This window comes from Nicotiana sylvestris, chromosome 2, assembly GCF_000393655.2.
Source record: "Nicotiana sylvestris chromosome 2, ASM39365v2, whole genome shotgun sequence".
Taxonomy (NCBI): Eukaryota; Viridiplantae; Streptophyta; class Magnoliopsida; order Solanales; family Solanaceae; genus Nicotiana; species Nicotiana sylvestris.
This window is the reverse complement of record NC_091058.1, coordinates 19,422,411-19,544,626: the sequence shown is the minus strand read 5'-3', so window position 1 is coordinate 19,544,626 and position 122,216 is coordinate 19,422,411. Positions and strand designations below refer to the sequence as shown.

The window sequence follows — 122,216 nt, the reverse complement described above, 5'->3', positions numbered from 1 at the left end:
TAAATATAAAAGGTTGGCAACCCAAAAACTTAATTATATACTGTATTTAATAACAACTCATCAAATAATATTAAGTGTTACATATAGCAATATCATGGAACTTCTTTGCCAATATTAACACAATCTAAAGTAAGAAATTTTCATATATTGAAAATTTCACATTTAGGAAGTGCAAAGTAAAATATCTCCTCGTTATAAAAATGCTCAATCAAGAATGCAAATATTATAAAAAAAATTAGGGTGTTACAAATACTGCTGACAACATGGTGAAGCAAGCTTTGGCTGCCTGGAGAGATTCCTCCAGTGAATCTGAAGGTGAAGATGACTAAGAAGATACATCGATGATGGTTGTTGACAATAAATCTTTAAAATATGAGTCAATCTTTACACCCATGGCCAAATCTGATAATGATGAGGACAATGAGGAAGATGAGGTAAGTTTTCTTGACGTTCAAAGAAATTTGAAAACTTACTCTAAGAAAAAATTGATGTCCTTAAGGAGAAAAATACCTTAATTGAAGAAATTGGTGACATAGAATAAGAGACGGATGGTATGGTAGTTTTCATTGTAGACTCGAAGGAACAAGTGGAAGAAGTAACTAGAGAAAATACCTTGTTGAAATATCAAATAAAAATGGATGGACACCCCTAAGGGTAAAGAAGTGGCTATTGGGGCTCAACTTGGGCTTGAGAGTGAGCTTAAGAAAGTTAAAACAAATCTTGTGGTTGAGCTTGAAAAGAATAGACAACCTCAGGAGGATCTGAAAGGGTTAAAAATGGCCTTGATAAGTCACTTAAATGGACCCGGTCTTCTAATGTAATAATGTCTATGTACAAGAGTAATGGTAGAAACAGGCAAGGAATCGAGTTCCAAAAGGCTAAAACCTCCTATAATTCCCACAACAAGTATGTAACTGTTGCTGATAATTGGTTGTGTACTCACTATGGTCAAACTTGTCATTACAACGACTCTTGTAAAGTTAAAATTCAGTCTCTACAGAAATATAAAGTTTTTGTTGAAAAAAAGCATATTGTTGAGGAACCTGGTCCTCTAAGAGGAAAATATATATTGCATGCATGGGCAAAAAGAAGTTTGATCCGCCCGTTCTATCATTATAAGGGACCAAACTGGCTTGGGTTCCTTAGTCTTATCAGTGATTTCGTGTGCAAGCTGGAGTGAGAGGCAGCAATCAAAAAATGGTACAGGGACAGTGGCTGCTCTAAGCATATGACTAAAAGAATGGATGATTTCCTCTCACTATAGGCCTTCCAAAGTGGGAGCGTGTCCTTTGAAAACGACAAAAAATGCTATATTCTTGGTGTTGGCATAATCGGCAAAATACTTTTTCATGCAATTAAAAATGTGTACTATGTGAATGACTTGAAATATAGCTTGTTGAGTGTATCTCAAATCTGTGATAAGGAAAAATAAAGCGAAGTTTTTGTCCAAATCTTGCACCTTCACCAATCTCACAACTGGTGAAATGGTGTTGATAGCCAAAAGATTCAAGAACATCTATGTTGCAGACTGTCACGATCCAAATCAATGGGTCGTGATGGGCACCCGGTACCTTACTCAATCGAGTACCAACGTAACATATCTTTCGTATTATTCTATCATAGATAAATGAACTGGAGTAAAACATGAGGGAATACAAACTTGTACATATGACATACTGGCCCATAAGACCAAAATGATCACTAGTACACTAAATATAAGCTGACAAGGCCATACAATCTTTTATGTACACGACATATGTCTACAAGCCTTTAAGAGTACATAAATATCATAAAGGTTGAGACAGGACCCTGTCATACTAATCAATACATGTCCTAATCATACTGATTAAATAAGAAGCTCCGGAGCAAATGGAGAGCACCAACACCTTCTACTGAGCTGATAGCTTACTTGGAGGACTCTCAACCTGTTTATTGGGACCTGCGGGCATGAAACACAACGTTCCCAGACAAAAGGACGTCAGAACAAATAATTTATCGAGTATGTAAGGAATAAAAATCAGTAAATATTAGACATGAGAGAAACATGGAGTAAAAGACTCAACATGTAAGTCTGAATAATTCTGATTATTAATATTGATAATGTCATGCATATACGTATAAATATCATACTGTAAATAGGTATATGCATTCATAACATCATCAAGCCTCTGAGGGCATCCCATCATATCATCTCGGCTACTATGGGTAAATCATCAACGTACCAGCTGATCAGTTGGTGGTGCGTGTATAACGTCGTAACCTTTTCCCATATCCCATATACATATATATACGCGTATATAACTCCATCTGGTCATGGGTCAATTTATATGTATAAATGAATGCAATGCATGAGAAGTACGTCAATAAAATCTCTCGGAACATCATAAGACCATTATGTTTCTGATTAATATCATGAAATAAACTTTATCAACTTTCGTATTTTCTAAGACCCCTGAACAAACGATAGAATAATAAGACATATGGGGATTCAAAAACATAGGAACCTCTAGTATTTCTATAAATAGAGTCATTTATGGAAGTTGTGCATTTGCTCGTTTCGTTTGTATCATATGGATCATGCCTAAAGGAAAGCAGAGATAGCCTTAACATACCTGAGCCGATTCTCTTGACAATCCCTCTAACACACGTCAATTGCGACAAATCACGTAACGACAGATCAAAGTAAGGGAAAATTCATATGATATTTTGTGCAATGATATTCACTTGTTATTCTTGTTATTGTTTATATTGTGTTGCCCAAATGGCATGAGTTAATATTCGTGAACTTCTTTTTGGTTTTGCTTCTTCTGTTATTCTTTTCAATGATGGCAAAAGTGGAAAGTTACATAGGTGTCAACAAGGGGAGGAACATAATCAAATTGATATGATGTATTGTACATGAAAGATAGCTCTGCTTCGTAGGGGGAACGTTGTTATTAACATGTTGATTATAGGTCTGATCCATAGGGGAACATGTAAGGAATCTAGTTCTCAGGGGGAACATCAATTTTGGATTTGTCATCATCAAAAAGGGGGAAACTGCTTTAAGTTACACTATTTCGTATTTTGATGTTTTGCCAAACGTTCTCGAGGAACCAGATACGAACCAGATGTAAATCAGTATATGTAAGGAATCTGATTCTCATGGGGGAATATCAATTTTGGGTTTGTCATCATCATAAAGGGGGAAATTGATAAGTTATGTTATTTAGTGTTTTAGATGATTTGCCAAACAGTATCGAAGAACCAGTTTTGATCAGTTTTTTTGGTCTGATTTTTAGGGGGAATATGGCTTATTCGTAGGGGGAACAATGATGAGATTTGGTTTTCGGGGGGAATATCAATTCTAAATTTGTCATCATAAAAAGAGGGAAATTGATAAGTTATGCGTCTTTTGTTTTGATGATTTGACAAACTTCATGACAGAACTAGATAAGGAGCCTGATATAATTAGTTCCCTTGCGTTCAAAGTAACTAGTCAAATGTCTGGTTCAATTCTCAATGAAATCAGATAAGGGAACAACATATGGAACAAATAGGGGTTAGTTCCCCTAGTCATCACGCAGTTACCTCTATAGTTGTAAAAGCTGTTGCACTGTACCTTCTGGTAGCAGTACAACATCACAACTATAGCTTGTTAAGGCCAAATTAAAGGACACTTTATTGCATCATCCTTGATGACCTCACACACACATATTATCAACATGGGGCAGGGATTTTATTTCTCTAACACTTGCAACAACAAACCAGTGGAATCCCACAAGTGGGGTCTAGGGATTTCTCTAACACTAGCAAATCCAAAAATAATATTCTCTCAAGTGCCAGCCACCGCCTCTCTCAAGAACAAAGCTGGTGCAACCTCAAGGACCAGATCCAAAGATTGAAGATATCTTAAGTCCTTAGGTTTGTTGAGTCTTTGTTATTTTGTTCTTCATTTTAATCCTACACTATTTTCAAGAAGTGCCTTTTTAGGACAGATTTAAACCACTGTTTGGTTTAGTTTCTTGATTAGAGTTAGTCAAGGGTTGTTACTTTGTAATAGAGTTATTACAAAGGGCTTACAATAGAGTTATTGCAAGGGGTGAATGATTAAGAGTTTCCTAAATTGCAATAGGGTGTAATATGAAGTTTGTTCGGTTTAGTGGAGTTGAAATTCTACTAGGACAGGTCGTGATTTTTAATTCCTTGAGCAAGTACTTTTTCACGTAAATATCGTGTGTTCTTTATTTACTATCTATTTATTGTGGGAACAGATAGAGAACCTGGTTCCCTATACTGTTTGATTTTATAGTCTGTTGCTTATTGTGGGAGTTGACAGAGAACCTGATTCTCTATACAATTTGGTGGACTCTTGGTTTACATCAATTTTAAAGCTCATTATTGAATCTAAATAAATCAAAATTATTCAAAGCAAAAGAAAAAAGATTACATTTAATGACTTGACATTTAAATTATTTAGATCGAAACTCTCCATTTAGTAAAACAATGGGACCAAAAGTAGGCGTTAAAAGGTCCCAAACAAACGAAAGAGAAAAGAATAGAGTGTATGAAAAAGCCATCTCAACTCTTGAGAAATTGGAAGTTTGTAATCCTCTACCAGCCAAATTCCTACCACTCACTAAAGATGGGTTCTCGATTTGGAGCAGAAAGCCTCCTCCACCCACTCTCCCTCTCACTCTCTCCCACCAACAAATCTCTATTTTTCAATAATATATATATATATATATATATATATATATACATATTTAATATTTTTGCAAATATAAATATTAATTTTTTTTCCTTATTGCCTACCACCAACTCCAAGATTGGTATTTATCGATAAAAAGGCAGCCTCTTTTTTCTCTGCCCATATATAAGTTGCTATGACTGAGCTCTTTTAAGCTCTCAGATTTATCTTCTCCAGAAATAAAAAGATCCAATCTTTTTCAAGGTGGTAAGTGTTCTTTTATCTCTTCATCAACTCTTCTCATGTAATTAACATTCCTTTACTTCTTGAAACACAAGATTGTATCTTTTTATCCTCCATTTTCTCTCTTTCAGCAACCTTAGAGATCTGTCATTCTATGACCTTATAGATGATTGTATTTGAATCTGAACTGGTGAATGCTGACACAATTTACACACTTAATTAATTGTAACTGTTATATGGTTCCCAATCTTTTTTTTTTGCATCCTGTTGTGTATATAAAAGAGTCCCTCCTTATTCAAAGACATAAAAGCATTTGACCCTTGAGGATAGTTTTGATCTAGTTAGAATCCCATATCAGGCCAAATTACATAATGAGAGGAAGCTTCTCAACATTTTGGTGTGATTTAGGATGGATAAAGCAGTTAAGAATCATTATTAAGAAAGAGTGGTATTGAGGGTCATTGAATCAAACGGATTAATACATGTACTTGTGAAAGTTTATATACTCTTTAAGCTGCCTGCAATATGATTTTAAGTGGATGGACAGGTTCAAGATCATGATAAATTTTCAAATACCATAGCTTCTTTTAACTTTAGCCTTTGCCATTTAAATGATTCTTGCATGAAGCGTCTCATGATAAGTTTAATTATCATAAACTTAGAAAATTTACATTACTAGAAGATTTATGAGTTGGTTATCATAATACATGTTCTCACTTTCTGCTTATTCTCGTCACTAAGGAGAATGGACTTTTTGATAGTTTCTCAATCTGATTTAGATATTTCTAAATTAGATGGATTAGTTTTTTCCTCGAAACACCTCTCACAGTTTCATAGCCTTAATTTTGATGATTTGTGTATAAACTGCTCAGATTATTTGGAAAGATGAGAGGAGGATTGTGGCAACTTGGGCAATCGATCACAAGGCGTCTGGCTCAGGCTGATAAGAAGACTATTGGTCGCAGATGCTTCGCTTCAGATGCTGATCTCAAAAAGACTGTTCTATACGACTTCCATGTTGTCAATGGGGGCAAGATGGTGCCTTTCGCTGGTTGGAGTATGCCTATCCAGTATAAGGACTCAATTATGGACTCTACAATAAATTGTAGGGAGAACGGTAGCCTCTTTGATGTTGCTCATATGTGTGGCCTAAGCCTCAAGGGGAAAGATGCTATTCCTTTCCTAGAAAAGCTTGTTATTGCTGATGTTGCTGGCCTTGCTCCTGGGACTGGTACTCTCACTGTCTTCACAAATGAGAAGGGAGGTGCAATTGATGATTCGGTGATCACCAAGGTTACAAATGATCACCTCTACCTTGTCGTAAATGCGGGTTGCAGGGACAAGGATCTTGCACACATTGAGGAGCATATGAAATCATTCAAGTCAAAAGGTGGTGATGTTTCATGGCACATCCATGATGAGAGATCACTTTTAGCCCTTCAGGTTAGCTCGCTCTTTCCAACAATTGGTACATGCTAATGTGCTTTATATAAATATGCTTTTGTCATAAATAGGAAGTATAATGTTTATCACATGCTCTGAGATCTGATCAATAGATTGAAAATGGGCACTTTAGTAGAAAAGGATAAGAAAATATGACATCCATCTTCACAGTGGATATAGAATGTCAAATTTCAGGAGAACATTTAAGTGGTTGTACTTTTTTGTTTGCTAATTCCAAGCTCTTAGTAAATTCACTTATCTTAGGAAACTAACAGGAGCTGCATTTCATCGGTACGTTCTTAATTTTATTTTTTGTTGTGATAGTTTTACAGAATTTCTCTTTGCTTCAATTTTCAGGGTCCTCTTGCTGCTCCAGTTCTTCAACATCTGACAAAAGATGATTTGAGCAAGATGTACTTTGGGGAATTCAGGGTTTTGGACATCAATGGGGCATCGTGCTTCCTCACAAGGACAGGGTATGTTTCTTTTCTTGCTTTCCTCTTCAAACTTGAGTGCTGAGTCTGTGCCTGAAAAAAGAAGAAGAAAAAAAAAACATATTCCTTAAGTTTTGATCAACTTCTTAAGAATATTTGAGTTCAAAATCAGAATCTTTTCAGATAAATGAACATATTGTCTGGCAGTTCCTTTATTTAGTGTTAAATAACGGGTTATTTCTTGCTTGTCTGGTTGGTCGAATACCCCTTTGGTATTGCACACTAAATATATAAAGTTGCATCCATAAGGCAACATTTCTTTGTTTCTTGTTACAGTCAAACTTCTCCATAACAACCTCGTTTGTTCCGATATTTCTGGCTACTATAGTGAAGTGTTGTTATAAAAAACATATATTATAACATAATATAAAAATCGGTTCCAAGAAAAATTTGGCTTTTATTGTGAATGACCGTTAAATAGGAATGTTGATATAGAGAGGTTTGACTGTATTCAGTGTGCTATTTTCTCTCGATGCAATTATTCCCTGCTTCCTATTACACTTGGCAGTAGTTGATCCTTGCGGAAGTAATCTTGGCTTGAGACAGCCTCTTATCTGATTTCTGTATTTTGGGAGGTTTTCAGGTATACCGGTGAAGATGGATTTGAAATTTCGGTACCTTCAGAAAATGCTGTTGACCTTGCAAAAGCTATTCTGGAGAAATCAGAAGGGAAGGTTCGGTTAACAGGTCTAGGTGCTCGTGACAGTCTTCGGCTTGAGGCTGGTTTGTGCTTATACGGTAATGATATGGAGCAGCACATAACACCTGTAGAAGCAGGGCTGACATGGGCCATAGGGAAGAGAAGAAGGGCAGAAGGAGGTTTCCTTGGTGCTGAGGTAATACTAAAACAAATTGAAGAAGGTCCTAAAATCAGGCGAGTTGGCTTTTTCTCTTCAGGCCCACCCCCTAGAAGTCACAGTGAGATTCAAGATTCAAATGGACAAAATATTGGGGAAATCACCAGTGGTGGTTTTAGCCCTTGTCTTAAGAAGAACATAGCAATGGGATACGTAAAAACGGGTAACCACAAAGCAGGCACCAATGTCAAGATTGTGATTCGAGGGAAGTCCTATGATGGGGCGGTTACCAAGATGCCTTTTGTACCCACCAAGTACTACAAGCCATAATAACTCTTTGTTGCCTCTTAAACTTGTTGATTCCTCTAATTGCTACCTTGTTCTTAATGTTTTTGGTGAAAGCGAACCCTGAATACTTCAATCTACATGTTTCCTCTTTTGCTTATGAGTTCCTTATATTCCAACATGGACCACTTTGATTCTTGCATGATATGTGTATTTTCCCTTTCACCTTCCTCTGGAAGTGTCTTTTAAAATTAGCACTGGGGCATTGATCTCAGTAGATATAGCATGTACATGAATTATATAGTTAGTTTGGCCTCCATTGAGTTGGTCTCCGTCCATTATGCAACTGTTGGCATTTATATCAAATGAAACTCTCCTGTTCTGGTGCTACAGTTCTGAATAGGTAATAACATAATGGGAATTGTAAGGCACATTTGTGGCCTTTGTTGTTGATTGGAAACCCTTTCCTTGCTTGGACAGCAGCCTAATAGTCAGGAATATATTATCTGATGACTAGGTAACAACTCTTTCTTTCCTGACAAATGGAACATTTTACTCTTGTATCATTGTTAAGTATCAGAATTCTGAGTTTTGAATAGCATTTCTTCACCACATAGCGTGACCGATTGCCAAGTACCATCTCAATTGCTAGAGATGATGAAAATCCAGAAAGGGAGCCAAGAGACTGATGATTTTTCCAACAATGGTTGGTAAAACTAGACAGTAAAAACAAATTGCTAAAAGCAGATATAAGAAACACTGTAATACCAACTTCATACCTTCAACAAAGGAGCAAATGTACTATGTTTTCATGTAATCATTAAGCTTTCTTATGCTAAAAATTTTGAAGTATCTTTTCAGAGGTATTAACAAAATGGCTATGCACCATACTTGCAATGCCAATATGATGCGCGACCATGGGAGTGATTGCAGCGTCCATATTAACTATATGCCTATATCATGGGGAAGAATCTTTTGTGTTAAATATACAAAAATTTGAGTAATGAGCTTTATATTCTCCTACATGCAAGGAAGAACGTAAGAAAATGGAGACTATGAAAAATGGAGAGGAGTCAATCTTTATTTGCATATTAAAAAAAAATAAAAGTGCTTTGTCTGATTATGTACGATTCACAAAATTCAACTTGGTCTAAAGCATTGCACCAACAAAAAAAAAAAAAAAACTTGGTCTAAAGCAGGAAAGGAGAGGTTATGAGTTTAAATCTCGTTGCTACCTGACATCCACCAACAAATAATTTTCACGCGTTTAGTTTAAGAAAAAAGAGTCAAATCTACATATGAGAGTGTATTACGTAACAAAAAATATGTCTATTTTTTTAACAAGTTAAAATTTTAATGAGATAGATCACATAATACAATAGTTTTCCCCTAAAAAAATGACACACTCAATGACCTTTTCCCGTTTGATTTTTATTGTTATTATTAGAATTCCTATGAGGGAACTTCTAGTTTGCAGGTTATTTTAACATTAAGGTATAATGTGCAGTGTGCAGAATCATAAAAAGTTAGAAAAATGCCCGAATCTTTTTTGTTTTTGTTTTTAATTTTTTATTTTGCTTTAAATATTCAATATTTTAAAGTTCCCAAGTCCCAAACAGAAGGTTCTCCATCAAATAATAATACATAGTGTAGCCACCCCGGAAATAATAGCCGCGAATGTATACTTCTCTGTGTGTATATATATATAATATTATATTTGACTAGCAGCTATAAATTTTTTTGCCGATCAATCAAATGTGAATAACAATAACAATAAATTCAGTATGATCCCACAAGTGAGTTATGCTAAGGATAGTGTGTACGTAGAACTTACCACTACTTTGTGAAAATAGAGAAACTGTTTTCCACAGGCCATTGGCTCAAAGAATAATATACTAAACGCATAAGAGATACGGGCCTGGCCCAACAATTGAACGAACGAAAACGAAAGAAATTTAAAAATAGCCAGATTTACAGCTGGTCGTTCAAAAATAGTCTAGTTTCAAAAGTAATCGAAATTTAGTCACTTTTCATGTAAAGATAAATTTGAGCGAAAACACTGTTCAAAACCCGGAAAATACGCCAACATATTATACTGGAGTTCCCGCATAAGTATGCTTGAACTCCAGCATATTATACTGGAGCTCCAGGATAAGTATGCTGGAACTCTAGCATAATATGATGAAGTTCCAACATAAGTACACTAGAACTCCAGCATAATATACTGGAGTTCCAGCAAGTATAATTGTCCAGTATAATATACTCGAGTTTGGAGCACCAGTGCTCTAGTCTCCAGTATATTATACTGGAGTCAACAAAGTATACCGGTCCAGCATAATATGCTGGAGTTCATACACAGGTGCACCGAACTCCAGTATATTATGCTGGACCGGTCTCTATTGCAGCAAAATAGTGGCTATTTTTCATTGACTTCGTAAACGCTGGCTATTTTTGAATGACCAGTCCAAAAACTGGCTATATGGTGCTATTTTTACAACAGAAACGCATGAAATATACGGGCCTGGCCCAACAATTGAACGAACAGAAACGCCTGAAAGATACGGGCCTGGCCCAACAACTGAACGAACAGAAATCGGTTTGAGAGAAACGGATTAATTACATAAACTCGCGTTTTGAAAACGCAGAAACTCGCCGCGTACATACATCTTCCGCCTACCAAAAAAAATGGGAGAGGCCCTCAACGTAATGGAGTCAGTAAGATCGGTAGTTTTCAAAGAATCCGAAAATCTAGAAGGTTCTGCCACAAAGGTCGAAGGCTACGATTTCAATAAAGGAGTTAACTATGCTGAGCTTTTCAAGTCTATGGCCTCCACTGGTTTTCAAGCTGCTAATCTTGGTGACGCCATTCAAATTGTTAATCAAATGGTCAGTTTTCACTTCTTCCTTCGACTTAGCCTGAAAAAGTTTATTGCTTTTTTGCAAATTATCATCTTTTAGTATCTTTGTTTCAATATTTTTTTTGTTTTTCAGTTAATTTAGATTTGATGCTATTGAATTTGTTTACTGAATAGTCCAAGTTACTTCTTTCTTGATCTTAGGAAAAAATTTAATTGCGTTACCCTAATTTTTGCATTTTTAGTATTTGGATTTCAATTTTTTTTTTCAATCTTTTATAAATGTTTTAACTACTCTCACCTTTCCATTTTATATGATTGGTTTTGACTGGAAACAGAGTTTAAGATGTTAATTTGAATTATACAATATATTACTCTTAGTGGAACAAAATTGAAAAGTTTTCTTTGCGGAAAAAACATTACATCAATGTTTGAAATTTGAATACCTTAATGATATGAAACGTTTTGGAATGTCATAAGATATAAACAGTGTCATATAAATTTTAACAGAGAAAGTTCAAAAATTTGGAGTTGTAGAACTTTTATGTAGTCAAAATATCATAAGATATTAAAAGATTTTGTCCTAAAACAGAAAGAGTGTCAAATAAATTGGAATTCGGTTAGTATAAATTTTATGATTCATCGTATTTTTATGTATATTGAGAGTATGTAGCTCAGGAAGTGCTTCTTAATTTTTTTAGTTATTACCTTCATCTTTAAATTTCTTGAAGTTCTTGAACTAGTCTTGAAATTGATTCCCAAAAGTTTGAAATTTGTGTATTTGATTTGTGGTGCGATGGGTTTGAAGCTAGATTGGAGGCTTTCACATGAGCAGCCCATAGAAGATTGCAGTGAAGAAGAAAGAGATGTCACATACAGAGAGTCTGTGACGTGCAAAATCTTTTTGGGGTTCACTTCAAACCTTGTCTCTTCTGGTGTTAGAGACACCATCCGCTACCTTGTTCAGCACCGTATGGTGAGTGGCATTTAAGGAACAGTTGCAGTTGTTTCTGTTCTAATAAGTAACTTTTATGTCTGTACTGTGTGATGAAGTTATACCGTCAAGTCTGAACCTTGGGTGCTTTCGTATGAGAGTACTTATATATTCTCTTTATTTTTTATATGTCCACCCCCTTCTAAACACTAAAGTTATACTTACCAAACTAATATTATCACATCCTCTTAATCAACCTCCATACTCTTTCAGAAGATTTATTATGTCAAGCACTGAATCACTGGTAGGCTTGGTTGTATTTATTGAAAATAATGGATTTGATATTATTTACCATGTTCCTCTTTCCTTGCCTCTACTCTATTGGTTGTGAGAACCGGAATATCCTCACCACCCTCTTGCAGCCGCACAAGTAGTAAACGTTAAGTTAGCAAATTTTTCTTTTGAGTTTAGGTTTTAGCTATCGTGCTTAGCACTGGTCGCATATGGAAGAATTTTCTATCAATTATTGCGTCTTGAACCAAGCAAATTGTCTTCCCTCGCTGCAGGTTGATGTTGTGGTTACTACAGCTGGTGGTATTGAGGAGGATCTCATAAAATGCCTTGCACCAACCTACAAGGGGGACTTTTCTTTACCTGGAGCTGTTCTACGCTCAAAAGGATTGAACCGTATTGGTAATTTATTGGTTCCTAATGACAACTACTGCAAATTTGAGAATTGGATCATCCCAATTTTTGACCAAATGTATGAAGAGCAGATTAAAGAGGTACTTACTCCTTGTTCGGTCGAAGTGTTAGATCTTTCCATGACTTGTTTAACTTTTGCTGAAACTTTAGTATTTTAACCTTTATTATGAGCTTACTTTCAAAGATAAATGGATTTGTGGCGTGAGTTATTGCGTTTGTGAAATTCTTTTGAATATGATATACTTATTTATTTCAGGTTGATCCTTACTATTGTTTGTTTTATCAGCCATTGTAGTTTTCGCTTGTGATTATTTAATATCTGACCTCTTTAGCTTCTTGTTGTACCGCAGAAGGTTCTGTGGACACCATCTAAAGTCATTGCGCGCCTGGGTAAAGAAATTAATGATGAAACCTCATACTTGTATTGGGCTTACAAGGTAAATTTCCAATCTACTTCCCTTTCATTACATATTTGATAAAATTTATATTTTTGAAATTAGAACGCCTTATATATATATATATGTATATATATGTAACTAATTTCAGGAAATTATTTTCATAAATGAGAGAGATTAGAAAGAGTAAGATATATTACCTGAGAGAACATGGACTCACGTGCATCCTGGTAGCAAAGTCATTGTTATTCAGATCAGCAAGTGAAATCAAGAAGAAGCTGAAGGATAGAAGGAGAAGAAGTCCTTATTGTTGTATTTTGATAAGGATTGCTTCTCCTTTTATCCCATAAATAGAGGAAGAGAGAAAAAGACAGCATTTATAGTATTTTTGATCTGGCAAATGCTATAGGGAAAGGAGAGCTCTCTTTCCAAAGGTGTATGAATTGAAACATCTTATGAAAATCAGTAGGAAAATTAGTGTTCTAGAAATATCCGTTTTATCTCTAGACTAGATATTCGAAGTGATATTTTATCACAAGCAGAAGACTGCCTCAATAGAATAAATCTTGTTTCTGTGAAGTTACTAAAGTTTGCCCCTAAAACTCTCTTCTATTTTTCAAATCCAGCATATGCTGTGGTTGCAGGTTTGGGTTTAATACCAGAAGACTAGACAATTAGAATAAACTTAGACGTGATCCCACTATTACCCATTTTACTATACTGATTTACACCCCATTTATCAACATGTGATTTTTTTTTTTTGATAATCAGAAATTCATACATGGAGATCTATCTAATTTATACTTGGCAATTTTCGAAAGAATATTCATTCTATTGAGAAGAGGGGGTGGGTTGGTGCTTACTTCAGTCCAGAGAATAAAAGGAAAACATGCATTTATTTGAGTATTTAATTTAATGTTACTCTGGTATATATCATTTTCAGAACCGGGTTCCTGTCTTCTGTCCTGGCTTAACTGATGGATCACTGGGTGACATGCTGTACTTCCATTCTTTCAAAAAGGGAGATCCAGATAATCCAGATTTTAATCCTGGTCTAATCATTGACATTGTGGGAGGTATAAGTATCTTAGCAAGTGATTCTTTTCCCTCATCAAGTATTTCTTTGGCTAACGAATTGACAAAATTAAGTTCTATAACCAGATATCAGGGCCATGAATAGTGAGGCTGTCCATGCTGGTTCGAGGAAGACGGGAATGATTATCCTAGGTGGGGGGCTGCCTAAGCATCATGTTTGCAATGCCAATATGATGCGCAATGGTGCAGATTTTGCTGTCTACATTAACACTGCACAAGAGTTTGATGGTAGTGACTCTGGTGCCCGTCCTGATGAAGCTGTATCATGGGGAAAAATACGCGGTGGTGCCAAGACTGTGAAGGTTAACAATCTTACCTCTAATACATTTTGTGCAAGCCTCTGCTTTGGAGGATTTCTTTTTTGATTTGTTGTCATGAGATTAAGTGGAGAGGGAAAATATGTATCTGACAGTTTGTGATGGGTTGTCGACTCCTGATGAAGCATTATAAATTAAGAGGAGGTGAAGTCTAGTTTTTAAAAGTTTTCAGGAAGGGAAACATCAGAAATTTAACTTGAGGAAGTGCAACAGTGGTACTTTGTTCATTTGCTTTGGTTGTTATCTTTGGATTTTGTTGTCAAAATCTACCCATCCTTACAAATCAGTTTTTATTTCGTATGTTTTCCTGGCTGAAATTAGAATTACAGTAGCAGAAATCATATCAGGAATAGAAGTTCTTTGACTGGCCCTTCCGCCCCTGCTATTAAGAACATTGACTATAGACTGTCAAATGTGTGATTCTAATTTCACGTACTGCTTTTGATTTGTTTAATGCAGGTACACTGTGATGCAACTATTGCATTCCCCATATTAGTAGCTGAGACATTTGCAGCTAAGAGAAAGGAATTCTCCCAGATAAGGTGCCAGGTTTGACCAATTGAGAAGCTGTCATTCCTATCACATATGAATTGCTAACTTCAGAAGCCAATTTGTTAGTGTGCGGTTATTCTGCAAACTCACTAGAGACGGTGCATTCAAGTACCCCGAGTTCTTTTGTTTTTGTCAATTTATAACTGTTAGGGGGAGGGGGAGGGGGAGGGAAAGGGTAGGAGAATATTGCAGAGGTGGAATTCGATCCTTTGCACCATGTGAGCTACCTGCCAACCCCAGTACTCTAAGTTACAGAGTCCCGTATGGTTGAAGTAATTTTTTCCTTCCCACCATGTTTGTGAAGGAGCCATATAATAGTTATCTCCCTGGTCTCAATTGGAGAGCTTAGATGTGGATATGTTTTTAATCTTGTTGTATCAACGATTATGGGTCGTAGACCTTGGTGAAAGGAACACATACGATATAGATATTCCTTGTAATATGAAATTTAATTAAGTTATTGATTCACAGATTTTTTTTGGTGTTTATTATTTCTTCAGTTTCTTCTTGTCGAAAAGTTATTGATATCCATGTTGGATATGTCTTTGGCCGATAATGATGGATATTTCTATCAAATTGGTGGTTTTATCTTTCTGAAGGTGCTGGTACTTTTTTTTTTTTTTTTGGGTGGCCCGGGGGGGTTGTGCCAAAGTGTCCCCTCAAATATCTATCACTTCAGGCTGACAAATCCATATTGAGATAGTATAAATTTTGGACAGAAAGTGTTATCGCCTTTTTTCACACCTCTGTTTCTTATTTTATCACTATAAAAGTTAATTCAAATTAAATTTGGACGACAATTAGCTAGATTTTCGTAAATGACTTCACATATTTAAAGTTGTTACACCAAATGTTTTAATAGGGCCCATTTGTGTTTTTACCCTAAAGGAGATTTATTCTGAGAGTAATAATTAAAAGCAGTTCTTTACTTGTATACTCGTCCTAGTTTTAAAAATTACTTGCTAGAGTCACTTTTTAATAGTTTATAACAATAAGATCACTTTGTAGGAAAATCATCGAAGCTTGACTGATTTTGTTGTATTATAAAATATACAAAAAAGTAATTTTAGTGGATAATTTCTAAGATTTGAATGATGGTATGTATTGAACCTTCCTCTCTATCAGAGTCCATCCTTATTTTCACTTGAGTGTTCTTCCCAAAATCATAAAAACCAGAAGTTGGTGGAGGGAGTGTGACCAAGAAAAGTCAAACGAACAAAAAACAGCAGCCAGCAAATGAAAAATTTGAAAGAAAATAAAAGGGGCTTCAGATGAAGAAAACTCAGAACCATTCATGAAATTGGTGGCCCCCAGCCAATTGTCCAATAGATTCTTCGCATATAAAAAAATCCAAGCGTCCTTTTTTGTTTGCGAATAATATTTATAGGTGTCTGCGTGTTTAGTATCTGTAAAATAAATACGTGGCTATCTTCATGATCTTTCTTTCTATTCCAGCCCTTGTTAAACTGAACTCTTTGTTTTTCTTTGTTGCACATATCTTCTTCTGCAGATGAGATCACCAAGTCCCTGGTAAGGTTAGTCTAAGCTTTCACAACTCTGCATGTTTATTCACAGCAATCTTCCAATTTTCTAATGTCATTATCCATGTGAGTCTTGACTATCAATTCTTTATGGTTAGAGTGTTGTTTTAGCATGAATCAAAATCTCAAATATGCTGTTAGTTTTCAGAAAAGAACAGCATCGTCCTTGGATTATGATCAATTTTTCCGCACAAATATTTTTCCAGTATTAGGATGGGTCCGAACAGAGCTGAATAGATATAGAAGATTCATATAGTCGATGCCAACTTAGTTCGAGATTGAGGCATAGTTGCTGTAGTAAGTCCATGCTGGCACCTTTCTGATGGTTGCTAGTAGACAAAAACCCTCTTGTTGCATTATCCATGAAGTGTGAAATGGGTATGATCATAATGTAAGTGAACTCAGTGGCGGATCCAAGATTTTAAAGTTATGGGTGCTCACCGGTAAAAATATCACAAGAAGAGGAAAAATGAATTTAGCGATGGGTGCTCACTCAATACTTATTTAAATTTTTCGATAATTACCTATATAAATCTATTAAGTTTGGCCATAGACAATGAGTGCTTAAGCACCCATAAGACTCCTTGTGGATCCGCCACTGAGTGAACTACTTCAAAGTGTCAATTTAAGTAGATTGCACTTTCCTAGGTACTAATTATTAAATTGTGGTTTTATTCGAAGAAATGTTTGAAGATTGTGACGAAAGCCAAACAAATAAATTGAAGTCATTAAAGCGATAACATTTGTTTCCTGTTTAGTTTCCCAGTTTCACTTACTGAAGCAAACGTAGAATGGTTATAAAGAGCTTAGACACTATATAGTCATTCTTTGCAACACCAACCTGACAAAGTTCAAAATTTATTTGCACAGCAGTTATAAATTTTATATGGTAACTAGATCCAGGAAACAAAATTACTTTGACATTCATTCTATTCCTTTTTGTTTTTGCTTAAAGGTGAGCATATCATGGTTCAACAATGTTAAAGCTTCAGAATCCACAAGCCTTTAGCAGCTGCCAATCATTTCTGGATACTAGCGTGCTGCATGAAGCCATTGCTGGCAAGACTAAATATGTCCATCATTTGATTAGCAGTCGTAGTTCTGCTTGCCTTGTGATTTCTCCTAAAGGAATCAGCAGTAGTTCTTTCTCTTGGAATTGGCTGAGTCCACTAAAAACTTATAAACTCTCTCAGCATGCCGCTTCATATAGATTGCTGGTAAGCGCTTATTAAAACATTTTCACTCTCTTGACATGTAATTTATCTTTATGTAATTCTTCTTTTTGTGATTGTTTCAGTGCCGGTCGCAAGATGCCACTTCGCCTGAAAATGAGTATCGCTCCTCCCGAAATATAGCTATCAGCCTGTTCAGGCGATACAAGAATTTTATTGAGCGTGGAGGAGGTGACAACCTAAAAGTATTCTCAGTCATTTCTTCCTTCCTCTGTTAGGTCTTTATGTTGCTTTCTCTGTGCACTGTTATGATTCTGATCTTTCAGGAGTTCATCAGTGCTGGTGTAAATGCATATGCTTTGGGATCTACTGATGAAGGTTTGAGGAAAGAACTGATTGCTCTGAAGGAATCTGGTGCTGAAATTGAAGCCATGGAAACATATGGAGGAAGTACCACCCTGAAGTCCAAGATTTCATCTGAGGAGGTGAGTCACTTTTGTATTACAAAACTAGGCGGGGGGGATGGGAACTAGGATTATGCAACATGTACATATTCCATAATATGATAAAGAGGAAGTTGAATGAATATGTTTCAGTAGATACTCAGCAGTACGTATTCACATCTCAAAGTGAAGTATTCCCAGGTAAATTAGATTTTCTCATTTCATAAGGTTATGAAGCAATTTGATTCTTTCGTCCTTTTTGTTTGGATGTCACTGTTCCACAGTTGACTGGATGTCCAAACTAATCTCGGTGCATTATGTAATAGTAATTATTTAGTTCTATGTTGTTTCTTTGTCTTTTTCTCCGTTGTCTCATTTCAGATTATTTTCTATAATTGATGACACCACTGTCAGTATTGCCATTGATTAATCAACATTATATAAAACAGGGTTAGAGTTGTTACACTTCCTGACAAGATAGAGAAAAGTTTCCAGATTAATTACTTTTATGAGCTATATACGTTTATAACTGCTCATTAAGCTTCAACTTTGTTGTTGCCAAAATTATAGGTGACTGCAGCACTACATGTTTTGATTACCAATCGAGACAACTGCAAAAGGTTCTTGTTGTCATGATAGAAACATATGTTCTACTATCCTTAAATTTGACAAAGATGTATCTGTAAAACCTAGGTTATGTTTTTCAACAATATGCATTGATCTGATATAAAGCATGTGCAAAAGATGGTTTCCTTTTCCTGAGAATTATCGATAAAGGAAGACAAAGACTATCTTAAACTGTTAAAAGCTTGTGCAAGCAGTGTTTCTTTTCCTGAGAGAACAGGTGGAATTTGATAAGGAGGATGCATACTGTTCTTTGGTGACTTTCCAAGAAAATAATGACACTTGTAAGAAAACAAGTAACTGCCTGTTTATATTTGAAGTCTATTGTTTTCGCGTTAGTAGGTTCTAGGATCAAACCGAGAAAGTTGGTTTTCAGAATCAATGTTACAACCAATGATGTTCGTCGTTCTAATCAATGCCGAGTCAAATGAAGTGAGAACCCTATGTTTGATTTGTGTTTTTGATGATTCAATTAGCCGGATCTGCTCAGACCTGATTTGTCGCATATGTTTTTGGTTCGATTCCCAAATCGTTGACTTCTTTCCCGCTGACTGTGAGAAGCGCACTTCTATAGGCACCAAGGTAGAACATCTTAAAACTTCTTGCTAGACTGCCTCTTTTCTTAAAGTAACACTAGCATTCATCGAAATAAAATGTTATGCTGCTGTTTGGTTTCACGGAGGTAAGTTTCTCTGGAATTTTGAGGGTTTTTTTTCTTCTTTTTGATAAGTAAAAGGTTTTATTATTCAACTAGTACCAAACTGGCACAGAAACAAAGTACAAGGCATCAGTATTACTTTTTCACCAACATAGTTACATATTTCCCCCTAGTAAGTACAACAAATCCAGATATTGATCCATCCTATCTAGGTTATTACTATAACACCACAAGTACAAGTTCTTAATACACTTGTTTTTTACTCTAGATATTTGCAATCTCTTCCCTTCAAAGCATGCCTCGTTTCTCTCTAGCCATAAAGGCCATGAATGCAATTAGGGATGGTTTTCCAGATTTGCTGTAAATTCGTTTTGACTCTTTGAGACTGCCACATTATCAACATATCACTGATCTTATATATGCCCATGATGTTAAGAAACAATTCCCAACATTGCCTTGAGAATCTACAGTGCAAGAACAAATGCTCAATAGTTTCCTGCTCTGAATTACAGAAATAACATCTGCTGCATAATGAAAAGCCTCTTCTCTGCAACTCATACTGAGTTAGACAAGCACCCCTAGCTGCTATCCATCCAAAACAGGCTGCTTTCACCGGTGCTTTTGTTTTCCAGAGACAATATTTCTTTTCAAGAAGTTTCCTTGGAAACCCTGGATATCGGCTCTCATTCTGAAAATTTTGGATGCTTGTTTCAGGAATTCCTCCCTAATCTTGGAAAAAATTGTCTGGAAAAGAATAAACATGCTAATATGTTTTTACTTCTCATCCATGCTACTGCATAATGATCTCTTGCCAGAATGGTCCCATGGGTATTAAAACTTCAAGTTGTCAGAGTTTCCTCATCGCTAAATGGATATAAGTTTTCTAAATCAGTTGATTACATGTATTTTTTTGCAAGTTTTCTTATTTTTATGAGAACCACCATATCTACTATAAGATATGTGATGACAACTATTTAATGACACCTGCTTATATTGGTGCAGGTTGATGAGTGTATTATGTGGTTGAGCATTATATTCATCACCATTCTATGTACACCTCAACCAACTATCGTTCGATGGTCATCCACACCCCCAGTTTCTGATGAAATGATAGTCCATTGGAAAGGCTTCTGTGCAATCATAGCAAATGCATACTTTGTCAGAGGAATGGCATGGTAAGGTTGCTGGAGGGCATACCGTCTTAAAGTAGATATTTTTCCGTTAAGAAAAACCTGTCATCGACTATTTTGCTTTTGAGGAACTTTATTCAACTTTCCTTTAATATTTCATTTAGTTCAAGAATTGAGCTGTAGTTGATATACTTCCATTCAGTTTAACATGAAAGTAGGTATCATGTGTATTAACATGCTGTTCTCGTGAAGGCTTCCAGTGAAGACTCTCCAACTAGAGCAAATGGCAGTTGTGGGTCATGCTGAAGAGCCATCAGTTGTTGCTAGTCGGATGAGACTAGTTTTTACCACTCTAGAGGTAAGTTCAATGGACAACTTTCTACTTCTAACACTCTTTCCAAAACAGCATCAACAGAAATATGCAATGGCGGATTCAAGAATAGATTCGCTGGTTTTTGATAGAGCTCAGTGCTTAGGTGTGCGAAAAACAATTATATATAGAACTAGATCTCAACTCAGAACCCACAATGTCTAAATTCTAAAGCATGACACAATTGTGTCTCCGGGTGTTCATGGTTCGAATGGTCTGGTTTTTGCCTCAAAGCAAAATTAAACAGATCTTGAATAGTTGGCTTTTAGTACTCCTGGTTTGGTTTTAACAGGGTTTAGAAACCTTTCTCCCTTCTGTTAAAGAAAAGAATCTTAAAACTTAGGGAATAAAAAAAAAAAATAAGCTAACATAGCAATAGCAAATCATTAAGGGAAAAAAAAACAATGGACACAACAATCATCTCTTGTTTTATGATCTATTAAACATAAGAAACTGTTCGAAGACAAACGAAAAAAATTGAAATTTCTGGTTTTTCATTGGTAACATGTTCTTTTCTTATTTACAAAGTATCTTTTTTCCTTGTTCTTTTTAAGGTTGTGAGTCCACAATGGCCTAGAGGATAAAGCAGTAGATCCAGAATTCAGACTTCACCAATTTGAAACATAGTTCAGCAAGATATATATGTACATTTCTTTCCTTTGTCCATGCACTGTTAACATGAATATTCTGTTATATTAATGTTTAATTGACATGCAAATAATTCATAGGCTGCTCACTGTCTACTCTTGCTTGAACATATTGCTAGGCTACTTTCATAGTGAGTCAGAGCATATAAGATAAAAAACATATAACTGCTGGAGCGTACCAGAAGTGCAATTCTAATTCTGATGTAGATCAAAACAGGTTGTCCAACAGGGGCAACTCAATTAGCTAAAGAGGGCAATACACCTTAATATCAACTGTCATAACAAATAAAATGAAGAAAGAATTTTGGTTCGAATAATATTTCCAAATCAAATTTGGTGTAAACTCAAATGTGATCACTTATCTCAGGATTAAAGTAATAAATGGATATGCATATGCATATATTTAAAACTGGTCTTTTAGATCTTGAGGTATGCTCTGCATGCCTAGCAAGAGAAAGATGTTTCAGCTGTCTAGTGAGGAAGTCATTTCTGGGCGATTAATTTAACTTTTAACTTTATATTCTTGCTCTAACTAACAATTAAGTATTATTGATCTTTTGGTATTCAATAATTTCATAAAAACACTATCCAATCAATTTGCTAATATTATTTTTAATGTTGAAAATATATTCTTTTCCCGGAAAGTATTTACCACTCACCAAACAAATATTAGAAATAATTTTCTCGAAAATATTTCCATGAAACACATTTTTTAGAAAAAAACATTTTTCTTAATGAATGAGGTCCATCATACCAAACATGCTAAATTTTCACTCTCTATTGACTATGGAGGTGATTATCAGCTCTGTTGCGAGGCATAATTTGGATCTCAAGAAAAATATCACAGGATTCAAGTTCTTTAATTAAGATCCAAATTTAGGCGTGTGGACTTTAAATCTCACCTTTGTTTGGAAACTAGATAATAAAAGGAAAACAACATATAAGTACATGAAAAATATAAGAGAAAATAGTGGACCCTTACATAAAATTGTGTTTATATCTTTTCAATTTCCTTTCTTAAGCAAGAGAAGTTAAAGGGAAATTTGGTACTTTTCATTTCTTTCTCACTTCTCTTATGGATTACCCCTGGCCTCTGTCCCATTTTAACTTTGGTAATTTGAAAGTTTTTGACTGAATCCAAAAAATCAAATTTTTTGTAGTGCTAATTAACTCCTTTTATTATCACATGACTTAAAAGAACTGTTGCAGTAATCATTTCTTCATCAAACAGCAAGTTTATACTTTTAATAAACAAACTTATGTACTACTTTATTATCTCACGCCGTTTTGGTACAATAATGTTTTCAACTCACTTTAACATCTATGTTTAGTCAAACTAGGATACCTTGATTGGGACAGTGGACAATGAATCAAATGTTTCAATCATACAACCCAAAAGGAAAAACGAAAAAGGAAGAATGAGAAGAAACAGCCTCCGATAGCAAGCAACCTCCTCGTCCAAGAGGTGGTGAGTTCGAGTCTTCTCAAGAGCAGAGTGTGAAGTTCTTGGAGGGAAGGATGTCGGGGGTCTATTTGAAAATAGTCTTTCTATCGCAGGGTAGGGGTAAGGTCTACGTACACACTACCCTCCCCAGACCCTAGTAAGTGGGATTATAGTGGATTGTCGTTGTTGTTGAAGAATGAGAAGAAAGGTAAAGCATTGCATTTATCAAATTGCAGAAACTGGTGAAAGATTTCCTTTATTCTGAACGAATTGGCAAACAAATACTAATACAAATATATCATTTTTGCTCATTATGCATGGTATTGTACAATACAATTCCACTCATGAATCTATTCACTCTCTGTCTCTCAGTAACCTTATCCGAATTATTCTCGTTATACTAGAACAGGGGGAAAAAAAACAAACAGTACTACAATTTGCATGGCAAATGATTGGTTGACTATTTTGTTCTTCATCTTTTGAGCAAAGTTGGCACTGAGACATTAAGGTTGTTTGTCAACATTCTTGCTAGCTTCATCAACAGGACTAGAATTTCCACTAGTACCAGCTGTTCCAATGCCAAAACCAAATCCCATACCCATTCCAAATCCCATTCCAATGCCACCATTATTATTTCCACCATAGCCACTGCCTTCTCCATGCCCATATCCTTCACCATAACCTTCATCACCACCATTGTTATCACTAGTATTTTTAACTCCTCCAGATCCTCCTCCTTCTCCGCCTCCTCCACCACCACCACCGGCAGTACCATCAACTCCACCACCTGCTCCAAATCCACTACCATGACCAGAGCCTCCACCAGCAGCATTGCTGCCACCGCCTCCACCTCCGCCTCCTCCTCCTCCACCCCCACCACCTCCATTTCCACCAAAACCTATACCCATTCCGAAACCACTTCCATGACCATACCCACCATTGGTGCCACCGCCGCCACCACCACCTCCGCCACCACCACCTCCACTTCCCCCACCGACTCCCACACCAGCTCCAGCACCAAAGCCACTACCATGACCTGATCCTCCTGCTGAACCACCCCCACCGCCACCACCACCTCCTCCTCCACCTCCACCTCCCCCTGCAAAACCACCACCACCTTTACGTCCTCCAAAAGTTCCAAAACCTCCGCCGGCTCCAAAACCACTACCGTGACCATAACCTCCATCAACACTACTGCCACCTCCACCTCCACCACCGGACCCTCCACCACCTCCACCGCCTTCTGCACCAACTCCAGCTCCAAATCCTTCACCATGACCTGAACCACCAGCTCCATTCCCACCACCACCTCCATGACCTCCGCCACCACCACCACCTCCCACACCTACACCTGCCCCGGAACCATAACCCTCTCCATGTCCAGAACCTCCATTACCACTTCCTCCTCCACCGCCACCGCCACCTCCTCCTCCTCCAACACGATTTTTGCATCCACGCCAGCCACCATAGTAGCAATAATCATCTCCATCCTCCCCATGCCCCTCCTTCATACATGCCATAACAATGCTTAGTACAAGAAGAGCCATGCATAAAGAACGACTAGAAGTAGCCATGACTCTTTCAGATAACAAAGTAATGTAAGCTCAGACTAAGTAGTGAGTCTACTGACCAGCTTGAGCTTCCACTTTTTTTGGTTCTTCTTTGTGCAAGAACCTCCCCTATTTATAGCCATTATTCATGCAATCATTTGGCCATACCTCAACCGGTAAGTTTTAAAAAATGCATGTCTTGGAATTTAAAAAGAAAAAAATGGTCAACATTGACTTTGACAGGCTACTAACTAGCCGGGCACTTAATATTTTCGATATTTAGTTGGTACAAATATGTCGCTACAATGCATATCTTTTATGCATATCTTTTGTCATTACTTTTTGCATCTGCCAGTACTAGAATTCCCCCAACTAAAGGATCTTGGTTCGGTCCAATTCCAATTATAATGTCTATAAATCTTAAAAGTGGCGAACCAAATATAAATTCATGGAATTTTTAACGTAGTAAAAGCAACGGGGCTGCATGTGACTAAACCTATGGCTTATACATGTTAATGTTGGTACATTATGATAATCGACAATGAAATAGTGGAGTTGGTGACTATATCTTCACTAAATCAAGGTATTCTTAACAAAGACTTTGGATTCGTTTTGATCATGAGGTCCAGGTGTCATTCTGTTTTATAGCTCTACATGCCATTTTCTAATGATACCAAAGATTAGAGTATAAAAGATTGTATTTCTATTGGCATAGAGAAAAGAGAAAGGACGAGCAGAGGAATTCCAAAATTTGAGAAATTGTTTGTGCAGCCCATGTGAGTGGGAGTCATAATTGGAAAAATAATTATTGAGAAACCAAATGAATAAAGGAAAAATAAAAAGGAAGTAGGAAAAACTTATTGGTATTATAGGTATAGTGGCATTCCATTGGATACGTGAAGTGTACTTGTGGCAAGGAACAAAATCCAGCCGATAATGGCACCCATATTGTCTCTCATGGTCCAAACAGTATCTCAGAAAGTCAACAATCATTCCGTTTACTTCGAGGTTTTGATCCCAATTAAGGACCACTTTATACGTTTACAAGTTTCTACTACTTGTGTGTGGACACCTTTAATTTGGGACTCATTTCATTGAACTAGTCATTCTACTTCAATCAGCATCCAGTTACGCCAGACGGTTTAAGTTATGGATAATATAGCGTATATGTAGAAAACTTTTTCACAACTAATGCAATTTCGGCCGTTTTTATTCCTGTGACATAGTTTGAATCGACATAATATTCAAGGGGATAAATGGAGGCTTTTGAAATTTGTAACCTTAAATATTGTCTTAAATCTTTTACGGGTGTAAAAAGTTACATTTAATGAGAAGTGTAAATAAAATTTTACATATAAAATGTGACACTTTTTTTAGTGGACTAATAAGAAAATAGTAATTAAAGAGTATTTTATTCATTACCATATCAATTTTGTCAGAAAGAGAACATGTTATTATATGTAAATCAAATTTAATTTAATTTAATGGTGTAAAACTATTGGCAGAGTCCACCTAAAGACAGACAAATAGAAGAAGCCTTTGTCTCCTTAAAATTATCCTAATTTAATGGAGCTTCTCCTTTGTGTTGAACACTTTAGTGCAATTATTGGTGACTTCATTTAAGGTGCATAAATTTTATGTAAAGATCCCATAAATAATCAGAAAGCCCCAGAGTCCGAAGGAAACGTGAAAACAGGACAAAGAAAAAGTGATCTAAACAATACTCCGATCCGTTTTATTTTATTTGACTGTCACAAAATTTAATTAAAAGATTTTTATAATTTGTGATCTTAAATATATCATAATATCTAGGTGACTATAATTTTTTTAAAATTTATGATCTTAAACAATATCAAAGCACATATAAAAATATCTCATCAAGAAAATATATAAAAATAGTATTATTCTTTTTTAAGTGGACTAATAAAATGATAGTACCAAATAAAGTGGAAGAAGGGAGTGATAGTTATCAAAAAACAATATTAAGTGGTTTTTGTCTAATCATTGGAGTATCATTTGTATTACTTAATTAATACACTTCCAGTCAACCAATCTTCACGGTGGCTGACCGGCGATACGGGCATTTTTATAACTCGTAGCTATCAGTTTAATGATACTAGGGTTACTGGTTTAGGTTGCAATTCTAATGTTCCGTGGGGTGGCTTGACGCAATATGTGATTTGTTTTTGTATACCCTACAAAATATTTTCGAAAAATTAATTCTAAAAAAATGTATTGAAAAGAGTAAAAGCTGGTCCCATAAAATTTCTGGATTAAGATTAATTGCAATTGACATCTTAGTATACCAAACGAAAAGAATCTTTAATACAATTATTCAGGAAATGAAGGACTAAATTTTTTTTTAATTACGATTGTCGGAATCACCTTATATGATCACTAAATAACACCCCATAGCTTGACCTTAAAAATAAAAAATAAAAAAAATCCAAAAGCGTATTCATATCTTGGAAGAGAAACAAAGTGTATGCTTGAGCTTGACCGAGGGTTGTGGTGGAGTGATAAATACTCATTCATCCTTAACCAGAGGTCTCAGATTCGAGTCTGTGGCTATGGAGTCGCCTTTATTAGAGAGCTTTTTACCCCTAATGTGAAATTTTTCGGCGCGAATCCGGATTTAGTCGGACCCAATGTGAATGACGGATACCGGATGGAAAATAAAAAAAAGTGTGGATGCTTGTGCATCTTCTTTTTCCATCATGAACCCTAAAGATGGAACATGATAAAGCATTGGAGGGGAGAACTTTTTGAAAGTAAAAAGTATTCTATTTTCTTGGTCATAATTTTCTAGAGTGCAAGATTAGAGTGGTCACAGTTTTGCAGTGAAGGAAATATAGAAAAGATAAAGATGAATTGTACAGATGAGATTTTTAGCAGCCCTACCTAGTAAGTATGCTAAGCTAAATGAGCCTGCACAAATTTTATTATATTTGTTTTGTGGTGATTAATAATATCTTTTCTTTTACCAAAAAAAAAAAATCTAGCACATTTAATTTTGAGAATGCTCTACTTTGTCTTTTTCCATGCACCAAATATTCAAGAAGCTTCTTATAAATCTTCTAGTGGAGAACAATTGTACAAACTACTCCCACTTGAGCAACTACATATATATAGGTATATCTTTAACTTCAATTTAAAGTTTTAAAATTATAGTGCCTTCCAGTACCCTCTTCAATGGCTTAATTATCAAACCATCTAATTTTAAAATTTTCCGAGTTGGATATTCTTGATCTTTTTTCTATCAAATATGCATGTTCTATTTTCATGCTCTCCCCAAAGCATTATGTTCCCCACGATACTTTAATTGTCTAATTACCACAGGATTATATAGATCTTATCTTAATAAGCAAGCGTGGGCTGTTTGATGAAGCTACATCTTTAAACGGTATTTAATTCGAAATTATAGTTAATAGGAGTACATGTTAGAACTTAAGCTATACAATCAAATGGCATTATATATGCGCCTTTTTAATTTATATACATTTTCAGTGTAAAACATCTTTAAATTATCAATATAGTTTAACATGTTGCAGCAAGTTACCTAATTTATTTTCCAAGTTATTATACTTATTATGAATACTTGCTTGTATCATTTACTTGATTTGATAGTATATTGTAAAATTCTTTTATATTGTCAATTAGTACATAATGAAGATTTGAGAGCTTCAGTGAAGACAACAATGGCGGAAAATAGAAGAGAAGGTTCTAGAGAGAATTTTTCTATTTGAGAGAAAATTGGCTTGTATTATTGAAGCTCTACATTACAATGAATTGATACTATGTATATATACACACTTCTACAACTGCATTTAATCTACAGCCTTTTATCACCTAAACTAACCAATCCCATAATTAGTTATAACTAACTAATCCCTCTTAACCGACTTAACTACACTCACGTGATTGGCACGTGACTACTCCTATCTTCAACACTCTCCCTCAAGCTAGATGGTGCAAACAAGTTCAGCACCCCTAGCTTGCCTATCAGGTAATCATGTTGTGATCTTCCTAGAGCCTTTGTGAACAAGTCTGCTTCTTGGTCTCTAGACATCACATATCTTGTTTTGACAATTCCTTGTTGGATTTTTTCTCTGATGAAGTGCAAGTCTATTTCTATATGCTTCGTTCGTTCATGGAATATAGGATTTACAGCAATTTGGATTGCTGCCTTGATATCACAGAACATCTCCACTGGCAATTCAACCTCTGCACCCAGTTCCTTGCATAACCATGTCAACCATAGGATTTCTGAGACTGTAGCAGTCATGCTCCTGTATTCAGCTTCTGTTGAGTTTCTTGATATCGTGCACTGCTTCTTTGACATCCAAGACACCTAAGAATCTCCTAGCTTCATCACGTACCCTGTCACAGACTTTCTGGACACTGGACACGATGCCCAACCAGCATCACAAAATGCTGTGAGTTTTGGGCAAGGCTTTGAGCTCATCAGTAGACCAAGACCTAGTGCCCCTTTTATGTACCTAACAACTCTTATTGCTGCCTCCATGTGTGACTTCTTTGGACAATGCATAAATTGGCTCAACACATGCACTGCATAACAAATGTCTGGTCTTGTCATAGTAAGGTGCAATAGTTTCCCAACCAATCTTTGGTATGGCCCTGCATCTGGTAGCTTCTCATCATCTTTCAGCTCCAAGTTTTGGTCATATTTTGCTATTGTGAATCTCTGATTGCACTCCATTGGAGTGGCTACTGATTTTAATCATGTCATTCCAAGATCAGTGATCAATTCCATTGTAAATTTTCGTTGATTCATCAGTATTCCTTCTCCTGATCTTGCTGTAAGCACGTGATTTTTGCCCTATATGAGAATTACTCCCAAAAAATTCAAAAATAAAATAATTTTTCTTGGTGTGCAATTTTTGTGATATTTTGTGTAACTATTTGTATGTTTGTCTATGCATGTTTATTTGTTAAATTAATAAAAAATACAAAAATAGGCATCTTTTGCATTTTTAGCATTTAATGTCCAAATGAACAATTTTATGCTTAATTATTACTTAATTGTGCGTTAATTGTTATTGGAAGTTAATTTGCGCTTTTATAACTTAATTTAGTTCTTAATAATAATTTAAGTACTTTTATAATTTAGTTTTAGAAAAATAAAAGAAGAAAAGAGAACAAAAATACAAAGAAAAATCGGATTGGGCCACTTCTTCAATTTCAAACCACAGGCCCAAATAATTGCCCAACTTTCCCCATGACCCGGTCCGTTTCAAACCGGGTCGATCCGGTCCGCTCCATTAACCCAACACCCCTTCTTCATTTTTGTCCAACACAAAACAAAACCAAAAAAATAAAAAATAAAAAGTGAATTATCACTATTAATAGTTTTATTTTTTGTTTTTTTATATATAAAAAAAATCCGAAAATATTTTATTTTATTTATTATTTTTATTTTAAAAAATATATATATATAGTAATTTCGGAAATGATTTTAAAAAAATAAAAAATAAAAAAATAAAAAAAAGTAAAAGAATGTAGAAAATTTAAAAAAAGTAAAAAGTTTTAAAAAATTTAAAAGTAAAATAAGGTTGGAATTAAAAAATAAATATAAAGGTATCTGAAAATTTAAAAAATTTAAAGTAATTGAAAGTAGCATTTTTAAAAGAAAAAGAAAAGATAGTGGTTTGTTTTTTAAAGAAAAGTTAAATAAAGTGAGATTCTCTTTTAAAAAAATAAAAAGTGGGATTTTAAATAAGATAAAGTAATTAAAGTTGGAATTTTAAAAATAAAAGTAAATAAAGGTGGGATTTCTTTTTCTAAAAAAATAAAAGCAATTTGTAAGTGGGATTTCTTTTAATTAAAAAAATAATAAAATAATAAAAAAACAAATCTGAAAATTTCGAAAATTTTGCTATAAATAGAAGAGAAAATTTAGGAAGAAGGGGTGGAAAAAAAAGAGGAAAAACTAGATAGAGAGAAGAAAAAAAGAGGGGGCGGAGTGAGAAGTATACACCCGATATACATTCTGGATACACTGAATATACAGGGGCAGAATTCATTTTGGAGAGTTTTGAAGTTGAAAAAGAATAGTTACTGCTTCATTGCCTCGCTTAAGATCTGAAATAGTCAGAACCTTCCTACCTTTTACTTCTTCACTATACTTGGAGTCTCCGTGTTGCTGGGATTTCTAGACTGAGGTGTTAAAGCTACTGTGTTGGGCTTTCTGCTGCTGTATGTTGCTGTGTTACATACTACTTTGCTGATCTTCTTCTTCTTGTACTGTCATTTCCAGGTACACATTTGTACACTCTCGGCTTGAAGCGAAATGAAATATTAATCAGGCTTTGTTCCTGTTGAATCCCTCCTGTTTAGATTTGTGTTTGAATATAATTTTCCTTTCTTTGTATAAAAATGTAGTCGATTAATTAATGAGTAATGGGCTTGCATATGTATAACTTCTTCATCTAATAATTTTAGTTTAAATTAATCAAATACTAGTTAATTTGTTTTTGATATTATGGTGTGTCAATCTCATGTTCCAGTATTATTGAATAATAGAATATAGAATGAAAGCAATTTTTCTTTGTACAAACTCGATCGCAATTTTCCATTCACATTAGCCGTAAACTAATAACTAATAAGTTATTTTTTTTCAGCATGTAATTAATTGAGAAATTTTCTTTTATTTTTAGAGACAAACTTAATAGAAGAAATGTAGTCACTATAGGTTTATCTTTAAAAATAAGAATGAGATGAGCCTCGCCAAATAAAAATACAAAATTGCGGGGCCCTCAGTAAATATTTGCTTTATATTGCTTAGACTTCGGGATGGACCGTTTAGCAAAATTCCACGGCCCTACCCAAAGTAGATGATACGCTAGTCGCTTTAGGCGCGCCTTTAATCCTCCCCGAGAATTTTCACATTTTTAGCGTGAATATGTGAAATTGGGTCTAGTATAGCTATTTTAACTATTTTACTTTATTTCGTTGCAAAAAGAAAAATCACAAAAAATATATATATAATTTTAGTTTATGTATTTCTCATAAACTTGAAAAATACAAAAAAAATTGTACTTTATTTTGGTACTTTATATAAATTCGAAAATTACAAAAAATATAGTTCTATTAATGTTTGCAGTCATTATAATTTTGAAAAATACAAAAAAATATTACTTCATATTTTTGTCTTTATTAAAGAACGAAAATTACAAAAAAATATAGTTTTATTAATATTTTATAGTTATTTTAACTTTGAAAAATACAAAAAATATTACTTCATATTTTATCTTAATATTTACGAAAATTACAAAAAATGGTTTTATTAATATTTTATAGTCGTTTTAACTTTGAAAAAATACAAAAATAGTACTTCATATTTTATCTTAATATTTACGAAAATTACAAAAAAATAGTTTTATTAATATTTTTGTAGCTATTTTAAAATCTTGAAAAATATTTAAAAATATATAGTTTTGTTTAAATACTAGTCTTATTTTTGGTAGTTATTTTGCTTACATAGGACTAGTTAAGCAACGTGTTCCTATTTCTCGGGTCCGGGCAAAAGAATAATATTCGGGTTCAAACTACCCGGTTTTAGGCCTAATTTTCGGACCTAGCCCATAATAAACCGTGTCCAGGACACGTGGGGAACCCCACCACGCGTGGGGAACATATGCCTTGAACCCCACCACGCGTGGGCTCATTTTTCTGGGCAAACCATGTCAAATACACGGACTAACACATTTGACAAAGGGGGAATTTTTGGATTTTTGGTGAGAAAAAAAAAAGAAAAAAAACGAAAAGGAAAAAATAGTACTGTTTCATCATCTTCTTCATGAGGAAGAAGAGAGAAAACCCGACTGTCACCTTCCTCCTCCTTTGAACGAGACCTAACCAAGCTCACTCCTCCTCAACCCATCACCTCCCCCCACCGATCTCCACGTCCAAACACCACAAACGACCCTACTGACCACGACCACCCCTCCCGTCGTCAACCTCCGAACAACCCCCCACCATTAATCTCCATGTTGAGTCGTCACTGCTGATCTCTTCTTCTTCTTCTGCAGCTCGCCTGAAACCAGCCTAAAAATCACACACATACAAAGATCTTCATCGCCACTGCTCCTTCTTCTTCGTCTATCACAGCCACAACAGCCATGAAATCTACTTGAGTGCTTCTGTGCTGGTTCGAGTTTGTTTCCGATCGCCGATTTTCCGTCTTAAGTCTTTGGCTTACAGTCTGTTCGTGTTTGGCCATAGTGTCACGTTCTTCTTGTAACCAGTTGAAGATCTTAATATATCGAAAAGCTTCAAAGTCCGTTGAGGTCGTCTTTGTTCGTCGAGGTCCGGCGCGTCGAGTTTGTTCGTTGAAGTCGATGTTGAGGTTCGGTCCATGGCTCTATGCATTTCTGTTTATTCAGGTTAGTAAGCCTCGATGTATTGGATTAAAGAAATTTTACGTTCAATGTTTGAAGGTGCAATATATCAATTGAGATTCTGCTTATGTTTCACCGTATGCATTTTAGTTCATTTTTGTGTTATGTTATTATTTTACTTGACGTCATTTGATTTAGTTGTAGTAGTAGTCCTAAGACACAGTTCGACGTTGATTCGCTTGTTCCTTCATTGTCTTAGTTTGTTTGGACAAGATTAGTATTAGTACGTGTTGTTACTACGCCCGAAACACTCATTCGCTTAACTTCTTTTATCAAATCTTGACAAGTTATGAGATTGTAGTTGTAAAGAAGCCGTAAGGTTTAGTATTGTTAAAGGCGTAAAAATGGCATCCTTTTAAAAACATAAAAAAAAAAAAATAAAAATAAAAAAAACGGGACAAGCTTCGCCAAAAATAAAAAATGTACAAATTGCGGGGCCCTCACAAAATATATGTATTAAATACTTAGATTCCGGGACGGGCCGTTTAGCAAATTTCACGGCCCTACCCAAAAAATAATAATGCGCTAGTTGCTTTAGGCGCGCCTTTAATAACGTTATCTCCCTAAACTCGGGTGCACATTTATGTGACCCAAATCCAAATCTCAACGAAATCGAAATGTGCCTCTAATCACGGGTACATTGACTGTGACGTGGTATGAGATGCATTTCCATGACGTTGCAAATTCCTTTTTAAAAAATAAGCATGAGATGAGCCTCGCCGAATAACAACACAAATCGTGGGGCCCTCAGTAAATACTTGTTTAAAATTACTTAGAATTCAGGAGGGTCGTTTAGCGAATTTCACGGCCTCCGCAAAATAATAATGCGCTAGTTGCTTTAGGCGCACCTTTAATAACTTAATTTTCTTAAACTCGGGTGTGCATTTCATGCGACCCAAATCCAAATCCTAAAACATCAAATAAAATATGTTTCGGATTGTGGGTGCATTTCATGTGACACAGTCCAAAGATATATTTTAAGCGATGTTCACATTCCTAAAAACAATAATAGTAAAGCGGTTAAAAGATAAATTTGCACATAAGTTCATATTGTCATAAAATCAGATAATCAAGCCAAATATAACAGTTGAGCGACCGTGCTAGAACCACGGAACTCGGGAATGCCTAACACCTTCTCCCGGGTTAACAGAATTCCTTATCCGGATTTCTGGTACGCAGACTGTAATATAGAGTCATTATTTTCCTCGATTCGGGATTAAAATTGGTGACTTGGGACACCCTAAATCTCCCAAGTGGCGACTCTGAAATAAATAAACCAATCCCGTTTCGATTGTCCTTTAATTTTAGCGAATTTTACGGCCTTCCCCAAAATAACAAGACGCTAGTTGCTTTAGGCGCGCCTTTAATAATTTATTTTCCTTAACTCGGGTGCACATTTATGTGACCCAAATCCAAATCTCAACCGAGTCGAGATATGCCAAACAACTACGGGTGCATTGATGTAACGTGGTTCGAGATATGTTTCCACGACGTTGCAATTCTCGTAAAATAATAACAATAAGTAAGAAAGCGGTAAAAAGATAAAATTTTGCACATAAGTTCATATTTGTATAAAATCAGATAATCAAGCCGAATATAACAGTTGAGCGACCGTGCTAGAACCACGGAACTCGGGAATGCCTAACACCTTCTCCCGGGTTAACAGAATTCCTTATCCGGATTTCTGGTGCGCAGACTGTAATATGGAGTCATTCTTTTCCTCGATTCGGGATTAAAATTGGTGACTTGGGACACCCTAAATCTCCCAAGTGGCGACTCTGAAATAAATAAACGAATCCCGTTTCGATTGTCCTTTAATTGGAAAAAACTCCCTTGTACCCTCGCGGGTGCGGAAAAAGGAGGTGTGACAGCTCTGGCGACTCTGCTGGGGATAAAACCCAGAACCACTGGTTCAGGGTTAAGAATTCGAGCTTAGATAAATTGTTATATTTGGCTTTATCTGATTTTTACATGTTTTGAGCCTAATGTGCTAAATGCTGCTTTTACCGCTTTGATATTATCTGAACTGTATATAAATTGTGCCGAAACCTTTCTCTTCTTACCTTCGGGGATGTGCTCACTGGTTGAGACTCCCTATTCTGTTAGTGTCATACCCTAAATAAAAGAGGCTCGGAAAGTTTCTAAGCCGGCTGGCCTTTTGGTTCCCGGAAAGGAGCTCCTTCCTCAACTCGAGTTGTCCGCTCGGGTACACTGTCTAGAACACCGACCCAGGTTTTGAACATAGAATAACGTGACTTCATGCCGGATCCCTAGTAGGAACGCTTATTTGCATCACGTTGCATTTGACTTAGGGGACTCAACACAGGGGTTGGGTCCGTCTAGGACTAGCAACCTGATATGAAAAGACCATCCTGATGCATCCTATTTGTTTTCCGTGCATTTATTTTGTCTCGCTGACCGGTGTTTGAATATTATGAATATTGTGAAATCGAAAAATAGCGGTTAGGGAATTGATTGTTTATTTTTGAAAAAAACCAATACCCCAATACTGTCAAAACTCTGCCGAAATTTTGAGAAAATAAGAATGTCTTATTAGTTTGTTTTATTAAAAGCAAAGGAAAAATAGAAAAAAGAGTCGTTGTTCTGTCTTGTTTTTCAAAAAATAGAAAAGGAAAATAATTTGTCTTGCCATGAAAATGAAAATGAAAAAGAGTCTTTCATTATTTGTCGCAAATATATATATATATATATATATAAATCCGAAAAGTTTTTTTTTCCGAAAGATATATATATCTTTATTTGCTGCAAAGGGTATTTGTCTTGCCAAGAAAATTCAAAGTAAAATTCCAAAAAGATATGTCTTGCAAAAATAATATAAATATCTTTATTTTCCATTGTTGATAAAACAAAAATAATAAAAATGCTTTCTTTTTTAAAAAAAATAAATAAAAATAAATAAAAAAATCCGAAAATATTTTGATTCTTCTTTCAAATTGAAAAGAAAATTCAAAATTCAAAAAATACTTTTTAGAAGCATTTCTTTTATTAAAAGTAAAATTCCAAAAATATTTTCTTTTTTCTTTAGAATAAAAACAAATGAAAATTCAGAAAAACAAATATCTTCCTTTTACTTTTGAAATTCTCAAAGTTCAAATCAAAAGAAAAGGAATTTTTACAAGTCTTTCTTTCAAAAGAAAATCAATCAAAAAAAAATACTTCCTTTCTTCTTTTGAAGCAGTTCTTTCACAAATTTCAATTAAAAAAAATGTTAGTTCATTTACTTATTCATGATCAGCCCGAACTACGCGGGTTTGATTCTCACCGGATGTGAGATACGTAGGCAACCCTCATCGGGTCCAACCCCATCTTTTGCTAAAAAGCCAAAAACAATTAATTAATAATAATAATAAAAAACAAATAATATGTCAAATATTGATTTTTGTCGTAAATAAGTCGGGTGATGTTGTTTTGCCATAAATAGTCGAATGTTCCCGAAAGGGACGCCGGAAGGCTGACTTTGCGTAAACAGCCACCTTCGGGTCATTTTTTAAGATTTGGTCCAGTTGACCCACACAGCCTTAAAAATCTTTGTCCCCGAGACGTTGAAAGGCCGTGCTTGCAATATTGAGTTTTCTAATTTGAAAAAATGATAAAAAGAGTCATAAATAAGTCAGGTGATGCTGTTTTGTCATAATTAGCCGAATGTTCCCGAAAGGGACGCCGGAAGACTGACTTTGCATAAATAGCCACCTTTGGGTCATGTTTAGGATTTTTGGTCTAGTCGACCCACACAGCCTTATAAATCTTCGTCCCCGAGGCGCTGAAGGGCCGTGTTTGCAACACCACGTTTTTATTGTAGTTTGGAAAAAAAGTCAGCGGTCAGGTGAATACCTTTGGGTTTTGTCAAAAATAAGCCAAGCCAGCTTCAGCCGCGTCTTAAACCGTTCTTGCCGAAATAGCCTTAGAGTATCTTTCAGTTGTCGAAAGGCTATTTTCGTAAAAGAACGGACAAGTTTGTAAAGTGTCATAAAATAATCCTCCTCGGCCTCAAAATTCATGTGAAATTTGGAAGGGGCCACATTTGCAAAAATAGCAGTTTGGTTGCATTTGACAAACGGGGAAAGGAAGCTAGCGTTTGTTTTTGAGTTTTTGATTAGAATTAGCGGGTTGTTTGATTTTCAAGTTTGTAGGTCATCTTTAAACCTTTGAAACCCAGTTTGTTTTAATATGAAAATAAAAAAAAATGTTGAGTATTGTTTATCTTTATTGGTGCGAACTACGCAAGGTCTGATTCATGCGGGGACATGATACGTAGGCAATCTCCATAAGATTCGACCACCACTAAAAAAAATAAATAATAATAATAATAATAATAATAAAAAGAATAAATAAATAAAGGAAAGTGTGGGAAATTTTCGGAGGGGCACAATTGTATCTCTGATATATGATTGTCTGTCAAATGCCCTAACACTAACGTTGATGGCTTCCCTTTGCTGTGTTCATATATAGAAAAGTGGTTGGTTGTGGTAGCTCTTCCCTGCAAAGCAAAATCAAAGGACAATGGCTCAGAACTGCAGAACCGAGTGGGTCGGTATCGATGACCGACAACAATTGGTCGAACGGAATAACGGGTTGGTAGAGGAAGTGAAAATGCTGAGACAACATGTGGCAGATATGTATCAGGCATGGATAACTGGAAAAGCACCACCCCCTCCACCGCCAAGCCTCTTGAACTCTGTCATTTCCCAAGCACCCAACACCATAACGGAAGATCCCCCATACTCTCCATCCCAACCCACTTATGGCAGCTTTCCCAGCTACCCGAGTAGCTCCATCACTCCTCAATGCTTCTCCGCTCCCCAACACCACTTCTTTCCCCGCCATACTTCACTTTCCAGGCACCCGGCTCCACAAAATGCCTACCCACCTACACAAGCCTACCAAAAGCCACCTGGATCAGGTTTCCGGCCCTGTCAACATGCAAGAATGAAGAGGCTGCTGAAACGAGGAAAAGCTCTCACCCCCATCGGGGTATCTTATGCCAGTCTGTTTGAAAGGCTAAGACATGCTGGCTTGATTGAGCCACTCCCCGCATGTACTCTAAATCCACTTGCAAGGAGCTTTGATCCGGCAGCGCGATGCGCCTACCACTCCAATGTCATAGGGCACAACAGTGAGAGCTGTCATAGTTGGAGAAGGGAAGTAGAGAAAATGATCCGAGAAGGGCGGGTTGTGATTAATAACAGTGACATGGAGCACTCGAACCCCCTCGAGAACTTGCCGACGGAGGTTGATGAGATTGAAGCTGGTAATGGTCTCGGCAGTATTGATGCAAAGCTCAGTGGCTAAAATGCCAATTTTGATAAAGTGGGAGGACGTTTCGTTCCTTGGTCAGCAAGAGAGAAGCTTGTGGTGGCTCATTTTGTTGTCATTTCTGTTGTTCGGATTATTAGGGTTATAAGTCGGATGTTGTCTTGTCCAGTTTGTTTTAGGATTTTGTTCTGGATTGTTTTGTTTGTTTTGTTATTTAAACCATTTCACCGGTAGTCTAATACAAAATCCGGTCTTTTATTATTTCCAGTCATCTTTTTGTTTAGTCCTTTTATCATTTTTGTTCAATGCCGATTCTAGGGACATGACATGCGCACCCAGTTTGGGCCTAGTCTTAAAAGTTAATCATAAAACCCTGGGAAGGTGATCAAAGCATTTAAAGGAAATAAGAACGGTTTGGGATTATTTGGAGCCCGAGTCATGTGGAACTGGGGCAAGTTAAACACAAAGAAAACCGTTAAAGAAAGATTCACCTAAATTGGCATGAGGGTCGTTCATAATAATGAGAATGAGAGTGTCGCCCAACGGTGCTTTAGAAGTGACAAATGAACAAACATATGTTGAATATAATTGTCAAGTCCAGCACAATCGGAAGAGACTATAAATCTATTGTTTAAACGTGTTGTTTGCACTTGGCATGTTTTGAAGACTGGAATGACGAAGACATTTTGTTCTGCTACCTAAACACTTTATCCTTCGTTACCCCTTTTGAGCCTTATTTATTTTTCTTTCATACCCCTCGTTCGGAATCAGTAGCAACTAAAAAAAAATCAACAAAACGACAAAAGAAAAATGAAAAAAGAAGGAAAGAAAAATGATGAAAAAAGAGAAGAAAAAAAAAAGAAAAGGAAAGTCAAATGAAAAAAGAGGAATTGGGAACTACGTTTGACCTGATTCCTCAAAGAGGATACGTAGGCGTTTCACGGCTCGGTCATAATTTTGAAAAATGAAAAAAAGATCAATCAATTAAAAAATCCCCAAGCAAGAAACTGGGGCAGATGTTGCGTTTGTTGTAAATAAATCTAGTTCCGAAGGTTGTAATTAATAACCCGAAATCGATGCATTTTTGAGTCTTTAATACCCTTTCTTTCTAACTCTATCCAAAACCCACATTACGGTCCCAAGAAAGACCTTCTGACCAGTCTTCAAAAGATGCAAAGTCAGACAAATGAGAGTCTTACCGGCGAACATAACATTCTGTTCCACAGCAGAAAGGACTCTAATCTCCAACAGAAAGAGTCATACCGGCGACACTCCAAATCCCCAGCTGGAAAGTAATACAAATGAGAGAGTCTTATCGGTGAAAACCTTCACAGGCACCATAAGGCGATGAAAGCTGAGAGAAAACCAAAATGAGAGAGGCTTGATAGTGAAAAAACCCTTCGGGCACTACAAGTCGAATAAGATTGGGAATCAGATGGGGAATCGTCAAGGGAAGGTCTTGAGAGACGATTGACGGCAGAGGATAGGCCACATACGCATGTCATGGCCATTAGAGTCGGTATCTGCGTTTGATAGATTTTTATTTATAGTTTCTTTTGTTAAAGAGTCATCTTTTCCTTTGTCTTTTATTTTGTTTCTTTTTATTTTTTTCCTTTCATAGGAAAATTCCCTAGTAGAGTCTGTTTGGTCGGAACCAGTGGGAAATGACTTCAAAATAGGCCATCAACTAGTACATCCAAGTGGTACAAGGAACAGGCGCAAAACCCGTGTCAAGAAGGGTATCCCTATCAAGATGAGATTGATAAAAGGGATGGGCCAGTGTCAGCAATTAATATCATCCCCAGCAAGTTTGATAGCATAATGGAACACAAAGCTGGGAAAGGAGAAAGAGGAAACCATCCCCAACAAGAGTGGCATGACCGCTTACCATGTTTTTAAACTAACAAATTTTTCTTTGATTTAGAAACAGGGAAAATGAACGTTATTGATGGCGGAAAGACAGGCCATAAAGAAAATCATCAAACCGGGGCAGAAAATTTTCTCATTGTGAAAATTTTCTCGAAGACAGGCGCCCACCTGAATAACGAGAGGAATACTTTTATGTCTTAGTATAGACAGGCGCCCACCTGAATAACGAGAGGAATACTTTTATGTCTTAGTATAGACAGGCGCCCACCTGAATAACGAGAGGAATACTTTTTGTCTGTGCATTTCATATTTCAGGCACCCACCTGTATAACAAGGGAATACATTTCATGTCTTTACCATTAGGCGCCCACCTGTATAACAAGGGAATACATTCCACGTCTGTTCCAATAGGAGACGCACTTCCTAAGCCTAGCCTTTACCAATAGGAGACGCACTTCCTAAGCCTAGCCTTTACCAATAGGAGACGCACTTCCTAAGTCTAGTTTTGCCAATAGGAGACGCACTTCCTAAGCTTTACCCATAGGAGACGCACTTCCTAAGTTATTTCACCCATATGAGATGCATTTCCTCCTAAGTTTATTTTTACCCATAGGAGATGCATTTCCTCCTAAGTTTGTTTTAGTTTCACCCATAGGAGATGCATTTCCTCCTAAGTTTGTTTTAGTCCACCCATAGGAGATGCATTTCCTCCTAAGTTTGTTTTAGTTTCACCCATAGGAGATGCATTTCCTCCTAAGTTTGTTTTAGTCCACCCATAGGAGATGCATTTCCTCCTAAGTTTGTTTTAGTTTCACCCATAGGAGATGCATTTCCTCCTAAGTTTGTTTTAGTCCACCCATAGGAGATGCATTTCCTCCTAAGTTTGTTTTAGTTCCACCCATAGGAGATGCATTTCCTCCTAAGTTTGTTTTGGTCCACCCATAGGAGATGCATTTCCTCCTAAGTTTGTTTTAGTTTCACCCTTAGGAGATGCATTTCCTCCTAAGTTTGTTTTTACCCATAGGAGATGTATTTCCTCCTAAAGTTTATTTTTACCAATAGGAGACGCACATCCTAAGTTAAGTTTCACCAATAGGAGACGCACATCCTAAGATAAGTTTCACCATTAGGAGACGCACTTCCTAAGTCAATTTCACCAATAGGAGACGCACATCCTAAGTAAGTTCCACCAAGAGGAGACGCACATCCTAAGTTAGTTTCACCAAGAGGAGACGCACTTCCTAAGAAAAGTTTCACCAATAGGAGACGCACGTCCTAAGGAGACGCACTTCCTAAAAATAGTTTCACCAAGAGGAGACGCACATCCTAAGTTAGTTTCACCAAGAGGAGACGCACTTCCTAAGAAAAGTTTCACCAATAGGAGACGCACGTCCTAAGGAGACGCACTTCCTAAAAATAGTTTCACCAAGAGGAGACGCACATCCTAAGTTAGTTTCACCAACAGGAGACGCACATCCTAAGTTAGTTTCACCAACAGGAGACGCACATCCTAAGTTAAGTTTCACCAAGAGGAGACGCACTTCCTAAGTAAGTTTCACCAAGAGGAGACGCACATCCTAAGTCAGTTTCACCAATAGGAGACGCACATCCTAAGAATAGTTTCATCAATAGGAGACGCACTTCCTAAGAATAGTTTCACCAATAGGAGACGCACTTCCTAAGCTAAGTTTCACCAATAGGAGACGCACATCCTAAGGAGACGCACTTCCTAAGAATAGTTTCACCAAGAGGAGACGCACTTCCTAAGAATAGTTTCACCAAGAGGAGACGCACATCCTAAGTTAGTCCTAAGATAAGTTTCACCAAGAGGAGACGCACTTCCTAAGAATAGTTTCACCTATAGGAGACGCACTTCCTAAGAATAGTTTCACCAGTAGGAGACGCACTTCCTAAGCCAAGTTTTACCAATAGGAGACGCACTTCCTAAGAATAGTTTCACCAATAGGAGACGCACTTCCTAAGTTTAGTTGTACCAATAGGAGACGCACTTCCTAAGTTATTTCACCCAATAGGAGACGCACATCCTAAGTTATTTCACCCAATAGGAGACGCACTTCCTAAGTTAGTTTTACCCAATAGGAGACGCACTTCTTAAGAAAAGTTTCACCAATAGGAGACGCACTTCCTAAGTTTATTTCACCAATAGGAGACGCACTTCCTAAGTTTATTTCACCAACAGGAGACGCACTTCCTAAGTATAGTTGTACCCATAGGAGATGCACTTCCTAAGTAAGTTTTACCAATAGGAGATGCACTTCCTAAGTTTAGTTTTTCCCAATAGGAGACGCACTTCCTAAGTTTATTGTACCCAATAGGAGACGCACTTCCTAAGTTCAGTTTTACCATAGGAGACGCACTTCCTAAAGTTCAGTTTTACCATAGGAGACGCACTTCCTAAGTTCAGTTTTACCATAGGAGACGCACTTCCTAAGTTCAGTTCTACCAATAGGAGACGCACTTCCTAAGTTCAGTTTTACCATAGGAGACGCACTTCCCAAGTTCAGTTCTACCAATAGGAGACGCACTTCCTAAGTTTATTGTACCCACAGGAGACGCACTTCCTAAGTTTATTGTACCCAATAGGAGACGCACTTCCTTAAAGTTTAGTTTTGCCCATAGGAGACGCACTTCCTAAGTTTACTTTTATCCCATAGGAGACGCACTTCCTAAATTAAGATTTCACGCATAGGAGACGCATTTCCTAAATTATTTTCATTCATAGGAGACGCACTTCCTAGTTCAAAATCATTAAGGTTTCACCCATAGGAGACGCACTTCCTAAGACTATTTAACCCCTAGGAGACGCACTTCCTAAGTTTAATTTCGTGCATAGGAAACGCACTTCCTGAATTAAGTTTACTTTAGGAGACGCACTTCCTAGTTTGGCTTTTTCAGGTTATACTTTTACTTTAGGAGATGCACTTCCTAGTTTGGCTTTTTCAGGTTATACTTTATTTCAGGAGACGCACTTCCGGAATTGAGATTTCACCCTTAGGAGATGCACTTCGTAGTTTGATTCATTTTGAGTTCGACCATAGGAAACACAATTCCTAGTCTAGTTCTTTGAAGTTTTCACCCTTAGGAGACGCACTTCCTAGTTTAGCTCATTCCGATTCAACCATAGAAGAAGCACTTTCTAGTTTGAGTCATTGAGGTTTTTTTAGCAGACACATTTGCTAGCAAGAGTTTTGGTTTTACTCGTAGGAGATGCACATCCTAGCCTAGTCTTTAGTTTACTCTCATCATTGCATCAGTAGTATAAATAGGTTACAATTTTGCTAACGACTCACAAATCTTCCCAGTGCAAACTGGGTTAGGAAATTCTCGTTTGTTTTGTTTGTTTTGGTTGTAGGATCCCACCTGGAGAATAGAGGTTGTTAAATTCAAGATGATGAAGCCAGGCGCCTGCCCATAATAACAGAAGAATACATTCCAGTCTTTACTTTTCAAGTGTTGAAGTTGGGAGCCCGCCCAGATAACAGAGGCATACATTTCAGTCTTTAATTTTCAAGTAGTGAAGTTGGGAGTCCGCCCAGATAACAGAGGCATACATTCCAGTCTTTACTTTTCAAGTGTTGAAGTTGGGAGCCCGCCCAGATAACAGAGGCATACATTCCAGTCTTTACTTTTCAAGTGTTGAAGTTGGGAGCCCGCCCATAATAACAGAGGCATACATTTCAAGATCAAGTCAGAAGACAATAAAACAGAGGGTTACAACAAGAATCTCCAACAGGAAACAATAAAATCTCAGCACCGGAAACAGAAGGTTGCAACAAGAGGTCCCAGCACAAATTCAGGCGCATGACTCAAAAGGAAGAAAAGACGCGTCTTGAAAGAAGCAGCTGGTGAACATTAAATCATGCCCAGCATAACAAGTCTGATGAAGAGAGCCGTACCCACCAGAGGAACCGCCAAAAAGCTTGATGAAGAAAGCCATGTCCCTAGCGGACCGAGCAAAATGATGAAAACTGGTATTCAGAAAAGCAAAAGGCCAGTATCACGCCCAAATTCAAGAAAGAAAAGCACCGGAGGAAACACAAGCCGACAAGAAAGCAAGGCAACAAGAACAAATTTTAGTCTAGCCTAGCTTCTTGTTTTCTTTTAAGCACGGTGTAACAAGGAGATCGGTAAGCAGTGATAACAGCATGCAACAACAGTAACATTGCAGTCCCACGGTAGTCCCAGCTACCAAAGCTTCCCGAACTACATTGACCTGATTCCTGTTTAGCCCAGGATATGTAGGAAACCTTTGAAGCAAAGGTTCGGTCAAATCTTTTTCAAAATAAAAAAATAAAAAAAAATGCTTCACACGGAGTACTCGGATGGGCAAAAATCGCTCGCTTTATCTTTGCACGAAAACCATTCGTGTCTTCGGGCAAAGAGGGCAGCTGTAAGCACGTGATTTTTGCCCTATATGAGAATTACTCCCAAAAAATTCAAAAATAAAATAATTTTTCTTGGTGTGCAATTTTTGTGATATTTTGTGTAACTATTTGTATGTTTGTCTATGCATGTTTATTTGTTAAATTAATAAAAAATACAAAAATAGGCATCTTTTGCATTTTTAGCATTTAATGTCCAAATGAACAATTTTATGCTTAATTATTACTTAATTGTGCGTTAATTGTTATTGGAAGTTAATTTGCGCTTTTATAACTTAATTTAGTTCTTAATAATAATTTAAGTACTTTTATAATTTAGTTTTAGAAAAAATAAAAGAAGAAAAGAGAACAAAAATACAAAGAAAAATCGGATTGGGCCACTTCTTCAATTTCAAACCACAGGCCCAAATAATTGCCCAACTTTCCCCATGACCCGGTCCGTTTCAAACCGGGTCGATCCGGTCCGCTCCATTAACCCAACACCCCTTCTTCATTTTTGTCCAACACAAAACAAAACCAAAAAAATAAAAAATAAAAAGTGAATTATCACTATTAATAGTTTTATTTTTTGTTTTTTTATATATAAAAAAATCCGAAAATATTTTATTTTATTTATTATTTTTATTTTAAAAAATATATATATATAGTAATTTCGGAAATGATTTTAAAAAAATAAAAAATAAAAAAATAAAAAAAAGTAAAAGAATGTAGAAAATTTAAAAAAAGTAAAAAGTTTTAAAAAATTTAAAAGTAAAATAAGGTTGGAATTAAAAAATAAATATAAAGGTATCTGAAAATTTAAAAAATTTAAAGTAATTGAAAGTAGCATTTTTAAAAGAAAAAGAAAAGATAGTGGTTTGTTTTTTAAAGAAAAGTTAAATAAAGTGAGATTCTCTTTTAAAAAAATAAAAAGTGGAATTTTAAATAAGATAAAGTAATTAAAGTTGGAATTTTAAAAATAAAAGTAAATAAAGGTGGGATTTCTTTTTCTAAAAAAATAAAAGCAATTTGTAAGTGGGATTTCTTTTAATTAAAAAAATAATAAAATAATAAAAAAACAAATCTGAAAATTTCGAAAATTTTGCTATAAATAGAAGAGAAAATTTAGGAAGAAGGGGTGGAAAAAAAAGAGGAAAAACTAGATAGAGAGAAGAAAAAAAGAGGGGGCGGAGTGAGAAGTATACACCCGATATACATTCTGGATACACTGAATATACAGGGGCAGAATTCATTTTGGAGAGTTTTGAAGTTGAAAAAGAATAGTTACTGTTTCATTGCCTCGCTTAAGATCTGAAATAGTCAGAACCTTCCGCACTATTTGTCTTCTCCATTTTTACTAGTTTTCTCCGTGTTGCTGGGATTTCTGGACTGAGGTATTAAAACTACTGTGTTGGGCTTTCTGCTGCTGTATGTTGCTGTGTTACATACTACTTTGCTGATCTTCTTCTTCTTGTACTGTCATTTCCAGGTACACATTTGTACACTCTCGGCTTGAAGCGAAATGAAATATTAATCAGGCTTTGTTCCTGTTGAATCCCTCCTGTTTAGATTTGTGTTTGAATATAATTTTCCTTTCTTTGTATAAAAATGTAGTCGATTAATTAATGAGTAATGGGCTTGCATATGTATAACTTCTTCATCTAATAATTTTAGTTTAAATTAATCAAATACTAGTTAATTTGTTTTTGATATTATGGTGTGTCAATCTCATGTTCCAGTATTATTGAATAATAGAATATAGAATGAAAGCAATTTTTCTTTGTACAAACTTGATCGCAATTTTCCATTCACATTAGCCGTAAACTAATAACTAATAAGTTATTTTTTTTTTCAGCAGGTAATTAATTGAGAAATTTTCTTTTATTTTTAGAGACAAACTTAATAGAAGAAATGTAGTCACTATTGGTTTATCTTTAAAAATAAGAATGAGATGAGCCTCGCCAAATAAAAAATACAAAATTGCGGGGCCCTCGGTAAATATTTGCTTTATATTGCTTAGACTTCGGGATGGACCGTTTAGCAAAATTCCACGGCCCTACCCAAAGTAGATAAGACGCTAGTTGCTTTAGGCGCGCCTTTAATAATTTATTTTCCTTAACTCGGGTGCACATTTATGTGACCCAAATCCAAATCTCAACCGAGTCGAGATATGCCAAACAACTACGGGTGCATTGATGTAACGTGGTTCGAGATATGTTTCCACGACGTTGCAATTCTCGTAAAATAATAACAATAAGTAAGAAAGCGGTAAAAAGATAAAATTTTGCACATAAGTTCATATTTGTATAAAATCAGATAATCAAGCCGAATATAACAGTTGAGCGACCGTGCTAGAACCACGGAACTCGGGAATGCCTAACACCTTCTCCCGGGTTAACAGAATTCCTTATCCGGATTTCTGGTGCGCAGACTGTAATATGGAGTCATTCTTTTCCTCGATTCGGGATTAAAATTGGTGACTTGGGACACCCTAAATCTCCCAAGTGGCGACTCTGAAATAAATAAACGAATCCCGTTTCGATTGTCCTTTAATTGGAAAAAACTCCCTTGTACCCTCGCGGGTATGTAAAAAGGAGGTGTGACACTTGCTATCTCAATTCCCAAAAAAAAATCATCTCCCCTAAGTCTTTGATCTTAAAGTTGCTTTGAAATACAGACTTTGCTTCTGAAATTAGGCAATGATCATTCCCAATTATGAGAAGATCATCCACATATACTAGAATGATCACTAGACTAATCCCTTGCCTTTTCGTAAACAAGGAATAATCAAATCGACTCTGCACAAATCTTGAATTGATCAAGGCCTCAGTCAGCTTCAAATTCCACAGTCTAGAAGCTTGCTTCAATCTATAGAGGGATTTATGCAGCCTATATACTTTCTCCCCCTGGTTGTGAAATCCCTAGGGAAAGCACATATACACTTCTTCAGTGAGGTTGCCCTGAAGGAAGGCATTGTATATGTCCATCTGATGCAAGTTCCAATTGTGTGCTGCTGCTAGGGCAACAACCACTCTGACTGTCACCATTTTGACTACAGGAGAAAAGGTCTCCTGGTAGTCGAGGCCTTCAATCTGATTATACCCTTTCGCAACCAAACGAGCTTTGTATCTTTAAACTTCCCCGTTTGTTCTATATTTTATTTTGAATACCCATTTGCAACCAGTGGGAACTTTCCCTGTTGGCAAATCTACCAAGGACCAGGTCTCATTCTCTTTGAGGGCATTTAACTCTTGTGTCATAGTTTCTACCCATTTAGGATCTGCTGCTGCTTCTTCATAGCTGCTAGGTTCCTTCAAGCTAGTTATCTTGGAAAGATAAGCTTTGTACTTGACCTAAATCCTATTATGACTCAGAAAATCTTGCATGGGATACTTGCAAGATGTCTGTGAAGTTGAGCTTGCCAATGAACCATTGCACACATAGTCCTGCATCCAGGCAGTTTCTTTCACAGTCCTGCTAGATTTTCTAGGCCGGTTGTCCGAGTGTGAATGATGGACTGCTTTTGAGAATATTCCTTCTAGCTGTTATGGTTGTTGTATGTCTTCAAAAACTGGTGAAGGCAGCAAAGATGGTGATTCTGCAGCAGGTACTAGCTCATGTTGTAATGCATCTGTAGAAGAAGGACTTGCTGCTTCATGTGGAGGATTTGCATCTGTAGATGAAAGAGAGGGTGGTGTTGTGTCATTGCTAGTAACTGATTCTATGACTCCGTTGGGAAAAACCTACAACTTTAGTTCCTTTAAAAGCTAGAAAGGAAATATGTTCTCCATGAACTTTACATCCCTACTGACAAAAAATGAGTTAGTCAAGAGATTATACAGTCTATATCCTTTTTGAGATGAAGAATATCTCATATGAATAACTCAAATGGCTCTTGCTCCAAACTTATCTCCCCCTACTAGAATTTTGGCAAAGCACAGACATCCTATGATCCTCATATGCTGTAAGAAAGGTGCTCTTCCATACATCATCTCAAATGAGGACTTCCCGGATAGCACTGACAGGGGAAGTCTATTAATGATATAAACGGTCGCATGCACACATTCACCCCAAAACCTGAGAGGCAAATGACCTTGCAGTCTAATTGCCCTAGCCACCTCCAATATATGTCTATGTTTTCTTTCCACTACCCCATTCTGTTGTGGGGTATGGACACAAGAAATTTAATGAATCATTCCATACAATTTGAACAAACTGCTGCATTCAGAATTGAAAAATTCAGTCCCATTATCACTTCTCAAAATTCTGACTGTTCCTCCAAATTGAGTTTTTATTATATCAAAAAACTATTTCAAGCATACAATCACATCACTCTTAAGTCTCAACAAGTAAACCCATATCATTCTAGTATAATCATCTACTATAGTAAGAAAGGATTTGTATCCATTGTGACATGCTACTCTATATGGACCCCATACATCTACATGAATCAGCTCAAAAAGTTTATTTGATCTACTTGTACTCTTTGGAAATGGTAATCTTCCTTGTCTAGCTAGAGGGCATATTGTGCAATCTCTTATTCTATCATTGTTAACCTTGAACTTTATGTTTGGGATTTGTTTAACCACTTTATCAGGGGCATGTCCAAGTCTCCCATGCCAGACCCCTAGATCCTCTTCAACTTTTGGAATGATCATGTGTTTGCATAGTTGCAGTCTTGGCTTTGTCCTGCTGATGCTGCAGATTATACAATCCTTCAAGCTCTTTACCAATCCCCTTTGCTTTCTCATTGTGAAGGTCCTGCATGATCCAAAAGTCACGATAGAAGGATAAAAACAATGTAAGTCCCTTGTAAGCTTAGAGACTGACCACAAATTGTATTTAAAATCTGGAATGTATAGTACATTCCTAATAACACCACATTCACCGATTCTACTTTCTTCAGTACAAGTAATATCTAGTGAGGTACCATCAGGTAAATGAACCTTAGATCCAGACTTTAGGCTATTAGTATTAATCTTGTCAAGCAATTCTCTAGTGTGAACTATGTGATTGGTTGCACCAGAATCTACTATCCAATTTTCATTTTTTGTTTTGTCAGCTAATGTAGTGGCCTTAGTCATACCTACAAAATGCTTTGAATTGTCACTTGTGTCTTTGCTGAGCAATTTTAAAATTTGATCATATTGTTCCTGAGTAAACATGATTGGCTGAGGCAGTGCAGGTGTTGGATTTCCAACTGGTGAGTTCAGCATCTGCTGCCCTTCCTAAGATACTACATTTGTTGCTGCCTTTCCCATGTACTGCTGTCCTTCATTTGCTGCTACCTTTCCCATGTACTGCTGTCCTTCATGTGTTGTAATGTTAACCATTGGTCTTTTTAGAAAACTGTTGGCTTTCCTCCTCATTTTGAAATCATTTGGATAGCCATGTATTTTGTAACATGTTTCTCTTGTGTGACCTTTATAGTTACAGTAGTCACAAAACAGATTGTTTCTTCTAGGCTTATAAGTGTTTCTTGTACTCATGCCTCCTTTGTTAGTGAACAATGTTGTACTGTCCCCCATATCTAATGCCTATGTAGATTTTCCCAGATTTCTCTGACTTTCTTCAGAAACAACCATGGAATAGGCCTTGTTGACGGAAGGTATTGGACTCATCATCAAAATTTGACTCCTATGCTGTGCATATGTCTCATTTAGGCCCATCAGAAATTGTAGCAACCTCTTATATTCAAAGTGCTCTGGATAGATCTTAGATTCTGGACAATCACATCCGGGACATGGCATCAAGGCATCATATTCTTCCCATAAATCTGTCAACCGTGAGAAATAGGCTGGCACAGTAGAAATTCCTTGCAATAAAGTTGCAATTTCTTTATGTAGAAAAAAAATGCGAGATCCATCCACTTTATCATATTTATCCTTCAAATCTGTTCAAACTTTATGTGCACTTGATTTGTACACAATACCATTGACCAATTCCTTGCTCACAACATTCATGATCCAAGATAAAACTATTGCATTTGTCGCGCCCCCTTTTTTTCTTATGAAAGTGGGTTTCAACATTCACAGGGTGTAATGACTCATTTCCTTTTGGGAATTGGGTATTTGAAGAGTCGTCACCTAACAGATTATGGTGCGTTAGGGCACCTAGAGTGATTAACTCTTAGGTTGGTTTGCATTACCAGAGATTAAGGTAAGGGCTCGAAATAACCTTGAGGGGAAGGTGTTAGGCACCCCTCTTGGTCCACAACTGTGGGTCCCGGCCGAACTTATATTCACAAATTAGTCCATATAAATAGTTGAATTAAATAAGTTGCAAGTAAAGCACGTGGAATAATTCAAGTAGTAAGATAAAGGTTTGAACACGTTGTAAAACAAAGATTTCAATAAAGAAAGGATTTAGTAAAGAGGGGTCCTAGGTTGGTTATCCTATAGGGTCACCCCACGCAATGTCCGGTAAACACTGCTCAATGAGGGGCTACACGTGACATTAATGCGTAGGCATCATATCCCATGTCTACCCTTTCCATCCCCTTATTGGTCATACAAATCGAGTGTTTGGTCAATGATTCCTATTACGCGCTACTACCCGTCCCTTCTTAATGGTCCTGGAAGGAGTTAGGACCTCTACCTATATGTAGTTCTAGACGTACTCCTAAGGTTTTAAAAGGCGAAAATTCTAAGGTGACAGTCAAAACATTTAGGACTTTCACATAATGGGAGCAATTAAGAGGCTCAGAGTTTCCTCCTCAAACAAACACACAAGCAGCACGACTCAAACACAGTTGAGGCCTTTTATTAGGCAATGTCCTAAAGCAGGTCTAAGTGAATATGCAGAAACAAACAAAACTCTTTATACCCAGAAGTTGTACCCTAGTAGTTGCCTAGGGACTCTTTTAAAAGCCTGTTAGAACCAGAAATGTTAAGCGACAGAGATAGTCTCAGAGAAATGCAATTTTTGAAAACTCCCTAAAGACTTGCCTATATGCAGAATACTGGTGTCTGTATTAATGCAGAAACAAACAGATTTTGAAATAAACTCCTTGAATACCTATAGACATGATATCTAATGAGATTGCGGTAGTTTGAAAGAACTTGTTTCAGAAAACGCTTAATACTTAACAAGACCAGTTTAAAAATGAACTAGGCGTAATGAAGTTGATTTATTAGACTAAATTAAATTATCAAACAATATTGCGAGTAGAAATCCCTATAGGCATGATATCTAGGTGGATTACTGATTTTAATTGATTTGCAGCAACATACAGAAATACTCATTATAACATGAATTGGAATTGAATCCTATAGACATGGCATCTATTATTGAACTGATTTTAAGACATGATTGTTCGGAACCTATAAACATGGTTTCTAACATGTCATAATGCAAAACTTTATAGACATGGTTTCTACTTGATGAGCAAACAAACTTAGAAGTGAAATCCTATGGACATGATTTCTATTAGCGAAGCAATCAGATTAAAGAGCAAACCTATGAGCATGTTTTCTATTTAGGCAAAGCAATAAGATTAAAAAGTGAAACCTTATGAGCATGTTTTCTATTGAGTAAAGTAGACAGACTTTAAAAGTAAGATTCTAAGAGCAGAATTTTTACCCGTATTACCCCATAAAGTATACATCTACCCATCCCTTTTACTAAATACCCCAAATATCTGTTTATAAATTATTACAAGCCAATGAATAAATTACATAAGTACAAATAGAAAATCAAGACGCTATTCTATAGGGAGCCTTCAAGTAGGCCCAAGTTTTCCAAAGCCTCCAATGGTCTCATAAGCCTCAGTTCCATAGACAAATCAGAGTCTAGGTGCATCAGAGTTCTCTAAGGGTCTCAAGGACCCCGGGCAATGCTTACACCTAGACTTAATAACCAAAGAATTGAACAAGTGCAATGTGGAAAGGCCAACCTGAGTATGCCAGAGTTCATAGGGCTCTCAAAAGGATCCTAAGGCAGTACACATACTAGAGGGGGCAGAACTTATTGACTAAGAGTAAAGTGAAAGTGAAGGACACAAGTTAAAAAAGGTTCAGTAAAAGACTGTATTAGAAAGTCTGTCTTGAAAGTAATTTAGTAAAGTAATGAAGATTGTTTGGAAAAGAGATTGGAGCAGTCAACAAAGTTCAAACCCCTTAGGATAGGATCATACACAACTAGCTCACAGAACCAAGTGAATTCAGTAGTCATACAGGGGTCAAGAGTTTTAGGACACGTAGAACATTTGGCTGCAAACACATAATCCTGCAAAGGTTTTAGGACTGGTTTAGACATGCTAAAAAACAACTAACACTGGCATAGTCACATAACCAGTCATGAAGAACACAAACACATAGAGGGGTGATAGGGATTTGGGATCCATGGGATATAAAATGGTAAGTACCAACAAGTAAGAGATAAATGGTAAGGCATTCTCAGAAACACACATAAGGGGAATGTACTAATCTAAAGGAAGGGGAAGACATAATAACATGCTGATAATGTAACTCTTAACTACAAATTTCACAACAGAACCACAAATAGAAGCAAACCAGAAACAAGAGAAACTGAAACAATAGGAGAAGCATATTGTTGTTGGAATTTTAAATTGAAACTAGGACATACCAGTGAAGAGGAGAGTAAGCAGAATGAAAGAACAAGAGAGCACAAATAGTTAGCCTTAGCTTACAGCCGGCTAACAGTAGCAAATAACACAAGAGAGAGAGCAGAGATTTTTAGTAAGAGAGAGAGTTTTTGAAACCAAGTGTTCGTCTTGTGTTAATGAAAAACTGGAGTTTTTATAGTTGAAAACAGGTAGTAAAATAAGGTAAGAATCATAGTAGCATGGTAATTAAGGAACTCAAAATTAGTTAGTCGGAAAATTAAGGCCAGTACTCCCTTAAGTTGGGAATTAATTTAAACGATAAGAACCAGTAGCATATAAGGCAAGAGAAAATCAGTACATGACTAGTAAGGAAAGAGTCAAGGTTCAGTAAGCATGGGGTGGCCAATTAGGACTAGGTTCATCAAATTCCAATTAAGGAAATGATTCAGTCAGAATAAAATACCACAGCAAATAAGGCAGGGAATCAGTCAATTTAAACAAACGAGGTAAAATTTTAGGGTTTCAAAAGAAATCTTTCAATCAAACCATCAGTTAAGGAAATCAGAATCAATCAAGAGGAGTCATGATTCTATACCTCAACATATAAATAGAGAAGGACAAACAGACGTAGCAAACAGGCAAGGTCAACAATATTGACAGAAAGAGGCAAGAGATGAACAAATCAAGATGAATATAATTACACAAAGGTGATACAAGTAGACTAAGGACTCAATAAAACCCATTCGAAGCATGGTAACCAACAGAAACTTAACAAAAGTCGATTAGTCATGCTAACACACAGAATCAAAACAAAGAAGATCTAAAAAATTAGGGCTTTTAACATAGGCGAGTCACTACAAAAAAAAACGCTAAATTTGCGGAGGTTTTATTGTGGAGGTTACTATAACCTCCACAATATATATCAAATTATGGGGGTTTACTTACCCCGCAAATATATTAAATTTACGGCAGTCGGTAACCTCCGCAGTCCTTAAAAAAATAGCGCCCCACTTATATGCCCAATGTTTCCCTCATTTTTTTACCCTTTCCCTCTCTTTTTTCCCAAACCCCTTTTTCATTTTCAGAAACCCATCTCTCTCGCTTAATCAAAACCCATTTTTCCTATTCACTTAATCTCTTTATTTCCTCCGATTTCAAGCCCATTTCTTCTTCATTTCCTCCAATTTCAAGCCCGTGTAGCTCTCTGCTTTTCTTCAGCAAAGCAAAATTTCAAATACAATAGCTCTCTGCTTTTCTTCAGTGCCTCCTCTGTTGCAACATGAAAGATATATGAAAGAAAACTTCAGATCTATCAATCAATTGGATGTAAGTTTATTTGATTTTGCTCTTTCATTCTTTGATTTTGCTTTTTTGTCTTTCTTTCTTCATGCATGTGGGTTTTAAGTTTATTTTCTCTGTAATTTGTAGAATCGGTGTATTTTGAAGAGATTAACTAGAATCAGTGTATTTTGAATCGACAGAAATTTGGTAGTATCGGCTGAAATTTGGTAGAATCAGTGTATTTTGAAGAAGGATATAATACTTTTTGTTGAAATCGAGATGTAAGTCCTCTTTCTCCTTTTGCATTAGGTATTAAAGGTTCTAAAATTTAGATTTTTGTGTATTTTGTAGGTTAATTTCTGTGATTTGGGTCTTAATTAAAATATTTCCTTTTGTATGTGTATTTTAGATCTCCTGGGGACCTTCAGAGAAGACGCAATTGTCGCCGGCAACTTTTCCAATCAGTCTCAAGGTACTTTTTTGTTTTTCTATTTAATAATATTGGAGCAGACATAGGTTAGGAGCACATGTTATACCGAGATGTTATTCTGAAGTGGATCGACTAGTTCATCTACGTTAGAATCGTCGTATAGTTCTTCTGCAGTTTCAATTATGTTGGAATCCTGGACCTGTCATAAGTTTGAGAAAAACTTCATGTGATGGAAATTAAATTATAGTATGTTCATATGAAATATGAAATTTGGAATTTTTATAGTTTTATTATCATGTATTCTTTCATATGTTTGTATTCATTCTATGCGTGTTCTGCTTTTTGGCTGATCTTTGTTCAATAATTTTGATAGTCAAGTTTGGAGTTCAACTTCATAAAAGTGTCTGGTAATTAAACTAAGTAATGAATTGTTGAATAAGCTAAAATCGGAATTGATGCTAAGAGTCATTTATATAATTGGTAGAAATTGAAAGGAGCATACCATGAAATAAACTTCCAAACATAAAAGGTCAAAAAGAAACAAGCTTTAAGTTTCACCGGATAGAAATAGATTTACATGCATACACAATCTTCAGCTAGCCTCCAATGAAAATTCATCAGTCAAAAATGAAGAAAAGTCCTAGACCTGGAATTATACTGAGCAAACTTAATTAATGTGTCTGTCTTGTTTCCAGATCAAGAATTTGAGATTCTTTGTTGTGATATTGAGTCCCTAGTTAGTTTGCTCACCTTTTATCTCTATGGTGAAAATACTAGTCTTTCTCTCCATTGCTATTTCTGTTCTAAGTTAAATAACTTAAACATAGAAATGATATGGCTTATCTCATACCCAATAGCAGTTTTCTTCTTTCATAAATTTAATTCAAGCTGTAATTCCTTTTATTTTTCTAAGCCCAATGTAAGATTTTTCCTTTTTTTCCCCTGGATGTAGATTTTGCCAAGTTGTATGCTTTTATGTTCCCTTTATTTGTCAGTATTTCATTTCAATTTGGTCTGCAATCTGTGGTTGAGTCTTACTTCTTTCAGAATCTTTTGTCCACTGATCTTCTTGAGGGTCTTTATTTTAAGGAATATATCCAGAATTTCTGAATTGACTTCTCATCAATGTCACCTGTTACTTATAAAAATTCATCATATGATGATCGTCTGCGCATTTGTTTCAAGAAGTATCTTAGCCTTATCGAATTATTATATGTGAATTTAGATGTTAGCGAGGATCTTGTGCTATACTTATTTCTTGTCCTCTTTTATGAATTCCAAATCTCATGTGGTGAAACTTTTAAGGAGTTGTAATTTTTTTAAAGATGGTGTTGCTAAACTTAGGATTTTCTCCTCTGGTGAATTCGTATTCTCCTGCAATTGTACCCCTGGCTGCCCTGAAGGTTTTTACTTATATAGTCGCCAATATTTTTTGTTTCTTCTTAAGAAATATGTTTGTGTTAAATGCATGTTCTTGATTCTACTATGGGCTTACGATGGAATGTTGTTTCTGTGTTTTTTGAATTGACGCGTTGCTGTTTTTTTTAAAAATAATATGATAATTTTCTTGAGTGTGGGATGTTCTTTGTGATATACAGTTCCATAATTATTATTTCATTCTGATCGATCAGTGATGGTTAGCTTGGGCGTTAATGGTATTTTATATTTAGAATACCTGCCTACAATGTTGTACGTTTGATATGTGACTCTTCTGAAGATGATTTGGTTGGTAAAAGTGTGATCTTTGATAATGAATTCTGTTTATATGACTTTGAAGTGATGTTTATTACCTTAACGTGCAATTTTAGTATTTCTGGTTGATATTATATTCTATTTAGGTGGCAATAATCTCATAAAACCAAATAGTAGCCAAGGGTTCATAAAAAGAACTAGGTCTTTCTGTTTAGATAACAATTGTCACATATATATAGTATTGCATCATAATTGCCTCAATTATGCGAAATGAAAATTTAGTGTCAAGTACTTTGTTATCCTTTGCTTGTTCAATTCCTATGTATAGGTGCTATCTCATACTGTTTTTATATTTTAAGATTCTCAAGGAGCTAGCAAGATACTTAAAGTGAAGAAAAGGGACATGTTAAATTTATCTAATGGAGAACGCATTGTGGTTGATTTTGATGACATGGATTCTCCCATTGGTGAAGGACAAGGCGTTCTTGTAGGCTTTTGCGGAATTTTAGCAACCGACTGCTCCATTTTTCTAATTCACTTTGAGAAATGACCAGATTTACCCGTGACAATCTTCAACTGTTGCTATGATCGATTTATAAAGGTATTACTGAGGCATACAATATCTCTGTTTTATGGTCGGATTTACCTGTGACAATCTTCAAGTGTTGCTATGATCGATTTATAAAGGTATTACTAAGGCATACAATATCTCTGTTTTATGTCATTGAATTGTATATTTGCATGTAATAATTATCTAACCATTGGTTTATTCTTGAAGCCTCGATTTTATTTTAGGACAACAGAGTCAAATGCAAGACGATATGTTTACAATTCTATGTGTAAGAAGTGGGGCGCAAAAAGGCTAAAGTTGTTTGATAAGGTCTATGATCCACTTAAGAGCAGAGTTGAGATAATGGATGGTGTTCCACTGGGGATTCCACCGGATCAATGGGTCTCTTATGTTGATTACCGTTTTAAAGGAAAAAACACAGGTATTTATTTCAATCCTTCAATTATATGTGTAATTATATGGCTTCACTTTAACCAATCTTCATCCCTGTTAATGTTTTCAAACTTTTCCAACAACATCGACTTGACTTAGACTTAACCTTCAGATTCGAAATTTGAGATCACTTCTTCAAACTTGCCTCTTTTTGCTTGAGCTTATAAATATCAATATCAACCACAACCATTTAAGAAAATCTTTGACAGATCCTTTTTGGTTTAATCTACACACTTATTGTTAAATTTTGGCTTATTTTCTTGCTATTACTGGTGGAAGTTTGGGATTTGTTCTTGGAAGGCAATCTTCTGGCTTATAATATAATGTGTTTTTGTCACTTTACTGTAGCATTGAGACAAAGTGACCTCTATCTTTAGTTTACCACTTTACTATTTTTCTTCTAAGCTTGAGGAAAGGACAAGAAAGACAAGAGCTTTTGCTGATTTAAGTCCCAATGAAATCTTTCAAAATTCTACTCAATGATGAAATAATAGACTTGTGTTCTTTCTCCTCTTTAGTCATTATTGGGTTGTAAGAAGATGCCCTTTTGTATATTTGTTCCATTCTACCTGCAGATACAAAGGTAAAACTGGATCAATTGCTACATAATGCAAAAAATGACCCCCCCTTCTGTGTCCTTGCATGTGCATGCAGGTAAAGCAAACACTAAGATTCAGATATATATTTCTAACATGTAATTTTTTTTTGGTATCTTCTTGTAAGGAAACTTGTAAAAGAAATGCTGAAATTCGGAAGAAACAAACTGTTTCACATATCGGTGGCTCCAAACCTAACTCCAGAAGAAGGGCTGAAATGGTAATAATTCATTTTGGATACTTTAATTAAGCTAGCAACTATTCCTAGTTAGTTAAGTTAATGCGAATTTGACCTTTTCATTTATAGATGGCTGAGACTAGACAAAAGCCTGGACGAGGATAGCTTTATCTCGCTACACATAGGAATGAAGATGGATCATATGTTAATGAGGCGGCAAAAGAGATGTGTAAGACACCCCGAAATTTTCTATATCATTAATTGAATTTGCCAGTTTAGCTTCAGTGAGAATGTGAATCAATGGCACAAAAAGTCTATGAAAATGGCATACTGAGGGTTAGTAATGCCGGTATCTTCCATAAGTTTGGGGCTAAAACTTAATTATTTTCTTAAAGCTATAAAATTTGATCAGTGTACAGAAGTTAAACTCTCTGCAGAAAGCTACCAGCTTTATATAGCACGAGAAATAATATATTTTAACTATGTCTGCAACTCGCTCCTACATTCTAAGTTTGAACAGACCTCATAAGATCACACCATCATCAGATTCTCGTCTCAGAAGTTGTGAAGTAGCTTTCTCTTAGCACAAAACACTAGTCCACTATGTAAAGTCATCTCAAATGAAACTCTTCCCAAGTAGACTAACATATTCCTCTGATGTTCTAACTAATGTTTCTTTTTCATTTTACTAGATGATTAAATTTTTCCTATTAGAAATTAAATAGTTGAAGATTTTTTCAAATTCTCAGTTCTTTTCACAATGAATATATTTTTAAAGAGTTAAGTTTTATTGTGTCAAAAAAAAATATTAACTGTCAGCCACTATGAACTAGAGAGAATGTGGATAGTTTGTTGGTGAAATTACACTAATTTTAACTTGTCAATCAATGATTGAAGTAAAAACACTGACTTTTGGTGTGTAATGTATTTAGGAAAAAATTGAACTAGAATTGAACCAAAGCACCATGGATGAGTATGAAATTTCGCCAAATGATGATGTTGGTAAGGTGTTGGGAAAAGAGCACTCTGGAAGGGTAAGGTGCTTAGGATTAGGAGTTGTTCCTGGCAGAGCTTTTAGACAAACAAGACCTCGTTATAGTGATTTGAATGCTTCAAGTTATAATAATGGTTCGTGTTCTTCCTAATGCCAAGAGAAGTACAATCAAATGTTGAATGCCCACAATCAAAGCCAAGAGAACTACAAAGAAATGATGAATGTTAACACTCAAATGATGAATGCTTTTAAGGCATATATGATAATGAAAGAAGGGAAGATACCTGAAGAATTTGCAGGGATATTTGTTTCTCCTCCTCGTTCAACGGTAAGAATAGTTCATAACTTTCTTATTTAATTTTGTAAAGTATGATTAATCAGTCCAAGTATTATTAGTTAGGATATTGTTGAGGTACTTTTTGTTAATTATATTTTATTTTGATTGTTTTGTAGCCAAGTGATGCGGCTAGCGGACCCATTGTACCCGTTGATATAAGATCATCCAGTGAAAGTAATCCTAACAACAACCATTGAAGTTGCTTTCAAATGGAAGTTGCTTTCAAATGTATTAGATAATTAAGTATCACACTTGATTGAATGGTCATAGTAGATCTTTTGTCCATAATGGTTGGACGGGATGTTCTGTTTAATGTTAGTTTTAAGGCTAATTATAATATTGATGTTTTGTGTTTAATGGTGTGAGTAGTTGTGTTTAAAATAAATTTTTAAGACTAATGATAATTTACTTTAATATGGAATCACTATATTTCCCCCTTACAATAAAGCAAAGATCATTTTATCTTTTTAGTATTCCAGTAGTTGGGAAACTTGCCTTTATTAATTGTTAAAAGAAAATTATAATTGAAAATGTAATAGTTATGTAGTAACATTGCAGAACAAAATTGAATAGCGGAGGTTATAACTGTCACTATTTAACCTATAATAATAATTGTGTTATAAAGTTTGCGGAGGTTAAATAAAGAAATTGCGGGTTTAAACCTCCGTTATTTTATAATAAGTGACAGCGCTAAACTACCAAATTGCGGAGGTTATATCGCCGTCAAATACCCGCCGCTATATGATAACGTCGATCTGTCAAAAACCCCCGCAAATTGGTTGCGGCGAACAATATTTGCGGGGGTTTTGGAAACTGCCGTAAAAGTATATTGCGGAGGTTTTTGACCACCACAATATGTAAATAAAACCTCCGCAAATTGTGCGTTTTTTTTGTAGTGAGTTAAAAAGCAGTAAGAACATAGAATCAGTCAAGATATGCGAGGAAAGATGTTTAAACATAAAGAGAAATCAGTTTAAACAAGTGTAGAAGAAACTATGAGAAACCCTAACTTTAAAGAAAGTAAAAATAGCTTAAAGTTGATAATATTTCAAAAGAAGTTTGAGAATAGTGTAAAACATAGAAAGAAACAGACTTAAATCGTTAAAAGGGGCACAGATCTGAGAGATACAAACGAAAGTTAGGGTTTCAAAGGAAACCCAAATAGAAACGGAAGAACCTGCTATAAACTTCAAAGATCGTAACATATATGGTGTGATTTTACCCAAAATCACACCGGAGAAGCCATGAACAACCAAACCAGAAACCCTAGATACAAATCGCCATGGCCTAGGGCCTTTGAAGGCCTCAGAGATGATGAGCAAGGCGATAGAGGAACCATTGGAGGCTTGGGGTTGAAAGGTGGTCACCGGAGATGACCGGTGAAGGAGGCGGCGATTGAAGAGGTTTAGGGTTAGGTTGAGAGAAGAGAGGAGATGAGAGAGTTTGAGGGTGGTGGAATCTCAAAAATGAGATAGGGTTAGTGGTCTTTAGGATTAAAAAAGGAAAGGGCTTGGGTAGGAGTTTATAATGTCTGGGTCGGGTTAATTGGGTAGGAAATTGGGCTGGGGTTGGGCTAAAATTAGGCTAGAATTGAAAGCCAAATCTGGCTATGATTTAAATAGCCACTTTTCCCTATTTTAAGTTATAATAAATAATAAATAGTTTTCTGAAAATAATTTTTCTATACCAAAATTATTTAAAATATATAATTATCATTTTAAAAATATAGGGACCTATTTCACGCCTATAAAATATAATTATACATCAAAATGGGCTAACATTGCAATTATATGCAATTTAGCTTAAAAATACTAAATATAATTATAAAAATGCATGAAAAATATATTAGCAATATTTTGGCATAAGTATAGAAATTAAATGAATAAATCATCATAACAATAATTTTGAGAATAATTATTGGGGATTTTATGAATAAAAGGGGAGAAAATAAATCAATTTAAATCCTTAAAATTATGGAAAAAATTATAAAAACCTTGTGCATGCTTATATATGCTATTTCAAAGGTATTTATGCATATAAAAATATATATATATATATATATATATATGCTATTTTGAAGGTATTTATACATATTTAAAATATATAGAAAAAATTGGGTATCAACAGCATTACACTTCTCCCAAAGTTCATGCAATGACTGATCGAACTTATCCTTAGTACATCGTCCATCAACAAACCCTAATTTACTCTTGCCTATCAATCCTATTTTCATATATCTACTCCATACTGCATAGTTCTCAGTTCCAGTTAGCTAAATTGAAATCAACGAACTACGTGGTGTGTCACTTGGCTGTAAAAACAAAGGGTGATGATGATCGATGGTTATTGCGGTTGTTCCTGTGCTGGTTCAGCTGAAACTTCTTCTCCAACTGCCATGTCTATCAAATTCAAGTAAACTAAGTTTTGAATTCCACAATTAACAGAGTTTTCAGTCGCAAATTGCAAAAAAAAAAAAAAAAAAGCTGTGTGCCCTAGTTTAATCGATTGCAAAAAAACACAATCGATCTACGACAGAAATTGACGGAGAAAACTAGGAATGACAATTGCAGTGAACGCGGATCTATCATCCCTGCTCTGATACCATAATGAAGATGTGAGAGCTTCAGTGAGACAATAATGGCGAAAAATAGAAGAGAAGGTTCTAGAGAGAATTTTTCTATTTGAGAGAAAATTGACTTGTATTATTGAAGCTCTACATTACAATGAACTGATACTATGTATATATATATATATATATATATATATATATATATATATATATATATATACACACACACACACTTCTACAACTGCATCTAATCTACAACCTTTTATCACCTAAACTAACCAATTCCATAATTAGTTATAACTAACTAATCCTTCTTAACAGACTTAACTACACTCACGTGATTGACACGTGACTACTCCTATCTTCAACAGTACAAGTTAATTAAACTCAAAAACAAAAGGGTTGGCCTACAACCTACACATGTTATTCTGTAGAGAGCGGCGTTCAAACATTAAACAAATATACCTTTGTGTTTTTCTTAATCAATGTTTCTAAGGAAAAATAGATAATTGTGCAATGTTTGTTGTCAATTCGTAAATGATCAGTAGTTCAATACTTTAATCAAAGGGCATATCTCTCGTGATAAAACTTGCGTATGTATGCCATTGGAATTTGTATGATCAACCAACAAACTTCAACAAATTGGTACAACTTAAAACATTTCAATATTTGACAAGAAAGATAAATATTCTTCTTGGACCTAAACTTGATCTGGAACTATTTTCCGTCAAATTAATTAATATGCTAGGACTACATACTTCATAGACAAAAAACATAAATATACCAAGGTTGGTTTTGAGGTCAATATTGGAGGGCCAATGTTTTTTTTTCTTTTTTGGTAGGGAGGGCCAAAAAGAATTGACGTATTTCTCTTAATAAGAAGACATTGATTTTCTTCATAAATCCCATTTAAAAAAGAAAAGGAAAACAAAATAAATGAGAAAAGACAGAGAATTTCGCCAACCGAGCAGCAAGAATATTATTGACCAAACGTATCATTGCACTTGCATACTAATCAAACAGTAACTAGAGATCTGACTTGCGAAATTTCGTGCTACAGCATTCAAATAACTTAAAAATCGGGAAAAAAGAACATAAAATATATGGTTCTCCTAGCTAGGTGCAATATGAAGTCACAACTATATTATTTGTTCTAGTTTATAGAAATTAAACATACTACTATAGTTTTGCGTATTAATTCAAGGCAGGTCATGTCCAATTGCTGCATCACCTCCTTCAGTTAGGTCATGACCTGCACCAAATTCAGCATTAGCATCAGGATTATTGCCACCATTGTCACCAATATTAAAGCCTCCTCCAATGCTGGAACCAAATCCAGTGCCAGCGCCAATGGTACTTGTTCCGCCACCTCCAATAAAAGGACCAAAACCACCTCCAAACCCACCAACACCTGCTCCTAAACCAAACGGAGGCCTTATTCCACCTCTAAGTCCACCAAAACCACCAAAAAATGGTGGTAAAGGGTGCCGAAAATATTCCTTCTGCTCATCTGCTGCTGATTTTGCCTCCATTAATGCTAGGTTCCTCGCGTTTGTAGGGTATACAAGAACACTGGTGATCATAAGAACGATAATGAGAATCTTGGTTGCCATTTTCGATCTGTAGTCGTATAAACTAAGAGAGATAAATTATGTTTTGAGTGTGAGAAATTTGGGTTTGTAACCTGAAGTTATATAGGTGTGGAGAAATTGATACAATAATGAAGAATGTTAAAGGTAGGAACATCAGTAGCTCATGCATATAGTGCATACATTCATGTATTAGAGAAAGGAAAGAGAAGAAGCCAACTACATCGATCCTTTCATAAATATACCTTAATCAACACCTTCTCAATTTCATGATCAACCTAAGTCTAACACACAGCAAACAAATTACAACTTAACATTCAATTTTTAGGAAGATAGCTAGTCATGGATTCATCATATATAGTGAAAATACGAGTACTTGTCACATTCTTTGTTACGTAAAGTATTACGTACAATATTTTTGCTAGACCAATTATTAATAGAGAGACAGAAGAAAGTATAGTAGAGAGACGTCAAACTTTTCCGGTGGCAGACCGCGGTCAACTTGTTTTAGTTTACATATATCAAGACATTTTGCTTCTTAGCTATTAATAAGTCTAGAATTATGCTGAGACGTAACCATAAGAATCAAGCTTAAGTGCATAATATGAATTTGAAACAAGTCTCAGGTAGATTAGAAAACTGATTTAAGTACAAATTGAGTTCTAGCCCAGCTCGGTTGTTTGATTCCACTTACAAAACAAAAAGGTTAATTACTTCCTTGGATTAGTCCACAAAAAAAGTGATCAAAGAGAGTCAAATAAGGATTAAAAGAGTTTTTTTTTTCTCTCCCTTTCTCTTCAGGGATTAGAACAGACCAAAAGATTCTAAGCAAGGGTGAGGTCAAGAGAGAGATTATTGACATCAAAACTGGTAGATGGCTCTAAAGACATGGTGCTACTGGAGAAATCTTCCTCTTCTGCAGATGGACTCTTATTTGAGAAACTGCTAGCTTCTCCTACCACTTTATTCCCGTTGCCAGTATCCTGCCAAAAGCAGAAGAAATCTAGTAATTAGTTAAGTGGTCATAGGTACCAATCCTATCATGCTTCCAAATTATTGTATCAAGTTAATCAAAGAATTGTAACATATAAAAAGCCAAAGATTTCGTTAGTTACTTGAACACTGCAGCCATTGAAGAAATCCCTGAACATGGTGCAATTATTAGACTTTCCTTCCAATTCCATCATCTTATTTTCCATGGTCTCTTGCATATGTTTCCTGTTCAATTATTGTTTATGCGTAACCAAGAAAAAAAATGGACCTAATTAAGCAAGAGTTTTCACACGGATTCACACAATAATCTATATAATTTGACATATGACTGTTATAATCGGTTGTCCGTCTTATTTTTGTCATTTTAATAATTCCACCTATTAAGGACAGCTTGCCAGTTATTCCAGTAATTATTGTGTACTTGAAAAATTAAACGAATTCATAGAAGGGAAAAAAAAGAAGATTTGACTACCAAGAGATGTGGTGGGATGGAAGAGATCCCTCCGCTTTTATAACCAAAGGTCTCGAATTATGAGAATGAATTTGTCGTAAAGAGTGTTTTCCCTTACGCGGCACGACTCCAAATTAGCCAGATCAGACCAATGGGTACCGAATGGTTTAAAAAAAGACATTGAGAAGTTAATTAGACGAACCAAGGAGGAGGCAAAATAGTAGGCGCAGAGGCAAAGTCCGCATAGTTACTGCATGTTACTGTACTCGACGAATGGGCATCAAACAAGGCTTTGCCATAATAGTAGTGATGATAATTCATTTGCTCTGGACCATCCATTCTATTCCTTTTACTCCCATTTGCGGCTTCTGCTTCAGCTGCAACAAAACAAAAATATTAAAGTCAAACGAATTATTATTAAACAAAAATACATTTGAATATGATCTTACCTCTCTCATATTTAATTCCTGTAGATTTATATTTATGCAGATTCTTACTTTCTAGATTTCGTTCTATATGATGTTTACTTATTTTCACACTTGGGTATAACGTTTTCAAGATAAATGCCAAACTACTGTTTCCCATACATCAACATTAAATACAGACTTTATTTATACCCTGGGAAAGAATTTCCATTCATATTCAGAAAACAGGAAATTATTATTTAAAATGGATATTATATTGGTTTTCAAAGTAAATGTTTTATTTTTAAGTAAATGCACTAATTCAGTTTTCACTCGTTTGGATTAACTCGTACCATAGTATATGCGTTAAAAAAAGTCAAAGAAGAAGAAAGTATATATGGAATAAGATTCATTCACCCAAACACATTAATTTCAAATTCTGAATCCACATTCTATTATATGAACACTTTCGTTATGCAACGACCACCACATTGGCTATGTCTTGCACATATTTTAACTCTTCAAAATAAATTCTACCCAAATCAAAAACGATGAAAATGGGAATTAAAGGGAATTCTCAATTTTGGCCTTGCTAGCCAACAGTCATATACTACTACGAGTTCTAAGGGCCTTGCGCTTTCAGTAACTACTAAAAGGCGTTATCCTATGGAATATAACTGGAGTGAGCAAAGCACAAATAAGGGTCAAATAAAACATCAAAAGATTCCTAAAATGGAATTCTCTATCTTTTCTTGATTGCATCATTAGTCACTATTTTAATTACTTTTAGTATTATTTAATGATGGATAAGACGTATGGTATTCAATTGACTCTGTTTCTTTGGATTATAAAATCAAGCTTCAAGCCAGTCAAGCCTTTTAATTCTTCCGTTTAAGGACTATAAATTTTATAGAAGAAGCCCAAATAAAAGATAAGTTAATTTTTGCCGAACTCCTTCAAATATATACTACGACATACACAAACATAAAAAGTACAAGGAAACTTGAGTTTGATCCAAAGTTGTAAATCCATACCTTGTATCATCTGTTCATGCTTCATGCTTCTGTACATCTACTCATATCAAAATAAATCTTAAAATTAACTACATAAACAAAACAAAATAGAGAAAACAAAAAAGGGACAAAACATGCATTTCCAAAGTCTTCTTTAAGAAAGCTTTCTCTCTAACCTGAAGGTGACTCTTTACGTGAGATATGGTCAGGCCTTTCACATCCATTAATTGTAGCACCATCTTTGGAGTTGCTCCTAAATTAAATACAACAATCAAAAAATAATAGCCAAGAATATTTAGAAACGTAACTAGCTCTTTTCCTAGCTACCTAATGGATACTTTTCTCCTTAACTTATCATTGGTCCACTCCCCTTTTTAAAGAATAATGTAAAAATTTTCTTAAGAAGGAAAAAACTGACCCCTTTTCATGCACTTCTATATATAGCTAGTTCATTCAATGCATGTAATTTTCATGCAAGAAAAGGGAAAAAAGAGAGAGAGGTGGCGTACGATCTTCTCCACCAAGTCTCTCAACAGCATGCACAAAGCTGCGATGAAGATCTCGTGTCCACCGAAGTCTCGGCATTTTGGATCTAACATATGGTCTTACCCCTCCAGATTTATTGCTATGATCTTTTAAGTTATTTTCAATGGATAAAGAAGGAAAACTTTGTGAAGAACTTTCAGATAATTCTAGCGGCTGTTTCATCATGGTAAAAAGGAGGAGTTGGGAAGATGTAGGTAGGCTGGGGAAAGGAGTTATATATGGTCTATGCTACAACAAAAGAGAATAAATATTTGTGAGTCTGTTGTCATATTTTGTCTACTTCTACAGGCTTTAAGAAGATAGAATTTCTTACAAAAATTTGAGTTCTTAGAGAGTTTAATTTAGTCCACTGAATTTTTGATTATGAAGCTGAAAATATTTCACGGAATTTCAGGAACTCTAGTGAGATATTCAACCATCGCACTCATTATTGTATGAAAATAGTGTGAGAGTACTAGAAGAAAATGAAAAAGGAAAGAAATAGTTCCGCAGAAAAGATTCTAATATATTGATGATAGTGTTATTTTTCAGGACATTCGTTTGTTTGAAGTCAGTATCAAAACATTCTTGTGCCCTCATATGAGATATATCTACCAAGAAATCAGAAGGGGTATTAATGACTATTCACTGGCTGCTGGTTGTTTAACTTAGTAATGATCGACCTCATAAGACTTGCTAAAAGACAAGTATGAGAAAACCTCTTTTGGCATTTGGTGAGGCCTTCTGAAGTCAGTTACGAAAAATTAAGACTTGCAAGCGTGTATACAAGTGTTTGTTTCTAAGGTTTTAATATAGCTTTAATTTCTGAGCATGACTTGTTATCTCCTCTTTCCTCTTGCCTCTTGGTGCGTTCTGAATTCTTAACTCTGCCTAGTCTCTATTACTATATTTTTGGTAAAGATAATTTGACTGTTACACTTGGGGGCGCAAAAAGGTTAAAAGAAAAAAATAGGTTGAATAATGAACTTTTTAAAAACGGATCAATTATGGATAAAAATCATATTCTTCATTTAGAAAAAAATGAATAACCAATGGATAATTAATGAGTTTAACTTTTATATTTTTAAAACCTCAAATTGGGGATTCTTCAAGTTTGGGAGACTAGAAATTCTCCCAAAAGTGATCATATTCATGTAGCCATGGAGGCATGGATAATATGGTTATCCATATTATCCGCATGTTAACTTTTTTTTTTTATCCATATTAAATATGTGTCGGGTCGGATAATTTATTCGTTTTTTCATTACCCGTTTTCGACCCGTCTCATATCCTTCCCGACCTTCCTAAGTGCCACCCTTAGTTACACTTGTAATAACAAAATTTAAAACCCTTAGTTACACTTGTAATAACAAAATTTAAAAAGTGCAAAACGTCATACTAACTCTAAAGTTTGAATTACTCAAATATTTATATAGTTATCATATTATCTCGAAAATGTGTTTCTAATTAAACTAGATCAAGAAAAGAACTTGTATGAAGAACGTCGGGGATTTTTTCAAGTTTAAATTCCAATGTTAGGATATAGAAGTCAAGTGTTGGTACTAAACTTCCAAAATGGTACTAGTATATATAGTTAATTAGCTTATTTAACCTTTAATAATTTATTGTTTGATTCCCACGGGGACAATCCAATAACCAAAAGACAATAAGTGGAACCACTTGTACGAGTTTAAATTAAGATTTGAACCTTTTGTTTACTTAGGCAGTTCTTCCTCTGTATGCTATATATAAACATAAATAGACCGATAAAGTAGGAGCTACTTTAATTAGAACTGCTTTGGATGTTACTAGCTTGGATAACTATGCTACTATTAACACCTCTTTCATAATGATAAAATATTACTTATATACTAATATTTTCTTTTTTAGAAAAACAAAAAAACGCACAAGAGTAACCTTCCTTGTTGGGAAGTTGGCAGAGATAATTTAATTAGCTTTATTTTATGAACAAGAATGATGAGTAGTGAAATGAGGCCGAATAAGGAAAAGATGAGGCTGACATAGGCAAATGTATGTCCTCAAGGAAACATACCAAATCTCCCACAATTCTCTAATTCCGCTTTCCGGAGACCATGACCCCCTCTCATCTGTATAGTTAGCTTTACTTTTATTTTATATTTTATTTTTGCTTAGGACATTATTTACGTTACTCTGGCTAGACAGAGCCAATGAATATTGACGTGCGATGACACATTCAAAAGTTTCTTTATATGTGGCTCATTCGTGATAACTACTTCAAATGAATAAGGAGACCGTTCATTAAGATTTTAACATACCAAAATATATTCGTGGTATTTTTAAACGAGGACACGTTAAACTATTCACGTCATTATTGTCCGGACTTTGGATATGATCTTATAATTTGTGGGGTGGGTGCAAAAATTCTAAATGTCTTACGTTGGCAGTATGGTGGAAAGGATGGAATTTGAGAGAAATCCACTCCCAAATTCCATTCACGGCCAAAGATATGGCCGAATGTAGCCAAAATATGGTACGTATGTGGACAAAAAATTAGGGATGAAAACGGGAATGGAGTGGTTTTAGAAAATAGGGGGAATATTCTCTTCAAGGACTAATTGGCAGAGACATGGACAAGTGTTTGGAATAATTCATAAGCATGAATAATAGACACTCGAGAAATTTGAGAATTTTCGCATTGCTTTTGGTTCTTTTTTTCTTTTTATCGTTATTATTAGAGTTGTTTGAATTATGGGAAAGAAGCCAAATGGAGGAGTAGACGTCTAGCTGGGTGGAAAGTGTGAACAGAAAAGCAGATTTTTGAATGAACGAACGCAGAGAATGAGAAAAGCCAACTTAGCCATGATTTCAGGCGAGAGAATACATATATGCTAGCTAACGTTAACTTGAAAATCTTTAAAGACCCTCTGCACGTACTTCTTTCACAAGTTCCAAAGTAATTTTAGATGACCAAGTTGCAAAAGAATACATCTATTTATAATTTGTTTAACCGAGCTCCGATCCTGTATGAATACGGAATACTTTCTGTACCAATTTTCCAAGCCTCTATTTAATTCCTTTTCATATTTGCGATTATGATTCCTTTGCATGTCACCCGAATAAAAAAGGAGTTAAACTTTTATGTACTGCTAGTGAAAGAAAAAAGGTTTCTCACCGTGAAGCCATACAAAAGCAAATTACAGGTCATTCGTTTTCTAGCAATTATTAATTGACAACCTGCAAAAGATAGTAAATGAACGGAGAGGTCGTTTGGCTGAACAAATTAGAAGTATTTGATAGTCATCAATAGTTAAAAAAATACTTTTTAAGTGCTAAAACTAACTTTATAAATAAAAAGATAAGTGTTAATTAAACTAACAATAATCCCTTGGTATATTTGGTTTTATTAAAATGCTTTAAACTTGTTTGCAAAAAAATCTAAATTAGAATATTTTTATACGGAAAATGATGGATGACAGAAATGGAATGGAATGCGAGTAGGGATGGGCATTCGGGCAGTTCGGATTGTATATGAGAATTTCGGTTTTCAGATTGAAGAAATGACAATCCAAATCCAATCCAAATAAGTTCGGATTGGATAAGATATTTTTAGTTAGGTTTCGGATTAATCGGTTTGGATATTATGAATTTTCGATTTTGAGCGTATAAGTTGAGATGTTTCATACTTTACAAAAATGAATATCCAAATGAAGTATTCACGTTAAATTGCCTGAAAAAGTCCTCATTCTTGCCGTAATCATCCAAATAAAATATTCAAGTAATGAAATTATTATTAAAACAAATACAATGAAGACATTAATATGACCGATAAGAAGTAGCAATAGTAAAATCTTGTCCAAATAGAAAGTATTCTGATAGTAACTTAGTAATTAGTATTGAATATATGAGATAATATCTAACGGGTAGAGTATTAAACTTATTACTTATTAGCAGAGGAAGCTTGGAGAAGAAATTTCTGGAATTGAAGAGTAGCTCAAAATGAGCTAATTGAGGACAAGACTACCGACTATATACACCTCTAACTAACAATTAGTAATCACTAAGTAACTAAAATAACTCTAACACACCCTAACTTCTAACATGTACAATTAGGTCCTCATATCTTACTAACTTCCAAACTCTATACACTTAACTATAAATTCCAATACTCCCCCTCAAGCTGAAGGGTGTGAAATATTTAACACACCAAGCTTGCTAAGTAGAAACTGATGCTAAGGTGATGCCAATCCTTTAATGAGTATGTCTGCCTGTTGATTTCGTGTAGATACATATTATGTTTGTAGCATTTCTTGCTTAAGCTTCTCCCTGATGACAATCTATTTCAATATGTTTTATTCGTTCATGAAAGATGGGATTAGCAGCTATTTGAATTGCTGCCTTACTGTCTGAGAATAGGATAACTGGTTGATGGATTGGGGTCCCTAGTTGTTAAGTTAAATTCAAAGGTATCAATAATGACAATGTTCACTTACATGTTTTGCAGGAATCATCAAAAGAAAAGAAATCCAATGAGAAGTTGTCCAATGATTGCTAAATTAATGGACAAGAAGAAGGAATCAAAAATCAGCCGATCCATTCGGCCTCAATCAAGGAAATCAGATTACAAATCAAGGAGCTATTGCCAACAAATATTCGGTATCCTTAATTAAGCTCAATCAAAGGCTTGATTGTCTCGTGAATAAAAGCTGTGACAAGGAAAGTCATGATTGAATCCGGCCCTTCCCAAGAGCATGATTCGAAGAGGCACCCCTTCGGTCAAATCCTTTTAAATATCTTGTGCCTCTATTTTTGGTCAAGGCTCAACGACTCTTTCCTCTTCTATAAGAAGTTTTCTAAGATCAAAGAAGACTTGCTCAACTACACACATTGTTTTCTAAGTCTCTCTACTTCTTAGCCTAAACATTGTAATTCTTAGTTTGCTAGTGTCTCAAAAGATAGGAAAGTTAGAACACAAAAGTGAGTTGTGTCACTATTCAAAATTCATTATTGTTGTACTTCGTTGGTGGTGAACTAATCAAAACCATCTGTATTGTAATACTTTCAAGATCTAAAGCGAACCCTTGTGACCCAAGGGAAACTGGATGTAAGTACCATACCGGTATCGAACCAATATAAAATCAATGTGTGTCATTTTCTTTCCATTTACTGTTGTCTTACATTCTGCTCTCAATCTAGTCAACTAAATTCATCGTTGGTAGACTAATTTTCAATAGACCACAATTTATCCCCCCCCCCCCCAATTTACTTTCAATTGGTATCAAAGCAAGGCTTACAAACTTTGCTTAACAACTAGTGAGGAAAAGATCATGGGATCAAACACAGTTGTTGGTGCACTATTTTAAGAGGGAACCTCTCAAGTTCGACCACCATACTTCAATGGACATCACTTCTCTCATTGGAAAGTGCGTATGGAAACATACACCATGTTATATGACATCAAAGTCTGGCGGGTGAACAAAAAAGAAAATCTTCCAATTCCCCCAAAGAAAGATGAGAATTGTCAAGTAATAGTATCCACTAATCCACTTGATTTGGATGAATACTCTAATGAGCAAGCTGTTGTCATAACTGTGAATGCCAAAGCAAAAGATTTGTTGTATAATGCTATCAGTGGTGAAGAGTATGCAAAGATCTTTAAGCTGTGAAACTTCTAAGAAAATGTGGGACAAATTGGAAGTCACATATAAAGGGACCAACAAGGTAAAAGAAACGAGGATAAATCTCTTCGTTCATGAGTATGAGCTATTTCAAATGAAGGACGGAGAATCTGCGGAAGATAGGTTCTCCATGTTTAGCAAAATTCTTGGAGATCTCAAATATTTTGGTAGAACAATAAAAAGAGGAGAACAAGTCAGAAAGATTCTTAGAAGTCTACCTACGATTTGGCAGCCAAAGGTCATCGCTATCGAATGTCAGGATCTTGACAAAATGTCTTATGATGAACTCAGAGGTGACTTAATAGATTTTGAGAAAACTCACTTGGATAGACAGATTCAACAAGAAAAGAAAACACAGTTGCCTTCAAAGCAACTGTGGCTGAACCAGAAGATAAAGAAGAAGAGGAAGGAGGAGAATAAATGAAAATATAACCATGCTGTCTCAAGTTGTAACCAGCATGATGAAGAAAAACAGAAATAGCAGAAGAGGTAAACCAAACTTCAAAAAGGGAAGAATAAACAATGAAAATGATGGAAGATGCTATGGATGTGGAAAACACGAACACATTCAAGATGACTTTCCAAAACTAAAGAAGAAGCTGAACAGGAACCTTCAAAGGAAGAAGTCTTTTGGAGCCTGTAGTGATGAAGAAGAGTCTGATCATGAAAAAATTGTCAATGTGTGCTTCATTGCTATAGAAGATTATAGCAATGAAGAATCAGGAGAACGTGGATTCTTGGGAAACAAAGGAGTAGATGAAGGAAAAGACTCAAATCAACTTGGTCTCATGGTAGACGAGGGAACTAGTGAGGTATGCCCTCCCAATTGCTCAAATTGTTATGAACTTCAAGAATTTGTTGATATTGCTCTTGCAGATATTGCAAGAATTCTAAATGAACTCAGAAAAATTCAAAGAAAAAAAGAGTGGACCCTCAAGCTAGAAGTTTGTGAAATTAAATGCGATATGCTACGGGAAGAAGTCAATGAACTTAAACTTCAATTGAATGGATTGTAAAAATCCACTAGTCATAGTTCAGTCAAATCTACTCAGACTGTTCATCACAAACAGAAGAAATTTCATGCATGTTCCTTTTGTGGTAAAAATGAAAATAGTACTAACCAATGCAGGAACAGAATCAAAGTAGAAAAAGACTCCAAAAATTCTAATAGTCCGTCTTGTTTTTATTGTGGTAAAAGGGGTTACACCTCAAATCGCTGTAGGTTCAAGGATGATAGGAGATGGGTCTGGCGACCCAAATCTTCAAATCAAACTAACACTTAACATTCTAACCATTCAGGACCCAAGCCAGCTTGGGTACCTTAAAATCAGTAATTTGGTTTTGTAGGAACACCGCAAGACACTACAACAAATGTGATATTTAGCTACAAAATTTTTAGCCACGACACAAAATTCGTCACTAATTATTCACTTTTCGTGACGAAAATTATGTTTCGTGTTTAGATACATAATCCGCATACTTTTAGTGATGAAACATAAAATTTCATAGCAAAAGTTTTGTCCACTAAAGTTTTCCACCAAAAAATAACTTGGCGTCATTATTTAATAGCATTAGCCACGAATTTTATACAATTGGTGACATATTATTTTGTCACTAATGATGTATCCAATTTGTGATAGATAATAATTTGTCTTAAAATTGGTAAAGCTTTGGACACGAAAAAATTTCGTCACAAAAAATGCGTTATTACAATAGTGACAAAATAAAATTTGTAATTAAACATGGTAAACTTTAGCTACAAAAGTTTCTAGTTTATTATGACATTAGTTTTTGTCACTAATAGTGTAAACAATTAGTGACAATTATTTAGTTGTCTCTGTTTAACGTACAATTTAGTCACAACAATTTTTTTGTCACGAAAAAATATGATTTTTAAATGGCTACGACTTGAATTTTGTAGTTGAATAGTACAATTATTGGTGACAAAAAAAGATTCATAGTAAAAAAACTAAAAGATATAGTTTTGTTCATATATGATACAAAAAGTTACTTTAGGGCTAATTAACCTTATGACTGAAGCAACCATCTTGAAAAATTATCAAGTTCGAGAAACTTGAATCCCATTTTATAAAGTTCTATTATGAAGTCTATATCACCTACAAATGAAAGAAATCAAATTAAAACTATACTCATTTTGATTCAATTGCCATATCTAACTTTAGAAAATATAAAACCAAAAAACCATATTAAAATTTAATAGAACCCAAGGAACACTTGCTGATACAAAATTTCATATTATTTAGATAGGAACAGAGAGACCTACATAGGCGGATATTACCTTAAGACATCTATAACAACAACAACAACAACAACAACAACCACATAGTGAAGTCCCACTAGTGGGGTCTTGGGAGGGTAGTGTGTACGCAGACTTTACCCCTACCCCGAAGAAATAGAGAGGCTGTTTCCGAAAGACCCCGGCTCAAGAGGTCTGAGGTTCCTAGTAATTTTTAGTAAAAAGAATTACCAGAAAATAGGAATATCCAATTGGTTGTACTAAAGGATCAATTTATAAACATCTCGTGGAAAACTACAATCCCTTTTTGGCAAAAAACAAAGGTAGAGGTCATATTGACTGTAGTAGATGTGCTCATTAGGATCATGACTGGCTTGAAGACTTTCAAGTTTCAAGCAGCTGGAATCATCTAGTTATTTACGTTGCTGTACCATCATGCATCCAAAGACGAACAGGTGGTGTTATATACCATGAGAAGGTTGTAGTGGTCATTGAACAATGTGCAGTAGAAAGCTCAACAGAAAATCGATCTGTTGGTCTGGACAAAATTCCATCATTGACCAGGTTCAACTAAAGCAGGGGTAATTTGTCTTTGAAATCTTAAGAGCCTGATAAGATGGTGCTCTTGAGCATATATGTGGTGGGAAGGGGTATATAGACATGTCAACCGTTGATGCTGATACTTCTTCAAAGATTAGTGAGGTTAAAATTGCATGTGGGAATATTAATTATTGACTTGTTTTACACTAGAGCTGAAGCAGTGTACTATCAGAATCAAGTTTATGATGAATACTGCACATATTAGAACAACAAAGAATTAGTAAGTTGAAGTGAAATACTAATAGTGAATGATTACATGCCATTACATCAAAGGGTGGTTGTTTTGTTGAAGCTCCAGTTTCAGGGAGCAAAAAGCCAACTGGAGATGGCCAACTAGTAATTCTAGCAGCTGAGGACAAGGTAATATATATACTATTATTTAGCTGTTTAATGGAACAACACTCTTATTATCTTTGGTTTGCTGCACTACATGGAGCTTGTGAAAAGCAACAAGCCTTGGATAAACAGAGGACAGAAAGACCTACACAGGCGGATATTACCTCAAGACATCTATAAATGACCTAATTATTTAAAACCTCTCATTCTCCCTATCGCCAACATAATATATTAAAAAAAGATGCATACCCAGCAGGTTACTGACCTTACTATTATGAGGTTACATCATAAAACCAATGTCGTCATCATCATCTGTGATATCGACTTCATCGTCATTAGTACTATTATTACCTTCATTCCCCTCATTCTCCTCATGATCACTGATGTACTCTACCATTGTTTCATCCTCTTAATCAGAATTTTCTTCGCCATAACCAACTTCATGTTCTGTCTGAGCCTTCAATTCAATTACAACTGCATCTAGGGTAACCGAATCAACATCATCTCTATGTAGTTGACTCAACATATTATCCGTATCATTTACAATTGAATTACTTTCAAGTGAAACATCTTGATATACTTCATCATTTGTTTCGCTATTTCCTGGCTCTGAGTTTTGCATCTCTGGCACATCATATAAGTGTCTATCTTGAAATTTTAGGACAATTCGCCAATTTTCTCCCAATTTCGGATCATCAATATAAAATACTTGCCTTGCTTGAGTAGCTAGTACAAAAGAATCATGTTCATACCAAAATCTATTAACATTGATGCTCGTAAATTTTTTATCTTTTTGCATCCCTGTCTTCTTGCGAAGATCAAACCACTTGCATTTTAAATAGCAGAACTGGATTGCCATTAAGATACTCTAACTCAATCATGTCAGTTATAATATCATAAAAATCAATCACGTCATTTTCGTGATAGCCTTCAACAACTAGACTGCAATTTTGACTTTTATGTAGTTCATCGCGTCTTTGAATATGGTACCTAACACCATTTACAGTACACCCATTATATGTTCTTCCACGCACATCAGGTCCTATTGCCAAAAGATATAACTGATTGATAGACACAGACTTTTCCTTATTATATAATTGCATAATCTACAATGAAAAAAATATTACTTTTAATTAGTAAAGAGGAAAACAAATTAGAATTTAAACACATTAAGATGATTCTTATCTTAAAAAGTTACTTACTTTCCTTTTGAACCATAAAGGAAATTGTTCTCTATGTTTCTCTTCTGTATTCGCAACAGCTTGCTTCATCAACTCTTCTTTATGCTCCCTGTATGCAAAATAAATTACTTATAAATTATGTAAAACAGTAAAATAACAATAGAGAGAAAAATAACATACCGAAGAAAAGGTTCTACTTCTTCGCAATTATTCAACACATACCACCGAGCCATATCGAAATCTTTCTTTGGTATGATATCATAGTTTCCATATCTAAATGGTCTAACACTCTTTGAGAATATGTCCAGAATAACTTCATCTTTGTTACTAGATCCATCATTATTTCGATCTTCACGATTAAATCTAGTTTCGATGCCAGTAAGATACATAGAGCAAAATGTCAAACATTCATCAATAAGATAGCCTTCTGCAATAGAACCTTTTGGTCGTGCCTTGTTTCGGACATAACGCTTAAGATTGCACAAAAATCTTTCAATTTTGTACATCCAACGATATTGTACTGGTCCCCCATACATAGCCTCTCGTGGTAAATGCACAGCCAAATGTACCATAACATCAAAGAAAGCTGATGGAAAGATCATCTCAAGCTTACACAATATTAAAGTTATATCCTTTTCTAGTTGTTCTAAGTCATCTTTTTCTCAAAGTCTTGCAACATAATCGTTGAAAGAAATCGCCTAACTCAATCAATGCTGAAGAGACATCTTTATGTACAAATCCACGAATAGCAATAGGCAGCAGTCATTGAATTAAAACTTGATGGTCATGACTTTTGAGTCCAGTTATCTTATCATCATCCTCATTTACACGCCGTGAGATATTTGAAGCATAACCATCAGGAAATTTAACTGATTTTAAAAATTTATAGAACTCCTTTTTTTCACTTTTTGACATATTATAACAAGCAGCTGGCATTGTATAACTAGAACCATTATCTTGTAACCATAGTTCTTTTCTTATGTTCATATCCTTAAGATCTTGTCTTGCTTTATATGTGTCCTTAGTTTTCCCTTCAATACTCAGTATTGTCCCCAAAATATTCTCGCAAATGTTCTTTTCTATGTGCATGATATCTAAATTGTGTCGCAACTTCAAGCTCTTCCAATATGGCAACTCAAATAAAATACTTCTCCTCACCCAATTCAACTCTTCAGGAAGACGTTTTCTTTTCTTATTATTAGGGTGTTTTCCTGGTCTATTAGTACTAAGAAAATCCAATTGTTGTAAGACATCATCTCCTGAGAGCTCTTTTGGTTTCAATCTTTTTTCTATCTTACCATCAAAATTTTTGCTTCTTCTCCATGTGTGCTTAGGGTCAAGATACCAGCGATGATCCATGTAACAGATTTTACTTCTTAACTTGTGTGAAGGTGCATTTTTATTGCAAGTAGGACATGCCATGTATCCCTTAGTACTCCATCTAGATAAATTACCTAATCCATATGAAATAATATTTGTGCACATTAGTTTATATTCCTAAAATATACAAAAATTACTTACAAATAGTATACTAGTAAAACTTATACAAAATCTTCTATTTAACAATTATTTAGACATCTTGGACAGTAAGGAGTTTAAGAACTTACCATAAGTTGGAAAATCATTTATGGTCCATATAACAGCAGCATGCATCTTGAAGGACTCCCCTGTTGATGCATCAGATGTATCTACACCTTCACTCCATAACTCATTCAATTCATCAACCGAAGGACGCAAATAAACATCAACATCCTTTCCTAGTGCTTGAGGACCCGGAATAAGCAATGACATTAACATAAATGGACCCTTTAAACATTTCCAAGGATGAAGATTATAAGGAACTAGAATGACTGGCCACATACTATAAGTTGTGCTCATGTTATCAAATGGATTAAAACCATCGGTTACAAGGTCGAGTCTAAAATCCACCGATTTAGTTAATATCTGATCTCTTCTCATACGGAAGGCATATCTTCTATGTAAAGAAGTTATTTTTATTTTATTTATGTTTGAGTTTTTCGAACTCGGAAAGCATTCTGTGTCAGTTCTTCCTCTTCCTTTCTATTTGCTTTTTTTTGCTTGAGTTCTATGATCCCTGCCTACATTAGAAAGTCAGATATGTGGGATGAGAATTGCTAAAATGGGAGAAACTTATCATTTGTATAAAAAATAGAGAACATGCTTAATGTGTAGTACTTGACTCTTTAAAACTAACCTTGCCTCATATGTGTAAATATTTTCACAACCAGCCACCAAACCTATTCATAAATAAGAAGTTTTAATCTGTTTGTATATGTTATACAGTCATCTAGATATCATGCCCTCCAATTGCCCATGTAAGAAAGTCGCGCTTCTATTAAAGTCAACAAAGATCTGAATCACTGCTCTTTTTCCTTCTTTGTCTGGTTTAAGTTGTCGACAATATGAAATGAACTAGAAAGGCTGCATTTAGGATGTTTGATTGAACTCCTTTTGTATTAAGAATAACTTAGATAGTTAGATGTGTGTTTAGGGTCTTTGGTGGAGTTACATATTCGACTTTGGATCAATGTTTGGACCACAGGAATATGAGAAAGGGTCCCAAGAATCAAGGAGAGTCTGTCGTGAAACATTGAAGCCTATTTAGTTATTTCTAAGTTTGAGATGTAATTTATAGTGAGCAAAGTCATGGTGAATTGGTAATTGAGAGGTGGGGACGTTTCTGTGCAACTTGTTTCTTTCGTATCTCTTTACTTTTCTTTAAATCTTTGTCAGCATGCTTTAGTTAAACTTTTAATTATCAAATATTAGTATCACATCTAGGACCTTAATAACAAGGAAAACCAGTTCTATGTATACGTCATGTATTCTACAACAACTGTTAGTAATAGTATTTTAAGGCTCTTAAAATATATTGAACTTTCTGATATAAAATCTTTATTTGTTTCCTTTCTCTGAGTTTATTTTTGTATAAAAGGGCAGTCAGCATATAAAAATTCTGTCTTGTTGTTAGTTGGGAAGACATAACTACTCTCTATTAGCTGTCTAATGTTACTTGTCACATCAATTTCTGACTCTGCAATGTTATGTCTCACAAAACTCTCAAAAATGGCTGCTTTGATAGGAGTTGGTATAGGTAAAAAGCTTTGGTCCACATACATTCACTACCTTTTGTTGAACCTGTAATCTAATCATGTCAATATGGTTGAGGTTCAATCACCCTACACATTCTTTACTAAGATGATATTTTAGTAATATTTCATATCATTTTCATATTGTGTAGGGTGTGAAAGAACATGAAGGAGTAGAGCCAAATAGGATTGAGTTCTACAAAAGTACCTATTACTCGAGTGAAAAAGGATGGTCATCTCCAGAGGTTGAGACTAACTACGTAAGTAATATTTTAGTAATATGTCACATGTATTCATTCTATTTTATAATTAATTTAACTGATGTAATATTATTATGTAGAACAAAATGAGAGATTTGAGAGCTCGGTCTATTTCTGAAGAGAATCCAATGACTATTGATGAAATTGTTGATAATATACTTGGTACAAGGTCGGGATATATTAAAGGCATTGGCTATGGTCCAAAGCCTAATACAACTACAACAACAAAAAGAAGGACAACAGAATTAGAGGATGCTTTTAGGAGGGCAAAAGAGGATGCTGCTACTGCCCAACATGGTTTACAAGAACGTTTGAATGTAGCTGAAACTGAGGTAGCAAATTAGCAGATACAGATAAAAACATTAACTTCTGAGCTGGGTACTCTAAGGGCATGCCAAGAGGAAATATTAAACCAAATGAAGCGTCATTTTATTGGCTCATCACCATCAAGGTTAGAAGTACTACATCTTTAAATGATAAATTCAATTATAATTCTTTTAGCATCTAGGTTCGAATATTTTTTTTAATGATACAACGAAGATTGAGCCCCACCAGATTATCAACTTTGGGTACACTAAACTTCACACTATTTAATTTTTTTCTCATTTTTATTTATTTGTATCACAATTCAATTATTTGTTTCACCAGTCGTCTAACAAGAAGTTGTAGTTTATACCAATTATATTTTATTTATACCATGATACCATAAAATATTAACTTAAATCATAATTTTTTCTCTATCTTTTATACAGGTATATGTAGGAAACTATTGGATCAAGACTAATTGCAAGTGAAGTTTCACTGCATTCCTCCACTTCTCACTCCTAGTTTAGGAGTAATATTTCTCAGTTAGACTTTTATGTTGAACATATTTACTTTAACTATGTTTCTTTTAATTTAAGGAGCTTTTATTTCAAACTATTTTTAATATTAGTTATGATCAATGGTGAATATTTTTGTTATTACCTTTGATTGTTTTTATTTTTATGTTATTACCTTGATTGTTTTATTATGTTATTTCAAATTCGTATAACTTCATTCTAAAACAAATACGAATATAAACGTCATCAAACATTTGTTATTAGTGACAAAAAAGTTCACTTTTGTATAGTTTTTAAGAATATCACATTTTCGTCACTAAACAAATTAAGTTTGTCATAAATTCAATATAGTAAGTGACAAAATAATTTACGTCCCAAAATCATCTTTTTATTGACTACGAATCAATTTTGTATTTTTTGACAATTGTAATTGTCACTAATTATGATAACTTATAGTGACAACTTTGTTTTGTCGATAAAAATATTCTTTTTAGTGACGAGATGGTAGTTTTAACTACAAAATTATAATTGTCACCAATTATATATTTAGGGACGAAATACGTTTTTTGTAGATAAAAGGTAGTCTTTAATGACAAAACATAGCTTTAGAGACATTTGACGTCGTCAGTAATTAAACTAAATTTTTAGAGACGAGGCAGTTTCGTCGACATTAATGCACTTTTTAGTGACGAAATCATACTATTAAGTACGATTTTTTTGTACTTTTTATGACAAATAAATTTGTCATAAATATTACGTATTTGGGGACAAAAAAGAATTTCGTATTTAATATTTCATTATTTGTCAACGAAACACAAAGTTGCCTTTATATGTTATTAGTGATGGTGTTTTAGAGAATAAAGATTGACAAAAAAAAATTTCGTCACAAAAATCTTTGGTGCCGAAAAGTGAATCATAGGTGACAAAATAATTCATCATTAATAATCAAATTTGTTGTAGTGAGAAGAATCGAAAAGGAAAATGGTATCTCGACAGCGCGTGTTCGAGACATATGATTGGTGACAAATAATTATTCAAGATAGTCACCAAACCAGATGGAGGAATGATCACATTTGGAGACAAATCCAAAGAAAATGTAATTGGTGTTGGTAAAGTCCCTCTGAGCTCAACATATGATATAGATGAAGTCCACCTGATTGATGAACTCAGCTACAATCTTCTCAGTATTAGTCAACTATGTGACAATGATTACGAGGTTCGTTTTAAGAAACATGGTTTGTTTATAGAAGATGAATCAGGTAAAGTCATTCTTTCAGGTAATAGAGATAGAAATTTCTACACTATTAGCAACTTAGATAATCTTGGGGATCAAATTTGTCCTGCTTCCATAACTGATGATCCCTGGGTCTGGCATAGAAAATTTGGTCATGCCAGCATGCATACTATTCAAAAGCTTTCCAAACATGATCTCATTATTGGACTTCCAAAACTAGATTTTTCAAATGATCATATTTGTGATGCATGTCAACTAGGAAAACAAACTCGCTCATCTTTCAAAATCAAGAATTTTGTTTCCACCTCAAAACCTCTCCAACTATTTCATATGGATTTATTTGGTCCAACTAGAACTGCTAGCATAGGTGGTAGGAAATATACTTTTGTTATTGTGGATGATTTATCTAAATTTACCTGGGTTATATTTTTAAGTCATAAAGATGATGCTCTAAAGAATTTTGAAGTTTTCTGTAATAAGGTTCAACAAGAAAAGGATTACTACATCTCTTCTATCAAAAGTGACCATGGAGGAGAATTTGAAAGCAGGGCTTTTGAAAACTTTTGCAATGATCAAGGAATCTCTCACAACTTCTCTTCACCAAGATCTCCGTAACAAAATGGAGTAGTAGAGCATAAAAATAGAACCCTACAGGACATGGCAAGAACAATGATTGTGAAAAACTCTCTACCTCACCATTTTTAGGCAGAAACAGTAAGCACAACATGCCATATCATCAATAGGTGTCTGATTCGACCAATCCTCAAAAAGACACCGTATGAACTGTGGAATGGTAAGCAACCCAATATTAGCTATTTTCACCCTTTTGGATGCAAATGCTTTATTCACAACAATGGAAGGACAATTTGGGTAAGTTCGATCTTAAAAGTGATGAAGGTATATTTCTTGGTTACTCTCCTTCAAGTAGAGCATATAGAGTTTATAATAGAAGAACGCTTTGCATTGAAGAATCAATTCATATTGTTTTTGTTGATACACTCGCCCAAGGAATGAAAAACTTCCCTGAAGATGAGGAAATTCCCTTTGTCCCTAAATCTAGCATTACAGGAAAGGATCATCAAAGTAAGTCAGCTAATCAGCAAACTCAACCAGCTGAAGAGTCTGTAGAAATTCACGAACCATCTCAAACAGATCAGTCGACTAATGCAGAAAAAGATTCTCCCTCAAACACTCCAAATGAATGGAAAAGCAAACCCGGCTATCCTCACAAATTCATTATAGGAGATACACAAGAAGGAATCACTACAAGAAGATCTCAAAAGAACAAATATCATGTAGCTCTTATTTCTCAACTTGAGCCAAAGAAAGTGGATGAAGATCTGAAAGATACTCACTGGATAAGTGATATGAAAGAGGAACTAGATAAATTTGAAAGAAATAAAGTATGGGAATTGGTTCCAAGACCTTCAAACCCCTCCATCATTGGAACTAAATGGGTATTCAAAAATAAATTGAAGAGGCACCCCTTGGGTCAAATCCTTTTAAAGATCTCGTCCCTCTATTTTTGGTCAAGGCTCAACGACTCTTTCTTATCCTATGAGAAGTTTGCTAAGATCAAATGGAAGACTTGTGCAACTACACACATTATTTCTAAGTCTCTCTACTTCTTAGCCTAAATACTATAATCCTTAGTTTACAGTGTCTCAAAAAATATGAAGAGTTAGAATACAAAAGAGAGTTGCATCACTATTCGAAATTCATTGTTGTTGTACTTCGTTGGTGGTGAATGAATCAAAACCATATGTATTATAATGCTTTCAAGATCTAAAGGGAACCCTTGTGACCCAAGGGAAACTGGATGTAAGTACCACACTGGTACCGAACCAGTATAAAATATGTCATTCTCTTTCCATTTATTATTATTTTACATTCTGATCTCAATCTAGTCAACTAAATTCATCGTTAGTTGACTAATTTTCAATAGACCATAATTCACCCCCGGTACTTTCACTAGTTCAGCAAACAATCCTCTCAACCACATTATCTCAGCTACTGCAGATGCCATACTCCTGTATTCAGCTTCAGCACTGCTTCGAGAGACTGTGTTGTTAGGTTTTAATTTTAATGATGAAAAATAATATAATTTCTTTTGGTGTAAGGACTCAAAAATCAACCAAGATCGAAGTGCAAAAAGAGAAACAATCAAAACTGAAGGAAGAAATCAATTAGAGATTGATTGAAGCATTCAAAGGATTGATTGAAATAATCAAAGGAAAGGAATCAATGTCAAAAAGGAAAAGAAGCACTGAAAATTAGGCAAGATAATCAATCAGAAGCTATTACTAGAAGGACCCAGATTTAATGAGCAAATCTAGAACTACCAAGAGTTAAAGATGGAAAGTTGTCAAAGTCCACACATCAAGAAATAGTAACGGGAATTGACCTTATTCTTGGAAAGAATAAGTTTCTTCTAAGGATCAAATCTCTTCAGTTTCAACGGTCTCCTACAAAGTATTTATACGCGACCTTAAGACTTGGAGACACATACTTTGATCGAACCATCTACCCTCCTTTTGTTCTACTCCAAACAAGCATGTAGTTTCATTAGATCTGTTGTGTAACTAAGTGAGAGAAGGAAAAGAGATAAACACTGGTGAGACAATATATCAAGAAAAGAGAAGAGATACATAGAGACTAAGTTTGTGTAAAGCTATGCCCATTCAATCTGTACTCGCAAACAACGATCACTGAAAGAGAACACCCTTGCAACCCAAGGGGACTGAACTAGGATTCACATTGAGTCTGAACCAGTATAAAAATCTCGGTGTCTTTAATTCTTGCATTTAAATTCTGCATTTATTATTATTATCTTATCCATACCTCAAGTCGACTAATTGTTGATCTAGTCAACTACTGATAAAAGTTGTTAACAGTAAGCAATTCATCCCCCCCTTGTACTTTCAATTGGTATCAGAGCAAGGCTCACATTTTCTTTTGCTTAAAATCTTGTAAGAAAAGATCTTGGTAAATCAAGTTATTGTCGGAGCACTCTTCCAAGAAGGGACATCGCAAGTGAGACCACCGTATTTCAATGGACAACATTTCTCTCATTGGAAAGTGTGTATGGAAATATACACGCGGTCTTATGGTGTCAAGGTCTGGCGAGTTTTCAAAAAGGGAAACTACCCCCTGTCGTCTGCTGCTCAATAGCCTGCTGATCCTGAAGATATAGATGAATACACAGATGAACAAATGGCAGTTGTTTAAGTTAATACTAAAGCAAGGAATTTGCTTTATAATGCTATAAGTGGTGAAGAATATGAGAAAATCTCTAGTTGTGATATGATCACAGCCTACTCCGCACTACTAATTATGTATCGAGAGAGAGTCGGAGCATTTTTTACTCGATTTTGGGTCGGAATTGATATTCACAGAGAGCTAGAATTGGAATTGAGTGTCTATTTAGCTTAGGATTGCGTAAGTGTTCCAAATTACACTTCTAATCATTTTTGGGGGTTTTCTTTATAATTTTACTTTTATCAAACTACAAATTATAATTGCAACTAGATTAAGCTAAGATATAAGCTAAAAGGGTAATTCAAATGGTATAAAGGGAACTAGAGTAGTGACATCAGCCTAGGTGGTCAATTGACGGGTACTTGAGTCTAAGGCACAATTGAAATGTTGGGGAGTATGATATAACCATTGCACTACTTTACCCACTCTACACCTCTCGGTGGTTCAAATGATTTTGTCCAATTGGCTTTCTCAAGACCAACTAAGTATGCAAATTTACACAAGCAACTTAGGGTTCAAGTCGGGTATTACTCGCTCGAGGTTTAACTCTTTAATTGAGGCTATCAATCTCTTGAGTACGCCCCAATTCCTTGTTGGATCAATTTTAGAGACTTAGGCTCTCTTTCTCAAGAAGAGCCCTAGTCAACTAAACACAAACTAGTGTTTGCAACCACTAATTCAGCAATTAACCATGAATTGGCCCAAATATCAAACACCCATCGTCAATTTAGCCCTAAAATACAAGACCCATCAATTACCCACACTAGTGTTGAGCCACAACCCTAGCTTATGGGTCTAACTACTCATAATTGAAGAAGAAAAACAAAAATAGATGAAGAACAACTCATATTAATTAATTGCTAAGCTAAATAACAAGATTCAATGATGAAAAGTAGATAAAATTTCCCAAAATGGCTACAAGAGTCGTTCCCACAAACTATCTGATACCCTAAAAATGGAAAAAGAATCTATTTATACTAAGCTAAAAAATCTAAACAAAAATGCCCTTGCGGGGTTAGTGTGGACCGCACAAAATGGTGTGCGGCCGCACTAGGGCTCTGAAATTGAAGATCTGGTTCTCTGAACTCGGGCTCCGCGAACCGTACAGACTGGACTGCGGCTGTGGAGGCTTCTAGTGCGGTCCGCACAAAATGGACTGCGGACCGCACAAAATGGTAGTGCGGCTGCATTGCCTTCAGTGCAGACTGCACAAAACCTAGTGCGGCCGCACTGCCTCTTAGCCTAGAAATCATGCTCTCTGAATCTCCTAGTGCGGATCGCACAAAGTGGTGTGCGGCCACACTGGGCTTGTTTTGCCTGAGTTTGTCTTGTCTTTGGCACTTGTGCAAGTTTCACTCTTTTTGAGCTGATCTTTGACATTTTGTCACTTTGTTGAGCAAACCTGCAATCAAGCACAACTTGTGAGCCTTTTGGGACTATTTTGTGTGAATTTCTAATCAAAGCATAAGCAAGAAGGAGTATAAAATGCGTCAAAATCCCTAGTTATCATGATACATCCAAAGAAAGATGAACTTGAAGTTACATATAAAGGAACCAGTAAAGTGAAAGAAACCCATCAACATGTTGGTTCATGACTACGAACTTTTCCAGATGAAGGAAGAAGAATCCATTGAAGAGATGTTTGCCAGATTCAACAAAATCATTAGTGATCTAAAAGGTTTTGGCAAACCATACTCAATTAATGATCAAGTTAGGAAAATTCTGAGAGGTCTACCTACCACTTGGCAGACAAAAGTGGTTACACTTGAATCACATGATTTGAACAAATTATCATATGATGAACTTCGAGAAGAACTTATAGCTTTCGAGAAAACTCATCTCAAGAAAACAAGCCAGGAAGAAAAGAAGAAAATAGTTGCTTTCAAGGCTACAACTGAAAGAGCAAACAATGATATTGTTGACGACCCTGAAGCTCTTCAAGAAGAAATTGCCATGGTATCAAGGAACATAGATGGTTTAATGAGGAGATATAGGAATACAAGAAGAGGCAGGATACCACCTAGGCGAACTAGGCATTATAACAAACAAGACAAAAATGATGGTAAATGCTCTGAGTGTAGAAGATTTGGGCATGTTCAAGATGAATGTCTTGATCTTAAAAGAAAGTTTTCCAGAGGTTTTAACAAGAAAAAATCATTTGGAAGCTACAGTGATGAAGACAATTCAGAACACGAAGAGATAGCAAATTTATGCTTCATGACAATTTTGGAAAATGATATGAACAAACTCTAGGGTGCTGGACAGATGAGGACACTTCAGATGATGAGTGAAAAGATGACAATGAGAACTGCTTCACGGCACGAGGTGAAACAAGCGAGGTAACATTTTATAATTGTGGAAGATGTAATGAATTGCATGATATTCTTGACCTTACTTTGAAAGAGTCACAAAAAATGATGAATGAACTAAAGAGACTCAACAGAGAAAAGAAAGACTGGAAACTCAAGCTTGAAGTATGCGAAATTGAAAAAGAAGTACTTCAAGAAGAGTTTCTGGAATTGCAAATGCAACTCAATGGCATGTGTGAATCCACCAGTCATAGTTCTGTCAAGTCGAACCAGGCAACTTACAAGTCAATTGGAGAAGGACCAGTCAGAACAGAGTCCACTAGTACTAAAACAAATGGAAGATCCAAATATGATCAGGACCTACGTGTCATTACTGTAACAAAAGTGGGTTTGGAAACCCAAAACAATCCTAAGTCTAGTAATACTAACCAACAAGGACCCAAGAAAGCTTGGGTACCTAAAAGGAAGTGATAATTATATTTTGTAGGAATACCACAGAAGGAGTCGCAAAGCAAAATAGTACTCAGATATTGCGTGTTCCAGTCACATGACAGGTGACAAAAACCTGTTTAAAGAAGTTACAAAAATAGATGAAGGAAGTGCCAAATTTGGTGATGACTCAAAAGGAAAAATAGTCGGTACCGGAATAGTTTATTTCAATAATGACTGTGATATCACTGAGGTTTATCTTATTGACAGACTTAACTACAATATTCTGAGTATAAGTCAGCTATGCGACTCAGGGTATGAAGTAAAGTTCAAGAAAACGGGTTGTGCTATTGAAGTGAGACAAGTAAAATAATTCTCCAAAGAAAAAGGTATGGAAATGTCTATATTCTTGTTGGATTTGAAAATATAGATGGTCATATTTGTTTAACATCCATATATGATGATCCATGGTCATGGCATAAGAAACTTGCTCATGCAAGCATGCATCTGATAGAGAAACCTTCCAAGCATGATTTAGTTGGTTTACATAAATTCAATTTCTCTAGAAATCATATATGTGATGCATGTCAGATTGGTAAATAAACCAGAAACTCTTTCAAAAACAAAAATATTGTATCTACTTCATAGCCTTTGTAATTGGTTCATATGGACTTATTTGGACATACTAGAACTGCTAGCATAGGAGGAAAACGATATGCTTTTGTTATTGTTGATGATTACTCACGCTTTAATTGGGTGATTTTTCTATCTCACTAAGATGAAACTTTGAAATTTTTTGAGATGTTCTGTAAAAGAGTCGAAAGAGAAAAAGGGTATCTTATTACAACAATTCAAAGTGATCATGTGTGATGACCTTACTTGATTTAAAAGTCAATTCTATATTCTATGGCCTTAAAAATCTCCTTTTGTCTCACCTCAATTTGCGTGCATTGTCCGGGCGTAAATCCGAAAAGCTTTTATTTGAAAATTTGAGGAAAATGCTAATTTTGCCTTTAAAATTTAATTTAAGTTGACTTAGGTCAACATTCTGGATAAACGGACCCGAAACTGTGATTCGATGGTCGCGGAGGGTCCGTAGGAAAATATGAGAGTTGGGAGTATGCCCGAAAATGAATTCCGAGGTCCCTAGCCCGAGAAATGAATTTTTGAAAGAAATTGTTTAACTGAAAAAACATAAGAGTTTTGGAAATTTAAAAATGTTTGAATTTGATGGTACCAGGCCCGTATTTTGGTTTTGGAGCCCGGTACATGTTTAATATGGTATTTAAGCTGTGCCTGTAAAATTTTCTAAGAAACATAATTCATATGACGTGAATCGGACCCTCGGATGTAAAATTTGAACTTAAGAGTTCTTGAGATTTTTTCTTTGATTTTGATGCTAAACTTGTAGTTCTAGGTGTTACTTTGGCAATTTAATTGCACGAGCAAGTCCTTATGATATATTTAGGGTTGTGTGCATGTTTGGTTTGGAGCCCCAAGGGCTCGGGTGAGTTTCAAGTAGGCTTCGGGGTATTTTTGACTTAGAAAAATCTGGTATAGTTGCTGTATCTGGTGTTTGTGGCACTATGCTTCGCGATCGCGTAGTCACTCTCGTGATCGCGATGGGGAAACTGGGCTGGGGAGGATTTTACCCTATTCGAACGTGAGACCAAGGTCGTGAACGCAGATCATTGGGGGGACTGCTCTACGCGAACGTGACCGGTCAACTGCAAACGCGTAGCTTTAGGATGGGCTGGTCAGGGAACCTAGGGAAACCTACGCAAACGCGACCCCTTTATCGTGAACACGAAGGCAGGTTTGGGTTAAGCCTTCGCTTTTCCTACGATCTCGTAAGTCCTCAGATGGCAGCTCTTCGTGAATGCGATGAACACTGTCGCCCAACACTTAAAATAGAACCAGAATGGGAAATAATCCATATTTTCATATCTCCTTCCATAGAATCAGACATAGGTATGTGTTCTCCAACTATTTCCTTCAGTTTTCATCAACACCCATTAGATTTCTAGGCCTAAATCTTGTTCTTCAAGGGTAGAAATTAGGGATTTTAGGAGAATTGGGGATTTTACAAATTTAGGGATTTAGACCTCGATTGGGGTCGGATTCCGAAACTAGTTGCATATTTGGGCTCGTGGGTGAATGGGTATTCGGGTTTTCGTCCGAACCTCGAGTTTTGACCAAGCGGGCCCGGGGTCGATTTTTGGGTTTTGGGGGAAAATGTTGGGAAAGCTATATAATTAAGCATTGGGTATGAGTTCTTTAGCATTTATTGATGTTAATAAGTTAATATTGGTCAGATACAGTTGAATTAGAACTGGAATCAAAAGGGAAAGCGATAGTTGAGGCTTGATTCGTGGCCGTGGAATCGAGGTAAGTGTTTGGTCTAACCTTAGCTTGAGGGAATAGGTATTATGCCTTATTTGCTATGTGTTAGTGTAGTGTATGATGTATATGTGTGGTGACGAGTATCTATACGTTGGTGTTAAGCATGTCCGTGAGTCTTAAATTGTGATCGTTGTGATTCTTAATAAGTACTACAAATGCCTAAATTGTTGATTATCCATGTTGAGCAAGACTTATGATTATCTTCTTGGTATTTGTTTATTGTTGAGCATTGGCTCCAGTTGAGGTTCATTTGTGAAGTTAATTGTTACAAGTTTGGTTATAGCTGATTCCCTTGCCGAGACGTATTTAATTCTTATTGTTGATTCCCTTGCGGGGATGTATTTATTCTTATTATTGATTCCCTCGCCGAGATGTTGTCGTTGCTATTGTTTGGGTGAGAAAAGAGTGATAAAGCACGAAGGATGATGCCGTGCACATTCTTACTTATGCATATGGTAAGGAAAAAATGATAAAACACGAAGGGTGATGCCGTCTACATTTATATTGATATTGATGCATATGGTGAGGAAGAGAGATAAAGAACAAAGGGTGATGCCGTGCACATTTCTAATATTTATATGGTGAGGAAGAGAGATAAAGCACAAAGGGTGATGTCGTGCACATTTTCATTATTGATTGCATGGTGAGGATTGAGAGTAAAAGCACGAAGGATGATGCCGTGCACTTATTGCCAGTTTGTTATGATTTCTTGTTATTATCGGTTCAAGTGCCTTAATTATTTTATTTCATTATTACTGTGATTTTTTATGTTGGTATTCCCCCATAGCATGTTATCACTCCCTGTTACTTTTGATTTGCTTCTATTACTGTTATTCTGTTAGATACTGTTTAACTGCAGGTTATGTTGTTTGTTGTGTCCTAGCCTTGTCACTACTTCGCCGAGGTTAGGCTCGACACTTACTCAGTAAATGGGGTCGGTTGTACTGATACTACACTCTGCACCATTTTGTGTAGATCCCGGTACTAGAGCATACAGACCTTAGCTAGGGGTTGCTGCCTTCAGTCCATCGGAGACCCGAGGTTGTCCTGCAGGCATCCGCAGGCCTTGGCATCCCCTTCCTATCTTGTTTCTTTTTGTTCTTTTCTATTTCAGAGACAAACATGTATTCTCTTTGTTCAGACCCTATTTATAGTATTCTTAGATAGTCTGTGAGATTATGACACCAGTTCTGGGTGGATTATTATTATGGATTCGTATTGGTATTAGCTTAAATGTTAAATTCTGTTCTTCCACACTTTTAATTCCATTGTATACTTGCATTAATTTGGTAAATTGTTAAATATAAAGGTAAAAGGGTGAATAATCAATAATGTTGGCTTGCCTAGCAGGCTTAATGTTAGGCGCCATCATAGTACCGACGGTGGGCAATTCGGGTTGTGACAAGTTGGTATTAGAGCTCTAGATTGCTTAGGTCTCACAATTCACGGACAAGCTTAGTAGAGTCTGAGGGATCGGTACAGAGACGTCTGTGCTTATCCCTTAGAGGATACAGAGTTTAGGAATGACTTCACATCTATTCTTCTCTATCATGCAATTTGGTTTCTCAATGCTAATTGAACTTATACTCTTTTCTTTCATAGATGGAGAGAACACGTGCTTCTTCATCCGCTGATCAGCAGCCCGAGCCCCCAGCAGCAGCTCCCACGAAGGACAGAGGCCGAGGCCGTGCTAGAGGCCGAGGCCGTGCTAGAGGCCGAGGTAGGGGCAAAGCTCGACCCAGAGTAGCAGAACCAGCGATGGAGCCTCAAGTAGAGTTTGATGATGAGGTTCCGACACAAACAATTCCAGCGGGCCCAGCTCAGGTCCTAGAGGGGTTCATCGCTACTCCGGTACTCCAGGATGCTCTGGTCCGTCTAGTGGTCCTTATGGAGAGTGTCATCCAGGCAGGCTTACTTCCTGTAGCACCAACCGTCTCTCAGGCTGGGGGAGGAGCACAGACTCCCGCTACCCGCACTCCGGAGCAGATGGCTCCCTAGTTTCAGACTCCAGCAGCTCAACCAGTTGGAGTAGTTCAGCTGGGTGTAGTAGCTCAAACTGGTGATGGAACAGCTATGTCTGCCGATGCTTTGTAGAGGTTGGACAGGTTCACCAAGCTGTTCACTACTACTTATGGTGGTACATCTTCAAAGGATCCCCAAGATTATTTAGACAGCTGTCATGAGGTTCTTCGGAACATGGGGATAGTGGAGACCAATGGGGTCGACTTTGCTGCTTTCCGTCTGTCAAGTTCCGCCAAGAAATGGTGGAGAGATTATTATTTGGCCAGACCAGCTAGATCACCAGCTCTCACTTGGGACCAATTCTCGCAGCTATTTCTCGAGAAGTTTCTTCCCGTCACTCAGAGAGAGGAGTACCGCAGGCGGTTAGAATGTCTCCAACAGGGTTCTATGACTGTCACCCAGTACGAGATGAGGTTTATTGATTTAGCTCTTCATGCTCTTCTGATACTCCCCACCGAGATAGAGAGAGGGTGAGGAGGTTTATTGAGGGACTCACTCAGCCTATTAGACTGCAGATGGTTAAGGAGACAAGTAGCGAGATTTCTTTCCAGGATGCGCCTAATGTGGACAGGCAGGTTGAGATGGTTTTAGCTCAGGGGAGCGGTCAGGGATCTAATTAGAGGCCTCGTCATTCTGGCAGATTCAGTGGTGCCCCGTCTGGAGGCAAGGATTCTTTTGGTAGACTCCTAGGCCATTTCAGTCAGCACTTCAAGCTTCTCACGGTGCTCTAGGTGGCGGTGGTTCTCATATGCAATATTCTGATCAGTTTCCCTACAGTGCACCACCAACTCCTATCAGTGCACCTCCGCTCTAGAGTTTTCAAGGTGGTTATCTAGGCCGTCAAGGTCAGTTTTAGGGTCAGCAGTCTCAGTAGCCCAAGTCTTGCTATACTTGTGGCGATACGAGGCACATTGCTAGGTTTTTCCCTCGAGCCTCGATCAGTTCTCACCACCAAGGTTCTCGTGCTATGGTTCCAACACTAGGTGTTCCACTGCCCGCTCATCCAGCTAGAGGTAGGAGTCGAGGTGTTAGAGGTGAAGGTCAGGCCATTAAAGGTGGAGGCCAGGTAGCTAGAGGTGGAGGCCAACTAGTAGGAGGCCGTCCTAGGGATGTAGTTTAGAGTGGTGGGGCCCCGCCCTGATGTTATGCTATTCCAGCCAGACCTAAGGCTGAGGCCTCCGATGCAGTTATCACAGGTACAGTTTCAGTTTGCACTAGAGATGCCTCAGTTCTATTTGATCCAGGGTCCACATATTCTTATGTATCATCTTATTTTGCCCCTTATCTGGTTGTGCCTCATGATGCTTTGAGTGCTCCTATATATGTGTCTACACCGGTGGGTGCTTCTATTGTGGTAGATCGTGTTTATTATGCTTGCGTGGTTGTTATTGGGGGGTCTTGAGACCCGTGTAGATCTCCTACTTCTCGACATAGTGGATTTCGATATCATTTTGGGGATAGATTGGTTATCTCCTTATCATGCTATATTGGATTGTCATGCCAAGACTATGACCTTATCATTGCCAGGGTTGCCTTGTTTGGAGAGGAGAGGGACTCCTGGTCATTCTACCAGCAAGTGAAAGTACAAGAGGGGGGGGGAGAGGTGAATTGTATATTTTTAATCTTAATATCTATTAATTGACTGGTGTTTCAATTAGTCGACTAGATGCAATAACCTAATAGTTATAATAGCAGAATATAAAATATAGAAAGTAAGTGTAGGAATTAAAGACACCAGAATTTTATACTGGTTTAGATTCAATGTGAATCCTAGTCCAGTCCACTTGGGTTTCAAGAGAGTTCTCTTTAGTAAATGCGTTTCTTCGAGTACAATGGAAATGACGTGATAGCTCAAATCCTATAACACTCGTTTCTTTTGATACAATGCCTCACCAGTGTTGTACTTTTTTTTTTCTCTGACTTGTTACACAGCAGGACTTAGAGAACTACAATGTTTGTTTGCAGTAGAATAAAGAAAGGATTTTTGGTTCGATCAAAGTATATGTGACTAAGGCTTGATGCTGAGTATAAATACTTTGGTGAAGGTTGTTTTTGCTAACGAGACTTGACAACCCAAGAGATTTGATCCTTGGAAAGAGATTGATTCTTTCCAAGATTGCTTGCCATTGCTCTTCTTTGATGAGAGGACATTGACAACTTTCCTTCTACAGTTGTTGATGATGAGGGTTTACTCCTTGATTGTTGGTCCTTCCAAAATTAGCAGCGCAGCTAATCTTCTTACAGAATCTTTGATGCTTTTTGACTTCTTCAATCTTTCGGATTGAATGTGCTAGTCTTGATTGATGCCTTAAGTTTAGGCTTGCTTGATTCTTTCCATTGCAGCTATCCATGATCTTTGCTGATTGATTCGTAATCTTTGCCTTAAGTTTAATGATGCATACAGATTGACTTCAGCAATCTCACAGTAGCTCCTTGATTCCTTGATCTTCTCTAATTGATTTCCTGCACAGATATATTATTTGCATCATTAAATTAGATCTAACAATCTCCCCCTTTTTGGTGGTGACAAAATAATATACATGTATAAACACCAGTTGACTTCCCTGTGTTTTACTCCCCCTCAATGTATGCAGTTGACAGGTTCATGGCACTCCCCCTCAATTTATGCAGTTGACTTGTCTATGGTTGGAGTCGATTCCTGCCATGGAGGATGCTACTTTTGCCACAGTCAACTATACCTGTACAGATACAACATATACTCTTCTCCCCCTTTTTGGCATCAGCAAAGAAGGAACAAACCAAGAACTAGACAGAATATATAGCATTAAACGGTAGAGTTATAGTCCAAAAAAAAGCTAAAGTAAGAGAAAAATTGAATTCGTCCAATGGCTGAGATAACAACCCAAAAATAGCACAGCAAAAATATTATCTTAAACAACCACATTAACGATGTAGAAAATAAGTAAGAGTGTTGCAGATGGCCTCTTTCAATTGTTCAAAGCTAGCATTGGCTGAGATGCTCACTCCATCCAACCTGTCATGAATCTCCCTAAAAGCTTTGACAACATTCTCCCTAACTCTGAGAACAACAACTCTTATCTTCGACACATCAGACTCGGTTTCCTTGGAGATGGCATAAATGTCACCAACAGTAGACTGAGTGGCTGTGAGGAGATTTTTTATTTTAGAGAGTTGAGTGTCAATGGCGCGAAGCTTCTCACAAGATCAGGATCACCAAGGCTGGGATGAGAGACAGAGGGTTTAGGTTTGGGCTCTATAGGAGCATGCTTTACTTCCCCTTCGTGCTTCTTAACCCAGGAGCCCTTCACACTCATATATCCCATACTTGCAAAGGCTCTAGATTTGTAAGATTTTGAAACAGTGATAAAGGGATAGTTGGACAGGGAAATTTGATGAACTTCTAGAATGTGAGTGATGGCCATGCCATAGGGTAGACTGGTGGGATCTTCAGTACTTTCAATCATGAAATTAATGACCCAGGAAGATAACTTGACTTTGAGTTTGGTAACAAGACAGTATACTAAGAAAGTGTCTCTTTGAGAGAAGGTTGAAGAGGAACCAGTGCGGGGAAGCAGAGTAGTTGCTACAATGTGAGCCAGAACTCGAGTTTCAAAACTAACATCACTGGGACCTAACTGGTTGGGAAGGGATTCAAAGGGATACTCAGCAATACACTATTTATCTTGGTCAAAAGAAATTTCAAAATCATCGGGCCACGTGTTTTTGAAAAGCATAGGAAAACCAGAACATCTACACTGAAAGAGTGAATCAAACAAGGCACAATAAAGAACAATGTGCTTACCTAACACTAAGGATTCCAACCTATCAGGTTTACTGGAGCGGAGATTAGCATAAAACATCTTTACCAGGGGTTCATAGACCTTAGGCGGAGGAATAGAGAGGAACTTAGCCTATACTTAATGAACAAAGAGGTTTTTGACCTTACAATTTAGGGCTTCCATGTCGTCAAGGTCGACTACCCTTCCATGTGCAATGGGCTTGTCCTTCAGAGTAATGAAGAAATTCCTATTAGGAGAATCCCAGAAATTTAGGTCAGATTCTAGAGAGACAGAAAGATCAATTTTGGATTTCTTTGGGGTAGAGGAAACAAGGGGTCTTCCATAGGTCGTTTTTCTAGGGCTTTTTCTCCTAAGAATTGATAGTGATCAGAGTCTCCCTGTGAAAAAGAAAAACCCTCAGAGTGGTTGGACCCCAGGTCTACTTGTTCTGGGGGCATAGAAAGGGGTTTTGCTTTGGAGCGGGTACTTTTTCTGGTAGAAACAGAGGGATTCCTGGGTTGATTGGCCATTGAAGGAAAGTGGTTTGATTGAAGCTTTGGAGAAAGGTTTTCTAGATAATAGGGATAAAAGTGATTGAAAGGGGTTCTCCGCCTTAAAAAGAGAACCTTCTGACAGTTGAGTACAGAAAAGGAAAAGGCGTCAGTTGAAGGGACGCAATGATTGACTTTCCAACTTTGAACGACGAACTGATGTGAAAGAAGAGGAAAAAAGAGGGAAAAACGGAGGCGTAATTAATGCATGAGTAAAGGACAATCATTACACCTGCAAAAGTAACTGTGGTACACATAGGTCCTATAGGTTATTAGTTAAGTAAGTAATGCCAAGTAATTTTCTTAAAATACAAAATCTATCCTCTAATAATGGTTTAGCAAAAATATCTACTAACTCATTAGTAGTTCCAACAAAAGATATTTCTATGTCTCCCTTAAGAACATGATCTCTAATAAAGTGATGCTTGATATCTATATGCTTTGCTCTAGAATGATAGCACAGGATTTTTCGAAATACAAATAGCACTTGAATTATCACAAGAAATTTGTATAGGTTTAAAAGAAAGTTCATAGTCACCCAATTGATGCCACAGTAGTTGTGCACAGCATTGTCCTATAGCAATGTATTCAGCTTCAGTGGTAGATAATGCAATTGATGCTTGTTTCTTACTGTTCCAGGATATCAATTCCTTTCCAAGTATTTGACATGTACCACTTATGCTTTTTCTATCTTCCTTATTACCTGCAAGGTCAATATCTGAAAACCCTTCTAGTTTAAAAGAGTTAGAGCGAGGATACCATAGTCCATGAGATACAGTCCCAATGAAATATCGAATGATTCTCTTCACTGCAGTCAGATGAGATTCCTTAGGAGCTAACTAAAACCTGGCACATTTACATACACTAAACATAATATCCGATCGACTTGCCTTCAGCTACAGTAATGATCCAATCATTCCATGATATTTAGTTTCATCAACAAGGATTCCATGTTCATCTTTGTCTAGATTTGTTGAAGGACTCATTGGTGTGCCAATGGATTTTGCATTGCTCATGCCAAATTTTTGAATCAGTTCCTTTGTGTATTTGGTCCGACATATAAAAGTTCCTTCTTCAGATTGTTGAATTTGGAGTCTAAGGAAGAATGTTAGCTCTCCCATCATGCTCATTTCGAATTCGCTTTGCATAAGATTTGAAAATTCCTTGCACATAATAGGGTTAGCACTACCAAATATAATATCATCAACATAAATCTGAATAATGAGATTACCTTCTGATGATCTTTTAATAAACAAGGTAGTATCTACTTTACCTCTTGTGAAGCCATGATCAACAAGAAAAGAACTAAGTCTATCATACCAAGCACGTGGATCTTGCTTTATTCCATATAGTGCCTTAGTGAGCTTGTATACATGGTATGGAAATTTTGAATCTACAAATCCAGGCGGTTGTTTCACGTATACTTCTTCCTCAATAAATCCGTTCAAAAAGACACTTTTGACATCCATCTGAAACAACCTAAATCCTTTAAACGATGCATATGCCAGAAGAATTCGTATAGACTCCAAGCGAGCTACTGGAGCGAATGTTTCGTCATAGTCGACTCCTTCCTGTTGTGAATATCCCTAAGAAACTAGTCTGGATTTATTCCTTACGACCTTTCCATCCTCATTCAATTTATTACTAAAGACCCACTTTGTTCCGAGTACAGAAATATTTTTTTAGGTTTGGGTATCAGATTCCACACCTGATTTTTACCAAACTAATCTAACTCTTCCTGCATTGCTTGAACCCAACTTGAATATTTTAGAGCTTCCACAATCTTCTTTGGTTCAATCTGAGAGATTAATGCTAAATTTGCTTTCTGATCGCTTCAAACTCCACACTACTAAAAAGTAAGAAGAGAGGGTCGCAATAGCTTTTACCCGATATGAGGGTCGGGATCGATTTCCACAGGGAGGTAGGAATGGAGTCGAGTATCTATCTAGACTAGAAGTGTGTATTTGTTCCAAATGTCACTTCCATACATTTTTGGGTTTTTAGATTATAAACTACTATTACCAAACTATTAATTGAAACTAGATTATGCTACGAGATAATTGTTAAGTTGTATATAATGGGAAGAAAGGCACTAGGGTCGTGACATTACCTAGGTGGCTAATTGACGGGTAGAAGTTACTAAAGTTCGATTGATATAATTGGGGCTTATGATATAATCATTGCACAATTTTACCCACTCTCACACCCCTCGGCAGAGAGAGTGATTTTGCCCAATTGACTCTCTCAAGACCAAATGGATAGGCAAAATTAGCTCAAGAAACGAGGGTTCAAGTGGGGTAATTACTCTCTCGAGGTTTAACCCTTTAATTGGGACTATCAATTCTGTTGAGTCCATCCCAATTCCTTGTTGGGTCAATTTTGGAGACTTGGGCTCTCTTTCTCAAGAAGAGCCAAGTCAACTTAGCACAAACTAGTGTTTGTAACCACCCATTCATAGATTAAACCATAAAATTGACCCAAATAACAAACACCCATAGTCAATCTAACAATAAATGACAACACCCATCAATTACCCACACTAGGGTTGAGCCACAACCCTAGATAATGAGTTTAGCTACTCATGCTTGAAGAACAAAATAGAGAAATAGAGGAAGAAAAAGGCATATTAATTAAATGCTAAATGAAAATACAAGAATTTATCGTTAACTTGAAGCTAATATGCCAAAAATGGATACAGATGAAGTCACCAGGAGCGCAGCTAAGTTCTGGATATATCTGATGACCTAAAAATGATAAATTGTTCTATTTATACTAGGCTGGAAAAACTGGACAAAAATACCCCTGCGGGGTCAGCGCGGGCCGCGTAAAATGGATTGCGGCCGCGCTAGGCTCTTGGACTTTAATTCTGGGTTCTCTGACTTGGGCTCCGCGGATCGCGTAAAACGGACCGCAGCCGCGGAGGCAGCTGTCGTGGTCCGCACAACAATGACCGCGGACCACGTTAGCATTTTCCATCTCTCTGAATATCTCTTCCACGAACCGCGCAAGAAGGCATTGCGATCGCGGAACCTTCACCGCGGACCATGCACTGTGGACTGCGGCCGCGTTGCCTGAGGCCTTGTTTTTGTCATCTCTATGAATACCTCTACTGTGGACCACACAAAAAAGGCAGTGCGGCCGCGTTGCTTGAAGCCTGATCTTGCCATCTCTCTAAATCACCTAGTGCGGCCGCATTCCAATTTGTGCGGTCCGCAATAGGCTTGTTTGCCCTCAGTTTACTTTGTCTTTGATACTTGAGTAGGTTTCACTCTGTTTGAGCCGATCTTTGACATTTCATCACTTTGTCGATCAAACCTGCAATCAAGCAAAACTTATGAGCCTTTTAGGACTATTTTGTAATGATTTATAATCAAAGCATAAGCAAGAAAGAGCATAAAACTCGTTAAAATCTCTACTTATCAACTCCCCCAAACTTAAGCCTTTGCTTGTCCTCAAGCAAACAATATAAGACCTACCTCCTAAAGAAAAATCCAAGTATTTCCAACTATCCTAAAATAACCTCAACAAGCATCAATTGGGACTAACAACTTCCCTCAATACGAATGAATCATTAACAATCATTTAAACTTTGAAAAACTATGGATCAAGTGTGACACAAGAGCATCAAGAGTTGACTCATTACATCAAAGAACTCTCTCCATTCACTTTGGCCATTGTGGAACCCAAACTCACACATCCTCAACTCTCCCTACGCAAACCTCACCTTTTAGAGTATTAGCATACAAATCGAGGTTAATGGGAATTCACTAATCTCTCTCAAGGAAAAGTCACAAGTCTGGCTCTAAGTACCATATGCTTGCCCCTCATGTAAGTATCCACTAATGTAAGCGTCCTTCAAATCAAGATCATATAGGGCTTTTGAGGAGTCAATGTGAAGGCTTTTGGTTCAGGGTAGGAAAAGTTTGGTCTAAATGGGTTCCATCTTCCCTTAAGCACTTTTTTTGATTCATTTGGCACAATTCTCTTGAATCTTTGAGTATCTCACTTCTTTTTAAAAGGTTAGAGAGACGTAATGTCACTCTTTTTATTGCACTTCAAAGCGTTTCTCCTTTTTCAACTTTTTCCACACCTTTTTCTCTTTTTTTTTTTTCTTGAATCCCTTTTTATTCTTTTTCACATTGGGCTTTCTTTTTGTCTTTTTCTTTTCTTTTCTTTTTCATTTCCTTCCTTTTCTTTGCATTTGTACCTTTTACCACTTGTTCCTTCTCTCGTCTCTCCCCCCAAACTTAGACTTTTGCCATTGCTCAAGGGAAGATCGGGTGCCGGAAGAGGGTATATTTTAGAATGGATATAGGCTGATAGTATTGGTTCTTGAAAGAAAAAGGTTTAAGGCTCAAAAGGGTTAACTAGGGAGTATATCATTGGTGAGCTATGGAATTGTTCAACTATCATTTGGATCAATGAGAGCCTATAATCACTTCTCAAACCAAATTTCACTTAAGATTTCACCTTAACAGACATTCAGGGCAAATTCTAGACCATTGGCTCAGAACTTGGACTCACAATTCAATTTCTCACCACACAAACTCAAAGATTGTTTAAGACGTAGAGTCGGGGACCCACAACAACCTTGGACACGATTTGAGCACACAATGGTCCCGAAAGACCACATGGTGATTGTTTGGTCAACACAAGAGTCTCAAGGTCACGACTTTCACCATCCTAAACACAACGACTTATCTTTGACCATGGGATCAAAAGAAACTGTGTTAGGCCCAAGTGAAGCTTTGCTTGAGGAAACCTTAACTACAAGCTACCAAAAATAGAAACAAAAACAGACTCAGACCCTTAAAAAGGTTGTCACGCCATCCATCATCGGGAAGAGCCACCCAGTTCACACAATACTCCATCTTTGGAAAGAATTGTGGCATTAAGAAAATCAAAGGCTTATTGAAAGCGCCAAAAACAAAACAAAAAGCTATGAGCCTATCTAAGGAACTAAAAACGATTTTTTTTTTACGAAAATAGAAAATAGAATGAATGTGTACAATAGAGGATTTCAATATACAACGGGGATGAATATATACAATAATATAACTTTATATACAGACCAAATGAAAGATAAAAAGTGCGATAAAAGTAGCTAAACGTAAAATTATATACAGACCAAAGATGAAAATCAAAAAGACATAAAATGTAACAATATATATACAGTCATCCAAAAATGTAGGGCGCACCCCCTCAAATAAAAGCTGGCATTGTCCCAAATGCCAACTAAACAAATAAGCACCAAAAAGTTAAGGAAAGGATATGGGAACTTCCTAAGTTGTGTCCGTCTGCATGGGATCATCAGTGGTCCTTGGGTTCTCTGTAAGCGCGGGAACCTCAGACTGGTTCCCGGTCTCCTGCTTCTCAGCTGCTGGGACTGGGGCCTGGACCTGGACGGGATGAATATCAGGAACATCCTGTGGCTGCCTCAGTCCCTGGGTCCTTTGTAAGCGCGGGAAACTCAGACTGGTTCCCAGTTTCCTGCTGCTCAGTTGCTGGGACTAGGGCCTGGACTTGGAGGGGCTGAATATTAGGAACATCCTGTGGCTGACTGGAGGGAGCCTCTGGTAGGTCCGCCAATTGGATGATCGCCTCATCTGCACTAGGGAGCTTCCACTTCTTCTTTGGAAGCCTCTGTGTCTGCTCCTGCTATGGCTCTGCTGCTGGTACTGCTGCTGGAGCTGGATCCTCAAATAGAAAGTCTAAAGGCAGCTGGTCTGCCTTCAGTTTGTCCACATCCGCTCTAAGCTCCTTCACAGACTCCTTGGAAGCCCGTGCTTCTTGTGCTCCTTGGCAAGCTCCTTCAGGGCCTTGCCATGTGATTCTACTGCCTTAGGCAAGGCACCCTGAGTACTGATGATTTTTTCCTGGTTCTCCAGGATCTTCTTCAATATATCCTCAATGGCCTGTGGAAGCTGTGCTGGCTGCGGTGCCGACTGAGCCGCAATGGTAGAAGTCAAAGTGGACAACTTGGATGACGCAGCTGACATCCAGTTGTTCAAGCTATGAAGTGTTTGGCTTAGCTGGTGGGCAGCGATAGGATGGGCCCGTGAAGATGGAATCCCCGAGCCAGCTAAAGTAGAAGGACCAACAGTAGTGGAAGGTCCTGGAGGCATATCAGCAACTATGGAAGCAGGCTCAGTGGAGGGCTCTACCGTAACCGGCTCTTCAGACTGGTCGGTTGGGGCAGAAGCATGCGGCTTGTAATTTTTGTCCTTGGGGTTGTCTGACCCCTTCAGACTGTAACATGAAAACGGAGCCACAGGTTTGACCTTGATGTCTAAAGGCCTCTTCTCCACCTCCAGGTCCCTGAAATACATAGTGAGGGTGCTGGGAAAAGGGTAGTTCCGATCATGCTCAACCCCCATGTAGAAATGACGCGGGACATCACATTGCCCATGTTGATAGGGTATCCTGCCATAATAGATGCAACAAGAACATCCTGGGCAAGCGAAATAGTCTGATCATGGGTAGTGGGGTCGTGCCGACTGCACACAAAAGTCAACCATCCCCTAGCCTCAAAGTTAAAAGTCCTCCGAAGTATTTTGACGCCTGCTTGCAACCACTCTGGAACCGTACCTGGGACTTCCAGGTGTGAGGCTAACCACAGACGAACCTCCTCGCCCATTGCCAACTTTTCATTGTAAAGAGACTCATCTTTTTCGTTGAACCTCAGGTATTCATTTAGTGCCTTCCCGGTAAATACCACATTTTTGTTTCGCACTTTGGTCACTTTAGTGCCCTTCAAGATGTGGGCCACATTGCTATAAAATTCCTTGACCATGTGCTTATTCGCCTTCACACAATTATCTTTGAAGTGCTCCCAACCCACTCGAGCTTGAAATTGTCTATGTACATTGGGGTGTAGGGGTAGAAGGTCTCTGTCAATGAAGCTCCTCTCAAGAACCAACTTTCGTGCTGGCCACCATTCCCTAAACTTGTGGAATGCCACCTGGCTGACAAATCTATCTTCCCAAACAGCGGGATTTCTAGTCCGGTCGACACACCCAACCTGAGGCACACCACCCCAGGTAACTCCCCATCTACCTCATCACCTCTAGCACCCTCTCCAGATATTGACGCTGTGGGAGAGGTAGAGTATTCATCCCCACTACCTGCCGCTAAGCCTTTAGACGACCCAGAATAAATGTTGATTGAAGCTCGAGCATCGGGGGAAGAGGGATGAGTGTCTCTATGTATGGCGTTCTACGGGTACGGGATGAATAGTGGGACTGAATCTGAAGAGATCCCCCGGGAGGGCTCGTACTCACTCCCCGAGTTGTCAATGGCCCTGTCAGCCGCTTTGATTGCTTTCCTCATGTCCTTTATGTTTTTTCTAGCCTAGGGAGTGAGTTTTACGATCCTTTACTTCCCTCCCCGAGAGGAATTACCTCGGCCGGGTTGTTTCGAGCCATTGCCTCTTTGTTTGACCATTGCCTGCAAGCATAAACATCTAGCTTTGTTAGTATCAACATAGATAGTGGAAGAGATGTGGAAAATGAATTGCAGAACAAAAGCCACAAGCTGCAAAACATGTTGCAGAAACAGTGCACCACGACCCGCACAAAAAGGAGTGCGGCCGCACTGGGGGCACCGCGGATCGCATAAAGGCGACCGCGGTCCGTATTGAGGCAAGGTCTATAACACCACCTCTCTAAATCCCACCACCGCGACCCGCACAAAGTAGCACCGCGGCCGCGGTGGGCCAGCGTAGACCGCACAGAATGCAATGTGGTCGCGCTAGGCGAGAGCTCAATTTCTGAAAAATCCTCACCGCGGTCCGCACAAAATGGTACTGCGGACCGCGTCGAAGCACCGCAGACCGCATAAAAATGACCGCAGTCTGCGGTGGGTGCTTGGTCAAGGCACTGAGTTAGGGTTCTTGGTCTTGCATTTTTGTTCAAATTTTCACCTAACTTTGTCCCTACTCAATTTACCCAGTTAATAATACTCCTCAGGCACACAAAACTTAACATTTAAACTAAACTAACTTCAAAATTGAAGAATTACGGGGGAAAGAAGCCTACACAGTTGATAGAAAATGACATAAAATGAAATTAACTAATTAAAATAACAAGAAGTGGTTGAATTATTACCAGATATTGAGAAGAAGTGAAGAAACACAATGCAAACAAGCTAGTATAAAGAAGAGGGAAGAGGAACAGTGATTTTTAAGTCTCTGAGGGTAACCGGTGACCTCAGAGGTCTATTTATAGAAAAGCACGTGGGACCCAGCCTCACCTACCAGCGCGGCCGCACAAAACGGACCACGGACCGTGTTGAGTTTGTTCAGAAGAAGCTTGAGAAGGCAACCTCCACGGTCCACACAAAACTAATTGCGGCCGCAGAGGTCCACCGCGGTCCGCACTAAATGGAATGCGGCCGCGGTGGCAATCATCAGAGAGCACCTCACTTGTCCTTCACTAGTGTGGACCGCACAAAGTGCAATGCGGCCGTACTGGCAACTTCAGAGACTGTTCAATTTTTCCCAAAATGTTTTGCACTGTATCAACACAGTCCCTGCAACATCTCACAACCAATTAGCTCAAAAATCAATCCTACACTACAAAGAAAATGAAAGAAAACAAGAAGAAAAAGACATGGGTTGCCTCCTAAGAAGCGCCTGGTTTAACGTCGCGGCACGACGCATGTTACCATCACATCACTTTAGATGAAGACGTGCCACCACGTGGCTCTCATCAAATTTTCCAAGATAATGCTTGACCCGGTGCCCATTAACTCAGAAAACTTCACCATTTTCGTTCCTTAGATCAAGAGCACCAAATAGGGTCACAAACACAACTTCAAATGGCCCACTCCACTTTGACTTGAGCTTACCTGAAAACAGATGTAACTGGGAATTGAACAAGAGAACCATATCTCCAACCTTGAACTCCTTACCTCGAGCATATTTGTCGTGAAGGTACTTCATTTTGTCCTTATACAAGGATGAACTTGAGTAGGCATGTAATCTAAACTCATCGAGCTCATTGAGTTGTTCAACACGAAGATTTGCTGCAACATCCCATTCCAAATTCAACTTCCTTAAAGCCCACATGGCCTTGTGATCTAACTCAACCGGAAGATGACAAGCTTTTCCAAACACCAACCGATACGGAGACATACCAATTGAAGTTTTGTAAGCCGTCCGATAAGCCCATAGAGCGTCATCCAACTTTTTCAACCAATCGGTCATATTAGCATTGACAGTTTTTGACAAGATGCTCTTAATTTCTCTATTGGAGACTTCCACTTGACCACTAACTTGAGGATGATAGGGGGTAGAAACCTTATGATTGACACCGTACTTGGAAAGCAACATGTCGAAAGCCTTGTTGCAAAATCGCACGAGGAGTGCCAAACCTTGTGAAGATGCTCTTTTTAAGAAACGCAACAACACTACGGGCTTCATTATTAGGCAAAGCCACGGATTCAACCCATTTTGAGACATAATCAACCGCCACGAGAATGTAAGTATTCCCACAAGAGCTAACAAATGGACCCATGAAATCGATGCCCCAAATATCAAAGATATCCACTTCAAGAATCGTATTGAGAGGCATCTCATCCCTTTTTGAAATTTTGCTCGCTCTTTGGCACTCATCATATCTCTTCACCAAATCTCTTGCATCTTTGAAAAAGGTGGGCCAATAGAATCCACAACTAAGAACTTTCGAGGCGGTCCTCACCCCACCATGATGGCCACCATAAGGTGAAAGAATGGCAAGCCTCTAAGATACTCAATTGTTCTTCCTCTAGGACATCTACGAATCACACCATCCGTGCAAATCTTGAACAAGTATGGCTCATCCCAATAGAAATCCAAACTATCCCGCTTGAGCTTTTTCCTTTGGTTAGAAGAGAGCTCACACGGGATTATTTCGGTCAGAAGGTAATTGGCAACATTGGCAAACCATGGCATATCCTTCATTGACACCGCAAGGAGTTGTTCGTCGGGAAATGAATCATTGATCTCAAGGCCGTCACAAGGCCTCCCCTCCTCCTCCAACGGAACAAGTGGTCCGCCACTTGATTCTCACTACCTTTCCGGTCAATAATTTCTAGATCAAACTCTTGAAGAGGTAACACCCATCTCATCAATCTTGCCTTGGAGTATTTCTTGGTCATCAAATACCTAAGGGCGGCATGATCAGTGTGCACTATAACTTTGGCCCCCATAATGTAAGGTCAAAACTTTTCCATAGCAAACACAATAGCCAACAACTCTTTCTCGGTGACTGTATAGTTCCTTTGAGCCTCATTCATGGTCTTGCTTGCATAGTACACTGGATGAAACATCTTGTTGATTCTTTGGCCCAAAACAGCCCCAACCGCAACGTCATTAGCATCAGACATGAGCTCGAAAGGCAAACTCCAATTTGGTGCGGCAATGATGGGGGTAGAAGTCAACTTGAGCTTGAGAAGCTCGAATGCTTGCATACAACTCTCGTCGAACAAGAACTTTGCATCTTTCTCTAGCAACTTGCACAAAGGGTGTACCACTTTAGAAAAATCCTTTATGAACCTCCGGTAAAAACCCGCGTGCCCAAGAAAACTCCTCACCCCTTTGATAGAAATAGGGGGAGGAAGCCTTGAAATCACCTCTATCTTGGCTTTGTCAACCTCAATTCCTCACTTTGAGATTTTGTGACCCAACACTATACCCTCTTCAATCATGAAATGACATTTTTCCCAATTGAGTATGAGGTTTGTGTCTTCACACCGGGCCAATACTCTATCCAAATTTTTCAGACACTCATCAAAAGAATCCCCAACCACACTGAAATCATCCATGAAAACCTCCAAGATATCCTCTACCATGTCGGTGAAAATAGTCGTCATGCAACGTTGGAAGGTCGTCGGAGCATTACACAATCCAAATAGCATTCGAGAGAAGGCGAATGTGCCATAGAGACATGTAAAAGTTGTCTTCTCTTGGTCCTCCGGGGCAATTAAAATTTGATTGTACCCTGAGTAACCATCCAAGAAGCAATAGAATGCACGCCCCGTAAGACGATCTAGCATTTGGTCAAGGAATGGCAATAGGAAATGATCTTTTCGGGTAACCTTGTTTAGCTTCCGGTAGTCCATACATACTCTCCACCCAGTGACCATGCGAGTAGGAATGAGTTCATTGTTGTCATTGGCCACCACAGTCATACCACCCTTTTTCGGTACACATTGCACTGGAGAAGTCCAAGAACTGTCAGAAATAGGATAAACAACACCGGAATCTAACCACTTGATAACCTCTTTCTTCACCACTTCTTGTATCGCCTCATTTAATCTTCTTTGATGCTCTAAGGAAGGCTTGCATCCTCCTCCAAGATGATTTTGTGCATGCAAAATGCGAGGCTTATTCCCCGAATGTCAGCTAGAGTCTATCCAATTGCCCTTTTTTGCTTTTGAAGCACCGCCAAAGTGGCCTCAACCTGCATGTTAGTAAGGCAAGAAGAAAGAATAACTGGTAAAGTAGAATTTGAACCCAAGAATTCATACCTGAGGTGTGGAGGAAGTGGATTCAACTCCAACACCGGTGGCTCCTCAATGGATGACTTTGTTGGTAGAGTTTTCCGGTTTTCAAGATCCAAAGATAGCTTCCTCGGCTCATAAGAATAAGAGCCCATCCCATGTAGGGCATTGACACTTTCCACTCTACTAGCATCATCATTGACATCCATGTTCATGAGCTTTGCTTCAAGCGGATCTTCCACGTTGATCATAGCACTGGTATCATCCACAATCACTGCTGTGACAAGGTCTACAAATGAGCACACATCGGTGCTATTGGGCTGCTTCATAGATTTGCAAACGTGGAAAATGACCTTTTCGTCTCCCATTCGAAAAATGAGCTCACCCGCTTCAACATCAACCAATGTCTTCCCCGTTGCAAGGAAAGGTCTGCCCAAGATAATAGGAACCTCATAGTCCACCTCACAATCCAAAATCACAAAGTCGACCGGCAATATGAATTTTCCACCCGGACAAGCACATCATCAATAATGCCCAAATGTCGCTTCATCGATCGATCCACAAATTGAAGTCTCATTGAAGTTGGCCTAGGTTGCCCAATACCCAAAGCTTTCAAAACCGAGTAGGGCATCAAATTGATACTAGCTCCCAAGTCACAAAGAGCTTTAGCAAAATCCGCACTCCCAATGGTGCAAGAAATGGTGAAAGCACTAGGATCTTCAAGCTTCGGGGCCATTGAATACATTATAGCACTAACCTGGTGAGTCATCTTTATAGTTTCACAGTCCATAGAATGCTTCTTTGTAACCAATTCTTTTATGAATTTTGCATGGCCCGACATTTGTTCAAGTGCCTCCACCAGAGGCATATTAATATATAAGCTCTTCATCATGTCAATGAACTTTTTAAACTGATTATCAATCTTCTACTTTGCGAGCCTTTGAGGATAAGGTGGAGGTGGCCTTGGTAGAGGAACCTTGGCTTTTGTCACCACCGGCTCGGTCATGTCAATCTCGTGTTCCCTAGACAGGTTCACGGCATCATGGGTTTGTACCTCAGCCTCACCAATATCAATCCTTACATCATTGTTCACATTCTCTTCAACCACATCTTCAACAATCAAAGGTACATTAACATCCCGCAACTCAACATCTTCATCCACAACTTACTTTTGCTTTGAGGCATTCACATCACCACCTATCCCACTTCCTGTTGTAACCGCCATCATATGATTGTTATTTCCACCCTTCGGGTTCACTACTGTATCACTTGGTAGAGCACCCTTCGGGCGAGTATTCAATGACTGAGATATTTTGCCTAATTACACCTCCAAGTTTCGGATAGAGGTATTGTGAGAAGATAACTGTGCATCGGAATCCGCATTCCTCTTCATCATCTTCTCGAACATAATTTCAATTCTACCCATATCATTACCAGAAGAACTAGGACCCTGAGAAGAGAAAGGGGTGGATTGTTCGGTTGTTGGTACATTGGTGGCCTTTGAAAACCTTGCCCCCTGCTGCCTTGGTTTCCATTGTTGTTCCACCCACCTTGATTGTTGTTGTTGCCCCAGTTGTTGTTATTTCCATTCCAGTTGCCTTGGTTGTTGTTCTGATTGTCCCGATTGTTGTTATGGTTGTTGTTCCAATTGCCACCACTTTATTGTTGATTGCCCCAATTTCCTTGGGGTCGCCATTATTGGTTTGAAGAGTTGCCCCTATTGCCTTGATAGTTGTTGACATATTGTACCTCTTCACTTTGGTCATCATAACCATCATTTTGACACCCATCATATTCATCAACAAATTGCTCAGAATTTCCTTGATTTTGTTGCCTCCTTTGCCTTCTCTTGTTGACAAGCATACTATCTCCCTCTATGGCATTCACTTGGCAAGGATTCTGAACTTGTTGCAGCTGTGCCTTAGCCAATTGATTCATCGTGGTGGTAAGCTCATCCATCGCTTGCCCGTGATCATGTAATTCCTTGTGCAAATGGATAACCGTAGGGTCACCTTGAGGCATGTTTGCTCTACTCTGCCATGCTGAAGATGTGTCCGCCATTTCATTAAGTACATCACATGCCTCCTTATAAGAAAGTTTCATAAAATTGCCTTCAGCCAATTGGTTAACAATGCATTGATTTGTAGTATTTATGCCTCGGTAGAAGGTTTGTTGGATCATGGCCTCGGTCATATCATTATTTGGGCACTCTTTCACCATCGTTCTATATCGCTCCCAAATCTCATGCAAAGGTTCCATTGACTCTTGCTTAAAGGCTAATATTTCATCTCGAAGTGTCGCCATATGACTAGGAGAGAATAATTTGGCAATAAACTTATCCGCCAACTCATCCCAAGTTGTGATGGAATGGTTGGGGAGTCTCTCAAGCTAATCCAATGCCTTTCCTCGAAGTGAGAACGGGAAAAGTCTCAATCTCAATGCATCCTCGGACACATTTGTCTGTTTGCTCCCCCAGCATGTATCTACGAACCCCTTGAGATGTTTTTAGGCATTTTTATTTACAGCGCCCGTGAAGTACCCACGCTGCTCAAGTAAGGTCAACATCACATTGGTTATCTGAAAGTTTCCCGCCTGGATTAGGGGTGGGACAATAGCACTTGCGTAGCCCTGGTTCAGTAATACTCTGGGAGCCACTCTTGGGGGAACCGGGGGAGGGTCTGAAATATTGTCATTTGGAATAGCATTTGCATTCCGGCCTCTCCTTGAGGTGCAAGAGGCACCTCATCTTGTTCGAGATCATCTACCTCCTCCCCCGCTATCACGTTTCCAAGAGGGTCATTAGCATTGTTTAAAGCCATGTTGGTACCTGAGTAATGACATAAACAAGTAAGTAACAAGGAAGGAAAGAAGAACAATACACATAGGCTGGAAAAACTGGACAAAAATACCCCTGCGGAGTCAGCGCGGGCCGCGTAAAATGTACCCCGGCCGCGCTAGGCTCTTGGACTTTAATTCTAGGTTCTCTGACTTGGGCTCCGCGGATCACGTAAAACGGACTGTGGTCGTAGAGGTAGCTGTTGCTGCCGTACAACAATGACCGCGGACTATGTTAGCATTTTCCATATCTTTGAATATCTCTTCCGTGGACCGCACAAGAAGGCATTACGGCCGCGGAACCTTCACTGTGAACCGTGCACTGTGGACTGCGGCTGCGTTGGCTGAGGCCTTGTTTTTATCATCTCTCTGAATACCTCTATCGTGGACCGCACAAAAAGGCAGTGCAGTCGCAGAACTATCACTGCGGGCCGCGCAGTGTGGACTGCGGCCGCGTTGCTTGAAGCCTGATCTTGCCCTCTCTCTGAATCACCTAGTGCGGTCGCATTCCATTTTGTACGGTCCGCAGTAGGCTTGTTTGCCCTCAGTTTACTTTGTCTTTGATACTTGAATAGGTTTCACTCTGTTTGAGCCGATCTTTGACGTTTCGTCACTTTGTCGATCAAACCTGCAATCAAGCACAACTTATGAGCCTTTTGGGACTATTTTGTAACGATTTATAATCAAAGCATAAGCAAGAAGGAGCATAAAAATCGTTAAAATCTCTACTTATCACTTTCCTTTTTAGAGCTCCCCTGGTTTTCATTACTTCATTTGGATCCCCTATGATGATTTTTTAAGGATATTCCGGCTCGCTTCTCCATTTATTTGGACGTACTATAATTGTAGTCGACTCGATTGGATGATCTGGTACACGGCTACTGACTTCATTAGTTGACTCTATAGTAGCAAATATATCAGTTAACTCTTGAGATTTGCTTGTCTCCTAAATTTCTTGAGCTTGATCTTCATCACCTGCAGTAATTCCTTTCTCGACCAAGGGATTATTTTCATCGAATATAACATGTACATATTCTTCCACACATAATGTGCATTTATTATAGACTCTAAAACATCTACTATTTAATGAGTAGCCCAGAGAAATACCTTCATCACTTCTTGAATCGAATTTTCCAAGGGTGTCCTTACCGTTATTGTGAATAGAATACTTACTTCCAAAGGGATGAAAGTAACTGATATTTGGACGTTTACCTTTCCATAATTCATAGGGAGTCTTCTTTAGAATGGGCCTTATGAGACATCGGTTGAGAATGTGACATGTTGTACTTACACCTTCTGCCCAAAAATGATTTGGCGATGAATGATCTAGTAACATGGTTCTTGCCATATCTTGGAGGATTCTGTTTTTTTCTTTCTAAAACCCCATTCTGCTGTGGTGATCGTGGTGCAGAGAAATTATGAGTGTATCCCTGATCATTATAGAAATCTTCAAATGCTATACTTTTCAAATTCTCCTCCATGATCACTCTGAATTGTTGCGATCAGATATCCCTTTTCTCTTTCAACCTTTTTGCAGAAAACCTCAAAATTTCTTAATGCTTCATCCTTATGAGATAAGAAAATTACCTAAGTGAAACTTGAATAATCATCAACAATAACAAAAGCATATCTTTTTCCTCCTATACTAGCAGTTCTAGTAGGTCCAAATAAGTCCATATGAAGCAATTGCAAGGGTTTAGAAGTATATACAATATCCTTATTTTTGAAGGAGCTTCTGGTCTACTTACCAATTTGACATGCATCACAGATATGAGTTCTAGAAAAATTCAGTTTGGGTAGGCCAACAACTAACTCATGTTTAGATAATTTTTCTATCAAATGCATGCTAGCATGACCAAGTTTCCTATGTCATAACCATGGATCATCAGACATGGACTATAAGCAAATATGACCATCTATCTTTTCAAAACCATCAAGGATATAAACATTTCCATATCTTTTTCCAGAGAGGACTGTTTTACCTGATTCGTCTTCAATAGCACATCATGTTTTCTCAAAGTTTACCTCATATCCTGAGTCGCATAGTTGACTTATGCTCAGGAGGTTGTAGTTGAGTCTATCGACGAGATAAACTTCAGTGATGTAATAGTTGTTATTGAAAGGAATTGTTCCAGTACCAATTATTTTACCTTTTGAGTCATCCCCAAACTTAACGCTTCCTCCATCAATTTTAGTAACTTCTTTGAACATGTTTTTGTCACCTGTTATGTGGTTGGAACACGCACTGTATAGATACCATTTTCCTTTGTGGCTTATTCTGTGGTGTTCCTGCAAAATATAGTGATTAATTTCTTTTAGGTACCCAAGCTTGCTTGGGTCCTGGATGGTTAGTATTACTAGATTCAGAATTGTTTTTTAGTTTCTAAACCCATCCTGAAATGTTTGCTTTACGAAAACGACAAAAAGAATATTTATGCTCACTTTTGTTACAGTAGTGACACGTAACTTCTGACCACCTTTAGGTCTTTCATTAGTGCTAGTACTAGTGGACTTTGTTCTGGCTGGTCCTTTTCTAGTTGACTTGTAAGTCGCCTGGTTTGACGTGACAGAGATGTGACTGGTGGATTTGCACATGCCATTACATTGCAGTTGCAATTCCTCAAACTCTTCTTGAAGTACTTCTTTTTCAATTTCACATACTTCATGTTTGACTTTCTAGTCTTTAATCTCTTTATGTAGTCTCTTATGCTCATTCATCTTTTTTTAAGACTCTTTCAAAGTTAAATCAAGAATATCCTGCAATTTATTACATCTTCCACAGTTATAAGATCTTACCTTACTTGTTTCACCTCGTGCCATGAAATAGTTTTTATTATCATCTTTGCCTTCATCATCTGAAGTGTCCTCATCTGTCCAGCATCCTGTGGATTTGTTCATCTCGTTTTCCAGAATTGTCATGAAGCAAAGATTTGCTATCTCTTCGTGTTCTGAACTGTCTTCATCACTCCAGCTTCCAAAAGATTTGTTCTTGTTAATGCCTCTAGAAATTTTTCTTTTTAGTTCTGGGCACTCAGCTTGAATGTATCCAAATCTTCCACATTCATAGCATTTTCATCATTCTTGTCCTATTCATTGCATTGCCTAGATCGTCTGGGCAGAATTCTTCCTTTCTTTGTATTTCTGAATCTTCTCATTAAGCCATCCATGTTTCTTGATAGCATAGCAATCTCTTCTTGTAGAGCTTCAGGATCATCATCAATTTCATTTTCAACTATTTCAGTTGAAGCTTTGAATGCGACTATCTTCTTTTTTTCTTCTTGACTAGGCTTCTTGAGATGCGTCTTTTCAAAGGCTATGAGTTCTCCTCGTAGTTAATCATAGGATAACTTATTTAGATCCTGAGATTCAAGTGTGACTACTTTGGTCTGCCAAGTGGTTGGAAGGCTTCTGAGAATTTTTCTGACTTGATCACCACTAGTATATGGCTTGCCAAATGCCTTTAGATTGCTAATTATTTTGCTAAACCTGGCGAACATCTCTTCAATAGATTCTCCTTCTTTCATTGAGAAGAGTTCGTAATCATGAACCAACATGTTGATATGTGTTTCCTTTACTTTGCTGGTTCCTTCATATGTAACCTCAAGCTTTTCCCACATTTCTTTGGCTGTGTCACATTTAGAGATTTTCTCATATTCTTCACCACTTATAGCATTGTGAAGAATATTTCTCGCTTTATTGTTAACTTGTACCCCTTACATTTGCTCTTTTATATATGAATCTATATCTTCAGGATCAGCAAGTGGTGGAGTAGCAGCTGGTAAGGGATAGTTCCTGATGTTTTAAGCATCAATACCACACAAGAGGGGGGGGGGGATTTGTGTGGTACCCAATTTTCGATCTAGAAGAACCAGGTTATTCTAGGTGTTCTAACTACTACTATTTGCGGAATTAAAAGTACATAAAATAAAGAACACAGAGATTTTACGTGGAAAACACCTAGCTCAAAAGGTGAAAAAATCACGATCTACTACTCAGTAGGATTTTCCCAAACTTCCACTAAAATCAATGAGCCAAAATAGCATTTACAAAACTATTTGTAAACCTAAGGATTAACTCTAATCTCGTTGTAGCACATAGTGTCAACTGTTGCGACAACTTCAAGTTAGCCTATAACTTGAACTCTCGAAGTACCTAATACAATTGGTTCTATGAAAGCTGGAAAGGTACAACTTTGAACCACCTACTACAATTGAACTAGAATAAAAAAATACAATGGAACTGGTTCTTCTAACTCGTTCAATTAGCTTCAAGAGTGCACACTCAAATCTTACATAAATTGCTTGCAAAATCGCCTTGCTCTTTTACTTTCAATTTAGTTTAACTTCTGCGTTTGTGCCACCCTGTAAAAGAGAACAATCATTGTTATTTAATAGGTTAGAAATTAGAGTTTGATTGGGATTCAATTTCTGATTTTCTATCGTAGTTGAGTCCTTGATGATATCAAACTCTAACACTCTCTTTATCCGGATCGTGTTCTCTTCATATAAGGAGACTTTCTCCCCTTATCCAATATGCAACCTTTTCGATTAGATCAGGAAATATTTCTGCTTGATCAATGGGACTTATCTCCTTCATGTGCATCTCACATGTATAGGTTGATCATGAGTGTGCTTCACATGATGGACCCGGTCCATGACTGAGTTCATTTGTCATTCTTCAAAACTTTACCTGTTCCTGGGCCAACAAATTCCCCCTTTTTTATGATGACAAACTCTGTGCTTTTTACTGATCAAAGAACCTGTAAGAACTCAGCTTAACCATCAACACTAAACTTAGAAAATTACTTATCATCAAGGACCAGGTTAATTAGGTTATAAATATCACTTATTTCAGCACAATATCTCTTTCCCCTTTTGGCACCATCAAAAAGTTGTATACATAGTGTGAATTCCATATTTTAATAAGTACTCATGGTCACTGGGGCAACTGCAAGTGCAATCATGGTGCAATCATCAGTAATCACACAAACATATTTAAACTATCAAGGTCAGAATAATCATTAAACAAGAGAGAACAACAATTGTCATTGATAGATATATGTTTCTATAAACAAACCATAAAAAGAAAGAAAAACATTCAAACCATGAGCAAACATAGAAAAATCCCTAATCTGGGTCACTGGGGGGTACTAGAACTAGTTCAGGAGACAGAAACTAGGAGTCCTAAGGCTTGGAGGAACTAGAGGGTTGAGTTTGGAGAAGACTCAACATGTTCTGAAGTATTCCATCATTCTTCTCCTTTTCTTTTGCAAGATCAATTCTGAGACCATCTCTCTTAGCTTCCACTTCAACCACACGATCCTGGAGCCTAGCAGTTTCAGCATCCTTAGCAGCACATTCCTGAACCAAAGTCCTAACCTTGTTGTTGATGGATGTCTTCAGAGATGAACCAGGATCAACTAGGATGGCATTGACTGGATAGTCACAAGCAAGAAGAGTTTTAATGCCAAAGTGTTCTTTGCTTGAGGCCATTTCCCATTTCTTCAAAGACACGTTTAGCCAGTCCAGAACTATGGTCAGTATGAAGCCATATGGAGTGGAATGAGCCTTGGTGCCATTGATGACCCTGTCTAGTAATTTGACAATGAGGGCATGCCAGTTGATTTGCTTTCCTCTCTCAAGGCACTCCATAAGAACCAGGTCTACGTAGTTTGCAGTATGTTTTCTCTCTTGTCTGGGCAGTAGGCACTTGTTGACAAACTCAAACACAACCTTGTGCTCAAGACTCATATCACTTTTCTGCATAGCCCTGGCTTCATTCACATCCTCTGAATCATAGAACCTCTTGGTGATCTCAAGAGCAATAGGTAGGGAGTCCAGACATGTCCACCTTTGCCTAGTATAGTCATCAAACCCTTCAGAGGGTATATCCAGAATTTCTCCCAGTTTCGCAGCATCAAATTGCACTGGGACTCCCTTCACCAAGCTACTGACAACCCCATCCTTAACAGCAGCATTAGCCATGAACTCAATTAATTCATTTCTGGCTAGTCTCTCATCCATCTGAAGGACCATGTCCTTCCAACCTTGAGTAGTTAAAGAGTCAACCAACCTCATCATCCCTGGTTCCACCAGGTCCTTCAACAATATACCTTTCAAAACATTTCTCCTACCAAAGATGACAAACTTGTCATGTTCCTTCTCAGATTCCTCTTCTTCTTCTTATTCTTCTTCTTCTTCTTCTTCTTCTTCTTCTTCTTCTTCTTCTTCTTCTTCTTCTTCTTCTTCTTCTTCTTCTTCTTCTTCTTCTTCTTCTTCTTCTTCTTCTTCTTCTTCTTCTTCTTCTTCTTCTTCTTCTCCACACTTCATCATCTAAAACTTTTGCTTGTTTAGCTTTCACTGCAGATCTTGTCCTCTTGGCTAGTGAGGGTTCAACAACTACAGGCACAGAGGAAGACTTCGTAGAGGAAGTCTTGGGTTTCTTAGGCGCGGGTGTAGGAACCTTCACTGATGTACCCCTTTCCTGATGGACCAGTTTCATCACCTCTTCCTCAACATCCACTGAGGATTCTGCAATCTTTCCCTTTCCTTTGTCCATTTTCTTTTACTTGCTTTCTTCTAAAGCCTTTTGTAGATCAGTTTCACTTTGTTTTACCCTACTTCTTGGAGCTCTACCCCTAGGCACTGAAGAGCCAGTAGGTGTTTGGGATGAGACTTTTCTTTTCTTGGATGGCTTGGGAATATTTGGTGCTTTTGGTGTGGTAGCTTTGCATTTCTTTGGGTCATAACTTTCCCCAATCTTTCTCAGTAGATCAGCTAGGGCCTCTTTAGTAGATGAAACAGGTTCATCTCTCTTTTTGCTCAGATGAACCAACCCCTCAGCAGCCTCCCCAGACCCACTTCCCTCTGACTTCATGCCACTCTCTTCTAACCTCTCTTGTGCAAACCCACATATAACAAGAACTGCTCCCTTCCCATTTCCCCCTCTTCACCACATGCACCCTCTCTCTCTTTTTCTTTTTTAGACTTCTTTTTACCTCCACTCCTACTCGTCTCAGCCAGCTTAATATCCCTACCGGGTCCAACCAGAACAAACCTAGTTTCTAAGTTTTTAATAACAGATGAACTTACCTCAGTAGGGAATTCTTGAGTCTTCTCAGAGTCAGAAGACCCATGTCCATCTCCCTCAGTAGTGTATTGAAAAGATTCAATCTCAGAGCTAGAATCAGAATTTTGAGTTGGGCTTTCTTTCACTTGGCTAGCTTTCAACCGTTCATTTAAAACCTTCCTCAGAGCCCCCAGATGCTACAGTTTTTTCATGCAAGCATTTTCTGCCTTCAAAACCTAGGTTTTGGAGATTCACTAGGTGGAGTAGATGAGGATGAATTTGAGGGAGAAGGTGGTGGAGGGGTTCTAGGATGATCTTGTGAGTTAGACATGGTTGTTGATTTCTTGAGAGAATTTGAGAATTTTGGAGAGGAGGGAAATTGGAAGTGAAGAAGTATTTTTGACGGTTTCGGAATTATGATGAAGGATGGAGAAGTGATGCATATTTAAAAGAGAATTAGACAACTAATAGGTAACGATAACTTTTTCAGAGGTCAATTAGAAGTCCAATCAAACTGAAATTCCAGACTTTTAATGATAGATTTGGCTTCCCTAGACATTAGGCAAAATTTAGAGCTCCCCTGGTTTTCATTACTTCATTTGGATCCCCTATGATGATTTTTAAGGATATTCCGGCTCGCTTCTCCTTTTATTTGGACGTACTATAATTGTAGTCGACTCGATTGGATGATCTGGTACACGGCTACTGACTTCATTAGTTGACTCTATAGTAGCAAATATATCAGTTAACTCTTGAGATTTGCTTGTCTCCTAAATTTCTTGAGCTTGATCTTCATCACCTGCAGTAATTCCTTTCTCGACCAAGGGATTATTTTCATCGAATATAACATGTACATATTCTTCCACACATAATGTGCATTTATTATAGACTCTAAAACATCTACTATTTAATGAGTAGCCCAGAGAAATACCTTCATCACTTCTTGAATCGAATTTTCCAAGGGTGTCCTTACCGTTATTGTGAATAGAACACTTACTTCCAAAGGGATGAAAGTAACTGATATTTGGACGTTTACCTTTCCATAATTCATAGGGAGTCTTCTTTAGAATGGGCCTTATGAGACATCGGTTGAGAATGTGACATGTTGTACTTACACCTTCTGCCCAAAAATGATTTGGCGATGAATGATCTAGTAACATGGTACTTGCCATATCTTGGAGGATTCTGTTTTTTCTTTCTAAAACCCCATTCTGCTGTAGTGATCGTGGTGCAGAGAAATTATGAGTGTATCCCTGATCATTATAGAAATCTTCAAATGCTATACTTTTTAAATTCTCCTCCATGATCACTCTGAATTGTTGCGATCAGATATCCCTTTTCTCTTTCAACCTTTTTGCAGAAAACCTCAAAATTTCTTAATGCTTCATCCTTATGAGATAAGAAAATTACCTAAGTGAAACGTGAATAATCATCAACAATAACAAAAGCATATCTTTTTCCTCCTATACTAGCAGTTCTAGTAGGTCCAAATAAGTCCATATGAAGCAATTGCAAGGGTTTAGAAGTATATAAAATATCCTTATTTTTGAAGGAGTTTCTGGTCTACTTACCAATTTGACATGCATCACAGATATGAGTTCTAGAGAAATTCAGTTTGGGTAGGCCAACAACTAACTCATGTTTAGATAATTTTTCTATCAAATGCATGCTAGCATGACCAAGTTTCCTATGTCATAACCATGGATCATCAGACATGGACGATAAGCAAATATGACCATCTATCTTTTCAAAACCATCAAGGATATAAACATTTCCATATCTTTTTCCAGAGAGGACTATTTTACCTGATTCGTCTTCAATAGCACAACATGTTTTCTCAAAGTTTACCTTATATCCTGAGTCGCATAGTTGACTTATGCTCAAGAGGTTGTAGTTGAGTCTATCGACGAGATAAACTTCAGTGATGTAATAGTTGTTATTGAAAGGAATTGTTCCAGTACCAATTATTTTACCTTTTGAGTCATCCCCAAACTTAACGCTTCCTCCATCAATTTTAGTAACTTCTTTGAACATGTTTTTGTCACCTGTTATGTGGTTGGAACACGCACTGTATAGATACCATTTTCCTTTGTGGCTTATTCTGTGGTGTTCCTGCAAAATATAGTGATTAATTTCTTTTAGGTACCCAAGCTTGCTTGGGTCCTGGATGGTTAGTATTACTAGATTCAGAATTGTTTTTTAGTTTCCAAACCCATCCTGAAATGTTTGCTTTACGAAAACGACAAAAAGAATATTTATGCCCACTTTTGTTACAGTAGTGACACGTAACTTCTGACCACCTTTAGGTCTTTCATTAGTGCTAGTACTAGTGGACTTTGTTCTGGCTGGTCCTTTTCTAGTTGACTTGTAAGTCGCCTGGTTTGACGTGACAGAGATGTGACTGGTGGATTTGCACATGCCATTACATTGCAGTTGCAATTCCTCAAACTCTTCTTGAAGTACTTCTTTTTCAATTTCACATACTTCATGTTTGACTTTCTAGTCTTTAATCTCTTTATGTAGTCTCTTATGCTCATTCATCTTTTTTTAAGACTCTTTCAAAGTTAAATCAAGAATATCCTGCAATTTATTACATCTTCCACAGTTATAAGATCTTACCTTACTTGTTTCACCTCGTGCCATGAAATAGTTTTTATTATCATCTTTGCCTTCATCATCTGAAGTGTCCTCATCTGTCCAGCATCCTGTGGATTTGTTCATCTCGTTTTCCAGAATTGTCATGAAGCAAAGATTTGCTATCTCTTCGTGTTCTGAACTGTCTTCATCACTCCAGCTTCCAAAAGATTTGTTCTTGTTAATGCCTCTAGAAATTTTTCTTTTTAGTTCTGGGCACTCAGCTTGAATGTATCCAAATCTTCCACACTCATAGCATTTTCATCATTCTTGTCCTATTCATTGCATTGCCTAGATCGTCTGGGCAGAATTCTTCCTTTCTTTGTATTTCTGAATCTTCTCATTAAGCCATCCATGTTTCTTGATAGCATAGCAATCTCTTCTTGTAGAGCTTCAGGATCATCATCAATTTCATTTTCAACTATTTCAGTTGAAGCTTTGAATGCGACTATCTTCTTTTTTTCTTCTTGACTAGGCTTCTTGAGATGCGTCTTTTCAAAGGCTATGAGTTCTCCTCGTAGTTAATCATAGGATAACTTATTTAGATCCTGAGATTCAAGTGTGACTACTTTGGTCTGCCAAGTGGTTGGAAGGCTTCTGAGAATTTTTCTGACTTGATCACCACTAGTATATGGCTTGCCAAATGCCTTTAGATTGCTAATTATTTTGCTAAACCTGGCGAACATCTCTTCAATAGATTCTCCTTCTTTCATTGAGAAGAGTTCGTAATCATGAACCAACATGTTGATATGTGTTTCCTTTACTTTGCTGGTTCCTTCATATGTAACCTCAAGCTTGTCCCACATTTCTTTGGCTGTGTCACATTTAGAGATTTTCTCATATTCTTCACCACTTATAGCATTGTGAAGCAGATTTCTCGCTTTATTGTTAACTTGTACCCCTTACATTTGCTCTTTTGTATATGAATCTATATCTTCAGGATCAGCAAGTGGTGGAGTAGCAGCTGGTAAGGGATAGTTCCTGATGTTTTAAGCGTCAATACCACACAAGAGGGGGGGGTGATTTGTGTGGTACCCAATTTTCGATCTAGAAGAACCAGGTTATTCTAGGTGTTCTAAC

The 122,216-nt window shown here is 37.0% G+C and overlaps 10 protein-coding genes and 1 long non-coding RNA gene across 17 annotated transcripts; 5 read left to right on the top strand and 6 right to left on the bottom strand.

The window, feature by feature from the left end:
• Positions 1–4,792: 4,792 nt before the first annotated feature.
• LOC104231511 (aminomethyltransferase, mitochondrial) lies at positions 4,793–8,091 on the top strand. Of its 2 annotated transcripts, none has more exons than XM_009784524.2 (4): positions 4,793–4,933; positions 5,785–6,355; positions 6,713–6,831; positions 7,433–8,091. In XM_009784524.2, exons 2-4 carry the CDS (start codon positions 5,798–5,800, stop codon positions 7,974–7,976), a joined length of 1,221 nt encoding a protein of 406 aa, XP_009782826.1. In that variant the 5' UTR covers positions 4,793–4,933; positions 5,785–5,797; the 3' UTR covers positions 7,977–8,091. The 2 variants fall into 2 exon arrangements, with proteins under 2 accessions (XP_009782826.1, XP_009782825.1); XM_009784523.2 differs by having other exon boundaries at positions 4,793–4,936.
• A 2,486-nt stretch (positions 8,092–10,577) lies between these two features.
• LOC104231513 (deoxyhypusine synthase) lies at positions 10,578–15,257 on the top strand. Of its 2 annotated transcripts, none has more exons than XM_009784526.2 (7): positions 10,578–10,817; positions 11,595–11,762; positions 12,287–12,505; positions 12,776–12,862; positions 13,764–13,896; positions 13,982–14,217; positions 14,692–15,257. In XM_009784526.2, the coding sequence occupies exons 1-7, from the start codon at positions 10,617–10,619 to the stop codon at positions 14,785–14,787; spliced, it is 1,140 nt and encodes a 379-aa protein (XP_009782828.2). In that variant the 5' UTR covers positions 10,578–10,616; the 3' UTR covers positions 14,788–15,257. The 2 variants fall into 2 exon arrangements, with proteins under 2 accessions (XP_009782828.2, XP_070023857.1); XM_070167756.1 differs by having other exon boundaries at positions 10,727–10,817; positions 11,599–11,762.
• Positions 15,258–15,344: 87 nt separating this feature from the next.
• LOC104231512 (uncharacterized) lies at positions 15,345–23,439 on the top strand. Of its 3 annotated transcripts, none has more exons than XM_070167757.1 (8): positions 15,345–16,171; positions 16,295–16,319; positions 17,281–17,542; positions 17,623–17,742; positions 17,824–17,982; positions 20,225–20,397; positions 20,605–20,710; positions 21,277–21,453. In XM_070167757.1, the coding sequence occupies exons 3-8, from the start codon at positions 17,303–17,305 to the stop codon at positions 21,304–21,306; spliced, it is 828 nt and encodes a 275-aa protein (XP_070023858.1). In that variant the 5' UTR covers positions 15,345–16,171; positions 16,295–16,319; positions 17,281–17,302; the 3' UTR covers positions 21,307–21,453. The 3 variants fall into 3 exon arrangements, 2 of the variants coding, with proteins under 2 accessions (XP_070023858.1, XP_009782827.1); XR_712091.2 differs by adding an exon at positions 22,701–23,439 and having other exon boundaries at positions 15,397–16,319; positions 21,277–21,366; XM_009784525.2 differs by having other exon boundaries at positions 15,345–16,314.
• Positions 23,317–24,387, bottom strand: LOC104231518 (glycine-rich cell wall structural protein 1-like). Its single transcript, XM_009784532.2, has one exon. It carries the CDS (start codon positions 24,385–24,387, stop codon positions 23,317–23,319), a length of 1,071 nt encoding a protein of 356 aa, XP_009782834.1.
• Positions 24,388–28,714: 4,327 nt separating this feature from the next.
• LOC138883255 (uncharacterized mitochondrial protein AtMg00240-like) lies at positions 28,715–29,083 on the bottom strand. The gene has a single exon (XM_070163934.1). It carries the CDS (start codon positions 29,081–29,083, stop codon positions 28,715–28,717), a length of 369 nt encoding a protein of 122 aa, XP_070020035.1.
• Positions 29,084–49,845: 20,762 nt separating this feature from the next.
• Positions 49,846–50,271, bottom strand: LOC138883252 (uncharacterized). The gene is made up of 2 exons (XM_070163932.1): positions 50,241–50,271; positions 49,846–50,123 (listed from the first exon to the last, which is right to left on the bottom strand). Exons 1-2 carry the CDS (start codon positions 50,269–50,271, stop codon positions 49,846–49,848), a joined length of 309 nt encoding a protein of 102 aa, XP_070020033.1.
• A 3,628-nt stretch (positions 50,272–53,899) lies between these two features.
• LOC104248799 (uncharacterized) lies at positions 53,900–59,742 on the top strand. 3 transcript variants are annotated; one of them, XR_011405255.1, is made up of 9 exons: positions 53,900–54,200; positions 54,356–54,436; positions 54,565–54,627; positions 56,637–56,964; positions 57,056–57,269; positions 57,856–58,096; positions 58,184–58,283; positions 58,987–59,376; positions 59,502–59,742. It is a non-coding gene; the product is annotated as an uncharacterized lncRNA (long non-coding RNA). The 3 variants fall into 3 exon arrangements; XR_716548.2 differs by having other exon boundaries at positions 53,901–54,200; positions 58,004–58,096; XR_011405254.1 differs by having other exon boundaries at positions 53,901–54,200; positions 54,303–54,436; positions 58,004–58,096.
• Positions 59,743–62,933: 3,191 nt separating this feature from the next.
• On the bottom strand, positions 62,934–63,669 carry LOC104248798 (glycine-rich protein 23-like). The gene has a single exon (XM_009805122.2). The coding sequence runs from the start codon at positions 63,565–63,567 to the stop codon at positions 63,154–63,156; it is 414 nt and encodes a 137-aa protein (XP_009803424.1). The 5' UTR covers positions 63,568–63,669; the 3' UTR covers positions 62,934–63,153.
• A 698-nt stretch (positions 63,670–64,367) lies between these two features.
• LOC104248797 (myb family transcription factor MPH1-like) lies at positions 64,368–66,989 on the bottom strand. The gene is made up of 6 exons (XM_009805121.2): positions 66,914–66,989; positions 66,581–66,657; positions 66,426–66,462; positions 65,190–65,364; positions 64,659–64,761; positions 64,368–64,526 (listed from the first exon to the last, which is right to left on the bottom strand). The coding sequence occupies exons 1-6, from the start codon at positions 66,987–66,989 to the stop codon at positions 64,368–64,370; spliced, it is 627 nt and encodes a 208-aa protein (XP_009803423.2).
• A 5,598-nt stretch (positions 66,990–72,587) lies between these two features.
• Positions 72,588–73,010, top strand: LOC138883247 (uncharacterized). Its single transcript, XM_070163923.1, has one exon. It carries the CDS (start codon positions 72,588–72,590, stop codon positions 73,008–73,010), a length of 423 nt encoding a protein of 140 aa, XP_070020024.1.
• Positions 73,011–120,194: 47,184 nt separating this feature from the next.
• Positions 120,195–121,942, bottom strand: LOC104244177 (uncharacterized). Its single transcript, XM_070163909.1, has 4 exons — positions 121,759–121,942; positions 121,428–121,638; positions 121,122–121,296; positions 120,195–120,614 (listed from the first exon to the last, which is right to left on the bottom strand). The coding sequence occupies exons 1-4, from the start codon at positions 121,940–121,942 to the stop codon at positions 120,195–120,197; spliced, it is 990 nt and encodes a 329-aa protein (XP_070020010.1).
• Positions 121,943–122,216: the final 274 nt, after the last annotated feature.

Bases quoted from the DNA above. Each gene is read 5' to 3' on its own strand.
- LOC104231511 (XM_009784524.2), top strand. From the start codon at position 5,798: ATGAGAGGAGGATTGTGGCAACTTGGGCAATCGATCACAAGGCGTCTG. The intron at 6,356-6,712 runs GTTAGCTCGCTC...TTCAATTTTCAG, and splicing joins GATCACTTTTAGCCCTTCAG to GGTCCTCTTGCTGCTCCAGT. The intron at 6,832-7,432 runs GTATGTTTCTTT...GGAGGTTTTCAG, and splicing joins TGCTTCCTCACAAGGACAGG to GTATACCGGTGAAGATGGAT.
- LOC104231513 (XM_009784526.2), top strand. From the start codon at position 10,617: ATGGGAGAGGCCCTCAACGTAATGGAGTCAGTAAGATCGGTAGTTTTC. The intron at 10,818-11,594 runs GTCAGTTTTCAC...ATGGGTTTGAAG, and splicing joins TTCAAATTGTTAATCAAATG to CTAGATTGGAGGCTTTCACA. The intron at 12,506-12,775 runs GTACTTACTCCT...GTTGTACCGCAG, and splicing joins ATGAAGAGCAGATTAAAGAG to AAGGTTCTGTGGACACCATC.
- LOC104231512 (XM_070167757.1), top strand. From the start codon at position 17,303: ATGTTAAAGCTTCAGAATCCACAAGCCTTTAGCAGCTGCCAATCATTT. The intron at 20,398-20,604 runs GTAAGGTTGCTG...GTTCTCGTGAAG, and splicing joins TTTGTCAGAGGAATGGCATG to GCTTCCAGTGAAGACTCTCC. The intron at 20,711-21,276 runs GTAAGTTCAATG...GTTCTTTTTAAG, and splicing joins TAGTTTTTACCACTCTAGAG to GTTGTGAGTCCACAATGGCC.
- LOC104231518 (XM_009784532.2), bottom strand. From the start codon at position 24,387: ATGGCTACTTCTAGTCGTTCTTTATGCATGGCTCTTCTTGTACTAAGC.
- LOC138883255 (XM_070163934.1), bottom strand. From the start codon at position 29,083: ATGGAGTGCAATCAGAGATTCACAATAGCAAAATATGACCAAAACTTG.
- LOC138883252 (XM_070163932.1), bottom strand. From the start codon at position 50,271: ATGAATGTTGTGAGCAAGGAATTGGTCAATG. The intron at 50,124-50,240 runs GTATTGTGTACA...CTTTATTGCAAG, and splicing joins GAGCAAGGAATTGGTCAATG to GAATTTCTACTGTGCCAGCC.
- LOC104248798 (XM_009805122.2), bottom strand. From the start codon at position 63,567: ATGGCAACCAAGATTCTCATTATCGTTCTTATGATCACCAGTGTTCTT.
- LOC104248797 (XM_009805121.2), bottom strand. From the start codon at position 66,989: ATGCCGAGACTTCGGTGGACACGAGATCTTCATCGCAGCTTTGTGCAT. The intron at 65,365-66,425 runs GTATGGATTTAC...GTTTTGTTGCAG, and splicing joins GCATGAACAGATGATACAAG to CTGAAGCAGAAGCCGCAAAT. The intron at 64,527-64,658 runs GTAACTAACGAA...TGCTTTTGGCAG, and splicing joins TCAATGGCTGCAGTGTTCAA to GATACTGGCAACGGGAATAA.
- LOC138883247 (XM_070163923.1), top strand. From the start codon at position 72,588: ATGTGGGACAAATTGGAAGTCACATATAAAGGGACCAACAAGGTAAAA.
- LOC104244177 (XM_070163909.1), bottom strand. From the start codon at position 121,942: ATGTGGGACAAGCTTGAGGTTACATATGAAGGAACCAGCAAAGTAAAG. The intron at 121,297-121,427 runs GCAATGCAATGA...ATCTTTTGGAAG, and splicing joins ATTCTGCCCAGACGATCTAG to CTGGAGTGATGAAGACAGTT. The intron at 120,615-121,121 runs GTAAGATCTTAT...TATATTTTGCAG, and splicing joins CACGAGGTGAAACAAGTAAG to GAACACCACAGAATAAGCCA.